This window comes from Salarias fasciatus, chromosome 13 (genome assembly GCF_902148845.1).
Source record: "Salarias fasciatus chromosome 13, fSalaFa1.1, whole genome shotgun sequence".
NCBI lineage: Eukaryota > Metazoa > Chordata > Actinopteri > Blenniiformes > Blenniidae > Salarias > Salarias fasciatus.
The window spans coordinates 12,182,840-12,322,643 of NC_043757.1; the positions used below are offsets into that span (position 1 = coordinate 12,182,840).

At 43.2% G+C, this 139,804-nt stretch overlaps 9 protein-coding genes across 15 annotated transcripts in view; 3 read left to right on the plus strand and 6 right to left on the minus strand.

The window, feature by feature from the left end:
* Positions 1-23,753: 23,753 nt before the first annotated feature.
* On the minus strand, positions 23,754-31,248 carry LOC115399715 (interferon-induced, double-stranded RNA-activated protein kinase-like). Of its 2 annotated transcripts, XM_030107249.1 has the most exons (19): positions 31,043-31,248; positions 29,906-30,044; positions 29,667-29,809; positions 29,112-29,235; positions 28,954-29,027; positions 28,722-28,877; positions 28,498-28,630; positions 28,271-28,338; positions 28,057-28,147; positions 27,411-27,472; positions 27,272-27,314; positions 27,079-27,137; positions 26,878-26,997; positions 26,651-26,779; positions 26,356-26,548; positions 26,011-26,148; positions 25,779-25,880; positions 25,523-25,585; positions 23,754-24,586 (listed from the first exon to the last, which is right to left on the minus strand). In XM_030107249.1, the coding sequence occupies exons 1-19, from the start codon at positions 31,147-31,149 to the stop codon at positions 24,449-24,451; spliced, it is 2,082 nt and encodes a 693-aa protein (XP_029963109.1). In that variant the 5' UTR covers positions 31,150-31,248; the 3' UTR covers positions 23,754-24,448. The 2 variants fall into 2 exon arrangements, with proteins under 2 accessions (XP_029963109.1, XP_029963111.1); XM_030107251.1 differs by lacking the exons at positions 28,954-29,027; positions 29,112-29,235.
* Positions 31,249-33,500: 2,252 nt separating this feature from the next.
* Positions 33,501-39,153, minus strand: LOC115399761 (interferon-induced, double-stranded RNA-activated protein kinase-like). Its single transcript, XM_030107314.1, has 19 exons — positions 38,809-39,153; positions 38,225-38,351; positions 37,954-38,102; positions 37,746-37,869; positions 37,586-37,659; positions 37,357-37,479; positions 37,120-37,237; positions 36,768-36,835; positions 36,601-36,688; positions 36,405-36,436; positions 36,270-36,312; positions 36,107-36,186; positions 35,868-35,987; positions 35,621-35,749; positions 35,319-35,535; positions 34,822-34,959; positions 34,612-34,710; positions 34,306-34,368; positions 33,501-34,128 (listed from the first exon to the last, which is right to left on the minus strand). Exons 1-19 carry the CDS (start codon positions 38,901-38,903, stop codon positions 34,006-34,008), a joined length of 2,010 nt encoding a protein of 669 aa, XP_029963174.1. The 5' UTR covers positions 38,904-39,153; the 3' UTR covers positions 33,501-34,005.
* Positions 39,154-40,483: 1,330 nt separating this feature from the next.
* gpatch11 (G patch domain containing 11) lies at positions 40,484-42,899 on the minus strand. The gene is made up of 8 exons (XM_030106871.1): positions 42,736-42,899; positions 42,305-42,531; positions 41,880-41,921; positions 41,665-41,785; positions 41,485-41,575; positions 41,156-41,275; positions 40,881-40,962; positions 40,484-40,800 (listed from the first exon to the last, which is right to left on the minus strand). Exons 1-8 carry the CDS (start codon positions 42,783-42,785, stop codon positions 40,745-40,747), a joined length of 789 nt encoding a protein of 262 aa, XP_029962731.1. The 5' UTR covers positions 42,786-42,899; the 3' UTR covers positions 40,484-40,744.
* Positions 42,900-42,992: 93 nt separating this feature from the next.
* Positions 42,993-61,971, plus strand: heatr5b (HEAT repeat containing 5B). Of its 2 annotated transcripts, none has more exons than XM_030106161.1 (36): positions 42,993-43,141; positions 44,175-44,339; positions 44,539-44,750; positions 45,544-45,652; positions 46,115-46,264; positions 46,830-47,001; positions 47,092-47,249; positions 47,340-47,634; positions 49,300-49,455; positions 49,561-49,811; positions 49,920-50,031; positions 50,126-50,278; positions 50,377-50,476; positions 50,556-50,665; positions 50,749-50,912; positions 51,078-51,253; positions 51,353-51,458; positions 51,558-51,748; positions 51,950-52,109; positions 52,221-52,410; positions 53,053-53,222; positions 53,316-53,463; positions 53,563-53,742; positions 53,823-54,077; positions 54,795-54,976; positions 55,050-55,118; positions 55,745-55,924; positions 56,006-56,240; positions 56,459-56,695; positions 56,914-57,041; positions 58,052-58,196; positions 58,341-58,613; positions 58,915-59,139; positions 59,232-59,383; positions 59,729-59,942; positions 60,800-61,971. In XM_030106161.1, exons 2-36 carry the CDS (start codon positions 44,214-44,216, stop codon positions 61,105-61,107), a joined length of 6,192 nt encoding a protein of 2,063 aa, XP_029962021.1. In that variant the 5' UTR covers positions 42,993-43,141; positions 44,175-44,213; the 3' UTR covers positions 61,108-61,971. The 2 variants fall into 2 exon arrangements, with proteins under 2 accessions (XP_029962021.1, XP_029962022.1); XM_030106162.1 differs by having other exon boundaries at positions 47,340-47,589; positions 60,800-61,107.
* Positions 61,972-62,149: 178 nt separating this feature from the next.
* Positions 62,150-89,826, plus strand: strn (striatin, calmodulin binding protein). Of its 2 annotated transcripts, XM_030105983.1 has the most exons (17): positions 62,150-62,492; positions 76,354-76,457; positions 78,705-78,778; positions 80,656-80,734; positions 81,487-81,654; positions 81,837-81,972; positions 82,055-82,226; positions 83,165-83,275; positions 85,548-85,691; positions 85,781-85,920; positions 86,103-86,278; positions 86,794-86,841; positions 86,945-87,066; positions 87,177-87,344; positions 87,440-87,580; positions 87,846-88,034; positions 88,140-89,826. In XM_030105983.1, the coding sequence occupies exons 1-17, from the start codon at positions 62,280-62,282 to the stop codon at positions 88,307-88,309; spliced, it is 2,355 nt and encodes a 784-aa protein (XP_029961843.1). In that variant the 5' UTR covers positions 62,150-62,279; the 3' UTR covers positions 88,310-89,826. The 2 variants fall into 2 exon arrangements, with proteins under 2 accessions (XP_029961843.1, XP_029961844.1); XM_030105984.1 differs by lacking the exon at positions 83,165-83,275.
* Positions 89,827-90,138: 312 nt separating this feature from the next.
* vit (vitrin) lies at positions 90,139-112,358 on the minus strand. Of its 3 annotated transcripts, XM_030105980.1 has the most exons (21): positions 112,225-112,358; positions 108,155-108,248; positions 107,921-107,986; positions 106,919-107,075; positions 106,629-106,840; positions 106,000-106,191; positions 105,408-105,452; positions 104,538-104,576; positions 104,402-104,452; positions 102,804-102,866; positions 100,162-100,236; positions 99,226-99,291; positions 98,711-98,773; positions 97,612-97,674; positions 97,329-97,376; positions 96,807-96,887; positions 93,533-93,680; positions 93,350-93,453; positions 92,387-92,613; positions 91,784-92,297; positions 90,139-91,421 (listed from the first exon to the last, which is right to left on the minus strand). In XM_030105980.1, exons 2-21 carry the CDS (start codon positions 108,186-108,188, stop codon positions 91,243-91,245), a joined length of 2,427 nt encoding a protein of 808 aa, XP_029961840.1. In that variant the 5' UTR covers positions 108,189-108,248; positions 112,225-112,358; the 3' UTR covers positions 90,139-91,242. The 3 variants fall into 3 exon arrangements, with proteins under 3 accessions (XP_029961840.1, XP_029961841.1, XP_029961842.1); XM_030105981.1 differs by lacking the exon at positions 98,711-98,773 and having other exon boundaries at positions 91,243-91,421; XM_030105982.1 differs by lacking the exons at positions 104,402-104,452; positions 104,538-104,576; positions 105,408-105,452 and having other exon boundaries at positions 91,243-91,421.
* Positions 102,900-118,840, minus strand: opn6a (opsin 6, group member a). Its single transcript, XM_030105985.1, has 7 exons — positions 118,611-118,840; positions 117,665-117,870; positions 115,659-115,758; positions 114,609-114,713; positions 114,294-114,517; positions 113,624-114,148; positions 102,900-102,931 (listed from the first exon to the last, which is right to left on the minus strand). Exons 1-6 carry the CDS (start codon positions 118,747-118,749, stop codon positions 113,678-113,680), a joined length of 1,245 nt encoding a protein of 414 aa, XP_029961845.1. The 5' UTR covers positions 118,750-118,840; the 3' UTR covers positions 102,900-102,931; positions 113,624-113,677.
* Positions 118,841-132,384: 13,544 nt separating this feature from the next.
* spast (spastin) lies at positions 132,385-137,943 on the minus strand. Of its 2 annotated transcripts, none has more exons than XM_030107200.1 (16): positions 137,589-137,943; positions 137,429-137,512; positions 137,272-137,355; positions 137,014-137,177; positions 136,155-136,288; positions 135,145-135,238; positions 134,982-135,056; positions 134,795-134,866; positions 134,635-134,710; positions 134,258-134,349; positions 134,074-134,153; positions 133,948-133,990; positions 133,649-133,728; positions 133,493-133,563; positions 133,370-133,410; positions 132,385-133,047 (listed from the first exon to the last, which is right to left on the minus strand). In XM_030107200.1, exons 1-16 carry the CDS (start codon positions 137,704-137,706, stop codon positions 132,922-132,924), a joined length of 1,434 nt encoding a protein of 477 aa, XP_029963060.1. In that variant the 5' UTR covers positions 137,707-137,943; the 3' UTR covers positions 132,385-132,921. The 2 variants fall into 2 exon arrangements, with proteins under 2 accessions (XP_029963060.1, XP_029963059.1); XM_030107199.1 differs by having other exon boundaries at positions 137,272-137,358.
* Positions 137,944-138,894: 951 nt separating this feature from the next.
* Positions 138,895-139,804, plus strand: part of memo1 (mediator of cell motility 1) — a 6,775-nt gene continuing 5,865 nt past the window's right edge. Inside the window, exon 1 of the mRNA XM_030106954.1 lies at positions 138,895-139,331. Coding sequence (XP_029962814.1) covers positions 139,271-139,331 — 61 coding nt within the window. The 5' untranslated portion in view covers positions 138,895-139,270. The remainder of the gene's footprint in view (positions 139,332-139,804) is intronic.

Consider the following 139,804-nt stretch of genomic DNA (forward strand, 5'->3'; position numbering starts at 1 on the left):
CACTGAGTGTGATTTATAGAGGGGTACCAAAGATGGGTTCAGTGAGTTGTGATTTTCATCAATGATTGAGGAGCGATATTCAAAAATTGACAACTTAAGGGCAGCAGACAGAGGCCAATCTTTACAGATCTGTAGAAATATTTTTAAAAAAGCAGATTACCATAGTTTTTATTATATTATTGTACTTAAGGTCCAAACGTTTTGATCTGTTGCAAGAAAAAAAAGTAACTTAAATATTTTTACAATAAATGTGCTTCTTTTCTGCTAATGTAAAACTGGGTCGAATGTCTGATGAGTCATCCTGAACTTAAACGCCTTCATTAACTCTGCATCCAATAGAAGTGTGTGTTGAGCCGTGCCTCCTCTGCAGATATGGCCTCAAACATAAGGTACACTGAGTGCAATTAGATACTGAAAATGTCAGTCACATAGTGGGACACGCCCCCTCTGTTTTAACATGTCCCATTTTTAATAAAATATATAAATGAATCAACATTCTTTCGTGAAGTCTTTGAAGCTGCTGCTTTGTTCAGCTTTTTCTTGTCACCACACTGGGAAGTCTTGCTCCAGCTCTTCTCTGTGTTTTCTGAGTCGTTTCCTTTCAGGACTTCAGAGAGGTGAGGTCCGCTCTCGAACTTTACATTCACTCGACACTGAGCAGCTGCACGAATGTGTCTCAGGTCTCCCTCAGAAGCAGACCGCCGCATTCCAGAGACGCATCAATGGGATTTGTTGTTACGACGGAGCGAGGCGGGCAGCGGCCAGATTTGGAAGGGCTGTTGCCATGGAGACCACTCCAAGGGCCAAAAGCAGCTGTAGACAGTCAGCTGATACCCTTTGGGTAAATCCTTTCAAACATGATTTGCTTACTCCTTTATTTATTTATTTCACTTGCAGCACAGAGAGAGAGCGAGAGCCTCCCGGGATGCACCCATTCCCGCCGCCATTTTGTATCCAATGACTTCGTGTCGGTAGAAAAACTGTTCTATCACATCTCATCTGAATCTACAAATTTCTGTAGGCTGGAACATCCTATATTCAAGCATTTGCAGTCCTCAGAGGTTTTTGCAAATGAAAATTACATATTTTTTAGTTGAAATTGATAATGATCGCTGCAGTGCAAATTACTGTAATGTGTGATCATGGTTACAAGTTATGAGTAACTGGCATGCGTATACCGTGACTTACTGAAAATATAAAGGAGCTACTCATTATTGCATGAGTTGTCTCTCCCTCTAATGTTAGGCCTGTCTTAATAATGTGCACAGAGCCGTATTGTTGTAGCTTTTCTGTGACACTTTATTTATATACATTATTGTGCGATCGGCCTCATGACCAGTTCGGTCTTGAAAAGCTGCTGAAGTTATTTCATTGGATGTTGGTATTTTCTGGAAGGGAATAAATTTATGAACTAATGACAGCTAGAAGAGACAGTAACACACAGACGATATCACCAAAATGCGTAAACCATTTATCGCTACATTATGGTGTTTTCCTCTTGTGGAAAATGTCCCCCTCTAGCTTGAAAGGCTTTAGCTATACTTTGCTACTTTTCCTGTCTCTGGAAAAAGAGCCATCAGTGTGTGATCCGACTTCCTAATGTTACGCTGCATGTTAATGCATTCAGTGTGTCGCAATGCGAGTCACATGTTTCATGCATTATGTCTCTGCAGAGCCGGCTGCTGTCTGTGCGAGCGGCGTTGAATTGGACCTGTTTGAACAGATAATGCGGCCCAGCTCGCCAAAGAGGACAATGTGATCTTTTCTGTGTCCGGAAGAGAGTGTGTAACACTATCTGCAGCTTAAATGGAGCGAGATAAAGCGTCATGTATCACTACTGCCGCTATCCTGCAGGAGACAACAGTGGGTGTGGGTCGTCTCTCAGTTTCCAGTTGCTGTTATGTGCAAGTCATGAATGGTATTCTTGGTCCATGTGATCCAGCCTCTTCTTAATATCGGGAAATACAGTATCATACTACAGCCGAGACGTGGGGGAGCAATATTATGCTGTCTGACAACTCAGTGGCTTTTCATTTCAGGGTGAGTCAGTCACAGCTTCATGACTCCACTGCAGGTCATTTTACTAAGCAAAGGAACAAAAGGTTTCTGAGCTTGTTCAAATGTTGAGGGATTTGCCTGTAAACCGGGACAACAAGGTTAGTGGGGCTTGTCTGCTGTCACCACCGCGTGCTCTTTAAACAGCCCGGAGAGCAAGTGTGTCCGTACCGGCTGGTAATTGCTTGAAATAGAAATTCAAAATGAGTTGCATTCAAGCGTCATAAGCTTCTAATCATTCAATCCAAACATGACCTCCATACTATGATGCCTTCATAGTCTGAGAGTGACGTTTCAAAGGTCTGACATTTTACCCTGACAGGAGTGAAAGGTTGGGGTGGGTGTGGGTTTTGGTTTGTGCACGATGCCGTTTGTTTGTACTGCAACTAATCTGGCTCAGCTTACCTTGCTCTACCAGTAATCGTGGGAAAGAATGCTGCTCCTCCACTGTACTTGTTATCCTTTGTGCCGGAGGTGTGGCCGGGTCATTATGTGTAGCACGGCCACCGCTTCTCATGACAGTCATGCCTCCCAGGTGTCACCTTTCCAGATTGTCGTGTTGATACAGTAATAGGGAAAGACTCCAAACAAACTGGAGCTGGCGTGACCTCATTTGCCTCAGGAGGTTCACAGCGTGCAGCCGTGGTTTCACTTTACAATCATCATTGTGCTCGGAAACTATAATTAGAGTGAAAGACAGATTTGAATGAATGGAGAAGATTCCAGAGGAGCTCGACGAAATTCCCTCAGTTAATTGAATGAAATATTGAAATCTAACTATAGAAACAAGCACACAGATAACAACTGATACTTTCTGGAAGCACAGTCAGCACCTTGTCTGATATTATCTGCACTTATCCTCTTATGAATGCAGCACAAAGTGTTAATAGCTCTCTAGTTTTAGTCTGCCAAAGCGCTTTCTCCTCAGCTCTGCACTGTACACATCAGCAAAAGGCCCCAGAAGGGTAAATCTTGGCCACTTGGCTGTGGTACGGTAGGACTCTGCCACATTTGGGCCCATTTAAAGCAATGTTTCCCAGCCGTCAGCAGCTGCTTTCCATCTAGTGGCATTTTCCCCGTCTAGCCTCCACCTCCAGCCCGCCACACGGCGCTCAGCCTCTCCCCCACCTCCATAACCTCTTTCTTCACGTCAAACTTGGCAGGCAAGTTTACACTCCGATTTTCAAAGCCGCCCTGTTCTCTGTCAAATGTTGCGTGGCAACATCAAACGCTCTGCCGGACAGAGCCTTCCTGGGATTCCAGCGTGGTGGGCGGATAATTGGAGGCAGGCCTCAGCGGATCTGGCAGATGTGTGATGAGTTTTTACTGGAGCGTTGTTTTTTTTTCTCTCTCTCTCTCTCTCTCTCTCTCTCTCTCTCTCTCTCTCTCTCTCTCTTGGAGTGGTGAGTGTGTCTGCATGCGGAGCGGCGGGGATGAGAGATGGTGTTTAGAGGGAAAACATAAGGGCTTTCTTTGTTGTCATCCCCTGCTCCCTTCCTAAAGCTGGCCGCAGGGGAACCTCATTGGCCAAGTAAGGGCTGATTGTGGCAGTAAACATTGCATACAGACACGATATCTGAACCCAGCATGTGGAATTTGATGTCTTAGGTCTGACTCACAAAGCCTTTAAGCCTCCAGAAAAATTCCACATGTCCTCTTCTCCAGTTTTTGGTTTCTATTTTCTGGAAGCTGGATTTTTTTCTTTCTTTCTTTTTCCACAAGCAGCACCCAGATAATTAGTGTGCTCTCCTGTTTAAGGATTGACCGCAGTTTTGGATGAAGGTCACTGTCAGACATATAGTGACTACAAAGACATGCAGGAATCTCACCTCTCTTTTCCCCCTTCACCCGCACACCCCACTCCAAAAGCAAGAATGCAAGACTTGGATTCTTAGTCTTCCTGGCCATCCATCATTGAGCAAGCATAACAGGGACCGAGACCAGCTCCTCCCAAGCAAAGGGTGGGCTTCCATTGAAAGTGCAAGAGGCCAGGGCTCTGTGGAGGGCTGTGGAGAAGGGAAGCGAGGATGGGGGGGCTCGGGAAATTGTTAGACAGAGAGGGAAATGGACAAAAGAGGGAAAAAAACACATGCAGACAGAGTTCCAAGAAAGAAAAAAAAAAAGAATAAAACTCAGCCCTCCCATGTTTTTGTTAAGTCCCTTGGGCTCATGCAGACAGTATTAGGTTTAATTTTTTTCTTTTTACACAGGAAGGCGGTGCAGATGTTCCTGAGAGCAGGCCTGTGGTTTCCCTGTTTTCCTTTCGCTAGTCTGTTCCTGGCTCTCCAGTGTTGCCAAGGCGCTCCCTTACTCGGTGCTGGCGCTTTTGTTTTTCCTGAGAGTGGGGCTCCAACAGGAGGGTCATCTCTAGGCCAGCTCCAAATGAGAAATAGTTGGCCGGCTGCCCTGGCGGCCGCTCAAATCCGCCCTTTTGAAAAGATTACTGTGCTGCTGTTGCCGCCGCCTCCTGTGGGCCATGCCAGATCTGCTGAGGGGAGAGGAATGTGCAGGAGGGCTGGAGGAGGGAGGGCAAGAGCAGCGAGGGGAGAGGGGAGCACTGGGGGGGCACATTTCATTCGACCTCTTTCAGAAAGTTTTTCTCATTACTTTTCTTCTCTCTCTCTCTCTCTCTCTCTCTCTCTCTCTCTCTCTCTCTCTCTCTCTCTCTTGCTCTCTCCCTCTCCCTCTGCCTCAAATGTTTCAATTTCTGCTGCGCCAAAACAGGCCGTGGACTGTTCACAAATAAAGCCAGACAGGGTTTTTCCACCAAGACGAGAAGCATGTGACACAGTCCAGTTCAGCCGCCCCTCTCCCCTGGTTGTCTTTTAGCCGCTTGTTTTTGTTTCTTAGGGACCAGTGATGAATGATCGATTGATAACGTTAAGGCCCACTGTGGGGCTGCCGCAGGCTATCTCTGCTAAGCTGCTTTGCCCGATAGGCTGCTGAGTGTGGAGACTCCAAAGCCGGAGCAATAAAAGTTGATTTGTGGGGGCATTGTGAGAAGCTCCAGACACTTAAGAGAGGTGTGCATGTCTCCTCTGGCCTGTCACAATCAATACTACCCCACCACCACTGGGCCTCCCTGTCTCCACTGTGTTTACTCTTAAATAATGCATCACACTCTCGCACAAATACCTTCCATTCACACTCAGGATGGAGGCCATTAGCCGTGGCCATGTGGAACAACGAAGTACAGCTTCTGCCTCTACTTTCTTTTTATACAAACAGCAGATAGAGTGTTTTCCTTCTCTTGAGTGTGTCTGCAAGGCATCATTTTAGTGCTGGCTGACCTAATTGAACAACCTACCATCCAATCTTTTCAGTCTGAGATTGCACACCCACCTAGTTTCAGCTCGGATTAACCTCTGGAAACAACTCTATAACAATTAGTGCAACAATGAAGATAAAGGACCTTGCTTTAGCTAGGTTGCCTGAGCCTGACATATTTTACCTCCTCTTAACAGCATGTCTACAGGGGTCACATGGCTCCATGTTGTATTTATGCAAAAGATTGCCACAGTAGATAAAACAGCTTGTTAACAATCCATCAAGAAAAAGGAAGCACTGTTTCACTGTCATCTATTTCTGTTTATGATTTTTCTCATGGCCCATGTTACTGCAGACTTTGATAAATGCCGAGTAATTACATCACTCCTCTGCCGTATGAATGTTTGAGCTTCCCCAGAGATCATTAACTGCTGACGGATCTGGAGTGATGAGGCCTTGGTGGGTGGTCCTTATCTGAGACTCAGGAAACAGGGCAAGACCCATAAACACCCCACTCACAGCGGATGAGGCACTCCTGCTTGCAGACCACACCCTCAGTTGATGTAAACCTGCAAATGAAAACATCTCACAAAGCGTTCCAGGTCTTTTAGTCTGAAGCCTGTCCTCTTCTGGTCGGAAAGACGGCGACCCAGCCTGGTTTAATTTGTGAGACTGGTCTGTTCTAGTAAACATCACTGAGCATGAGGCGGAGTCAGATCGTCACTATCAGTGCGGCTGCTCTACGCTGACACTATAAGAATCACAGTGTGTGTGTGTGTGTGTGTGTGTGTGTGTGCTCCTGAGTCACATCATCTGCTTAGCAACATGCACGCTGGGGAGAAGCAGGACAGAGCGATGTGATTGGGGGAGACCAGGACCCTCAGGACACGGAGCGCTAATTGCAAAGCTGTTTTTCCTCCTCCATTTTTAACAGATGCAATACGCCAGCCACAGAGAAGGGGTTGCATAACAGGATTTTACAGCAGATACCTCCTCCTCTGTGGTTCTCTCCCTCCATTTCCATCCTTTTATGCACTGCCCCCACCCTCTTCCTAGCAACTCCATGCCTTCCTCTCCACCCTCTTATAACAGCTGGGACCGAGCCAGATACCTCTGATGCTATTTTAATGATTACGTCCAGACAAAAGGGGGGAAAGATTCTGGAGTTTCCGTATGTTTTTACAGAAAACGGAAAGGAGAATGGACTCCGCTATGTGTGTATTTGGAACACAAATGAGAAAAATCCTATGTTAATTGGTTTGGAGGCTGTGTTGTTGACCTGACTGGGGTCTTTGGCAGTCCTGACAAAGAGCTCAGTGTGGCCAGCCTTTGTGCTGCTTAGCTGGAAGAGCAGTTTCCATATTGGGACAATATGCACTGCGACCTCTGACCCTGCTCAGAGGCGGCAGCTCGAGAGCACTCAAACACTCGCTGTCCAGAAACACAAAGCATTCCAAGCTCACACACACCAACGAATAAGAGAAACAGAAAACATGTTGGCACAAGCCGCCGATGCACACATGCACACCAACTGTTACTTTTCGTTCATCAACCCTCCAGGCCAGAAATTACACATGCAAGCGTTTTGCTGTCTGACGGGGGCAGGGCAGACTTGGCTGGGGGAGCCGAGAATATTTGCAAGGCGTATACACACACACACACACACACACACACACACACACACACACAGACTAGTGATCTCACTCTGTAAGACAAGGCGAACATGAAGCATTTGTTGCCAAAGGGCCAAGAAAGCAAATTGGGGGTGGAGGTGTGTGTGTGTGTGTGTGTGTGTGTGTGTGTGTGTGGGGGGGGGGCTGTGCTTTGTAGGAGATGGGAGGAATTAGACGTAGCTGTTATATGACTATTTGCTCAGCACAGTTTCCACATTGGTCCCAGATAAAACAAAGACGGATTACGCAACACTAAAGTTACTCAATCTTTATTACAGTCTTTCATGTGACCACCAGGAAAAGGGCGGTGCGTCGTGTGTTCACAGTGTCAGTGCAAGAGAACACTGGGGACGAATCCACTCCTCCATATCAATGCGTGCGTGTTTGTATGTAAAATGAAAGCATGTTCTGTATCAGGGAGAGACACACAAATGCACTCTTTCCATGTTTGGATGACTGCATCTGCCATCCGCAATAACTCTCCGAGTGATGTCCAGTGTGCCGAGTTTGTTTTGATGCTTGTGTGCTTGGTTAGGGAGGGTGAGAGGAGGATAGTCCAGAAATAGAAATGTTTCATGAAAACATCAGAATGGAGAATCATTTCACTGTAAAGACTAGTTTCATAATCGCCCTGGAGGAACCAAAGCTTGTCTGTTCCATTCGAGCTCCCTTTTTGCCCTAATTCACTTCTGCAAACTCAAATGTATTTAACCCAGTGTCAGCTCTGACTACCCTCCCTCCCTTATCTTGGATTTTTTTTCCCCCTGTCAGGTCATGTTTGTCACAAAAGAGTGCTTTATTTTATTTATTTTTCACTGCAAAGTGCTTTTAACATCAGAGCTATGGTGATGACTGAGTTACAGTATGAGTGGACACAATCATCTTCCTTTTGAATGCCAGTCAGCAGAGAACAGCAACAGCCAGGAGTAAACAAGGTGCGGCTCCACTGTGATGGTTTTTCAGGGAAATTCATTTCTCTGACCAATCAGTGTCTGAGTCATTCTGTTTCTGAGGATTCTCCTGGGATTTGTGTGCACTGCTGACAGCAGCCCAATCTCACAGCCTTTTCCCAGCTGGATGCAATAAAATAGACTTGTCAGGGCTCAGGGCATAACAGGGAATGTTTATGTAAGAGGTTGAAAATAGGCAGTGCATTTTGTCATGTTTAACGTTGACGTCTAAAGCAGCAATTAAACGTGGCCTTTGCTTATTATGAGGGGAGGAATACTAGCAAACACACAGCTAAAAATAAAGTCAATGCCAGTTATTTTTTGGGCCTTTTTCCATCAACCGAAAAAAAAAAAGAAAAAAAAAAGGATGAATTATGTTTCCTCCCTCCTCACATCTATTAAATAGATTTTGAGAAATTTATAGGTCTGGATCAAAGGGGTGCATGAACCAACCAATCACCACAGCTCCTCCATACATAATGTTCCTCATGACTTAGTCAACATTATAGCACACGGCGATTCAAGCGGAAAAATTGAGGCAAATATTCGATAACATGAATGAACAGCAGCGTCTCACAAAAGCAGCATTCACACGTCGCGTTATGTTTGCAAAGCCAGCTTGTAAATTCCACGGAGATGCCTCTGCTGACCTAACATAACGACTCGTTCATCATATGGTTTACACTGAATATGTGAACTGTCACATGCCCTCCATTCCCAGCAACTTCAGTGACGTGGAAGTCAGACACTGTAAATGGTTTTAATCGGAGAAATGTCCCTGCTTGTATGCTTAGAGATGGGCACAGTGACATGAACTAACACATGACGGTGCTTAGTGTGACGTTAAGTATTTATGCAGACCAGTGAGCACACGTTAGCAGTAAGATCTAATCTTCAAAGAACACTGTTTGGCTTGTTTCAAAGAAATGCACCAAATGCCTGACTTCCAATAATAAAGGCCCGACTGTCACATGACAAATCCACGACCATCTCCCCCAGCCTTTACCAACAAAACCTTCCAACCTCACCCAGCTCCCGCCTGAGCAGCGGATCAATGTGGATCCAGATCAATGGGCTTATTAGAGCAGCGGTTGAGTGGTGAACAAAGCCGATTAGCGGAGTCTCCACAGAACGTCCCCTCAGGTTGAAGAGAAACACATGAAAGGTCACCAGTCACAAGGTCATTACACCCCGTGGAGCGGCTGGTTGTACCCACTGAGGCGGCCCACACCCTCTCAGCATATATGATTAATAGAATTAGACTCTGGGAAACATTGATCAGAACTCTACGTGCCTGCTCTGTTCCATGCAGAAGTCCCATTGATTTTTAATCATGGTTAGATCCCTCGCAGAATAATGCCTGGACTGCTGCTTCTAATGCAAATTTTTGAGGACATCTCTTGAATCCTCATATCTGTAAGCCACAAAGACGTAGAAGTCTTTCCTCACTGATAGTGTTTCAGAGGTCAACAAGTGCAGAAAGCTTCCATTTGACACTAATTCTGCAGACGCCCAAAGCTGATCAGTGAGGCGTGAGTCGATGGTGAGACCGTGATGTAGATAGAAAGCAATGTTGTGCAGACAGAGTGTGACATGGACCTCATGAAATTCACAGGCTCGTTTTTGCTACTGAAGGTCATGTCTGGAAAACTCGCCCAAAGACACCTTGAGTTCTTTCTCTATAGGTGTTGGAAAACTGTGTACAAGGAGAGAATGAAAGACATGCATTTATGCTTTCAGGATAATTTCATCATGATGGGAACCAGAAGCCTAATATTTTTTTTTTCCAATCAGTATCTTAATGGGCTTTCAGTTCTAATATGACCATTCAGTGGTATGCACACTGGATTTCGTTTCAACCAAATGGAATAACTCATGTGACCAGGTCATGTAAAAAACAAACTGAAAAGTGGCAAAATCTTGGTTAACATTTGAAAAAAAAGACAAGACAAACACAGTGGTTTCAGGTAAAAACAAGGATGGCTGTGTGTAATTGGGAAAGCAGCCTTACAGAGGACTTCACATGCGTGACAGCCATGTGCAGGCTGAAGATGAATGGGCTGTTCTTTCTCCTTCCCCAGTGAGACTCGGGCCTTGTGGCTTGATCCTCCACTTTGTGAATAGACTGCATGCACTATGGTCTGTATCCTGAAACTAATAGGGGCAGTAGGACTGTCTAAGTCGCCCCCCCACTCCCCGCAGCATAAAGGCCACCTTTGACTGGGAGGCCTGTAATGAGTTGGAGGCAGGAGTGGAGCAGAGGCCAGGGGAATATCTGATGACTAAGAGACTGTGAACGCCACTGTACAAACTGTGTGCTTAATGAATGCAGCATCATCAGTGATTGGCCTTCACCCAGAGCTCTGAGATCATCGCGTCCCCTCTCGCCTCCAAACTCATTCTAGATCAATCTAAAATATACATCTATACTTCAGTACATGAGTAATCTCCTTTCGGTGAAAGAAAAAACTGCTTGTCATTTGGGTGGCTTTTAAAAAGTCAGTGAGGTGTGCTGTGGCGTGTGGATATTGATCTGGAGCCTCATGTCTTGCGCGCTGGCTCAGGCTTTATTCGCAGCTGTTGTTACTGGAAATGGATCCCCGGAGCGATCTGGATTCAGCTGATCCAATTAAACGCTGTGAATAATTGATCTGACAGTGAAACTGAGCCCTGTCACATGGGAGCGGTGACATCATCATTTAAGGTTTGAGACGGTACTCCTGTGCAGCTGGTCTGCCCCGGGTCGTTTGCTCCACAATCAGTTCACTGTATCTGATTACCGCCTGTGAAGGACACAAAGCAGACCATGAGGACAGACGGGGAGGTTACGTGCTCAGCAAGGCTGCGTAAAGACGACAGACCCGCTGATAGCCGGGACCGGGAAACTCATGACACTGTCACATGTTGAACTCTGCAAACTGAGTCCGTTAAGCTGATAGAAATGAAGACCTGGTTTCACTACTAAAGTCGAAGTCACTCTCTGGTGAAGAAAACAAATCTCTCTTTGTTTTCGCTCTCACAGTCGCTTTTTTTTTTTTTTTTCTTGTCTCATGTTCAGGATCTGTTGCGCATTGCGTGCCACAAAGGCCATTCCTAAAGAAGACCTCCATATGAACCAGATGGACTCTGCGTGGGTCGATTATCTTCCTGGCCATGAAATAAGGTGCAAATAGGAGCCATCTTTGGCCTTGGCCTTGGAGGAAGCCGAGATTGTAATATCTAATGAAACCCCTCCAGAGAGGTCTGCTCCTACTATTCTCTGCTTTTTCATCTAGATCTGCTCCACAAATGAGAAAAGGAGGATGTTGAACATTCAACATCTTGTCTGAATTAGACTCTAACCCCTGGGCAGGAACAGAGGTTGTTGGTGGTGGGGTCCGCTCTGCTCTGTTTGCCTTCAGTTTTTCACAGAGGCAGGAAAGGGTGTGGGGTCCCACGTACAGCTGACTCTCATGCAACAAACATTTTTGCTGGCTCGGCACTTCTGATCCGGGCACAGTGCAGTCTCAGGCTGGATGAAATCATCCAGTGTTTCTCTCCACGTGGTCACCCAGTCATTGTACATCACTGTAATGTCCAGGTTTTGAAAAGGGGCATTATTGCCGTCTGCCTCTGGAAAGTCAAGATAATCACCATCTGAGCCTGATTCAGACAAAGGCATGACGCGTTTCTCCACATGCAAACGTGTGCTTCCAATCTTTGTCGTTTGCTTCCTTCTGCTAGCCGGAGAGAACAATTTGTTTCCAATTCTATCATTTAAATGTAATTTAAACAAAATCAGTTTGTCTGCATATTCTTCCAAAAGGCAGTTGAAGGAATATTAACTTTCTTCCTGTAAGGAATTGGATGGGAATGTGTGCGTTAAGCACATTGTCAGACTTGAAAATCAGATTAAATTACTTGTTTCACTTAACTTATTTAGCCTGGCATTATTTTCAGTCTTTTTTTGTTGTTGATGGTGAGGCCTGTTCTCCCTTTCCACATGCTGTAAGTCCACTGTTGAGTTTGGTCTGTTCCTGTATAAATGTATGCCTTTTATTTCAGATGTTTCCCACTTTGTCTGTCCTGTCTTTTCTCTCCTTCTATAACTTGACGCCAACCAAAATAGTAGGAAGACACGACCCGACCACAGTCACCTATGCTTGCTCATGTGGAATTGTTGGATTTTCTCTGTAAAAATGCCTCGAAATGAGTGAGTTGTACCTGGTGCTATATAAATAAAACTGAATTGAACTGAATAAAGCATTTTGCTGCTTGAGTAGTCTTATGTGCTTTACATGATCCATCAAATTCATCCATTCATCACATACATATATCATTCACGGTGCTCAAACACTACGGGGTGAAATTTGGGGCTGGATTTGAACATAGTGTGTTTGAGATGGAGGACTAAACGAGAAGCAGCTCCATCAGCACTCCAATGTTCGCTAAGGATATGAGCAACAGACCTTAATTCAACAATGAAATGATTAGATTTTGCTTTTGAAATTCTGGCTAAAAGTAATTTATGAGCAACACAGGAATTCATTGGTAATGTTAACAATTTCACATTTTGTCAGTTGGCATAAATCTCCTTAATAAGTCACTGAGATTGTAACAAAACACTAATATGAACATTAATTAAAATTCATTACATTCAAACTCTGGGCAGTTTTGCAGGTTGGCAAGATTGGAAGAGAGTCCAGTAGCCCAGGTGAGAAACCGCTATGATAAATCATTTTTGGTGAAGAATATCAAAAGTTGAAACAAGAAGTGTCCCAAAGCGGTTTAACAATTACGTTGAAGGTCAGCCAAAATATGCACCTGAACAATCTTTTTATGTACATAGATATTTGTAAAAGTGTCTGATTGTAATGCTACATATTCCCAACAGAAGCCACAACAACGCTGACTTGTCACTGGTTGTCACGTTCGCAACCAACCGCCAATCAATCTCAAGTGTAGATCAACTTGATTCAAGAATGTGTCTGGTTCCACCGTTTAAAGTAAGCATGAACAAGCCACTGTGGCCTCACATTTCTCCATGAATCGAGTCATTGGAGCATCATGAGGACAATGAGGGGACGCTGTCAGTTAATTAGACGAGGGTGGTGACGGCTCCATCCATCACCTCTTTATCCTCCTGCAGCAAGTCCAGTTGGAAAATTTCCCCCATCCGTCAAATCAGAGAACATTTCCAACTGCAAAGACCCCAAATGAGCAAAGAGCTGGAATTAAATCTTCCGAGCAGCACGCTGACACGAGCTCGACCTCCACGGAAAGGTCATGTGGTGTTACCATGGTGATGGGGAACACCACCGGTATGTTGAAAAGGTAGCCAGGAGGGGAGTGTGTGCATGTGTGTGTGTGTGTGTGTGAGGGGGTGGGTGTCTGTTCTGGATCTATGGCTGAGGAATTTCAGCGGGTGCGTGCGGATGCTGGCTGAATATTAAAATATTCTCTCTAAATGAAGTTGGAGTAGATGCACCTCTATTCATTACATAGCTCCGATGTTCCATAACCATTAACATCTGTTAAAGCCCAGTATGCGCCATGACACATCCAGCTCTCTGGACAAGGAGGGTATTTTTAGACATGTACTCATTAGTGCTGAGAGATCATTTGTAACGAAGGACGGGAGGGGAGAAGGGGGCCAATAATGCTGTGAAAGATGGTATCCATACTCAGATACCTGAGGAGCGAGTGGATTTAGTGGGTAGTAGGAATGAGAAGAGGTGAGATGTGAGGGGCAGGCCAATCAAAGATTCTGAGGAGGGCAGTGCAATAGAATGGTCAGGGCAAGGTCAAGAAAATTATACAGCACATTATGCAGTACTCGAATGCTTCCAGTTCAGCTTCAAAACTGTAGACAACATGTGTAACCTCTAGCTAATTACATATGCTTATTAGACTGCTGTACTCTCCAGACTGGGTCTATTGTTCTCAATGCGATCAACATTCCTGCAGTAATATAAATTAACTGCTGGGTTCTTTCAGCAGCGCAACTATCATTCAGAATCAGGCTTGGTATCGATCAACGGACTCTCTTCATTGATAACCCTTCCATTATTGCTCTCTGAAATGATACATATCCTGAAGTCAGCATGTACCATATTTCCTGTTTTGGTCATGCAATGGTGGTATTGAATTGTGGAAGCGTTATCTGTTTTTCTATAATGGCATTCTGATTAAATTTGGTGTAGAGCGTGCCCGGCAATCTGTCTCTTTCTTCAGGTAGAGGTTAGATGGGATAAGAGCATAGTGCCATTGTCTTACAATGGGAGGACACAAACATAGTGTGGCAGACACTTCCTGAGCGCTTTAAGCGGAACACAGCTTGGAACAACAGTGCCCCCTGGTGGACACTGTGCAGTTAGTCAACACAGAGATGAACAAAGTAACCAGAGGCAAATCCAGGTGTTCGCACAGACTGAAAATTATTCATAATATAATGTTTATGTAATGTTATCACAATCCTAAAAGACATTTTTTTTGTGATTACCAGATGGTGCCTTGAATACTCAATGTCTCAAAGTGTTTTCTAGCTAAGCCAAAGAGGGGAAAAAAAGAAAACATAAAAATGTCACAAAAACCAAGAAGTCCAAGTGTGCTCTCAGGCGTTTTGTCCCGACAGGCTTTTGGCGTCACTGGTAAAAACATGAAAACAACATGAAGCAGTAATGGGACTCATTTGCCAGAGCATCTTTTATTGCCACACCACTGGCAGCAGAACAGAGCCTGGCCAAATATCGAAGAACCACTCAACAAGGAGGCTGCTGTGTGTCTGCGGCTCCACGTTAAGCTGGCTGAATAACCATTGTTGGGCAAGTTACTCTTTTAAGGTAATGAGATAGAATCACTAGTTCTTCAAAAGCATAAATGAGTTAGTTATTGGGTTATATTTTAAAAGTCAGTAATGACCAGGCAAAGTAATAATTGTGCTACTTTTAAAAAAAAAGTGTTTAAATATGCCAAACAATTTGGATCCCCTCTTAATGGAACTTTAAAAATTCATGTTTAGTTATTTCTTATAAAACTGAATATACGATTAATGAGATAAATGAACTTGTGACAGAATAAATTACGAACCAGGAAGCGCTACATTAATCTGAATTATTCAAATGTTGCTGTATGATAGGTGAGACAAGACACCAATCAAATTTGATTTGTAGATGTGGACAGCATTTCTTCATTTGTAAAAGAATAATAAAACACAGTACATGTATCTCAATCGATGTCTGTACTTACATTTAAAAGCTGCCTTTGGGGCTCTCTCTATGGCTGTGGCTCTGTCATGTCACGTGATGCACTTTGCACCAATAAGGTTCCTTCTTTCTGTACACAAGCTTGATGCTCAGCTGGACTCTGGAGGAGGAACAACCAAGCTGAAAGCAGTGAATTATAGAATCGGAACTGGATCTCATGTTACTGTCAGTAACGGTAACGGCGTTGTATCGCCGTTGGTTATGTGTTACTCGTTACTAAAAATAGTAACGCCATTTACTTTAATGTCATTACTCCCATCACTGGGCTTGACGATAAAGTTCAATTTGACCTGTATACGAGCAGCTATGCAAATTAGATGATGACGTCATTTGGAACCTTCTTGACTGGGAAATTGGCAACAATGTATCGTTTTTAAATGACGTCATCAAATAGTTTGACCCAGATATGCAAATGAGCAGCTATGCAAATTAGATGATGACAGCAGACCTTTCATGACTGCGGAGGCAACAATGTATCAGAATTTGTTAAACATTCTGTGTAAATATTATCATTATTTCACATTATGCACTTTCATTTAAAATGACAATTTAATATGTACAATAAACACAACTCACCATTCATTTCAGTTCATCTTTCTAGTGCCAAGTACAACACTGAGAAGTCACTCACTGGGTAACAATAAAATGACCTTAGTGTTTTTTTATTCATTATGAAATAAAGCTTCAGCAGCAGATCTACATTGTGGAATCACATAAATTTAGCTGGGTCTAAAATGATCACCATCCCCAAGATTAGTGACTCGTTCTTCTTGTCCATGTATCAAATTGCTGAAACAAGACACTGAACCCAAGTTTCTCCCAATGGTGTTCAAGCAGGTGAAAGTGACAGATCATTCTGAAAATGCTTTGAATAACTCATATAATTGTTTCTGTAGAGAGCCCTTTTTACCTGTCAAACAGGGCCACATGGTTGCTGATGGAGACATGTGTACAAATGACATGTTCACTGGCTGCTTTGTTCCTCTGTAGTCTTGTTTCAGTTTATTGTCCACAGTTTTCACCCCACCGAGTCCAATATAAGCCAATCTCTAACACTTTCCACCATTGATCTCTGCTTTCAGTGCAGATATTCGTTTTTCAGTTCAAATGAACGCCATTAAACAACACGCCACGACATGGCACTGCATGGTCTTAAACTGTTGCTTACCCAAAAATGGCTCTTACAGTTCCTCTAAAGCCAACAACATTTGGGCAGGAATAAAACTAAAAGAGGGAGTGGAGTATTGTTCTTCCAGAAGCAGCCTCTAATTACAGTTGTTGTGTCTCGAGTTTACAGCGCAAATTTTCAAGACATTCGCTGTCATAAAGCTGCCATAAATAGTAAGCTGAGGCGTTCAGGCTCAAGGAAAGCACAGGCGCACTTCTCCATGAAAAGCTTTAAAGAAATAATTGTAACGTTAGTAATCAATACAGCAGCATTGATCGCAGCCTTCACCACTCAAGGAGCAAGTTGGCACCGGCATCGCTTTGTGTCATTTAATATTGACAACATGCCGCTCATGAAAGCTCCAAGGATTGGCTTCACTTCAAGAGTTTTTTCTTCAAGCTTCACTTCAGACATAGAAATGACCTGTAGCTAATCTGTTCACAAAAAAAATGAAAGTGTATAGAAAGGCTTTATAACAGGAGGAACTATACTGTGTCAGGGGCATCCGTAGCATGAATAACGTGTATATAAGCTTCAACTTACGGTACACTAAAATACCCATCATTCAACCAATCGTGAAATAATTAACTTTGAATATGCATAGCCTAATTATCTATTGAAAGATTTTAAGTACATGTATGCAAGTGATCACTATTTGCCAGTTCTTGCTATCTGAAAAAAAAAAAAAAAACTACCCTTGAAATGTTCAAACAACATGAAGAGAAATTATTTATATGTATGGAAACTAAGACGAGACCCATCTGTAGCATGAGGTAATGTAATATAATGTACAATGTCATGTATTAGTAATAAAAATTTACTTAAATCATTTTGAAGTCACATGTACTGCATTTTTACGTTTTTATGGAAATCATCTGTATCATCTATTACGAGTATCAAGCATCCATTTAATGATGGAATCAATTTTCCATTGAAATCAGTATGTTCATACTGCGATCTCTTTGTCCTACAAGGGGATTAGCTCGTAATGATTTTTGAATGTACCAGACAGAAGGGGGTCTTTTCCAATAAGGATCAGTGATGTCTAGAATAGCATGGTCTGTGTGTGAATCTGTGTTGAACCAAACCTCCGTTCATCCATTCATTCATCTTCTACACTGCTTTATTTGATTCAGGGTCTTGGAGTGTTCAACCCAATCCCAGCTGGCAATGGTCAAAGGCAGAGTGCTAGACCTTCCTAGCACATGAAAAAAATGTACAATAATCCATTTTTTGGTTTTACAAGTTGGCTTGGTTTTGTTTGGCCCAGTTTTAAATCAGAATAAAACTTCTGTTATTATCAGGTAATATGCAATATGCAATAAAGTGTGAGGATTGTATGAGGTAGAGGAGGTTTTATTAAAAAGAAAATTTGCTACTGAATGGCAGAAACTGCTGATATTTCATTTCCTGCACCCAGTCCCAACCACTGTCGCAGCCTCTTCTCTTTATAGACTGAGACTCAACAAATGTGTGTTAAACAGATTATGTCCTACTGAATGCTTTCATATGAAACCTCATTCCAAGACAGAGAAATCTTGATTAAAAAATGTGAAAATGGAAGAAGAAGGGAAAAAAAGCAAAGTGTATTTTAAATTCATCTTTGAAACATGCAACCTGAAGGGACCTTTCGCTGAAACGTGAGGAAAGCCACTGAGGCAGAAAAGCGGTTTAACAGCCCTCAAACACAAGACAGGCGGGCTGATTGCAGAGAAGGAGGCAGAGTGTGTCTGCTTTTAGAGGCTGTGTTGGCTCGAGTGAAGCCAAACTGGACACAAATCATCTGGAGCACCATCCAGAGGGGGTGGGCGTGTGGGTGGGTGGGAAGGCATAGCAGATAAAACGAATCCTAAAAAGCTCCTGGCAGCTGAATAAAACAGCCCCAAAGGCTGTCTGTCATGGCATGGTGTTCAAGCGCTGGCCCCCTCTCTGTGGTTCTGGCTTTGTTCACGTCCCGGTTTCACAGAGCTTTCATCTCCCTCGCTGCCTCCCCCCTAAGGTGCCTGCGTAATTACTACCGACACAAAGAGAAAGAGGCAAACATGAATCTGCAAACATTACAAAAGTCATTAATTCCTGTCAATTCAGACTATTTGTCATTTCATCTGCCAGCTTGATGACAATGTCTTTTTGTTTTTTTATCATGTGTTTTTTTTCTCTGCAACCTTGTTAGAGGGAGAAAAAAAAAGTGCTTTGGGCTCAATTCATCACCATTGCCATCACACCTGAATTTACTGTCACTTACCATTTAAATTATGCAATGAAGTCACCTCGCCTGATCCCGCCAGCTCTGAATATTCTAATTTGCAGAATATAAACACTTCATGATTGAGCCTTTAATGGCACGCAGAGCATAAATCCTATCTCATAGCGTCTGTCTGCAGGTGCAGGAGTGGAAGTGGAGACTTCCTTGTAATTCATTTAAAAGCAAATAAAAATGTAACTTCACAGTCTTTCATAGAGGAGCCTGTTGCTTCGTGCTTACCACAGCTTTGATATATTTATGACAGCGATAAGGGGGATGTTTAGATGTCTCAGTTATAGATATAGAGGAATCTGTCTCACAGCAGCAATAGTGTTGGTGGTTGTAGGTTCTCATTGTCATCATCAGCTCCAACACTGGTACACTTAACTTTTGACTCGATGCAGTGTACACGCTTCTTTTCACAGAGAGCCACTGTGAAGACGTCCAGGTGAGGCCTCTTTTTTTTTTCTTTTCAGCGAGAACAGAGAAATCCACACGAACATCTCAGTTGCATCATCTCACACGTCGCTGTCATGCGGGTACAAAACCGGCACAACAGCTGGGCTGTCAGAAGGTGTCATTTCTCCAAAAAGAGAAGAGGGGGCTAACTGAAGCTTTCAGAGGATCCTCCTGACACACGGCTGCAACCCCCCCGCTGAACTCCACATGGCGCCGACTCTCTGACTCTTCAAAGATGTGCCAGGTGAGTCTGCCATCGCGCCCTTGACCTTCAAAAGACGCGAGGTGGGGCTGCCACTGCACCAAGACGGTAAGCTTTTTGGGGGGTTTGGACGGGGGCAGGAAGTTGACAAACGACTCCGCCGGCTCTGCCAGTTGACGGCGTTGGCAGGCTGTCAACGGGGAGAATGCAATATCATTTGTAGTAAATTACCATCCCACACGAAATGACACGAGGCAGCGTTAAGTCTCGCTGTTCTGACAGCTCCTTCAGCTGCCACGCAGAGCTCACACCTGCCAAGAAGAGAGCACACACACCCACGCGTTTACCTTGCTTTTGCTCACATCTGCCAGTAAAAATAATAGAGATATGCATACACGCACACACACGCACACACATTATTCCCATAAAACTGTCTGATGAAAAGAAATGTACAAAAATACAATAGGCGATGCAGTGAATCAATAAAATTGCTTAAGGTTTGAATGTGTGCAAATAAAATATAAATATGCTACAACAATAATAATAATAATAAAAATCTGGCTTTGTGAAAATAACTCATTGTGCTTACATTAGATTTCTAAGAAAAACCACAAAACAGAGAAAAAAATAAAATCCACTGTCGCAGTCTCTGCAGCAGCGATAAACAGCAACAGCCAAACTCCCAAAATCCTGTGATGTGTAATATTACTTCTGACAGGCCTGCTCTCAGGAGACAGACCTCTGGTATCTTTTGAGCTGGAGATATAAGAAGTGGGATTGGATGAATATCTCCGCTGGATATTTGGACGACAAGGAGCAAAGTGTATGAAGTCAGTTGTGTCTGATTTTGAGCGCGTTCAGTGTCGACCAGTTGGGAGTTCTCATGTGAAATGAGTTTTATGTAACCCAAGTGCAACAGCGTGGGGGAGGATGTTATGTAGGTGCTGTGAAACGGATGAGATCTCTGCTGGCTGGCTGGCTGCGGCTGAATCGGTTGGATCTCAGTGAAAAAGGGTGTTTTTCTAATAAATGGGAGCTCAGACATGCTGTAATAGCTCATAAAAGAAAAGTAACGGCTGACCAACACTGTAAAAAGCGGCTGTGAAATCTACTGTGCATTGTTAAATACTGTGAACAGGTTTTTTTTTATTCCACATTATATTACTGGAAGTGATCCACATTACTGTTACTGTAGTAAAGCAGAGTAAACACGACTGTGAAGCTTCACTGGAAAGATGACGCTACTGTGGAACCCAGGACACTGTTGGTCTGTAAAATCAGTGTTTCAATACAGCAAATAAAAAACCTCAACAGCGTTTAGGATATTTAGGTTTTTCTAGACTACGGAGGGATGAAATGCAAATGGCCCTTTAGCCTGCAGTGGCAGCGCTTCTGAAGCAGAGAGGACAGTGACACGATGTGGTTCTGGAGAGGTGGGAAGTCCAGAGAAAAAGCCAAACGGGGCCGCCGGCGAGGCGAGGCGCAGCATCCGGTCACGCTCCAGTTACCTGGAGTTCACCAGAGGTTAAGTGGGCTTTAACTTCTCCAGCAGAAACTTCTGAAATGTATTCAGAGGCAGGTAAGACGACAACGCGACAGCTCACAGGAATCTGAGGTTTCATTCTGATCTTCAAGTCTACTGATTGGCAACAGCTTTGTCTTTGAAGCAAGGCCGACTCCGAAAACACACGGCGTCGCCGCTTCTGAAATGCGACTACTCACAGAGTAATGGTTTGCTCCGACCCCTGGGACAGCGGGGAGACACTCTGACTTGTGAGTCCATTTTACCCCTGGCTACATGGTTCAGGCCACTGACTAAGAGCGCTGCTTCGCTGCCCACGCCGACTCTCGGAGGAAGTGACCTCAATACATCCAATAACCCTGCTCGTAGAAGCGAGACAGCTGCAGAAGATTGGAAACACACCAGGTTTCTTATCTTCGATCCTACTAAAATGAGGGAGTACATTGTTTTGCTGGTATAAATGTCAAGGGAAGAATAGCGCAGAGTTTTCTTATGCAGCTGATATCTAAATGACATCTTGAAATACAAAAGACAAAGTTGGCTGAGAGAAGCCGATAGTAGTTATTGGGGAAGTGGAATAATTACCTCAATGGATTGAATTTTGGCAGCTCCAAAAAATTTTAAGAACCCTGTAAGCTCGTAAGCTACTTTAAAAATGCACAACAAATTCTCATTATTTTGTTCCCATTCCCACAGGTGTAGAGTCATTTTTTAAAAAATGTAAATGTAAAATATAAATGGTAAAACTAATGAGGTTTCATTCATTAGATTGATACAAACATGCCGCAGTGCATCTGTTTACTTAATCCAAATGAAGTTCATGATGCCATTTCCAGCTGGTGTTGTGCAAAGTGCAAAGTACATCTGAAATACACACACCGACCGACGGCCACCGATGGCCTTTGGATTGTTGGACGAAGCCATTCAGGAACAGGAGGAATGTGCTTTTAGCTGTGAGGCGTAATTGGATTTAAAATGTTATTAACAACGCAAGGCAACTTTATTTAGATAGCACCATTCACACACAAAGCAGTTCACAGCTCTTTACATGTACATAAAAGAAATACATGAAAGCTAGGCAATTACGAATCTTAATCTTAAGCAATTAAGATTATGAAATACATTAAAACAAAGCAAATAAAAAAAGGCATAAAGCGGAAGAAATAAAGTAAGAGCTTTGTTAAGACAAAGGTAATAAAACAAGTAAAATCTATTGTTTAATTAAAAGACTGAGCAGATATTAGTCTTTTAAGGTCTGGTTTAAAAGAAGAGAGCATGCCAGGTGTCCAGGAAGTTTGTTCCACAGTTGAGGAGTGTAGGAATTAAATCTGCTCCACCTTATTTGCTTCTGGCTCTGGGAACATTGAGTGAACCTCTACCTGAGGACCTCAAGGGTCTAGATGTTTCATTTTCTACAAGTAAATCTGAGATGTATTCAGATCCCAGACTATTCCAAGCTTCATAGACAAGAACTCAATCGTTTGACACACAGATTGAAGCTCAGGTGCGATGGGCTCCTCCCTCTTTGTGTTGGTGATGACTCTGGCTGCAGCGTTGTGGATGAGCTGCAGCTGTCTGACAGATGTTTTTTACTGAGCCCAGTTCACACACTGTTACTGTGATCCAGACCAAGACATCATTGATTGTTGTTATTGTCTTGATTTGACTGTTGAATTTCAGGTCTGAGTTTATAACGTTGCCCCACTGTCTGGCTTGATTTGATGTTCTGAGTTACAAGGAGTCAAGATGAGCTCTGATCTTTAACCTTGTTTAACTAACCTCAGTAATCAAGAGAGGCTTAAAGTCTTTCAGCCAGAAGTGCTGTTGGGAGTTTCTGATAAAACCCCGCTGAAAGCTCAGGGGAGTATCACAGTGCGAGGTTCAAAATATCCGCTGTCCTCCACAGGGGGGATAAGGATCTGGATCAGTAAGGCGTTTATTGCCACAGCTTTTCCGTCCTCGCCGCCGTTGCCACCATGAGGTGGGACCGTGGCTGGCAGGACAGTAATAAGCTGCGTTATTCAGGCTTCATGAGGCAGGTCCGTCCACCTATTGGCCTCTTTCCGTGAGCACTCGGCACAATTTAGGGCTCTTACTTTGCGGTGATTGTTGAGTTTATGTGGTGAGCTACAGGGGCTGATTCGTGCTGATTATCCGGGCTCGCTGTGAGTGCGTGCTCCTCGTCCAGGTGATTGTGTGGGATCCTGCTTTTGGCACTTGTTACTGTTGTTTTCCATAGAGATGCTAATCATCCAGCATGTGCCGGAGGCATGATTAAATGTCACACAGCTCGCTCAGCTTTGGCCCTCTCACTGTGAATAAACCTTTCTCACCCACAGGCTGAGGAGGCCCAGAGAGTGCAGCACAGAGGCACAGCTCCCCTACAGGTCACACTGCGAAACACAGGTTTCTGTGAAAATGTGACATGCGTCAATTCAAACTCAGCAGAGACACAAATGATCATTCAAATTAGAATTCACATCTGTGGTCATGTGGTTTGGGGTAGTGGTCTGCCACCACGTGACTCTAAGTTTTGTGGTTTTTCCATTTCCTTCCATTGTGAACAGAACTATTCTTTCATTCTGGACAAAAACAATTATTATTTTGGGTATACTCTGAGGAGAAGGGCACTTATAAGTTTAGTGGTTTGCACTCTCACCTCACATCGATTGTGTCCTGGTTTGATTCAAGGCTTGGAGGACTTTGAATGTGTAGTCTGCATGTTCTTCCTGTGTTGTACTCCAGTTAACTCCCAAAATCCGAAGACATACACGTCAGGTTATAGGGTGATGTGGTGTCTCTGAATGTGTGTGTCTGCATGTGTTTGCCTGGTGGATCAGCAACCTGTATGAGGTTTTCATTCGTCATTTCTTAAAATCAAAATAGAGCAGTACGAAAGTGAACTTGTCTCTAGATCACCACGCTCCATTCTTGGCAGCATTAACCAGTCAGACCATCACTACTGAGCATCGTTCAAAACAAGAAGTCAATTTTATCATGAATATTTTTCAATGTGTTTTGATTCAACAGAAAGATTTTTTTCCCCCTTTTCAGGTTAAATGATACAATAGTTTGCCCAAACATCACAAACTGACAGTACTAAATGACCCCTCTTTCAATGTCTCACATTCATTAGTTTTGATATTGCAGCTGTAATGACACATACAGTACCTCCAGCATTGAAAGTAAACGAAACCCTGAAAAAACTGACATTACCAAAGACTTTATGCGCAAAAGGTGACATGACATGATACTGTTGATAACTTGTCTGATGATACCTCATGATTCTCGTTTTTTGTAGATACTCATGGTATGTCTTAATCGTCATTCTTATCATTCTTGCTCAGGTCTGGAATCGGTACTAAATACATTTCATTGCATGTTATACTGTGCATGACTGTACTTGTGACAAACAAAACTCTTGACACACGGAAGTAAAATGCAGAATTGACAGCTGATGAGCTGACCGACGGATGACAGATATGAATCAACAACGTAAAAGAACTGAAAATGTGAATTATTATCTCTTTTAAAATCCTCATAGTTTGATTTCATGTTTCATGACTCTCATCCCACAAGAAAGTAATCCTTACATGAAGTAACAGACATCAAAATGCTAAAGCATGACCCGGCTCCTTATCACCAGCTCTTTTTTTGCAACAATCACACAGTTGCATTGTCTTGACACATGATTCTTTCTGGGCCAAATAACTCATTCAGTTTTTCCAGCGACGATTTCAGATCGCTCGCTTTGGGCCGGTCCTCTGGCTTCTCACAGAGCAGCGAATAAATCATCGCACTCTGCAAAAAAAAATAGAACAACAAACACCAGCAGCAGCGTTTTAGAGGCTCCAGGTCAGTTCATCAGACATGGTCGACTAGGTAATGAATATATTTATCAAGTCACGTCTGCCGTGGCCTGCTGATGGCCGCGCACTGCAGCAAGTTGTACAAGAAGTGATTTCTTGTTGAAAAAGTAAAACAACTGGAATTTGTCCACTGATCTTGCATCACTGGCAGAATATGGTGCGCCCTGCGCGTATGGTCACGTAAAACCGCGGATCAATGCTGACAGTTGCGCAGAGTCAGTGGAGGGATGTCTTACATTATAGCGTTCTGTTCTACAGTTCGGCTGAATGTCGTTTAGATCTTGTATCATCGCGGACAGTGGGCGGATTGATCTCATCAAAAGGTGTTGTCGGTGTTTTTTACATGTGCCTCATATGCACAAGTAAAACAGTGTAACAGTCCAAGTGAATGTCACACATAATACTACGCAATCATCCAATTTCCTACGACGGCGTACCATCTCATATGATTTCAGAATGACTACGCCGCGATCTCGCACATTTACAACTCTCGCCACATATTGCAGATTGATCCTGGACTTTTCACCTATAACCCAACGCCAGAAAGTCCACCACAGTCTGCAGCTAAAAATGAAACATGTCTAAGTCTAGGAAAGGTCATTTTGGACAGTCTCAGAAAGCTTCGGAGTGTGACCCACTGATTTCACATGATTTCGTAAAGCCATGTACCAAATCCCGTGAAAAATTTTCAATTTTCCATTTAAATCCAGTTGAGTAATAACAGTATGTTATTAGAATTGTGTCCGTCTCTCTGTGAGAGGACTGTTGCTCGCTCAGACTTCATCCATAATCACTTACAGCATCTTGCTACACTTATGTTGGATAAAGTGGGATAGACCATGGATGAAATGAGTGGATAAATGTATACCTCCTCTCGGAATTTCGCAGAAAACTCCTTAGGTAACTTCTGATTTCTTACATCGTTCCAAATCTGTGATACAAACAGCAAAGAAAACACAGAAGAACAGGTGACCCTTTCTGGTGGAAACTATTTCAAAACATTAATGCACAAAGGAGTCAGTGAAACAAGTCAAAATACACAGAGGTTTCATCAAATCTGCTGCTTCCATTGATAAAAGGCAGTCGTCTTTGTAGCTGCTTTGGTGTTTGTATATAATCCTCACCTGTTTTCTTCCATTGCCAGCAGACAATTTCCAAAGGAGTTCCAAAAATATCAGACCCAAGGCAAACATGTCCACTTTCTGGTCGTAAGTGTTTTTTGTAAGCTACATGAAAATAATACAGCATGTTAGGTCTTTATGTTTAAATGTGCAATAATTTAAAAAAGCAGAAATTGTCAAATGATAATTGGAATAAAGTCATTAAATGTGGACATTTGGATGTCGACCACCTCACCTGTTCCGGGGCCATGTACAGCCGGGTTCCTGTTATGGTCCTCTTCATGATTTTGTCGTCGTCGGCGGCCTCAGCAGTGACCAAACCAAAGTCTCCAATCTTCACCTCTCCTCCTTGTCCAAACATGATATTAAGAGGCTAAGAAGAAGAGATATAATGCAAATAATGTAAAATAACAGATCAAGCCATGCTTAACACTTCAACCCAAAACTATGCAAGCTCTTTTTTCTGACATTTCCTTCTTACACACAGTTTAACATACAGTGGAGTTGACATAAAGAACATTTACAGCGAGAGGATGAATTGCCATGAAGAAAAAGTTATTTTAGATGAAGATATTTTCACCTTAAGGTCTCTGTGGATGAGGTTTTGGGAATGGATGTAGTCAACTCCATAGACAATTTGTCGAGCGACTGGCAGACTTTCCTCTCTTCTCTTGAAGTGTGACGTATTACTCTCGTTCATATTGTCGATCCAATCGCTGAGCGTCTTGTCATATAGTTCCATCTTGATATAGAGGTACTGTGGAGGTGAATCACTGCCAGGTCCAACATGGAAAAGGTGCATGTGAGACATCACAGGCTCTAATTTCAATAAATAAGGAGTGGACAATAACTATTTCTGAGAGAATAAAACGTACTCAGAATGGCTGGAGTTGTCCGCTGCCGTCCCATCGTTGTATTTTGAATCTTCCATCCAACAATCGCGATACAAAACAATGTTTCTGTGATAGAGATCTGATAACGCTTGCACCTCACGCAGAGCTTTTCTGATCAAACACATACAAAAAAGACAAAAAGAAAATCTCACAACAGTACAAAACTATTAGAAATACAGACCTGCTTGCACACTAAGTAGCACACTTACTTTTTAGCACGCACGATCTTTATGGCGCAGTATTTTCCCAGAAGCTTCTCTCTTGCTTTGTAAACCCGGCCAAAGCCTCCTTTACCAAGAGCCGTAATGTCATCAAAATCGGTTGTAAATCTACAGAAATCCAGAAAGTTGTTCAAGCGTTAGGGTGAAATTCAGCGTCTAGGGGGAATTCAGCTGAATGCTTCTGTGTACCTGGAGGAGGACGCCGTGTTACTTGCAGCGTTTTCGAAGCTTGGGTCTTTGGCAGAACTCTGAAAAGAATGAAATTTAGACATTAAAGAGTAATCCACAGCTTTTCAACATTTATACATTTTAAATTTTAATACAAAATATACATATAAGGGTAGGATTTTTTCCTTTTCTTTTCTTTTTTTAATTGCCACACCTGCTTTTCTTGTGAACTCTGTGAGGATGGCTCAGAAGACACTCTTAAAGGAAAACAGAGAATAAACAATACTGTGAGCTTCACTAACTATGTTATTACTATACTGATCAACACCCCCACCCAGCCAACAAAAACTTACTGTGCATTTAGTCCTGTGAACCTGGATAAAGCGTTATTTTCCGATTCTATTGATCTGGAGACCTAAAACACACACACAAGTATTAACTGTAAAAATATGACATGAAACTCAAATGATGTGTCCTGCTTGATTTCAGACTGCCTGGATTATGTCACAAAACTAACTTTTTTGTTACAGGTCTGAAAACGTGGGGCTGTCATATATTCAGAGACTCAGCGTTATGTTGAGTTCTGCACAGAGACTTTGGAAACACGAGGAAAATGTTCGGCCAAACATCGCTGCGCAAAGAATGATGACTGAATGATTAAACGGGGGGAAACGAAGCCAACTGCAGGTGCAGGATGAAATACAGTTAACAAGCTATTCAGAGGTTTTAAAACCAGAGCATGAGAGCAACAGCAGGTGGAGCCAAACTAGCAAGACAAGGGAAACGTGTGAAACCTACACTGTTTCACGAAAACAAACATGGGGTTGGGGGTGTCTTACATGCAGACCTATCAAAATCATGCTGCCATTACAAACAACAGTTTTTTTTTTGTTTTTTGTTTTTAAATGGCACAGCTACCCAGGCTTGCTCTTATATTATGAGGAACGCCATTATTTGAAAGTGATTTAAGTGTTAGTATTAAATAATAAGGGAACAAACCTGCGCATTGGAATGATTTGAAGGCTCTGCAAATATTATGGAGTCACTTGTGTTGCTTGACATGTTGTGCGACAAAGCCTCACTGGAATCCCTTAAGAAAAAAAAAAAACAACAACATAAAAGTTCAGCCTTAAGAGTACATAAAACTGATCATTTTTTGTTTTTCTTCAACTACAAGAATTAATGAACTTAATGATGCTGTTAAATGACGTACAGTGTGGTTGATGGTCCTGAAGATTCAGACGGTCCATCGTCTTCTGATTCGACTGACCTTAAAGACACCTAAAATGCACAGGGGTCATGCTCCACATCAGCAATGTCATTTAATTCAGCAACATTTTATGGAAAGAACTGTTGACACCACTGTTAATAAAAAGCTGAATCACAAATTATCAGTCACTTCTCATCTCATGACCTGACTCAGCAGAACCTGGGTCATACCTTACTGTCCCAGTCGGATTGTTCTTGAAGCGCTGACCAGGCCAGCCGAGCTGCTTTTTGTTGGGCCTCCTTTTTACTAGTACCTTCAGCCGCATCATATTCTTTATTGTTAATCTTTAATTTGAAGAAAAACCTGCATTATGGGGAGGCGGAAATGGTTTACATTTACTTCCACAGTAAACAGTGAGCCAGGAGATCCTGCAGGTCTATTCTGTCAAACTTACCGGAGGTTATGGGGCGGACCACTTCTCCCAACTTCAATATACGCACATTCAATTCCAGTTTTCTGACAGTAATGGTTGACAATTCCAATATAATTTATCTCTTTCTCTTTTAAGCCACTGTCTGAGGAGTTCAAGCTCAGGCTTCTTGTGCTGTTACTGTAACAAAGAAGCAAAATGTAACACCAGTGGAGTCGACTGAAGATTCTGTTGTCTGCTTTTGTGATTTACTCACCAGACATCAGAAAGCTTAGGTTGAAATTCTGCGTTATGCTGTCCTGACACGTGGTTGGAATTCTCTTCTGTAGTCTGGAAAATAGAAAAGGCACAATTCAGAGATCAACATCCTAGGGAGAAAAATTTAGCTGCATCATCAGGTCAGAGAAAACGTACCTCTGAAGACTGACTGCCATGTATCTCTTCATAAACCAGCCTAGCTGCAGCTTCCTTAGCTTGCCTACTTGTTTTCCCAGACGCCATTGGGTACTCCTTGTCACCAACCACAAACCTGCAGTAACTAAATTAAAAAAGGGCTTCAATTCATATTCTGGAAAAAGCACATTTCCATGTCCTTTGCAGCCATCTAACTACATAAAAGAACACCACAACATCAACAGCAGTAGGAGAAAACTACGGTGCAAAATAGCAAAAGGAAATGTTGATTGCAGTTCTAGATGCTTAAGATACTTGTTTCCAATAATGATAATGCAAAATGTAATTGCATGTTTCATGGTTTCTGATGGCACGTTGTCCTGTATTTTAATTAGGGATGATGTCTAATTGCTCTCACAGACATGTTCCTATATGGGAGATGATACTGCACAAAGTGTGCATACAGGCTGACAACTATGTGGTGTAGGATTTCACAAACTACAAAATAAATGTAAAAGCATCGAACACACACACAGAGATCACATGATGTAAAATCTGGTTGGTCACTGGTCTTACTAAGTTGTCCCATGGCGCTCTGGTCTGGTGGTTTCTTCAGGCCTTATATTCACCCCGTTAATCTGGCCGTACTGGTTGAGACAGCAGATGTAGTTCAAACTATCCCGATGACCCGGTGCAGAAGCTGCTGTTGCATTTTGGTCCTGTTGAGAAAATGATAATAAGTACAGGTCAGAGGAGACATACAGTAAGTCAAGGATTCCTATTTTATTTCAGGCAGAGGGGAGCAATATTCTTACAGAGTCAACAGAGTCCTGATCGTCACCCTTTGACAGGCGCTTCCAGGCCTTTTCAGCTGCGTCTTGTTTGGCTTCCATCTTTGTTTTCCCCTCACCTACAGGATAAGTTTTACCATCGAGGGTTACCCTCCATCTAAACCTGAAAAATATTTATCAGAGAAAAAATGGGTTTACTTAAGTAGTCATACTAGAAATGTGCCAGGGTGGAAAACAAAACAGCTCGTCCTCACAACAAGGTCCAAGTTTTAATCCCAGCAGATTTAATCTGTGTGGAGATTGCATGTTATCCCTGTGTCTGATGAAGTTTTGATGGTATTCCAGTTCTGCTTCATTCCACAATTCAAAACCCCTGTTAGGTTATGTAGCAGGAATGTAATGGGTTCAAGTCCTGGGCTTCAAGGGTTTGCATGAATTTGCATGTTCTTCCTCTGCAATATGCTCGGGTTTTCTTGATGCCTTCTCTCAGAAAACATGCATGAAGGAAATTACTTAATTTTGAACAGACTCTGTTACAGGTTTAGCATCTTATACAAAATGCACAAACAAATGGTAACACATTTATTTAGTGTAAAAAATGGTTTATTCTTTTTGGTGACCCGAGACAGAAGAACCTGCTCTGAGATTTTGACCACCGGAAAATATTTGCTTCCTGGTTGGTTCCACCCACTTAAATAAAAAAACGTCACAGGTAGAAAACATGGAGGGTTTGGCTTTATTGATTAAAATGCGCCATACCTCTGCCATCCTCTGGGAGGCAATAATGAAAGTTATGATCAATGATATTCTGACATAAAGCTGTTTCAGCTGAGCTCTGATGGCAGACTCACACTTCAACACACACACATGTGAAAATTCCCTCTACAAACAGGTCTGATCTGGTCAGTATTCCCTTTTTCTGGAATATGGTGTAATGACACCAGAGATCAATAGTGCCAATCTGTTTTTTATACATTAAAAAAATCTGCTGTGTTATTCACATGAGCATAAATCCTTCATAAAACAAATAAACACTACAGATTATAAATCCAGGCGCCTCCTTCATGTCACTGTGTTATCACGGAGACTCTCAGATTCAAACACGTCGCAGGAGGAGGACAGTATGGAAACAGAACCGCAACAACAAAGCATTGAACTCACGTTTTATTGTGATCGGGTCCATCGGAGCCAAGATACTCGATCTGCAGCGGGACACGGTGCTTTTGTGCATATTGGTTCAGTTCACCCACGTAGTTTTCGCTCGCCATATTAATTCTAAATGACTCAGCAGCTTGCGATCACCCACCAGAAGTTTCTATGGGGGTGCGTCTTCTTCTCCCATCCCGCCCCTCTCTCCTCTCTGAGTCAGACTCCACTCACAGCTCGGATAAAACCGAATTAAGTTTCGATTCATGGATCTCTGGTACGTGTCGAATGAAAGTAATCGAAACTGAAACTGTCAGCTGAGCTGAACTACAAACAGACATTCTAAGGCATCAATAGTAGAATTGTGATAGAGTGATATTCTCTGCCGCAGACCACAAACACACCCAAGTACACTTAACCTGATCTATATGTGGATCAAATGTGAAAGCAATACTCACAATAATAAGAGAAGTCACAGAAGTTTGAAAGCACAAAACTGTGGATTCATCAAATTCATCATGATATAATGAAATTTATTTTCTTTCCCTGAATAAAATCATGGACTATCCACCCGCTGGATGGCACTGAGGTGTCATCAGCTGATCTGCCCTGCTGAGGGTGATTATTACCAACTTCTATTTTCAAAGTCTTACCAGTTTGACTTGCTGAAGCTCATTCATCTATGATGGAAGTGGCAGAAGCGTGGCCTCTTCTGGAATATTTAGATTCCTCAACATCTCCCTGGCACTTCATATTTGTCCATCCATCTTCAACATTATATTATCAGTCAATCGCTTTGTGTTTATTGTTGTATATTTCTATTCCATTTATATGATTAAACTGCTTTTGTGCCTTGCGACTGCATATTTGAAAGGTCTCTTCAGTTTAACCTCTTGAGTAAGCTATAAACAATGTCAAACCACAGCCTTGGAGAAGATCTGGTCAGAGGATTAACAGACAGTTCACCTATTGTTCGAACTGCCTTATATGGTGTGAAGCTGTGCCAGTATTTCAACTTGTGGAGTGGCCTGTCATGATAAGCCGTTATCAATGCCACAGTGATATAGGAAGAAGGTTTAGGTTTGATAACTGTCTGCTCCGGTCGTAAAATCTAAGCAGTCCTCCCTAATTATGCAAAAAAAGGCTTCAGATCTCGCAGGGCTGTGGTCCAGAAAGTTTTGTATGTTGATTTTATTGCATTAGACTTTTTCCTGTCTGATCATCTTCTTCAAATGAATAAAGCACTTGTGCTGAGACTAGTGTTTTCAAGCATGCTTTTTTCATTTCAAATTCAGTCTCAACATTATATTGCCCATTTCATAATGTGCTTTATCTGCTTTATCGCACATAATCACACACTCACATCGAGAGAGTTGGCTGTAAGAGGAAACAGGTAAACTCATGCTCACACAGGGAGAACATGCCACTCAGAAGCACCAAGTCTGAACCTGAACCTGGGATAATCCCACATCAGTGTGGAGCAGCTCCTGACGTGCAAAACTGAATATGAATATAATAAAACTAAATGAATGTAAAAATTTTCACATATATTTTTAAGTTGAAGCCAAGTCACCGTTGTCCATAGCATGAGATCGGCATTACATTCTTTCATAGGTTGTTTGAAAATGAGACATTTCCTCTCATGGCCTGATGATGAAAAGCCTATAATGGTAGAAATCAGATTTATGAAACTGGGAGATGAAATTGTTATACATCTGGAACGTGATTACAAACTCCGTGTATAATTATAACTTCAAATCATGTTTATTACACTCATGTTTCAGAACATATCCTGCAGGCTGCCAGGTGGCGGTGGTGGCTGCTGCTGGAAAATGTTTAGTCACATAGTGAGCGAATTCAAAACAACTTGTAATGACTTGCAGGGAGAAACAAAACCTATTAAATTAAATAAATTAAAAAAGAGACCCCAGGACAGGCCAACTTTGTCCCAGACAGGAAGACTGGATTAAATACTGACATGTGTTCTGCTTTTCTTTGTGGCAATTTTTTCAAAATCCTCGCATAGAGTGGTGATTTAACCAACAGACACACCTCTGGGATTTAAAAAGAATTTATTTAAAAATCAAACCGTTTAGACTGTTTTCATGCTTACGCACAAATGTAAATTTTAAGCGTGACAGTACAAACAAAGACTGTAAAAAAAGAAAAAAAAATATATAGAGAGAGATAGAAGACACTATATGTTTTATTTGACTGGGTGGTTTTTGCAAGTGTGAAAAGAAAAGTTTCATTGTGACAACAATTTTCCAGACATATTTAGCCCACCATATAATAGAACAGGGGTGTCAAACAGATTTTAGTTCAGATGCCACATACAACCTAATTCCACCTTGATAGGGTCGGATCAGTGGCATATATAATAAAATACAGTAGTACCATTATACATTTATTTTTTTCAAGCTTTTCTTTGTTGTGGTGCACAGTATACATGATGACAATGTCTATATTTTTATTTTGCAAAAACCAAACAAATGCTGCCGAAATGACTACAATCATGTTAGTTCAGACTCATCCTCACAGTGTAGCTTTGAGTCTAACGCTTACAATGATCTCAGAGTTTCAATGTTGCATTTTGTCAAGAAATAAAAAAAAAAAAAAAAAAAAAGAAGTCAATGTGTTCTCTTGAACTTTTTACTATTTACTTGGTGGTAAAACTTGGTGGACTGTAACGGGCTGCTTTTGGCCCACAGGCCTTATGTTTGACACCCCTGCTATAGAAGAACCCATTCAGACAACCAGAGCATGAGCATTTGTTAAATGTGAATAATGTAATTCATGATGCATTCACTGCTTGTTAATGATGTGAAGTTTGTTCTTCCTGTAAAGTCCTGCATAACAAACAACTGTTCACCAACACAGTTGGTTAAAAAGTACTCTCTTCTCAGCATTCAACAACTTCTCGATGTAGAAGTCATGAAGTCATAAATGATCAAATTGTAAAGACTTTTTTGTCATGATCAACAAGTTCTCTGTTCACGAGCTTCACTTGCTTGTATGAACTTCTCCAAGTCCGCCTTGAGCTGACTGGCTTCTGGCCGTTCTTCTGGATTCACACGCAGCAGTGACTTTATAACGAGGGTCTGCGAAAGAAAACACGAAAAAGTGGAACCGACAATATAATCTAGTCTTAACTGTTACACCACTTCAGTTCACTCAGCCTCATCCATCATTCCATGAACGTTTGTCATCTAGTGGAAAACAGTGTTTCAAGGGTGAATAAAAAACAAAAAAACACAACAAAAACAATGTTAATGTACCTCTTGTCCAAAGTGTTGACAGAATTCTTTGGGTAGGTTTTGGTTTCTGACATCACCCCATATCTGGAAATATTGACGTTTCAGACAGAAAGAAAAAAATCAGTCTTAATGGTGCCATTCAATTTAAATGTTGCTTGGCGTTATAATAAAAATGAGAGTACTTTCAGACTGAAAAAACACTTGGAAAGCAATGGTAACCAAATTTAAAACAGGCATTATGATTTCCAGTTTTTAGTTGCAGCTTCAAAAGTATTGGAATGCACCTAATGTGGATACAGCATTTTACAATATCTCCAAACAACTCACCAGCACTCTTTCATGGCCAGATATGTTCCAAAGCATTTCGAAATATATCAACCCCAGAGCAAATATGTCCACTTTTCGGTCATATGTTTTCTTCTCTTTCTGTTATGATAAAATACCATTATATCAACAGACGACTTCACAAGTTAAGATTACTGTAATATTTATTGATGCAGGAGAATCTGAAGTTCTTGGTGATTTGGCTTATCTCACCTGCTCGGGGGCCATGTAAGACGGCGTTCCCCTGGACATCGATCTTTCCACCAAGTTGTCACTGTCGTAACTCTCAGCAACCAGTCCAAAGTCTCCGATCTTCATTTTTCCATCTTGTCCCAACATGATGTTGGCAGGCTAATCAGACAAAAAAAGAAAGTAAAGATGTTGTATCTTGACTTGACTGGTGAGCCATAGAAGAAATTCTGTTGCACTGTGGGAATCTTTAGCTGAAAGGTAGACAAAAGGAAGAACCTACAGCGAGTAGGGAGGACGGCAGATCGCTTTATAGACAGACAACAAGCAAACATTGACAAGGATCAACTGCAAAAAAGCACACAAGCTTTCTTCTCTAACCTCTAAGGACACTGCTGCCACAGACACTTCTTGTTTTTTTAAAGGTATTTGAAGATATTTCACCAACCCTGGACATCTCTTTGTCTTATTCCTGACCTCTGCAAAGTGATACAGAAGCTTCCAGTTGCTCTCCGTCTCACCTTCAGGTCTCTGTGGAAGAGCATTTTCGAGTGAATGTACTCGACTCCGCTGACAATCTGCAGAGCAAATGTCAGACTGTCATTCCTCCTCCTGGAGTCTCGCAGAGATTTCTTCACGTTCTGAGTGTTCTTCTCATCTATCCACACTCTGAGCGTTCTGGCATCACACAACTCCATCTTAATATAGAGGTATTTCCCAGAGTATTCGCTGGAAGACCTAAAAAGGAAGAAAAAAAAAAGGTAAACAGTGATGTACTTTATGTTTTTTATAAACAAATCTAAAAGAAGTAGCCGAGACTTACTGTGAAGAACTAAAACTTCCTGATGAACTCTCCCACTGGTAATCACAATCCTCCAACCAGCAGGTGTAGTATCGGACGATATTGGGGTGTTGGAGGTCTGACAAAGCCCCCACCTCCCGCAGAGCTTCTCTGATCCCCAGGAGAACACAAGAGAGATGGAGTAAAGCCAAATGTTTAACTTATCTTGTATCACTTTTCTTTACCCTATACAGAGGTCACATGAAATGAGACACTACTTCTGACTTACTCTTTGCAACGAACAATCTTTATAGCGTAATACTTGTCCAGAAGTTTCTGCTTCGCCTTGAAAACATTACCAAAAGCTCCGTGACCGAGATGCTCGATTGAGTCAAATTCAGATATGAACCTGCGACATTGTGATCAAAAAAATGGAAATGATTTCGTTTTACTATATATCTGTGTAAAAAAACAAAAACAAAAAAAAAACATGCATAATGTTGTCATTCCTGTCTTGATTCTCCAGACCTTGAGGCTCCTGAATTTGTTGATGATTTCTCTCGATCAATGTTTTCATCATTGTCACGTTTGAAATTGGGCATTATATCCTGGGGGAAAACAATAATACATGTAAAAGAATAAACAAGCATCAACAGCACAAACTAACATGATCAATCCCATCATACTTTACCTCCTTACTGGCCTTGGCAACATTTTGAAAATTTGCTGCAAGCCTAGAAAAAAAAAAGGAAACATGATAATTCAGCAATAACTGATAATTGTCTGATTTAATTCTATTCAAAATGGCCCTTTGGAGATGGCTTACTTGATTTTGGGCTTCACAATAGGGCTTTGATCCTGTGCAAAGGAGAGTTAAAAAAAAAAAAAACAAGGGCAGTTGAAAAAACTAAGATAATCATGAAGTGTGTGTGTCTGTGTGTGTGTGTGTGTGTGTGTGTGTGTGTGTGTGTGTGTGTGTGTGTGTGTGTGTGTGTGTGTGTGTGTGTTATTAATTAATAAACCTGTTCCTTGGGAGGTTTTGATGAATTGGTGAAAGCAGCTGAGCCAGACGGAGTCGCTGGCAGGCTTGATTTTGCACAGCCAGAGTCCCTGGGAGAAAGACAATGAAACACATGAGCAGAGGCTTCTCAGCATTAAAGTTCATGATGTGTTAGAGTAACTGCCTCACTGCGTCCTCGCTGGTGTGGCCAGCTTGAGAGCTGCAACATCATCGCACAATGCTGACATGGAGGTACCCTGAATGAACAGAGGAAGACGCTTGATTGCAAACTGTGGGTGAAAACCGTGATTTATAACGACTGATGCTCTTTAAAACAACAACATGAACGCTTGTTAACATTTTACTAACAGCTTATTTAAGTTAACCAGGTAAACAACTATTACTGTGTCGCTGATCACCAGAGAAATTTGTGGTAATTTGCCATGATGTCCTCCTTTCATGTAAGCTACAGCCTAATCAATACATTGAAATAAAGCTGGGTATGTTAATCTTACAGGATAAAGTAGGATTTCTTTGATACCTTGCTGTCCTCCAGAGCTGCCCAGGCCAGCTGAGCTGCATGCTGTTTGGCCTCCTTGATACTTTTACCTTCACCCACAGGATACTCCTTGTCTTTTATCTTTAACTTGTAGTAAAATCTGCATTAGGCAGAGGGAAAACACTTGGGTCACTTAACGTTAACTTATCCTCAGAGGAGTTTGTCATCAGACAGTCCTGATTTGAGTTGCTCGGGTTACTGAGGTTCAGTCTTACTCACTTTGGAGCATGGGCCTGACCACATCGCCTGTCTTCAGTAAAAACATGGAAGCAACCTGCTTTCTTGCAGTAATCGTCTATAAGTCCAATAAAATTAGTTGCAGTTAAGCTTTTTCTTCGACCACTGCAAAAAAAAAATAAATAAATAAATAAAATAAACAGTGAAATAAGTAATAATCTAAACACTGGTTTTCTCAGGATTTGCAAAAGTAAAAGTGATTACGACTCACCCAGTGTCTGGCACAGGCTGATTTAAGTCTTGTTTCGGCTGATCTACCGTCCCACTGATATTTCCATCTCCACTCTCAAAAACAAACAAAACAATTTTAATACCATCAATGTCCTATATTACTATATCTCATGCTGTGAGTGTAAACTTGTGTGTCTCACCTCTGTCGTTTTACTACCACATATCTCATTGTAGACCTGTTTCGCTGCTTCCTCCTTTGCCTCTTTCTTTGTTTTCCCATACGCGCCCAGATATTCCTTACCGTCGACCACAAAGTAGCACCATCTAAAGTCATGAATACATGGGTTCTTTTATTGAAATTTCAACCCTACAACTACAAAGAAACAAAAATTCAGCATGGACACTCACTGTGTAGTCAGGTTTGGCCCACTTTTGGGGATCTCCACAGGTTTATAAGTCAGACTTTCCTTCATACAGTATTCATTAAGCCAGCACATATAGTTGTTGTGAACGACTGGAAGAACGGCTGAAGTAGAGGCTTCTGACACAATTTCAGTCTGTCCACAAAAACAATGCAAACATCACAAAAACACATCAATAACACAAATGTGAAGATGCAGCTCAATGCACAAAAAAAGAAAGAAAGAAAGAAAGAAAGAAATCAGCCTTCTGATCTTACAGTATTCATGTGTTCCCCCTTCAAGCTGATCAGGGCATTTTCAGCTGCTTTTTGTTTGGCCTCCTTCTTGTTCCTGCCCACTCCTTCAGGATACTCCTTGTCCTTCAAGACAGCTTTTAAAGTGAATCTGGAAAGTGGAAACAAAAACAATTGTTGGATAGTTATGGAAATAAATCCACAGTGTTTTTTTGACTGTGCATAATATTTGACTCTTCACCTAAAAAAACTGAAATGCTAATAAGTAGATATTGAGTGACATACAGTACTCTATGAGAATCTTTGTGTGTAAAATTTCACATCGTTGCAACCACATATAGTATACAGTATATATATATAATTTGAACATTTGTGAACATAATGCATATAATACAGCTGCTTTTATGGCAAAAAACAAAGGATTTGTTTAAGATGCAGGCGCAGAAACATCACATGCACTGAATGGCCTAAATCTGATGACTGTTTTCTGAATTTCAAATGTTAGATCTCTGGGAGCTAATGTTAAAAAAGAGAAGAAATTAATTATTAAAAATGCATAAGTCCTCAGGTGTTTATTTCGGAGGCAGATCATCATTGGTTCAACTCACGTCGTTCCAGGGCATCCCACCTCCTCGAAGCGCAGCACCCAGCCCTGCTTGTCCGCGAATTCTTTCAGTTCACCTACATAGTTTCTCGAAGTCATTGTGGTTTCCTCAAAAGGTGTTATGCCTACTCAGATAAACTCCTCACAATATGCGACTCATGAATAAATCCATCTTTTCCGTCTTCTGTCGGAACTCCTCTTCTACGTCTGCGTAAGTTTCGTTTTCTCCAGAAACGTCAGCGGTCAGTGTAGGAGCTTTTTTTTTTTTTTTTTTTTTAAATAAACACAATCTCTCTCATAACCTCTACCTGTATCTACTGTCATTAATATAGACACCTTTTAGAGTTTTTGATTAGGCTCAATGACACATTAATAACACTTTAGTGACACATTAAAGAGGACACGATGAACTACACATTAACTCGCAATGCATCATGGGAGTTGTCGTTGAACTTCTCTGCTCTCAATGCATAATGGGAGTTGTAGTTGAACTTCTCTGCTCTCATCACTTCAAATATTATCAGTTTGTAGGGGTGGGGATGGGGGTGGGGGTGGGGGTGTGGGGGGGGGGGGAGGAGAACAAGGACTTGTTTAAGGTGCCTCCAGGGACACGGACTAATAATTTGTGGCCACAGTTTACAGTTTTATTTCAGATGTCGTGACTGGGGCTCTGCAGTGTAAACGTTTATGGAAGCTTGATCCATTCAAACATCATAAAGTGAACTAGTTGTGTTAGGAAATGTATTTCTATCATTCCTTTCAGAAACAATTCAATTCACATCGCTTTACAAGGAAATAAAACAAAACAAAAAAAACTTGAAAACAACCAAGGAAAGACACACAAGTGAGAATAGAAACTTTAGTAGGATAAAGTTAGAAAATGAAGCAAAATGTATCGCTGAATAGAAAGCCTGATTAAAAAAATTTAATAATTGTGTCAACAGTCTCCAAGTGATCAGGAAGTTTGAGCCTTTTCTATGCAGAGTTTGCATGTTCTTGCAGTACTTCTGTTTTTTTCTCTCCCCTGGATTCTCAAGCTTCCTTCCACATTGCATTTTAGGGTTGAGTGACTACTGATTGTAAAATTGCATGTGAGAGTGATAATCTGTATTTCTGCCTTTGACCATTCTCAGCTGGAATCAGCTCCAGCATCTCGTGATCCCTGGATGGGCAAAGCTGCATGGAGGAAGGATGGTTTAATGATTTACATCTTAGATAGCCTCCCGAAAATGATAAAAGTGAGGGCAGCCTCTGCCAACTTATAAATAGAAAAAACTTTCCATATTGTTCAGTTGATGTACTTATTTCTTGAAGGCTAAATTCATTCTTTCTTGCAGCACACAATTTTCTTTAATCGATAACATTGATTTTTCCATGTCTTTTAGGTGGATTGTTTTCCTCATCATTTAAGTGCAGTTACTAAGTTATTCTACAGAATCCTTAGATTAAGTAGTGTAAAACAGCAACACTAATTTAATATTTTCAGTTGTGACCGTGAAATCATTCACATAAGTCTAGATCGACACTTCCTGTTTAAATTACTTTTTTGGGGGGATAAGGTGACTTTAGATAAAGCTGATGATTTTGAGGGGACTGAAGTGGCACGAGAATGCAAACTCTGAAACAAAGACAAAATAAATGTATGAATGATGACAGCTTTTAGCAGCTTACTGGAGACAAACAAAATACTTTATTTCTTTAGATTAAAAAAAAAACTAAATTCACAAAATACAATACACAAAATTTATTTATTTTTTTTTCATTTAAACACCAAACTTTAAAATGGCATCCAACAAACATGAATAGGGTTGCAGTTTTTTCCCCTCTATATACAAAAATTCAAACAGAATGAAAAAAAAAAGACCTTTACTCCATCGCCCATTTGTCTTGTCTGGTTGCTATTCCATGCAGCCAAAAATGGACTAATTTATCTGAAGAGTTTATTCATGGTCGGCTGCAGTATCCCCAGGACAGTTAGAACACAAGTCATCTTCATCTGTATCAAGAAAGACAGAAACATTAGAAGATGAAAGTAAAACCCACCATATAACTACACTAGGGTGTCATCACTCTTACCATTGTAGGTGGTCCCACACCATATACAGTAAAAATGGACTCCTCTCAAGTAGGATGTCAATATTTGCAGTTTGTCCAAAGACTGGAAGAGATAAGCACATGTTAAAGCAAAACATTACCTTCAATCTCAGTGCAATGTGGTTTGAGCTCTCATGGTGGATTATCCTTCCAACCTTGCATTAATTAAATTATGAAGTAAATACATACAGTATCATTTTTAAGTTTACACAATAGGGCTGCATATTAGTATTAGAGCAAATAAGCGAAACACTAACACTCAGTTCAATAATCTCTTCCTCTTCCTCTTCTTTGGGATCATCTTCATTATCATCATCGTCATCATCATCAGTGTTTGCTTTAGGCCAGTACCAGTCTTCTCTCGGGACCGTTATGCCCTGGAATAAAACACAAGGTGTGACATACCTCAATTGAAGGGTTAACAAAAATTTTAAATGCATTTTTTTTTAACTAATGTTGGAGCTTCTTCATATTCAAGTATGGCAATTGCGTGTAGCACTACTATAGTTGAGGAGATTGTAAATCTGGGAGAAAAAAACAACAGTATCACTGATAAGTACATATTCTTATGGATAATTCCTCAGACCTTCTGACTGTCAAGCTGCTCACAAGTTCGCTGGCTCCTTCTGAGATCACCTTCAATTTTTCTTTCCTCTCTCTCTGTCCTCACTCTTGATCTGAAACGAGAGTGCAAGTTCAAACACACTTGTATTACAGGGCAGTGCTCAGTGGCATCATATATTTCTCAACCAGCGATAAATTTCACCTGAAATCCTCCAGAGATTTGGTCTCATTTTGTTGTTTGGCTCGCACTTTTTGCCGATATTGTTCTAGTTCTTCTTCAGCCTTTCTTTTCTTCACTCCTTCCATCCCAATTCCACCTCTATCTGTTTGAATATAGAAAAAAGAAAAGCAGTGAATTCATCTGTTTATTCACACAAAATGTACAAAGAAATTTGAAATAATAACAAAAATGCCAACCTGTTTTGATATTTAGTGGAATGGGGTCAACCCTCCCTGCTCCTGAAGTGGGAACAGATGTTTATATTTAGAATTTTAATCTGAATACTCTGTCATTGTCTAAAAATAACAAAGTTGCTAGTGCAGTCCATGCACGTGCAACAATATAAACATATAAAAGGGCAGAAACTCTGAAAGAGGTAAAATGCATAAAAGACTCTCAGACATAAGAAAACAACACGCGCACACACACATACAACAGTGAGATCTGTTTGTCCTGTACTGTCTGCTTGAGGGTAGTAGTTGGAACAGAGGGTTGCCAGGTTGGGATACGTCCGAGATCCCATCCTCTGGCAGTGCAATCAGGAAAGTTCCCATAGTGATCTATTTGCATTTGTAAAAACATTTCACGAGAAACGTGAAACAGAAGAAGAGAAGAAACTTGCCCTCCTTCCCGAGGCCTTGCCCAGCTTTGTAACCCATCTTTTGCAGAAGTGCAAAGCCCTTGTTATCATTGCTGATGGAGCTCTGTAAAGCTGTCTCCCGGCTCTCCTTCTCCTGCTCCTTGTAAGTCTTCTGACGGTTCGTAATGTTCTTCTCCTTGTGCAGTGCCTCCTTTTTCATCGCTTCTTTCACCCTCCTCACCATGTTGACACCTGGCTTAACATCTTGACTAGTAGGAAACACAAAATAACATAAACAGTTACTGATACAAAATATAACACGCCAATCACTCATAATCTTTGACAAATTCCACCTCTTGGGGGGGCTGAAAGGTTAAAAGTAGTCAAATTAAATACAATGATGTTCTCAGTAGTACGACGAACTCGAAATCCCATCTCTAAAAATACACACAATTAAACCAGAAAAAGCGTACATTTTACTCAAAAATGCATCAGACATGTAGTCCTCTTCTTCGTCGGACATTATGGACGTATAATAAATAAAAGAAGGGAAGAGAGAAGTATTTTACTGGCTTCAGAAACCTCCGCGAATCGACTCAAATATTTTTGCTCTTCAACATTTACATCCCGACTAGCTACAAATCTTAGAATGTGTCAAAGGTTCCGATGCCTTTAAGAAGAAATCATTTCCCCCAAACAGGCAGGCGCATTAAAAGATAAACAGATAGTATCCTAACAAATAGTTTGCTTTATTCACCGGTTTTTGTTTTAATTCATGACATTGGCGAATCTTCGCATATCTTCGGTTTCAAGTCGGAAACGATTAAAAGTGACACCGTTGCTACTCGTCGTCATTCATCCTGGGTCATCAAAACACGGGTAAGATTAACAATTTGGCTACGAAAAGCAACATTTTCAAGCTTAGGGTTACACTTGAAAGTTTGTGGACTCGGTAAAAGTTGCAAATACAAGTAAATGTTCCTGAAACTCGTTTCCCGTGGCAGTCTACCCGGAATTTAGCTTGTTCCTCTAATGAAGTAGCTAGCTTGTGGGTGGTTGCTAACCAGCTCGCCTGACAACAGCTGGAGGCTGCCAGCTGTCACCTCAGGACCACCACAGTGTCAATACCATCAATGCCGCATACGGCACAGTTTGTGTCACTGGACAAGTCATATTATAAAAATTGTGGCTGTATTTAATGACCCTCTGATGTAGCCTCCTGTCGCAGGGTGATGACTGATGATCTCCGTTGTCGGCACCTAAGTTGACCTGCTCCGATTTGGTTGTCTTGCAGGCAGAAACAAAACACCAAAAATTCAGAGAACTATTAATTTACAGCAGTAGGGTTTGTCTTATTCATTTTCTTCAACGTTGACTTGGTGAGTTTGGCATTTTCGATCAGTCATTGATCCTTTCGGAAGCCATACCGGATTATTTTTGTCATGTAAACCAAAGGTGAATTGAATCCAAATGTATTTTGTCATTGGTGAATTTCATTCCTTCGGTTTTAGACCTAGATTCACCAGGTCTCTTGCTTTAATATTTTTTTTCTGTGAAGAAACCTAATTTATGGCAGATCAGGGTGAGTTTTTTGTGTTGTTGGGTTCACTGTAAAAATGTATTTCAGATCAGAAAGTATTGGCATATATGATCTTGATGTTATGTTCGTCATCAAAATATCATTTTCTAACTACACATTCCTTGAAAATTACTTTTACCTTGGCATCAATGCTTTACCTGCCTAATGAAATGTTTGGTAATTAAAATTATCAAATGAATCTATTTCTGTTGAATGTATCTCCCATCTATAATCTCTTAACTGATAAATAAGAAGCAAATGAATCCTCAGAACCAGGTGTGATCATGTAAGCATCACCATTTTTGACAAACTATGTTCAATATCGCGTTACAGGACCAAGGTTGTACAGCGCTGTGTTTGAAGGTCCTCACCATGGAGCTGGCTCACAGTTTGCTGCTCAACGAAGATGCTTTGGCCCAGATCACCGAAGCAAAGCGGCCGGTCTTCATCTTTGAGTGGCTCCGTTTTTTGGATAAAGTGCTTGTGGCTGCAAATAAGGTGACTATTGAGAGTCTCACATTGCTTTACAGGGTTAACACTTTATTTTTTTACATCCATTTTCTATTTTCAAATGGTCTTTAGTTGGATTGCAAGTTAATTGTGACAAACTGACTCTGGGCAAGAGGCAGTATCTCGTTGCCATTTCATTTTAGAATTATGAAACTCAGACGTTTTCTTTTTTGTCCTTGAATCGTAGGTGGATGTGAAGGAGAAACAGAAGAAGCTGGTTGAGCAGCTTACAGGACTCATCAGCAGTGCCCCCGGACCTCCAACAAGAAAACTTCTGGCCAAAAACCTTGCTACCCTTTACAGCATAGGCGACACTTTCACTGTCTTTCAGACTCTGGATAAATGCAATGAAATCATCAAAAGCAAGGATGACACACCTGCATACTTGCCAACAAAGCTGTGAGTTCAGATTTATTCGTATTTTCATTGGACTACAGAGTATATGAATAAAAGTAAAAGCTCTTCAGCATTGCTTTTAGAGTGGCACTCATATACAGCCGGTCCATCTTGATGGGTATTAGTAGTTAAGCCAAATGTTAATCTGCAGATTGACATTTCATGTTTAAATGGGTGGGATTAAGAATACATGAGCAGATATAGTGCCATATTTCTTATGGGCATTGATGGACACTAAAAGTAGATGAAGCAACATTTTATTTGCAGACATATTGCTCTATATTCATAGTATAGGATTTATTTGTGTTCATAATGAGGTTTAAAACTCAAAAACCTGCTATGATCCTGCTGCAGTGTTTTTAGAATAGCCGGTTAATTGTTTGACTTGCAATCATGGCAAAGTTTTGTATTTAATTTTTGATATCTTATCCACGTGATCAACACTGTGGTTGTTAATAGCTACAAATAAAAAAAAAAATGACACAAAATATCAGAGTTCCATTTAGTTTCTTTGAAATATTTGAAAGCAAATTAAAAATGTATATGTGTAAAAACTTGTTAAGCTTTGTAAATGTTTTATTCTTAAATAGTGCTGATATATATTTTTTCTGCTGAAGTATCAAAAATGGCCAAATAGCATTCAGGATTGTATTATTTGAAGTTCGTGTCCTCTAACTTGAGGGATTTAGAGGAGACTGGTGAATACTATGACAATTAATTAATAGTAAGCTTGGAGATTATTTTGCATCTCATCATGATGTATATGTTAAATGATTTTAAAATGCTCACCCTGCAGCGCTGCTGTGGCCTGTGTGGGGGCTTTTTATGAGAAGATGGGCCGGATGCTGGGAAGCTCCTTTCCAGACACAATTAACAACCTTCTGAAGGCATTAAAGAGTGCAGAGGTATGGCGTTCAAACACACGAGGCTTGCACAAAATGTTTTAGTATGCAAAAGTATTTTTATTTCTTAAATATATCAAGTAACTGATTAGGATGAAGATATTTAGTATAGTTATTCACATTATGTAATGATGTGATCAGTTTGTACTAGTTCTGTAAAGCAGAATGATGACCATTCAGCTCTTTCGGTTTGATTTGGTTTTACAACTTTTTCTTGTGGAGAAACGTTTGATGTATTGTGTATGTTATATTCATATTAATGTTCTGTTAAGTTTTTGGGTACAGAGTTACAGAACAATGATGTAATTACCACAACACGCTGAATCAACATCCAGCTTTCACTTCTCACAATGCTTTTCATGAGGTTATACTGTGTAGTGTTGAACAGTGGCAAATGTTTAACGTAAAGTAGAAGAAACTTGTTTTTCAGCAGTTTTGTTTCTGTCGTTGTCTTTATCAATGCAGTCTCAAGGCAGAGGGGAGATCCTCCTCAGCTTGCAGAAGGTGTTGAGCGGCCTGGGAGGAGCTGCAGCGTCATGCCACAGAGATATCTACAAGAACGCCCGCTCTCTGCTGACAGACAGGTCAATGGCTGTACGCTGTGCAGTCGCCAAGGTTCGTCTCAGAAAGCCGCTCCGTGGTGCCTGGAAGGTTTTGGCTGAAGCGTTGTTCAGTCAAGCGCACAGATGCACTTACTGCGTGTTACATTGACTTCGCTGTAGAGATTCTTACCATGTTAAGAGTTTGCGCTGCGCAGTGAAGTTATCAAACAACCAACGCATGACAATTCAGCAGATTTAACGTTCATTGGTTGACGTCAGCGTAAAGATATTTCAGGAAAGTACAGCTTGGCAGTTTTATGTGATGAGCAGCACAAATGGAATTGTTTTGTGATGCTGCTTTTAGACAGGCTGATCATTTACATTTAAAACTGAAGTCTTCGGTCTTTTTTCATGAAGCACTCAGAGATTAAACATTAGAGTTTGCCCAGTTCGTCATTTCATTTTCTCTTTTCTAAATAATAATATCCTCTTTGGAAAAAAGGTAGAATGCAGTGTTCTGAGAACATTGTTGATGTGTCATAGGGAAAAATCACCTGCATGTGTGTGACACATCTGAAATCATTTCCATGCTGACTGTGGATACTGAGAGGGAGCGCGCTGTCTGTGTTCTCCCTCAGTGTCTGTTGGAGCTGCAGAATGAAGCAGTCTTCATGTGGACCACAGAACTGGAAAACTTGGCCACTTTGTGTTTCAAAGCACTAGAAGGGTCAAACTATGGCGTGCGGGTGGCGGTGGCTAAACTGCTGGGGACGGTCATGGCCACGGCCCTGATGCCCAAACAAGCAGCTGGTGGGTGAAGTGACAGTTTGTGTTATTTATTTACATTTGTTACATTTTTTTTTTCTGTCGCTGATGGTCTCACTTCTTTTTTCTTTCCAGTGATGCGCCAGAATATAAAGCGGGCGACTCTGGAGGAGGTGCTGGAGCTCATGGCCACAGGCTTCCTCCGCGGCGGCTCTGGCTTCCTGAAAAGCGGCGGAGAGATGTTGAAAGGGGGAGCCTCTGTCAGCAGGGAGGTGCGAGTGGGTGTCACGCAGGTGAGGTGAACTCTCGGACACAATTAACACCGAAGAGACTGTGCTGTTTTGATTCTCCCACCTCACGCGCTGACCCTCCGTTCTCCCCAGGCTTACGTTGTGTTTGTTACGACACTCGGTGGTCAGTGGCTGGAGCGCAACTTCGCCACGTTCCTCTCCCACGTCTTGGACCTGGTGTCTCACCCCCGAGCCACACAGACGCACGTTGAGGCCGTGTACTCACGGCGCTGTGTGTCTTTCATGCTACGTGCCACCCTTGGCGGCTTACTCGGAGAGAAAGCGCAAATAGCAGCCGGCAAAGAAATCTGCCAAGCCATCAGCAAGCAAATGAGGGCTGTGGGTAAGGAGGATGGGGGGGAAATATCACGGTTCAGAGCATTACAGAGTAAGTACTCATCCATTATTATCACCTTTAATTCACCTTTCATGTAGTTTCTAATATTCCTGCATGGCTTGTGCTTGAACTGTGTAGAGGTGGCTCTTCTTTTGTCTGTTGCATGCAAAGATGGCTTTATCGGTTTTATTTTTGCTTTCTTTCATGTTTTCTGCCTCCTGGATCACTCCCCCCTTTTTTTTTTTTTTTATTTACATCTTTTAACCACAAGCACTATCATCATAACGTCAGTAGCATTACCCATTGCGAGATCAGCATGTGAATTACTCATGCTTGCATTACCGCACAGGTTTCATGGTGTTTTGACTGTGAATGACATTCTGTTATTGCGTCGTAGTCCCTGAAGAGCAGATAACACAACTTTTCTGACTACTTGCATCTGGCTTACACTTGGCAGAAAAGCTGCATGTGCTAATAAATTCTCTGATACTTAATACAGAGAAGTTAATTTCACCCTACATAAACATGACATAATTGCACGTGTGCTGCTCCAGTTTCTTTTAATTTTCTACATTACATCCTCATATTAATTGTTTTCACAATCATTTCTCACTCAAAAAGGATGATCCTTACTCTGATTTGCCCTGCAACCTACATATATAAAGTACATCCATATGACAATATCTCTCTTTCTCTTTTTTTTTTCTTCGTCTTTCATTTTTTTTAAAAAAAGATGTTACGATGGCGTCTCTCACAACGTGATCCCAGGGCTCTTTATTGTTCGCTCTGTGCTTTGTGTAGCTTTTTTCCGAGCAACTGGATCTGCGAGGCTTCTTGAAATGAGACTTTGATAAATGCCACCGCTTAAATGTTACTAGGGAAATGTCACCTGGAGCCACGATGGGAGTGGGACCTCCTCGTGTATGTCTCTTTCTGTACCCTTCAGTTGAATCCCTGTGTGAAGATCAAATTGAAGCACAGTTCAAGAAGCAGCTGTACTATTCCTTAAGTCACTTGATTGACTCTTTCCTTTCAATCAATCAGCTTTGAATGTTGCTTATTTAGAGCTCAGAGGGTAGAGGTACCTAATGCTATTGTTTATATTTGTCACTTTTATCCGTCTAATTACTGTTCTGTAGAAAAAAAAAACCCCTCAGAGCTCTAAAATTCTGGCAATGTAACAGTGTGATCTTTTATATTCACAAATGGTAGCACTGAGTGGCCTAGTGTGGCGTTCAGGACCAGATTGTTTTAACATTTACATTCATCCATATTCTACATCTTCTTCATTGAACTTAATGTTGTGGGTAGGCTGGAGGTGATCTCAATTTACATGGGTAAAATGCAGCGTGCCCCCTGCAGAGTTTCCTCGATGGTGAAATAGACGACCACACACACATTCTGAGTTACAGTCAGTTTACCTACATCAATTCAACAAATTGAAATCTGGATTGTAGGAGAACATCAAATTTGACACAGAAAGGCCCCCAAGCCCTGAGGCTAACCGGGGAATATTCTGTCATTGGAATAATGGGGGGAAATAACTTAATCCATCAGTGCTACAAACGGTTTTGAAGTAGTAACTGTTTAAATGCTGCTTGATTTTAAATGTGTGGAATTTAGTAATGACTCAGAAATGATTTACTGTCTTATACTTGTACACTAACAAATCCTTAGTAAAGTCTTTTTCCCCCGTTTTGCTTTTGTTTTTTCCAGAGGCTGTAGTGAATGACATCAGTGGAGAAAACAAGGTGGGGGCAGCTGATGTCTCGGCCAGCCAGCACGTCATGGTGTGTGCCCTCAAAGAGTTGGGCAGCTTAGTTCAGAGTTTGAGCGCCACGGCTTCACCGCTCATCCAGGAACCGTCTATAGGTGAGAAACACACAATTCAGAAGTAGGATTGTGTCTAATAGAGTAGTAACCATCAGAGGGAATGAATTACTGGGCCTAAACTGTGTCCCATATCGCCCTCTCCAGGCCTTCTTGACACTGTGACCTCAGTGCTGCTGCACCCGAGCATGGCAGCACGTTTGGCGGCAGCCTGGTGCCTGCGCTGCGTCGCCGTGGCGCTGCCCTATCAGTTGACCCCCTTGCTGGACCGCTGCGCTGAGAGAATCAACAACCTGAAGAGCTCGCCGGAGGCCGTGAGCGGCTACAGCTTTGCCATGGCTGCTCTGCTGGGAGGCGTACACCAGTGCCCCCTCGGCATTCCTCACTCCAAGGGCAAGGTCTGTGTCTTCTCACCATAACCTTTCTCCCTTCTTTCTCTCGGTTGACCTTTTTGTGGGAGCAACGATTTCCTCGTGCAGACTGAATCGTCCGTTTCCTCCCTGCAGTTGGTGGTGAGCATCGCCGAAGATCTCCTGCGGACGGCAGCTCAGAACAGTCGCCTCTCTCTCCAGCGGACGCAGGCTGGATGGCTCCTACTGGGAGCCCTCATGACTTTGGGTAAATATCGGACATTGTATATTTCTTGTCAACCTCCCCCTCCTCACTCTTCGTCGAGGCTGCTTCCCTCACCGTGTTGTTCTGTGTGCGGCAGGTGCCTCGCTCGTGCGTTATCATCTCCCCAAAATGCTCCTGCTGTGGAGGAATGTGTTTCCTCGCTCCCAGAAGGAGCTGGAGGCTGAAAAGGCCCGGGGAGACGCCTTCACCTGGCAGGTGACCCTGGAGGGCCGAGCTGGAGCTCTCTGCGGTAAAGAATGGCAGCTTCAACGTGTTACAGCAGACGCTATCTAATGTCCGGATACACAGTTCTAAGATTGGTCTTTCATTGGTCCCTTTCTTCTTTAGCTATGCGCAGTTTTGTGGCACACTGTCCCGAGCTTCTCACTGAAGATGTGATCCGCAGACTGATGACTCCTATTGAGTGTGCAATGACCATGATGTCACAGTGAGTGCAATGCTTTAATAAACTTTTTTCTTTTTTGTAAGATGTGTAAAATTATTGAAACATTTCAAATGTCTTTCAGTGTTCCTGCAATCATTAAGGTCCACGGCGCTCACCTGAAAGCCAGTGCAGCCATGGTGAGGCTGAGGTTGTACGACATTTTGGCCCTCTTGCCTCCCAAGACTTATGAAGGTAAACGTCACTGATACATTACGATTCACAGGGGTTGGGCTATTTACTAAAGGAGTTTAAACATTTGTAATCGTCTTGTACAGGCAGCTTCAATGCTCTGCTGAGGGAGCTGGTGGCAGAGTTTACTTTGACTGACAACTCGGCCAACACCACCACCTCCTTGCTGCGCTCTCTGTGCCACTATGACGACAGCGTGCTCATGGGCTCCTGGCTGCAAGAGACTGACCATAAGTCCATAGAGGATCAGGTTAGTGAATCATCTGTGATGTGGAAAATCTAAACTAATTTAAGCTAATAGTTTAAATAATCTTTAAATAGATCATTTGATCTTTCACCTTTCTGAAAAAGAAAAAGATATCTGGATGTAAATGTTGATGGTCATTAGTCTGACTGAATCAATTTTGCTGAACAGCTGCAGCCCAACAGTGCATCAGGCAGTGGAGCTCTGGAACATGATCCCTCCTCAATCTACCTGCGTGTCCCTGTCGGGGAGGCCATTCCCGGGCCTCTCCCTTTGGGTGTGTCTGTCATTGATGCTTCAGTGGCTCTGTTCGGTGTGGTTTTCCCTCACGTGTCCTTCAAGCACAGGCAAGCTGTTTGTTTGGTTTTTCACAAAAAAGTCATTGTCAATACTTTCCAAAATATTGAGAAATATTGAGAATTTGACTCAGTTTGTGTGTGTTTCAGACTGCAGATGCTTGACCACTTCGCTGAGTGCATAAAGCAGGCTAAAGGAGTTCGACAACAGGCAGTCCAGCTGAACATCTTCACTGCAGTACTTAGCGCCCTCAAGGTAATAGAAAGTGCAGGTTATCCCCCGAAGGCAGTGTCATATTTAATTGTTAGGATTACCCAGAACTATGAGAAACCATGTGCCTTTTCTTAACTGAAGGGTTTGGCTGAGAACAAGAGCACTCTGGGTCCCGAGGAGGTGCGTAAGTCAGCTCTGGCTTTAGTGATGGGAGCTTTGGACAATCCTAATCCCATCCTGCGCTGTGCTGCCGGCGAGGCTTTGGGCAGGATGGCACAGGTGGTGGGAGAGGCTACGTTCATCGCCAGGATGGCACAGACCAGCTTTGACAAGTAAGTTTGTCTCTTTATTTTCCTGGTTTTCTGGATTTATTTTTTTCCTGTCCAAAACAACGGTAGTCTATAAAAACCGGCTATAAATCCAGAGCTGGATCAACTGTTTTACTGCAATACTTCAGTTTTTTGCTATTTGTCCTGAGATGATTCTGTCCTCCACTTCAAGTTTGATCAGGTGGTTCATATATGCTTTTACAGACTGAAGTCTGCTCGGGATGTGGTTTCAAGGACGGGTCATTCACTGGCTCTTGGCTGTCTGCATCGATATGTTGGAGGAATTGGCTCTGGTCAGCACTTAAAGACCAGTGTCAGCATCCTGTTGGCTCTCGCCCAGGATGGCTCTTCTCATGAGGTCCAGGTACAGTAAATTACTCAGGAGGAAAGGATTGCCAAAATGTGCTCACTGGAGTTTTTTTTTTTTTTTTTTCGTTATGATTATGATTTCTTTCTTTGTTTCATTTTTAACCAGACCTGGGCTCTACACTCCCTGGCTCTGATTGTGGACTCAAGTGGTCCGATGTACAGAGGCTATGTGGAGCCGACTTTGTCCCTGGTTCTTACCCTGCTGCTTACGGTGCCCCCGTCTCACACTGAAGTGCACCAGTGTTTGGGCCGCTGTCTCGGGGCTCTCATCACCACTGTGGGGCCAGAGCTGCAAGGTAATGGGAGCAGTAGTTACAACCCTGCACGTGAAAGTGTGGCCATTACATTGCTCGCTGTCATTAAAGGAGCTCAATGTCAAATTCACAATGTGCTCTTTGTGCTGCTCGCTCTTGAATTTAACAGCGCTTCTCCAATAGAGTGTACATTTACTGCGCCGTCATCTGGATCACGTGGCGTGACTTAAAAGCTGCAGCATGTTTAGCGTTTCTGGGCTCATGTTCTGGTGGGCTTAGGAAGCACTTCAGCGAGTGTTTTGTTACTTATTCCTCTTGCTCCTTCTTTGAGTGGATCAATACACTGTCCTGAAGCACAATCTTATAGTGCAGTACAAAATGGGGGCTGGGCCAAGCTGTAAAGAATGCTGATTTTAGTAGATATGCCAGGAGCTCATTACAAAAATGTTGTTGAGACGTTGCATAACTTGCAGAGTATATTGATTTCAGATTAATAACAAATACATGACATATTGCACCATACGTTGTACCATTTCTTCACCAGCAGGTGGCAGTGGAATCAATTCGGCTTTATTGCGTGCCATCAGTGCACTCTGCAAAGCCTGCAGTGTGTCCTCTAGAAGCTTAATATGTTGTTTTTTGAATGTGTATTTTTGATTTCTATATCTTTTTGTTTTTTCTAAGGCAACGGAGCCACAATTTCCACCATCCGCTCTTCCTGCCTGGTCGGCTGTGCCATAATGCAGGACCATTCCGACTCCCTGGTGCAGGCAGCTGCCATCTCGTGTTTGCAGCAACTGCACATGTTCGCTCCCCGCCACGTCAACCTGTCCAGCCTGGTGCCCTGCCTCTGTGTAAGCCCCGGCCGTGACGCACCACACGCAGTGAAGTTGCAAGTGGTTATAATCTGAGTCGTGATTTCCCGCCGTACCGTGGGTCTCCCGCAGGTGCACCTGTGTAGCTCTCACCTGTTGCTGCGCCGTGCTGCCGTGGCCTGCCTGAGGCAGCTTGCTCAGAGAGAAGCTGCGGAGGTGTGTGAATACGCCATGAGCCTGGCGAAGAGAGCGGGAGACAGCAAAGACAACACCGCGATCAGTGAGAACGGATTTGGGGTCTAATCGGAGCGTTGTGTCTGATGACTAAACCTCTGTGAGATACTGCGGCCTCACTTTGTTGACTGTGTTCTTGGTTTAGATCTGAACATCACGGAAACTGGCCTGGAGGGCGTTCTGTTTGGCATGCTGGACCGAGAGACGGACAGGAAGCTCTGTTCTGACATTCATGACACACTTGGCCACATGCTGTCCTCTCTCGCTGTCGAAAAGCTTTCTCATTGGCTGAAACTCTGCAAAGATGTCCTCGCAGCGACTACAGGTAAACTTAAAAACAACAACAACCTAAAGCTTCTCTTTTTAAGATTCAGTGTCACAAGATGTGTCTCTCTCCTCTTTCAGACGTAGGAGGAGCCGTTACATTCGAGGTGGAAAAAGATGAGGAGGACTCAGAGAAGAAAGATGAGATGGACGACGACACCATGTTCACCGGCCTGGGCGACGACGACAAGTCCAAACCCTCCGTGGCGCCTCGCTGGGTGACGCGGGTGTTTGCCGCAGACTGCTTGTGCCGTATTATCCTGCTGTGTGAGAATGCAGATAAAGCACACTTCGACTTGGCGTCTGCTCGCTCTGCGCAGGCCAAGAACCCCAAAGGTACAATTTATCATGCGGAGAGACGACTGGAGACGAGCTCAAAACTCACTTCGAAAAATTGTGATTGACTTATGCAACCGCTCCATACATTGTGTTCTGTTCTTGCTTTTGTTGTGGCAGGACTATTGTCACTTCTTGGACAAAGTGACACACACACACACACACACACGCACACAGAATTTGTTTGGTAAGATGGAATAAAGAATATTTTCTATGAATCATCAAAGAGCAAGGACATGTTTTGTGAATCGAAGAGCCAGCATTCTTGCAGGTTTCTCTAAAATGTGGAGTGAGGAGGAAGAGCATAGTGACTTTGCAGCTCCTAAATCTCCAAAGCTAAATTGTGGACGGTTTGTCTGTGTGACGGTGTGTTCAACTAATCCCTTGGAAGGTACACTTCAAGCTCAAACTCAAATATTTCTCAGCCACTGAGTTGATGTGGGTGTTTCTAATTCTCTGCAAGCTCAGAGAAATTGGTAAGCCTGATTTAACCACGAAGGGTGTAAAAAAAACAAAACGCAGACATTCATTAGACACTTCTTGTAGCATCTAACATCCCATTAGCAGAGGATTATGAAATTGAATAATAACTGACTGATTAAATTACTGCAAAATGTACCACGTGTATGTTTTGGTTCAGTATTGCTATTCAGTGTTTGGAAAGAGGTTTTACTTCCTTGTTCAGTCTTTGTTTTCCTGTCGTCTTTGTCCATCCAGGCGATCTGCTGGTGCTCCATTTATCTGACCTCATCCGCATGGCGTTCATGGCTGCCACAGACCACAGTAACCAGCTGAGGATGGCTGGCCTGCAGGCCCTAGAGGACATCATTAAAAAGTTTGCATCTGTACCAGAGCCGGAGTTTCCGGGGCACGTTATTCTGGAACAGTACCAGGCCAATGTGAGTTAGTGCACAAGTCCAAAAGTATGAACTCGAGTGCAAAGTTAAATTCATGTAACTTGTGTATGTTTAGGTTGGAGCCGCGCTCAGACCTGCATTTTCACCCGATACACCATCTGACATAACAGCCAAAGCTTGCCAGGTGAGACGCAGTGGATGGGTTGGGTCTGTTATCATTTTCCTGTGCATTCCTGTCTGAGGTGCGTTCCACACAAGTGCAGCAGTGTTCACAGCATCCAGCAGCCAGCTGTGTTATTGTTGGAACTTTTGTTTTTCACATGTATTTCATTGCAATGATAGCCGTAATCCCCTCAGATCCAAGCACTTGTTATTTGTTTGGTTTGATGCTCTTTCCCTTATTTGACTAACAAAGAGTGTGTGAGAGGCGAGGTAGTTTAATGTCCCATTTGTGGAAAGAAATCTTTTTGAAAACACAGATAGTGTTTCAGTCACTTCAGAAAGATTATTTTCTGCATGATAACTACAAAGTATTTATTTTATATAAGAAATATTTAAAATATAACGTGTGTGTGAATATTGCAGGACACAACCAATCGGTTTAAGTGAGCACAGCTAAGCTCTATTTGCATATTGTAAAGCTTTTATAGCTTTATTCAAGGAGACTCCCGCCCTTGACTGCCTGACACCGTATCAACCGTTCTCTTCTGAGGAGGCGTAATCTTATAAATGTGTGTTAAATTTCTCCATCTCTAACATGGCGGTTCTTTATATTCAGATGTCTAACACGGGTTTTAAAATCGTCCGCAGGTGTGCAGTACGTGGATTGGCAGCGGCGTGGTCAGTGACCTCAATGACCTGCGACGAGTCCACAATCTTCTGGTGTCGTCGCTGGACAAGGTGCAGGCTGGGAAGGGCTCATCCAGCCAGCTCTACAGCGAGAGCGCCACCACCATGGAGAAGCTGGCCGTGCTGAAAGCGTGGGCGGAGGTCAGAATGAAGTCCAAACATCGGCGTCTCATCTGGCGTTCGCCAAATGAAGATACAACAGATCCTGACTCTCTTTCTCAGGTGTACGTGGTGGCAATGAAAATCAAAAAAGAGGCCGAATCCAAGCCGGCCAAACCAGTCAGAAATGTAGACGAGGACGAGGAGGACCTGAACGCCGACGTTCTTCCGCCCGACAGTCTCATCACGCTGGTGCAACCGGAGCTGCCCTCGCTGAGCCGCCTGTGGCTGGCCATGCTGCGAGACTACGCTCTGCTCACTCTGCCGGCCGAGTTCTCCAGTCAGCTCCCGGCCGACGGTGCGAGAAATCACTTTCCCCTACTTCCAATGTGATTCTGAACATTTTTGATGAGATGTCATTAAAAACGCCTCTAAAAGTATTGCTCAGTAGGTTAAATAAATATTCAAGCATGCTGACAAAAATAGATTGTTAAAAATTAATGGTTTGCAAATCAATAGCATAATGTTTCCTTTTCAGATGATGTTGGTAGTAATACAGTTTTTTTTTTTTTTTAGGTGGAGCATTCTACACCCCAGAGACTATAGACACAGCGAGGCTTCATTATCGCGGCTCCTGGGCCCCCGTCCTGCATGCAGTGGCCTTGTGGCTGAACAGCACTGGGTTTGGAGCAGGCGAAGAGCAGGAGGACGTCACTCCAGCGCTCTCCAAGGCCGCTGTCCTCCCTCACGGAGGCTCAGCCACGGCAAAGAGCTTTGAGGAGTCTGTCAAAGACCGGATGCATCTAATGTTAGGTAAAGAAACTCCCTCATTGGAATGGAGCATTTAATATATGTCTTGATGTGTTTTAGCCAGTACACAGAAATATGACTTAAAAAAATGCCAAAAATGCAAAAAATATCCACTTGTTTACCCTCTTGACGTCACCCCACATCTGCCGTTTGTGATAGAGTGGATTTCTTTTTAAAGGAGGTTGAACATTCTAAGTGCATTTTTGTGTTTTGTCTCTCAGGTGTCAGCATCGAGTTTCTTTGCTTCCCCCGGCCGGAGGAGCCCATTGAACATGTGATGTCCTGCCTGCAGGCCCTGTGCACTCTGCTGGAATCCCCCTGTGCGAAAACCCATATAGCAGAAGACCAGGTAAGAACAGAGGACAGACTTTAGTCAAGAGAAATATTGTGAAAGATTTATATTGTGAGTGTGGACAAAATGTGTCCTAATCTTTTTATTCGCATTTTATATTTTGAAGCAAATCAAAAAACTAGATTATCATGCAAAAGTAACATTGTCTTTTCATATGAATGTGACAAAATCTGTACTTTAGATTTATCTAAATCTAAAATTTTAGTTGTGGTTGTACTGGTGCATGAACATTTAAAAAAAAAAAAAAAAAAAATATATATATATATATATATATATATATATACTGTATATATCTCAGCATTTGACAAGAGGAGTTAAAAATGAGACTTCTGAAAACTTCTGAAAAGCTTCTTCGTGTATATTTCCAGTGCTTGGTTTGGCCTGCTTCAGTATGAACCTCGCCAACAATGTGTTTGTGACATGAAGGCGGTCGATCTGTGGAGCTGCCGAGGCGCCGTGGACGCCCTGGTTGTTTTGGTGGCCGCCTTCAGCTTGTCTCAGTTATGAAGTGGAGAGTCTCTTATTTCCTTTGGACAGCGTCCCAGAGATTTTCTTGAGGTCAGCTCAGTTGGCTCGGCCAGCCAAGCCCGATATTACCAGTTCTGATTGGTTCTGGCACCGCGGAGAGGTGGAAAGTGATTCAGGTACAGGAAGTCTATCAGCAGACAGAAGCATTTAATGCACTAAAATCTTTCCTGCCAAAGCTCCAGTCATTAAATAATTTGTCTTTTCAATTCACTTTCCACAAATCTGCTGTGATGCAGCATTCTAACACCCTTCACATGGTATTGAGGAACAAAAGGTAAAAGTGACGGTCCTGTGGAAAACTGTCAAGTCAGCACTTTGGTTGTGATTGTTGACTGAACTTGACCCAAGGAAGGACAGTTTAGGTTTTGTACCATTATTAATATTGTCAAGTCATATATTCACAACAGGTATTGTGAGATATTTTGTGTGAGTCAGTTTGATATTTTTAAACATGGAACATTTCATGTTTTCTGTTGTAGCTGCTTGCAGTGGAGCTCCTGAATGTGCTCCACCGGCTGCTTCTGACCCGGGATCCCCCTGCCGTCCAGCTCCAAGTCACTGCTGTGGTGCAGGAAACCATCAGAGCTGCACAGGACCATATGCAGCAACAGAGGACCAACAAGGGTCAGGAACACCACTGATGCATTTAGATTGTTTTGAACAAGTCGGTTAAAATTGATCAGAAAGCCTCTAAATGCATATTCATGGATAGGTCCTTTTGGAACGAAGCTTACTTTCATTAAATTAGGTCACTGTTATGTTGTTTAGGCAAAGAGGAAGAGGAGGAGAAAGAGTCTCAGGCCATCCTGGGGGAAGGAGGAGACACCGGGGAGCTGGTTCCCGGCAAGTCTCTGGTGTTTGCAGCCATGGAGCTGCTCGTCTTCATCCTGGTCCGTCACTTACCGCAGCTTAATACCCGCGTGAAGGAGTCGCCCAGCCATGTGCCGCTCAGGCCTCAGCGACTTCCCGAAGAAAGCGCTCGCCTGGTGGCAAACACGGTTTCCATCCTGGCAGAGCTGCCCTCGCTCTGCTCCCCCGCTGGTGAGGCCCGAGGCAAACTGCAGCAACACACACAGCCTGTGCAAAATATTAAAGGGAAACACACAAAGGCAAACCTTGACAGTGACTCTACACACTGGTAATAAGGCTCTGTTTTCATTTTTAAGACCTTTGGGACTGTAAGCCTACTTTGTTCAGGTGTGTGTATTAGTACGACTTCCTGGCAAAGCTGTGCACAGATAGAACCAGGAATTATTCATTACACTATTCATATACATGTTCACGGTGTGGTTTTACTGTCACGTTGTTCTCGATTTCTCACGGTTTCTTATTCCCTTTGTAGGAAGCATGACCATCCTACCCACAGTGCTCTTTCTGATCACCGGGGTTCTGAGGGAAACTGCAGTAAAGACTCCTGACAGCTCTGTACCCGTGCCTGTATCGGCGGCCCTGCAGGGCATCAAGACCATCATCACCTCTCCACTGGCCCGGGAGGAGAGCATGCAGGCAGAGTGGACTGGCCTCGTGAGAAGCAGCCTCGCATCTGTACTCGAGTACTCACAGCCAGGTAAGCAAAGGATGCTCCAGTGCTGGACCTCAGCTTATGGAGGACAGGCACAAAGGGAAAAAGTGTGACTGTGTTTATTATGCCTGCTTCAGATGAGTCCAGGCCCGACATGGATGAAGTCAGTATGTTGACGGCGATCACACTCTTCCTGCTGTCGGCCAGCGGCGAGCTCGTCGGAGTGACCGTGCTGCAGAAGGGCTGCATAGAGCGCTTCCAGAACGCCCTCAACTCCAGTGATCCCGGGGTGAGACCTCAGCTCGCTCACACAAATAAAGCAGTCGTCTTTGACAATATCATTCCTGTGTTACATGTGTTTCTCATTATCATAAATCCTTGCCTGTCTGTGGTCGCTATAGAATTTAAAAACTACAAAAAGACTTCTGCAGTGCGACATCTCGCGGCACAGGATCCTCCAGCTCGTCACACATTCGTGATATACAGTCAGAAACACACTCGTATTGAACAACTGCCAGATATTTAAAGTCATAAGAGGGTGGCTAATTACTCATAAAAAGTGGAATGGGACTGTGTGTGTGTGTGTGTGTGCAGCTCCGTTTAGTTAGAACTTCTTTGGCTTCTTGTTCCACAGCTTCAGGCTCGGTGTTACCAGCTGCTGCTGTCAGTGTTTCAACACTCCAGCCGAGCGCTCTCTACCCCTTACATTCACGCTCTGGCTCCACCCATGGTGGAGAAGCTGAAGGCGGTGGAGCGCAGTCGGCCTGGGACCGCCGCCGAGCTGCAGGCTGTGAAGGAGGGCATCAGGGTCCTGGAGAATCTGGTCAGCATGGGTGAAGAGCAGAATAGTAAGTGTGTCTCTGCTTAATGGACCAATAAAGGATCATATTTGTTCCATTAAAGTGTTTAGCTCAGTTAAAGTAGCTCTCTAAAAGTATTTAGCTCTGTGCTTTTGGATGTGTGCTGCCAAAGATCAGAGCAGTGAAGCATTAAATGCTAAATTTAGAAGCCCTGCACTGTTTTACTGTCAATTCCTGTATTGATTTCAACATTAGACTGTATTTCACAGGATGTGCCAAATTATTTTCTAAGAATGATGGACTCGTGTGTGTAGACGTACTCTAGTAAAGTTGTGGGGTATCATAAAGAATTATATGCAGTACAGCTTGGTTTGCACAGCATGCATCTTTAAAATTAATTGTATTGATCATATTTAATTCAGTAACTAATGATTACATTGAACAGAATTTGTCTTCCTAGTTGTTTTGCTTTATTAAACAACAGGAATGTTGTGATTATTAGAATAGTCTCTAGTTAAATGATGTTTAATTATTATTTGCTGTTTTCACAGTATTACTAAGCTTGTTGGTGCTACATGTTATTATCCTGTACTTCTTCACATAAAATCATCAGCTTGACGTTTCATTAGTCTACATGTTATGTTATTCATCTTAACTGATCAGGTACATCTTGTGCAGCATAAATATCTGTCTCATCAAAAACTATTTTGCGAACCTTGGAGAAGACAGAGAGTTTTTTTTTTTTTATTCCTAACACTATATATATATTTTTATGTCATCTGTTGATTTGTTTTTTTCTGATACACATTTAACAAAATGAACTGATCTTCCAGCGAGTTATCTGGTGTATTAGTTTCTCATTATTTTTTTGTTTAAGTTGTCTTTCTCTTCTCTCTGTTCAACAGGGGTGCAGTTGTTGGCTCTTCTTGTGCCGACTCTTGTCTCTTACCTTTTGGATGAAAATGCCATCTCCTCTGCTCCCCAAGTCTCCAAAGGCCTGCATGACTTTGCCCTTCAGAACTTGATGCGAATCGGCCCCCTCTACCCAGCTGCCTTCAAGACCGTAATCGGTGCAGCGCCTGAGCTCAAAACGCGTTTGGAATCAGCCATTAGAGCCAACCAGGCCAGCAGCAAAGCCAAAGCTGCAGCCAGACAGGCTCAGCCCGCTGTACAAGCCACACCAACCATTAAACTCAAGACGAGCTTCTTCTAAACTCTCCTGAAGTGCACTGTAAACTGTCACAACCTAAAGTCTTTTGATTTGTGCTGTTTTCTGTGACCAGTGTCCCACATGAAGTGTCTGTATCAATGACAGTTTCTTAAATGTATTTATTTATTCCGTCTCATCTTTATTTTAATGGATGTGTCTCTTCTTCAAGTCAAGAAGGAAAGTTATGTAAATATCATCATAAAGCATCTGAATGTTCACTCACTTTTAAAAAGCTTGCTTTAATGTCGTATTGATCATTTGAATGTATCATATTCAGACTTAATGCACAAGGACATACTTAGCATTTTAATTTCAGGTCATCGACCCCCCACTATCAGAGAAGTTTTATGTTTACTGTGCCATTTTCTATGTGATTTAACATCAACTTGAGCATGGTTAATATTAAATTCTTTACGTTGTAATTATGCGTGTCTCTTTAACGATGCTCATTTAGTGTTTGGCCTTCGGGTCTTATGATTAGCACCAATGGATGTTTATTTCATTACTTTTTTTTTCTTGTGTTTTGTTTGGAAATCATGTTGGATACATTCCTGCCTAATATTCTGGAACAAAAACTGGAAAAAAAAATACTTTTCATCACTTTTTCTTTTTAACAGAAATGTTGTTTTAGTCGTTACAGATGATTAATTTTATTCCTTTTCTGATGGTGTGGGTTTACCTGCTCATGATGCTGGATTGTTTTTGTGTTTGCTTCATATCGCACATGCTGTGTTGCATTTAAATTGATTATTTTGAGAGGTATAGATGGCTTCACGCGCATCACGAGTAAGCTTTTAATCGGCAGATTTCAAACGAAATGATCCACCTTTATTATTTCCAAATGTGAATAAAGTTGCCTTGACCTCACAGGTATATGATTGTATTTTTTTTAATCAATTGTTCAATTGGATTTTGTTCGTTTAATGATCCCTATGCGGGGATGAGATTATCGCCGGGCGGTCCAGGTAAGTAAAACAAACGTCCCACAGTGAACATGCTGTGGGCGTGGCCGTGGCGCTGACGTCATGTGGTGACAGCGAGCTGTCAGAAAGTGAGTTCATTCCCTCGAGCCGAGCGGAGACGGAGCGCCGTCGATACGCTTTTTTGCCCTTCCGTTGATATCCAGCACATCGAGCCAGCGAGACAACGGACCGACCTCGCCACCGAGCCCGGCCATGGACGAGCAGGCGGGGCCCGGTGTGTTCTTCAACAACAATAACAACTCTGTTTTACCCGGCGGTGGGAAAGGACCGCTGCCTGATGGCGACGCTGGGGAAGCGGCCAGGGCGCAGTACAGTATCCCGGGGATCTTGCACTTCCTGCAGCACGAATGGGCCCGTTTCGAAGTGGAGAGAGCACAATGGGAGGTGGAGCGAGCTGAACTACAGGTGAAAAATAGCATAAATGTACAGACGGTCCGTGCTGCTGACAGCCCCGGGACGTGGCTCTGCTGCTGTCCAGCGAGCCGCGCCGAGTCTCTGTTCGATTGTTCTGGTTTTCGGGTTAGCCTGTTAGCTTTAGCTCCGGAGCTAAAGCAGCTGCAGCGCCCCTCTCATCTAACTGCACGACGACTGTTTCCGACCTATTTCTTCGCTCCTGAGATCACTAAAACTTACCTCGTGTTTTTGGACAAGAAAATAGTTGCTGTTAATGGCTTTTGTTTGAAAAATTATCTTACTACAAGAAGCATTGTTGGTGGTATTTGCGAGCAAAGTAGAGAAAGTGTGACGCAAAGCGTTTTGGAGCGGCTACTTATAGCTAAATGTAAAGCACCCCGCCTAGATTTAAACGGCTTGTTCCCTCTAAAATCCGAATAAAGAGCTGTAGAGAAGAGGTGACGGACATGTTATGTGGTATGATCTTGGGGCTGTCAGTGCTGACGGAGAGAACGGCTCACTGGAGATGATGGAGTCAGTGCGTCTTGTTTATGAATCTAATCGTTAGCTAGCTGCCATGTCACAGCCACTCCTGAAAACAGATTTAAAATACTGCATAGTCTGACTTTTTGCAAAGGTCACGATGCTTTTAGTAGGTCTAAGTGGCTGCTGCCATGTTATATATATATTTATGTATCCGATCCAACCCAACTAATTCAATCATCCTACTGGTTAAAATTAATAACATTAGCGTAAACAAAACTGGCCCATTAACATAATGTGGACCTGTTTCCACATATCCACTGTTTACACAATTCTTAGTTTGTACATTTCCCTATGATTCAAACATTTTTTTGGGGCAATCCTACCTAATTTAAGTGTTGAATGAGCTTCACTCAGTTGTTCTCCTTAAAGATGATCTAAAAACCATCTTATTTTTGTTTGGTTTAGTGTAATCGAAAAATAGTTATATTTCTGTGGACCAATATTTCATCAGGATCATACCTGATTCACGCTGGACTGTTTATTTATTTTGAGTGAGATATGATTATCTTACAAATTCCATTTTGAAATATTTTGGGTGATTGCCAATCAAACTAGAACTTTAACTTTATTTACAAATGAATTATTCCAACTCAGGTTCTTTTTTTGTGGTGTTGCACTGGATCAGTCCTCATTAGCTGCACATCTGTATTTACTATATTTGTGGCTTTTTGAGTAACATCTGTAGCCTACAGGGGCTTGACCTGTTTTCTTAACCCCAGAAAGGAATGTGTGGCCTTTTCATCTCATCTTAAATTACTATATCTGATATTCAGGTGAAACTGTTCAGTTTTGCTCTCCATTTATTTGACCCACTTGTGGTGTTGCGGCGGCTAAAACACAAATAAGAGCCAAAGTCTGACTTCTGTCCCTTGACAGCAGGCAGCTTTTTGGCGAGACAGACCTCGGCGAACAAAGAGAGGGGACGGAGACCCTGCATTATTTCTAGATAGGTGACGTACGCCCCGATCAGTGTAGTAAGGGTTTTGACTCATCAGCGTCGTGCAGCACTCTGTCTGGCTGCTGTATTAAGCTTCCTGTCTGCCGTCATGAAGAAAGCTTATCAGCACACAAGCTGCATTTACTGCAGCAGGCACACTGAGGTTGCTAAATGACTGACTGCACGGTTTGTTTGTGGCGGCAAAACATTGCGCGCCCACTTTGAGTTGATACTCTTGTACCTAAACCTGTGTGTGGGACTTACAGTAGCTTCTCCAAAAACTTCTAGCATACTCTGATCGCTTGAACAAAACACATTTGAAGAGAGGTTATTTTTATGTGTATATATATATATATATATATATTTATTTTTTTTTTCCTCTACTTTGCAGTATTGTTAATTGCAATTTAAAATCTTTCATAGGAGATATAACCTTGCTGTGTCCTTGAGGAATGTCTGAATAAAGCAAACATACAGGTGACTTTCACCCATAAAACGTGTTGTTGAGAGAACTTTTACTGAAGGAAACAGTGAGCATAAATAGGCTTCTATGAATAATGAAAAGCTGGAGTGGGCATATAGCCTTAATGGAAGATACCACATACCATCACTCGCTGTTCACCTCATACCTCTGCAGCATAGTTTTCATCATTATCCCTGCACTCTGTGTTTCAGTGACAAAATACACAAACTGTGATCGTATCTCAGGAAGCATTCGATAGAATCCCCTCAAGATTATTGTACAACTCGGTTTGTGTTCTTCGATCAGTATTCTTTTTTTTTTTCTTCTTCTTTTCCTTTTGTTGCTGGTTGTACAGTCAATGAACAGCAGAGAATAGAGGCTGTGTCTTCTGTCGCTGTTTGGAAGGAAGGCAAACCCCAGAGCTTGCAGGAATGTTGTCCGGCCAGCCTGTTAGGTCATGCTCGCAGCCACTCCTCTTCACTGGAGCAGCACATAAACTGTACAGGCCTGACTCGTCCTGCTGCCGTGCCTCATCTCTGTGCACTGCGTAGGCTGCGGCCGCTCGTGGTTTAGCAACAGCCGTGTGATTATTGACAATCCGTAAATCGATCAATTTCTCATGCTGGTTAAACAGAAATAGGAAAAGGGGCCTTTGTATATTTTCATGTGTTTCACTGTGTAAAACTGTGAGAAGATCCTGAATTCACAGTTCTACATATGTCAACAAAATTGGAGCAAAATGAATATTTTCTTTAATATCAAAGTCGTACATGAATATCTGCAAGAATACTTTTAACTCTATCTACTTCCTACGGTCTCTCTTTGTTTGTAAACAAACAGTGTACCACCTCTGAACCAGGAAGCAAAGCTCTCAAGTTTGTGATGCCAAAGTTAGAGTAATTTCTAGATTCGTCTTCAGTGGCAAAACCTCCGTGTCTGTATGCAACTATTTCACATGCTCATGTTCAGTGTCGCCCCCGTAGCAGGGTTTTAATCAATCAAATGTATTGAACAGGAACTGTTCTGATTACTGTGACGTTCTGTTGTCTCTTGAAAATGTCACCCTAATGAATAAATCTTAAAAATAAAGAAAAATATGTGGATTACAACAGGGATTCAGGGGTTGGTTGATCCGCCTTTTGTCATTCTCTCTCTGGATTATTCAGCTGACTGTTTCAGCTGCCAGGTATTGATTATCAAAACGGCTGTGGATTACTTTCCTGCTGATCGCCTGAACAATTATTTGACTGCTCATGTGAGCACTTTATATTGGCATTGAAACGGGATGACCGGTTTTCCTGTTTGTGGAGTTGGATTAGTAGGCCACGCCGGTCAAGTGCTCCAGTTATTTGTTTTTAATTAGAGCGACGGTGAGAGAGAACAGGGGCAGTTTGTTAATTCAGTTTAAATTGAATTTCTTCAAAGGTATTTTTGCTCCCATGCGCTCTATCATTTCGTAGAAAATGGTCATTATTCATATTGTGATATTGATCTAATTGATATCACCCCGCTGTACTCGCTCACACTGATATTTTCCAGGGTTGATGATTGAGGCTGCATCAAGTTACACGCTGCGTATCGCAGGCAGTGCTCCAGTGTGCCGCCTCTGCTGTCCAGCTATGGGGAAATCCCTGCTCCTCTGTGTATCTCCTTGCCAGAAGTATCTGTCAGCAGTCATAATTTGACACCGGGAGAAGGTTGAAGGTGACTCAGGGTGTAAGGTGGCCTAACATGGGCGCAGACTGAAACGTGTACCCGCTTATCTCCACTGGACAGAAGCTTCTCTTGTGCTTCCAAATGAAAGATTTTTATCCCGAGCAGGATTATTTTGCATCCAACCGCTATTTGATGGCTGGAGGTTACTGGGGAGCCACCTAGAATTACCATGCCTGCGTGACTTATTGTTGCGTTAACTGTTTCGAAAGGCAAAGCTGGAGGTGCGCTCCACTCGACGGGGCGACGTCGAGAGCGACCGAACCATGCACGGGCAGATACCGCAGCACGGAGAAGTTCTAAGATGGGAGTCACCGTCATTCCTCGGTTGATACTACGTCCACCCCCGAGCTGCAGTTATTTTTGCCCTCGCAGTATGCGCCTGCCAGTGGGAAAGAGCTAAAAAAGCAGCACGCTCTCTAACCAGGAGTATGGCGGTATAAGTACTGGTTTCTCCATATCTTTGAACCCGAGACGTTGACAAAGGAATCTAACCCTTTCGAGATGCTTTATAAAACTGTTGACATGGAAACTAATGCTACACAAGGCCTCACATACTTCCTCAAGGTGTGCTCAGATTCAGGTCAGACTGATGTAATATCCAACAAAGGCGGCTCGTATCGAATACACCGACACCGGGAAGTTTTAAAAGGGTTCTTGTTTTTCCCGTGAGAGCGCCCGAAGAGACCCGTGTTTATTAGCCAAGGCCCCGTCCTCCGAGCTGTGCTCCACTGTCCCCGTTGGACTCGCACCAGAGCCTCTCTGTGCCCCGTCGGAGCTCTAATTCCCCTTCTCCTTCCTGCAGTCACACACTTCCAGCCTTCATCTGTCTGCGTGGGAGTGCAGGACAGCTGCCGGCCTGAGTCGCGCAGTCGCCCGCCTCCTCCGGTTTTACAGTAAATCGGAGGTCGCCGGTCTGTCACAGTTGTAAATGGGTGTACTTGCCGGATCAGATCGCCGTTGTGTCGGTCTGATGATGTGATGTAATCGCTTTTCAGTTTTCCCCACTTATTCATGGTATAACCCAGCTTTACTGCAGTTCTTCATAGTCCACATACTAATACAGTTTGACTGTATTGCTAAGTTAAACTCTGTTGACAGTCAGCTACGTTCTGTTATTTAGCTTTGTGAAGTGTAAATGTTTAATACAGCACAATACATTTATCATTTTTATTTTGGAGAAGTTTGTTTTTCAAGATCAGAGTAAAGCCACAAGTGAGAGCGATCGTGCATTTTTTATTTTATTTATTTGCGTTATTCTTAAAGCTGCATTAATGCTTTCAGTCATTGTGATGTTGAGTTTTTACCTCAGTTCAACTTGCACATTTCTTCAGTTGGGGAGGATTGCTCTAATCCCAACAGCAGCACCATGTCTGATCCCGTGCACGGCTGCTTGTGAAAGTGCTCAGACACATCGCATCCGATACCTGAAGCGGAGTCGCTAAGCACAGCTGAGCTGCTCGCCGCTCACTTCAAGGAGAAGCATTGTCAGCTGTGTGCCCGTTTTTCAAAATAAACAAGATGGAACAAATGTCAAGATTACTTTGAAATATGCGTCTGCTAGGTTTGTGCGAATTACCAATTTGTAGCTATTCTAAGGAAGAATTTTTCATGTTTTGTGGTGCATTGCCACATTAAAAGCGTTTTTTTAATTGGTCATCAAAGCTGAGACTTTTAGCTCATTGACAGGTGCCTGTTATTGCTAATAAATAATTAACTTTTATTGTGTGAGTCCAGCTGATAATATAGCACCTCTATAGTAATTCAGTTGTTTTTTTTTTTATGACAGGTAGCACCTACTCAAGAGGAATAGTAAATCCTGAAATAAAATATCTCTTATTGGCAGATTTTTTTCACTTCATTCAGCTAACATCAGCTTCAACTTCTTAGCAAAAAAGCCAGGAGTCCGACGCACAACCGTGCTTAAAATAAGTCCCAGTAATAACCTGTCATCGTCAGTAAAATGAACCTCATCTTTATTCAAGTATTTCTAGGAATTCCAACTGCATCATTAAGTACAATAAGTATCTAAATGTTAACGGTTTGTAAGAAGTGATACTGGTGATTTGTGGTTGTAAAGTAAATACGTATTGCAGTAATGGTAGAAATTTCTGCTCCTCTGTGCAAATGTGCACATATATTATAATTTTTTTTTTTTTTTTTTTTCAATGAAAGAGATGTGTGTGCAGCAGGCGTGACGGACCGCAAAGTACTTGAAAATGAAGACGGTGCAGACCGAGCTTTCTGTCTTTTGATGCTGCGCAGGCCAGGTTGGAGCAGGCCAGAGGGCTCGAGCTGCATCAATCTTCTCTCTCTCTCTGTCTCTCTCTCTCTCTCTCTCTCGCTGTCTCTCAGAGAAAGAGCACTGTGGTCTCTCTGCCTTAAATAGACCTTTTCTTGCATCACGGGACTCATCATCCTTTGAACTGTTCTCTGTCATTTCAGATCATCTTCTCTCTGCGCTGCATGCTCGCCGTGTCGCACTGTTGCTTCTGCTCGGCCTGCCCCTCGTAGCCACACAGCCTGTTAGCCCGTGAAAATGCTGATGTTGAAAAATGGCGCTCCTTGCCAGCATGTGCCCCTGTGTGCATCTTGCACCACAAGGTTTATGTAATATTAACGCGGCACCCTTGTCCCGGAGGAGCCCACCATAGTGCCTTTGTTTGCACCTCCTGCGAGGTAGCGCTGCAGTGTCAACTTCACACGGGCTTTGTGACGGCGGAGTGTAAAATGAAGCTCCGCTGGAAACGTGAGGAGACAAAAACAGCAAATCTGTGTCGGTGTGAAAGTTGGGAGAAGGGGGGAGGATGTGATTTGACTGTGAGTGATCTCCAGCAGGGGATTCTTTAGTTTTTCGGGGTGTTTGGACTAAAAGGTGAAAAGCATGAGTGATTCCAGATCACTGAGCTGAAATCTAAACGATACTTTCAGCAGCTCAGTGTCACGGGCGGCTCATAACGGCAGGAACGCAGCCCAGCCACATTTGCAAGTCTGCTGTTTTTCAATTTGTAATCCGCTCGTTTTATTGCACAGGAGAAGCAAAAATGGAGCGGAGAGAGTGAATTGATTTCTTTAACACTGGCACATTCAGTCATTGTGTTTGTTTGCTGCAGATGCCCTCTGAGGCGGATTGTAATTGTAGAAAGACTAAACTGAGTTTAATGTCGTCGTCTTGAGTGATAAAGGAGAGAAATGACAGCTGGGATTAAAACTGCACAACCTTAAGTCCTTTCAGAAGAGTGGAAAATATACCCTCTTAAGATGAACCTTAACCCATTTATTACTAGATTGCCTTGATTGATTGAGATTTTATGGCTGTGGAATAGTTAAAAAAAATGGGGTGAGTCAACGCTGCTGACATTTTCCCACGATGACTTCAACTTGGGATATCTGACAATTCTTTGATACCACTGTGTGCTCGTGACAGTACCGAGAAGCTCCAGCTACAGACGTGTGACACACTGGCGAATCTTGTCCGTGATTGGATGTTCTTATCAGTAATGACAGGATAAAGGTTAACTCAGCCATGATCGTAAAATTGAGTTCATCACAAGATGGATTACTTACGACGTGGAGCTTCTGGCAATCCAGCTTCATTGTCGGTCCGTACGAATGCCAGAGTGCTTTATAGCATATTGTTCCCTGCGCGCACGTGTCCGTCAGCCTCCACTAGTTACCTTGCTTGCTAGCTACGTTGTTTTCAACATTTGTCGTTCTGTATAAAAGGAAAATGTCATGTGAATGCAAAACTTCACTGAATCAAAACTGCAAAAACCACTTGAGATGTAAATGGTACTTTGCATATTAACATACCTGATTCAAATGACAGCTTGTTTACTTGCTGTACAAAAGCCTGATTCAAGCCACTCGCTTAATCCTTTATGATGTAGGTTGATGTCGCGTTGGGACCATTTGTCAGAAACACTATTTTTCACCGTCTTCTCGTTTTTTGTCTTTGTGTTTTTCAGTCTGTGTTTTGTGTTAATATTAGATTTTATGGCTGCTGCGCCTACCTGCCACTTTAACGGCACATTCTTTCAGAAATATAACAGGATCGCTTTCAGCTTGAAACGCATCAGAATTACTCCTAAAAATAGATATCTCTGTTTTCCGATTGAATGAATTATTTCACCAGCAGGAAGAAACAGGTTCCCTAACCTGCCGCCGAGGATAGGATCGCCATGTGAAGTGGTTACCCAAACCTCTGCAGATTCAAGCACATTTAACAGAAGTAACAATATCTCCAGTCTGTTATATTTAGCATGGAAGCGTGTGTGTGTGAGTGTGTGTGAGTGTGTGTGTGACCTTTGTGGGCTTTGTCCTGAAGCGCTGGATTTGATATGATTTCATCTTCTCCCACATCCACTTCAGCGAATCACATTGCACTTCATTTGTCACAGGCCTAAAAAAAAAAAAAAAGGATTGCAGCCTCAAAAACAAAAAACCTCATGACACATCTGGCTTTAAAGGGAGATGCGTGTGTGTGTGTTATATGCAATACCTATCAAGCTGTTGTAGGCAAAGAAAATAAAAATAGACATGCGCCATTTTTCCCTTTAAAAAATGGAACTTCTACATCTTTTTTTGTTTTAATGATTTCACTAATAAGTCGTCCTATTAAGAAGAAAACTCAGCGACCAGTGGATGAAAAGGCTTTTTTTTTTTTTAATCGTTTAAGATATTTCAATTTGAGGGCCATTAAAAAGCAACGAAAATGTTTGCTTTTGGAGTATTTTAATGACGATGTTGCTTGATATAAAGACCTACAAGTAATTCCGGTCATTAACTCTTGTTTGTTTATTTTTCTAATCTGTCGTACGTGCACGGAAAACTGACGACTGAGCTCATTGGAATCGACCTCTCATTTTCCATTTAGAAGTTTGTGTTGATCTATTCTTGTAATAAATCGTAAATCCCGCTTGGAAGCCATAACGCTGTCTTCACCAGCTGTTCTGCCGCGGCTGTCTTGTTTTCATACTTTTTTTCCCCCTCTGTTGTTACTAGTGTAATGGTATGTGTGGAATGTACTTGGCTGGTTATCGGGTTGGCCATCGTGCTGCTGATTGGTTTGTGGTAACTGCGGGTGAGCAAAAGGTTGTTTGCATTGGAAATGTGGGGCTTTCGCTACCCTCTTCTCCTTGAGCTCGGACTGGAGGCCTCCAGATGTGATGATTTTGTTTATGTGCCAGCCCTGAGGACGTATGAATGTCCTGTACTTGTTTTTATTTTTTCCAATAAACAGAGTGACCTCCAGTCGTAGAGACGCGCTGGATTTTTCGCTGTTCGCTCAGTTTAAATGGACTCTTTGTGTTGTGGACGTGTTGGGCGACGACACAGGGCGAGCCTGGAGGAAAACACGCGTGGTATTTATAAATCGCACACTTTCAGGACTTCTCTAATTGCAGCAGTGGGAATGTGGTCATACGGATCGTTCACGAGGTCACCGATTGATGAGTTGCAGGACGGCGTTGCCTCTGTCGTCTGTGACTCGTTTCGACCAAACCCACATCAGTCATGCGAGCGCAGCGACTCCTGAAAACAAAGAGAAGTACATGCAAACACACTGAAGCAACTAATTGGTGTGTCTAATTATAGACGGCTCAGTTTTGTGTTTGCAGGAACGAAGTTAACACGTGAATGCTGCTTTGGAGGCTCAGTCCTTTTCCCCTTTTTACTCATTTACAGACTTAATATTTCCCCAAACCAGAATACGATGTGTTTACAGGAATCCAGAGTTTGGTTGCTGGGGTTTGTTTTCGTCCTCAGCCATTAGACTTTCTCTTCTGCCTCCTTTTCCTGTCTCTGAAAAGCCCAGTGCACGAGATGGATGCCCCATTCTACACTTCTCCCTGCTCAGACAGACTGAGGAGCCCTTATCCAGCAGCGCAATAATGCAGTCAGTGTGAAGCCGGGAATTAAATGCTTCCTGTGTCTCTTTATGGCCAGAGTTGACTCATTGCATTCCTCCCAAGGTTAATGTTTGATGGAGGAGAGATGGCGAGCCAGAGACTCACAGAGCCGCAGTCTTCTCTGTCGTGGGCGCGGCAGGACGCCAGGGGTCCCCGGCCCGCATTTCATGTGGATGAGGAGAGCGCTGGTCACTCGCCGTCTCGATCGAAACTGACGTACAGTGAGAGAGGATTCCGATGTGGTTGTGAGATATCTGATAGTAGCAGGTAATGATCAGTCTGGATCAGAAAGTTCACAGTGTACGAATACAACAACCCATAAAACAGCAGGAAATGACACGAACGAATGAGTTGGCAGAAACCAAAGGAGGTGAAACAAAGGACCACGTCCACGTTCTCCCCAAACTGAGCTTCTCGTCTGTACAGAAATGCTGCTATAACAGCGACTCAATCCTCAGTTTGCTGTGTTCGTGTCCTTAATGCAGCAGCAGAATGTTGTTATTCACGCGTACCAAACTACCAGTTAGCAGTCATTGCCTCTAAATTAGCAGAGCCACATTGTACATTCCAACTTTGGAATTGTACTGAAATTGCCACAGGTAAAAGACTGCTGGAATCACTGTTTGTAGGAGCCTTTATTGTCTTATAGCAGGAAGATCAACTTTGTTCAGTTAATAGAAGACGGCTCAACAGTTCTGGTTAATGAGGTTGTGTGTGGCCTCAGTCGGTTGTGATCCAGTCTGTGTCCTGAAGCAGCCGTGGTCCCCACTGATTTTTTGGACGGGGGCCACTCCAGCCAGAGCAAGTTATTTTGAGAGCTGCACAGTCTGGTCTAATCCAAACAGTGATATTTTTCCATATGCAATATTTTCCTAATGCCTTATTTGTGCCCCCCGTTTTGAGCAAGTTCTCCTCACGTTTAAGGCAGCATGGTGATGCCAGCTTTTCTGTATTTCCCCACCGGTGTTAGATTTGCAAATCTAATGTTCAGTCCAACCAGCAGCGCAAATCAGTGTTTATCACCAGCTGAAAAATGAATGACTTACACATGGCTGTGGCTCGTTTTCTTTGTACATCACCTGCTCTCCTCCATGGCACCAGAAATGACCTCGTCACAGCACCAAAAGCCTTTTCTGAAGAAGTATTTGCGGTTTGTTTGTTTTTTTTAACATTAAATTATCTAAATTTGGGATGCAATACAGTTTTATAAAGTACTAAAAGAGAAATTGTTAGAACTCAATGAATTGTAAGTTGTATGAGTTTTGTAAAGATTTTTTTTTTTAGTTATTACAAAATAATATGTGGTGAACATCCAGGCGTATGACAGCTGCAGGCCTGAATTATAAGGAACTCTAAAGGCTCTAAATCAGGGGTGGTAAACAAAAGGCCTGTTGGCCAAAACTGGTCCACAAGAAGCTCCAATCCAGCCCGCCAAACCACCAAGCAAAATGTGAAAAATTCAAAGAAAACATATATTTTAAGAGTAGTGGACACAACACAGCTCTGAGATATCAGTGACGCTGAAAGAAAACAAACTAGTATTAGCTGCAGCGCCTGCTGTCAGGGTGAGTTTGTGAAAACATGCGTAATGCAACAGCAATAAAAAAGATTTTTTTTTTGGACATTTCACTGTGTTAGACACCAGAAAGTTTCATTAAAATTGGCTTCATGTTGAGATTGTAGTCAGTTTCTGTCGTGTTTGTTTTTTTTTTTTTGTTTTTTTTTTTTTTGAAAAAGTAGACATTTTCATCATGTATACTCTGCGACTCAACAAAGAAAAACTTTTAATTTAAAATCTAAAGGTTACCAGTCCGACTCTCTCCAGATGAAATAGGACTGTATACATCCGCTGAAGCAAAATGTGTTTGGCACCCCAGCTGTGAACGCTACACGGCCCGTAATGCTTGTTGATCCCAACTTCCCTCAACAACAAAATCTGTCATTGTGAAACTCCTGAGGAAGCCTGCCTGTCAATCAGTGCTGTTTGGCCTCGGATGATGATGTTCCGGTGTTTTAAGCTGAAAATCACACATGTGGTCATGCTTTAATTGGATTTTGATTTAAAATTACTTCATGCGTTGTCTGCTTTGCTGCTGAAGTAGAAAGGGATGTTGTGCCAGATTGTGATTATGATTGCTCTCTTAGAATTAAGATTTCAGTACATTTAAGGTGATGATTATTAAATGCCTGCATGTTTATTCAGCATACTCAATCATAGTAGCTAGCTGTCATTGTGATGTGTAGTGGAACACTTCGCTCTCACACTGATCATTATTTCATATCCAAACTGTAGACGGCAGATGTACACAGAGCAGGTTCTGCCAGACCATGCATATGGACCGTAGGTAGAGCGCTGTAAATGCTGGACTCGCACACCTCCGAGAGAGACGAGTTGTTGGCACCTGCGCATCCCGTTTGTAAAGAGGAAAAAAAAAAAAGGACAGAGTTTAGCTGGCTACAATCAAACAACACAGTGTGGACTTCATTAGCAGCGCTCTAAATCCTGACGGCACTGGCAGGTTGTGGAGGGTTTTCTCCGCAGAGAGCGGCGACGACGCTGAGAAAACGTTGATAATAACACGAGGCAGATTGAAGCGCTGTCATGACTCATTGTTGCAGGCAGCAGCAGCGGCAGAGCCGCTCGCTATCCGTGTGAAACCGTGATCCAGCCCACTCAAACTCACACCATCCTCTGCATGTAGAGTGAAATGCAGGGAATCGAGTCAATATTCGTTCCCTCTCTGATGTTAACCTGCAAAAAAAAAAAAAAAAAAAAAAAACAACCCTCAGAAGTTTGACGGGAACGTTTTGGCTCACGGAGCTGTTCTCAATCCGTATTTGGAACAAGTGGAGTATCTGCGCGCTGTTTCTGCGTTTGCCTTTTGTGTTCGTCCAGAGCGTGACTCAAACGTTGCAGCTCTTCCATCATCTCGTCCGAACTACAGAGTGACACTCGAATCCACCTCGCGCTCTCGCCGTCTCGCTGGCGATTTTCAGCCGCTCAGATGGATTCAGAAGGAGAATGTCATTTTGATGAAGTGCTGAAAGGAAAACAACAGTGTGTTTATCCCGCTTTCTGCAAACAACGCAGCCTTTACAGACTTGAGCGCGGTCTAGATTTGCTCGGCAGCCTGGCTGTAACCCCTGTAATACCGGATAGACTGTGTCTGGCTTTTGTTTTGTTTTTGTTTTGTTTTTTTTGCAGCAGGTCAGGTTATATGTAGCGGAAAAACAGCTTGAAGTGAGAGTACACTCCAATGAAAACATTTCTACAGGAACAGAGCTATGGCATTTTATTGTGAGTTCAAAATTTATTATTTCAGATTATTATGATTATGAGGCATTGTTTTCCTCATTGAGACATTCATCACAGCACCGTTACATAAGTGTAGGTATTTAGTATGACCAGAAAAAAAGAGCGATAGCCTTTAAATCATGTAATAAAAACATTATGCTATAGGAGAGAAGTCTGCACACCTTACCAATGCAGAGAATGTTGTCATTGTGAGGCAGGAGCGCTAACCACTTCAGCACCACGAGGCCCAATAATAACAACCTCTTCTCTCATAATGAAGAAATTATTTACACCAAATAAAGTATAAGGTAGTATTGCAGAAGTGAGATTGTTGAATGCCTCTTTTTTTTTTTTTTTTTCTCCTACATTATCCACTTTGCGTTCGCTCTGCGGATTAATCATCACTGTATTGTACTGAAACACACTCAGGCTGCAAAGGGAGAAATGGCTTTGGTCAGTGTGCGATCTACTTTCTGATTGTTCTGCTGCAGTTTGTGTGCTGGGGGGGCTGCTCTGCGAGCCGGCCTCGGCTGATCTCATTACCGGCGAGCGTTTTGTGTGCGCACACATGCGTGCGTGTGCGTGTGCGTGTGTGTGTGTGGGACCCAGCAACGTAGTGTAATGTAATGCTGACTCAGACCGAGTGCGTCAACAGCTGCCGCCCGCTACTGAAGAGAGACGGTGCTGTGCAGAGGGATGGGATTTTGGCTGTTGGGGAGGGGGGGTGGGCTGTCAGTGAGGGAGTGAAGAGGTTAGATTAAAATAGAATGGTACAGATTAGCTTTTTATTTCCCATCATGCCACACATATTGATTTGACATCATCCTATTTCAGTCCTGACAGAGGGAGTTGTTCTCAGAAGTTGCCTCTGTGAGTCTTTCTTTGAAGTCGAGCCTTTGATGAAAGCTCGCTAATATTCAAAATGCCAAAACACCGGAAACGTTGAATCTATTTTTGCAATCCAGTGCTGTAAAATCGCAATAAAAGTGTAACTATTTTTGCTTTTTCAGGCCCAGATCGCTTTCCTCCAGGGGGAGAGGAAAGGCCAGGAGAACCTGAAGAAGGACCTGGTCAGGAGGATCAAAATGCTGGAGTATGCGCTGAAGCAAGAGAGGTGAGCGCCTTCCTGCCCACTCACAGCACACATCCCTCCGCTAAGCATGCAACAACTGCAGAGTTTCCATGTTTTGTGTGTTCCTAAAAATAAATTCCTGCCTCTAAGAAATATGGAAAAGGATCCGGTCCCTCTGCGACACTCTCACTAGTCAACAAATCAGCGTCTGCTGCACCTGCGCGGTGCCATTAGAGCGGCTCTCTGCACATCGTTACCGCACGGGTTTATTGATAGCATGTAACATTTTAACAGAGGCTCTAGTTCCCTCCTGCTCCCTCAGTATCGGCCTGATGTCTCAGCTGGTGACAGCAGTAGCAGATTGCCAGAAATTCCCCAGAGTCCAGCTGGTGTTATGTCTCCGCCGGTGAGCATGTGTTGGCATGAAGGCTTTGTTTGCTGTCTGATGCTGATCACTCCTCACTGTCCTCCGTAGATGGACAGGATGACAGTCAAATGAAGGGGGGGTAGCGGAGGGGGTTGTCCCGGTCGTTGTTGTAGCTTCCTTTCAGCTAAATTGCATTGCGCTCAGTCACACAAAAAGGTCCCTGCGGCAGCGCCGGAGATAACACTCGTTTCCTTTCTTTTACACACCCGGCTGCACGCTGGGAGAAAGGTGTTTGGGATTTTAACATGTCTGTGTAGGTGTGATGCAAAGCAATCAAGTATATCATCCTAAAGGTCTGAACAAGGAGTCCTGGGTGCGTGTTGTCGGTGTTATATGCTGCACCTCGGGCATTGTTTCAACACCACGCAGAGCTAACATAGCTGAGCTGCTTCTCCATTCGACAGCTATGAGCCGAGATCAGGTGTGGAATTTCATGAATGCAAAGCTTACAGAAGGCAGTGCTGACAATCAGCGAAGTCCTCTGCAGGCAAATAAGGATTAAATGTAAGAAAATGAAAACTTCAGTGACTAGCCAATGAGATGGCTGACTGCTGGTACCTTAATTACATCTGGGAACAGTGACTTTGTCTTTAACACGACTGAGTAGGACAGGTGCCAGAATGTGTCAGTGCTCTGTTGTTATCCAAGGTTAGTTAAATGTTGCCCATTGTGCGTCTTCCCTGGTTTCTAAGTCATTGTCTGGCTGTTTGGAGTGTATATTTATCTACTTTATTCCTGTGAGATCACCTCAGACTCTGCTTTGGAGCAACACTTAACCCAGAATTACTACCACTTTCCCCAGTTGCTAAGCAACAGGTCATGTCTCTGAGGGTATCTCTAAGCAATATCAGAAATGGCTCTCTCAGTGTGGGATGTACCCAATTTGAAGGGAATTTGATTTTGATGGGGGTTGCTTCCTCTGCGTCAGAGCGGAGTAGTGGGGGCAGCGTGATCTGAAAAGGTGGGAAAGCTCTCTGCGTATTGACTCCTCTCCACTATCGTAAATACGTGTGAAAGAGAGCTGGCAAGTCACAAAATGCGTGTACTTCCTCACTCTGCTGATATAGATTGTTCAGGGATTTTCATGAATGCTTTGAACTTTTATTCCTTGCATTTGATCACCCTTATCTGTACGTTGTACTCACTACAGCTGTCACACTGACTCCTTATTGATTTTAGCCTCTGAGGACGATGCAGAGTTACAGTAAGAGGATCATCACGAATTTAAGAGCAAACAGTTTCAGTCAGGTTGTTCCTCAATGTCTGTGCTTACGATTATTCTTCAGTCAATTTTAGAACTTGTACTTTTTTAAGAAACTTAATCTGTAATTTTCTAGTCTTTTTTTCACAATTTGAAAATTTGAAGATTTGCAGTGCGGAATTAACTTTCTTCTGGAAGCTGCTTTTGTTTATTTCCCTGCAGATCACCTTCCTTTGTAACTATGTTGTGATGATATTTCTTAATTCTTATAAATGATGTGCATCTTCCAGGAAACCGTCCATATTTTGTTTAAACTAGTTCATTCAGATGTTTTTGTTTACAATGCATCCAGAAATGCTCCTCAAATTAGTGCTGCATTCTCGAACGTGAATCATATTCGATAATGCTCCACTATTAATTTTTTTTTGCTGTGATGACTAAGAACATAATCTGTAAATACTTGAAGTGATTGCCAACGAGACTCGACTGTGTTTGTTAGAAATGGAGTCGGCATCAGTTTGGATGACTTTCAAAGCTTATGCAGATACTGTGCATAATGAGTTTTTTAATAGCTTCTTGCTGGGCCTGTGTGATAAAAACCATCTCCCTCTTTGTCTCCCTCACCTGATTTGTGTTTTTTTTTTTTTTTCTTCACTTTCAGAGCAAAGTACCACAAGTTAAAATACGGGACAGAGTTAAATCAAGGTGACATGAAGCCTCCGAGCTACGACTCGGGTAAGTCTGGAAGCTATAATTCTTCCTCCTTTCAATAAATCTCTGATTGTTGAGCCCGCATTCTTGCAGTGACGGGAGTTACGTATGCGAGCGCCGCATTCATGTCATATCTTGTTTGTCTGGATAAATTTCCTCACACTGTCATTTCCTGAATTGCGAAAGAGAATCTGTTATTCTGAAGATTAAAAAGGCACATTAAAGGCCAGAAGCTCATAAATGGAAGTTTTTACTTCAGTGGTCATTATGTTACGGCCAATCTTTGGCGCTTGTTTCAATGCAGCGGACAGGACGGCGTTATTTTGAGCATTCATCACTGTGAAAGCTCTCAGTGCGAACACACACTCTTAAACGACAGTCCTCTTGCGCCAACGTAGACAAGAGGTCCTTAAGGGCTTGGAAATGTGGAAATGTGAGCACCTGCAATTCAAACACAATCTGCTGATGAAGGGCAATCAAAAAACTGCACTGTACCGACAGAGGAGATGCCGTGTTCACAAGTGAGCGATGCTTCACGTAAAACGATCGTCACCTGTTATTTATAAAGCTGATTAAATCCCAGCACAGTCTTATAATCATTTTTTTTTAACCCTCAATCCTTCATAAATAAAACTCGGTTTGTTTTATTCACGACTCTCACACACATACATTTGCTCCCGTCGTTAATTAAAGTTTTGGAGTAAAATAAAATCACATGTCTAAGGGAACATTATGCAAACTTTGCACAGAATGGGACTCAACCTGGGATTATGCTCCCTGTGAGGCAGGAGCTCTAACCACTATACCACCATGTGGCCACACACAAGCCGTAAACACCGAAAGTGCTGCTTCAGCTCTTGAACATTGTGCCTTTGTGCTACAGTACCTCGACTCACCCCGGTGTTGTCGGTTTCAGTGCTGCTGCTGCCTGTTTCTGTGATGTTATTGTCGTTTAATTGGCCTCTCGTGTTTAAGTCCTCTGTCATTATTAAGTCAAGATTGCGATATTTCCTCTCCTCTCTCCTCATCTCTATTCATGAGGGCTGTTCAAAGCACCCCGGCCCTTGAAGTGTTGATGAATTGGGGGTTGGTGGGGAGGGGGGGTGAAGGAGCGAGGGGTGGGGTGGCGTCGGGTGAGGAGGCGGGCGAGACGTGGGAGGTGTTGCTGGTATGGTGGAGCACCTGCCTGAACCTCATCACCTTCCTGAATTAGGCATGACCCACTTTTTGAGGCGCTCTCGTCACTCTGCCCCGCCAGAACACACACACACACACGCACGCACACACGCACACACACCATCTAAATCTTATTAACGTCTCTCTGCTTCATGCAAAATTCCCAGCTCACTTCCAGCGAAGCGCTGACGTTGTCGGATATCAAAGTGAGCTTTGAAATCCCATCATTGTTTGTTTTTGTCAGAGCGGCAGACGGCCATAGAGAGCGAGTGTGTTGCTCGGGACGCCTCTGCGCTCTGATAGACGCCGCTGCTCTTTCCAGTATGTCACAGGACCCGGGAGGAGCAGGGATCAGCCGTGTGGAAGGTGTCAAGATGCGTCATCTAATATCAGATGTTTTGTTCAGCGTGTGTTCGCCAGTTTTAAATATTTAACGGTTTCTGCTGTAACGCCGCAGCTTTAACAAAGTAAACGGTATCGGTTCGGGTGTAAATATTTGGACAGCAAGTAAAGTTACAGACAGAAAGAAATAAAGACTGAATTTGAGTGTTTAAAGAGGAGCAATGCCCTCCTCTCTTTTTAACTGTTTTCCTCCTGAAAGCAGCGCAGTCTGTGTGTAGTTGCCAGGATGCTGCGATACAGGAATGTTCTGGCCGTGTTTACAGAGTGGAAATAATGTCAGAGGCTGTGCTGTTCGCCCTGATTTGTCTCCCCTTCTCTTCCAGATGAGGCCAATGAGAACGACACTTCTGGATCGCTCAACAATCAGCTGTCCTGGAAACAAGGCCGTCAGCTTCTCAGACAGTGAGTTCGCATGCTGCTATTCTCTGGCCCGGAAAGCTCCCTTCAACCCAGAAACCCACTAAACCCACAGAAAAGAACCGTATTAAAGCACCCGGGTGTCAACGGGGCTCTAGTTACATTTTCCCGCAATTGTTTTGCCACTTGTGTCAGACAAACAGGGTTTTGCCAGGAGTATTGTTCACCAGAAAACTGTGGGGGAGAGCACCCTCATGTGGACAGCTGATGCAACGACCGTGTTTTCTCTCTACCCCCGTCTCTCTGGTGTGCCCAACAGAGTGCTGTTATCATATCATTCGAGTCTCCAGTCAGTCTGTATAAATAAACCGGGCTCCGAATTTTCTCCCAGACACCATCAGACAGCCTCACACATCATCTGCCCCGGCATGCTGGCTGACGAAGCAGCCAATTTATTCATGAGTCTGTGTCAAGAGACGGATCAATAATGTGCCAGAACACCCCCCTCCAATTGCAGTCAGTCACACACTCAAATTCGAGCTTCTCCTGCGACCCTACGGGGAAGGTGTAATGTTGGACGAGGAGCTCATCTCGCCTCGGTAAAGCTGGGACTGTTAACTAGACCACAACCAGAGGACATGGCACTTATAAGAGAAAAAAAAAAAGTGTTTTTCCCCTCATTTTTAATCCTTTTGAAGTCCAAAAAACTAAATGTAATCCAGTTAGATTTCAGCTTGTGTAACTATCTCACTCCGGCATCGTTTCAGGGGTTCTTAACTTCTTTTTGCTCCTGGCAGGTACCTGCAGGAAGTCGGCTACACAGACACCATCTTAGATGTGAAGTCGCAGCGAGTCCGAGCCCTGCTGGGATTGGCCGGGGATGGGGGCCAGAGGACGGGTGAACGGACGGGTACCGAGCCTCTCGTCAACGGCACGGACACAACGAAAGGCGTAGGCTCCAGGGGGTGAGTGCGCTTCTTGAAGGAGGTTGTGTATTAGCGTCAGTATCACACCCAAGGCCTTTAGGTGACACGGAATGTCTCAAATGTCTCATATATTATCTTATACAATAATGTAAGGTGTGCTTTTTTTGTGCTTCACACTGTAGTTTAGCGCTATTATATTGTTATATATCGTGCTCCTACAGGAAAGCTGAGCTCTCCGACACTAGTGCTGTACTGGAGGCCTTCAAATTCATTGAAAATGCTGCCGCCGAGTTCAGCGATGAAGATGAGGAGGAAGACAGCGAGGGGAAGGACAGGACTAACGTGGAGTCTCGGACGGTGAGAAAACGAGCCGAATTAAACTTCTGGAAGGAGGAATCACTGCTTGCATGCTCAACACCATCGGCATCGTTCCATCCAGATCATGAGGAAGAAGCCCCCGTCGTCGTCGTCGTCGTCGTTGCCGGCGAGTATGGACACCAGCGAGGACCCTGACACAGAGGAGGCGCTGAAGGGCTTCGACTTCCTGTCGAGCCCCGATGAGATGGACACCTCGCCGGAGTCCAGAGGCCCGGGGGACGGCACAGACTGGGGTGAGTCGCACACCAGGCGCAGTCAGGACTGAATCGAAGTGCTGCTCAAACACATGGCTTACCATATAAATACATGTATTTATTCTCTCATGCATGATCGGACACAATATAAACGTTTCAGGGTCACTCTGTGCTGTAGAACTATAATTTCCTGTTGCTCTAATGACTTTCATTTGCTCATAGTGTGGTGCCTGTTCATGGAGAACCCGTCATCCGTGTGTCACGCTGTGATCATGAGTCATGTCGTTGGGAGTCTGTTTATGTTTAACCCATAGTTTGTGATCTCTTCCACTGTGTGTCCCCATAGTCGGCCTGTGACTGCACTGTCCCCACCACTCCTGTGTGTCGTCAAATCAATCCGACTCCCTCAATCTCATTGGCCGTTGAGACTCGGGGGACCAAATCCAGAAAAGAAAAAGAAAACAAAAACCTGTCCTGATGCCATGCTGAGATTTCTTTGTAGTCAAACTTAAATTTCAGTCATTTTATTTCTCCAGTAATTTCATGTGAAATCTTTTTAGAATTTTTTTAGATTTGTCTCGATTCAAAAATCCAAATCTCCAACGTCCAGTTCAAAGAATCCCTCGCATGGCATCATCGTCCCTCCCACCTCTTTCATTTGTTACAGTAGCCCAGAAACACCTTACAGAGACAATCGAGAAGCCTGTAAATGCTGCTCCTGAGTACGACTGAGGGTGCAGTGGCATGCGTAACGTGAACATGCTCGTCACAGACCCGAAAGAAACTATCCTGGAGGTTTCCCCAGATCTCCAGGAGAGTGCAAGCCTGAGGGAGGGGTCTGTGCACCTTACGGGCCTGGTGGGGGGGAGGGGAGGGGAGCCGGGCGGGCGCCTCACCCCACCCCGCCAGGCTGCCCGGGCCTCGACCAGGGCGGTTCCTCAACAGCCTCTCGGTCTGGTTTTGTTCTCCCTGTGTAGAGAAGGACGAGCAAGGTCCCATTTCTGAGGCCTGGGACGTGGACCCGGGCCTGATTACCAAACTCAAGGAGCAGTACAGAAAGGAGCGCAAGGGGAAAAAGGGGGTGAAGAGTAAGTTCTGTCAGGCGTCGCTGCCTCCCTCCCTCTCCTCTCTTTGTAGAGCCTGACTTTCCTGAGTTTCAGCCAAAAAGCCTCGATTCAAAAACCAAAACATCTTCATTATTTCTTCTTCATCTCCTTCTCCAGCTGCTCCTTTTTATGCCTCTGTCCTCTTGTCATTTCATACTTGAAGCTTCTTCTGTCTTCTGGTGACTGGCTGCTCATTATGAAACAGACATCATTATTCTCACACACACGCACACACACACACACACCCCTCTAAAAAAAACTGTAGTGTTTGATGCATGTCTGTCTGTCCCATTTCAATGTTATTTTTTAACTGTATTCATACTGGCATCGTCATCCCGTCCACACTGTCAGATACTGGGAATTAAGGCGGCAGTTAGCCGTGATAATAAGTCCATCTGTGTCCCATCTGGGCCAGCCAAAGTCCCACAGTCATCTGTTTCTGTACAACGTAATAATCACCATCTTTATCCTCATCTGTCAGTCGTGTTGACGCTACGCTAACAAGTCCTTTTGCTGATGCTGTAAATTGATACCAATTAGGAGCTTTTCAAATGACTCCATGAAGTGATTCAGCTGAATATTAGCCTTCTCTGAACAGAATAACAGCCCACTTAAGCCTCATTCAGAGGTAGAGAGCTCTCAGATTTTTACATTTACAAGACCCGGGCTCGGATTTCTCGCTCTTGTGATCGAATCATGAGCGACTCAGTTCGTCCTCACCTCTTTTTTTTTTCCCCCTCTTTTTTTTACACTTTCCTTTCTCATCCTATGATTTCTCAGAAATCTCTTTTTGTTCCTCACTTCCTGTTGGCGCATTATCACTTTGTTGAGTGTGTGGAGATGGAACTGAAGGTCTTAGATTCTAAAGGAGTAGGATCAGCATTTCCTTCCAAATCCACCTTCATGAGTGACTCAACAAATTTCTTCTTTGAGTTCATTGATTCAAAAATTGATGTCTTAAAGCATAAGTGAATTTTCTTTCAGGAAGATTTTTGCATGTGTCGCATTAATGTCACGTGAACCTCCAGTTAAAGCACTCTCACATAACTGATTTACACAACATTCGCCAGGCAGTTGCATATTTTTGGGGCTTGTGACTGCTGTCGCATCGCAAGCACAGATGAAATAGTTAATGTGAGACAATTGAGAATTCTTGACCGTATAAATCTGAGTTGTCGCTCCATTCCAGCAATCACTTAGTCATCAGACCTCAAGCAAAATGGAGCTGAAGCAAAGAAGCTGCCTGATAAAGACCAGACTGACGTGGCTTCATAATCTTTATAAACTAAGTTCAGATGAGTCTGACACAGTGGTGATAACTTTTAGATTATAAAAAAAAATAAAAAAGAAGTAGAAGCAGTGTTATAATTTTGACCAATTTCTCGCCGCTCCTGGCCTTCAAACACATAAATTGAATTGAATCTTACTTTCTGGCACACTGTGCCACCTGAGGTCAATCAAAGTCTATTCTACTTTGAAAAAACACTTGCAGTTTAAACAAATGGTACCATGTGAAGGTGTGGACCTGTCACATGACCTCCTGATGCAGCTCGAGGTCTCAGTACAGAAGTGAGTTTGCTCAGTGATTATTTTCATTGGACTTTCACCAGTGTTGTTCAGCACACGTGTCGGCTCGCCCTTTTATACTCGTTTTGTCTTTTTACTACTCAATCGTTAAACCATTTGAATTTCATGAACCTGTATGAAAGTTGCTGCAGAATTTGATTTAAAAAACACAATAATGACAAACTCACAAAGGTCAGATAAACTGAGGAATGAGTCTGTATCAGAGCTTCTCAACCAGAGTGAGACTCTTTCAAATGTCCGTCTGTCTTTAAACATGTATATTTGCATTTTTCACTAAATGTTTACATTTAGTATTGGTGGTGTTGTTGTTATTTGCCTTGCCGAGACTTCAGAGTCCACCTGTGTCTTAAACAGCTCTCTCCACACAGCTCTCACTCAGACTGATGTGCCTCAGCACCTTCTCTTTCTCTTCGTTTGACAAGGACTCTGCTGGTGGCTCCTCTCATTTTCTGTTCTGTTCCTTCCTTTGATTTATTTTCTACCTTTTCAGCGCTTCTTTCTTTCCATGTTCATTTATCTGTTTTCGTTTATTTCCAAGCCTGTGCTCACAGTTTTGTGATGAGATTTTTTTTTTTTTTCGTTTTCAGTTTCTTTTTTAAGATTTCACTCATCCTCTCTCTGTCGCCGCGTTCCTGCCTGCTAACTGTCGCTCTGACGTGTTGAACAGGGCCCAACCGGTCCAAGCTGCAGGACATGCTGGCCAACCTGAGAGACGCAGAGGACTTGTCCCACATGCAGCCTCCGTCCTCCCCTCAGCCGCGGTCCAACGTTGCCCGGTTCAACGAGCACGACGGGAATCGGACAGATGAAGGTGCTCCACAAGGACAGATTGAGTTTTTTTTTTTTGTTTCGTTTTTCAAGCTCATAATAACGTAATACATGTATAACTTGGTCTCGCAGTCGTTGAGGCGCTGACCTTCCCTCCCACCTCGGGGAAGTCGTTCATCATGGGCTCAGACGAGGCGATGGAGAGCGAGCTGGGTCTGGGGGAGCTGGCCGGTCTCACTGTGGCAAACGAAGCCGACAGCCTGGCGTACGACGTGAGTCACAAGCAGCCGGATATGTTCAGATATTGAAACCACCTCCATCGAACAAACTACTTGTTTTGTGATGCCAGTGAAGATTGTGTAGAATTCTTTGTGGCAACTGTTTTACTATTCAGATACAGCTGCTGATAAAGGAGTTTTCCACCAGGCGTTAACGTCATATCTCCTCGTTCCAGATCGGCAACAATAAAGATGCCATGAGGAAAACGTGGAACCCCAAATTCACTCTGCGGAGTCACTTCGACGGGATCCGCGCTCTGGCCTTCCACCCCGTGGAGCCCGTCCTGGTCACTGCCTCCGAAGACCACACACTGAAGATGTGGAACCTGCAGAAGACTGCGCCCGCCAAAAAGTAAGGCTGAGTGCACCCGCCGCCGTCCCCCGCCGGCTCCTTCACTTTAATTCCCTCTAATGAAAGTGAACAAATTAAAATTTACTGCTCGATTGATTTTCTGTTGGCGACACGGCCGTTCAGTCCTCGGTGTGTGTGATCCAGTCCACTTGTGCCCGAAGCGGCAGAGAGAAAATCTCAGTTGTTTGATTGCGGCCCCACAAGGAGTGTAGCTCGCGATTCGTCGACGGGAAACTGACAACACTCGGCCCCACAGGACTCATTATGTCATGTCACAACTGTGCGGCCCACACACAGCGTGTAGTGAAGCCGCGCGCTTATTTTTAGACGCTGAAGTCACTGTAAAGTCGCGGGGATTGTGAGTGAGACAATAAAGCAGCAGGGTTCGGACTGAGCGGCTGCTGGAGTTCGTGCTGCGTCCTCTCGGGGCTTTGTGACGCCCAGCAGCAATAGTTCACAGTCAGATTGTGGTCACTGTGTTCGGTTTTGTCAGACTCATGAATGTTTCTCTGCAGGAGTACATCGTTAGATGTGGAACCTATCTACACTTTCAGAGCCCACAGGTAAAAAAATAAAATAAAATGAGTTACAGAGCACACTGCGTTCAATGTCTCCAGTTCTCTTGATTGCATTAGATGATACATTTATCTCTTCTTCTTACTACAGGGGGGCTGTGTTGAGCATAGTGATGAGCAGTACAGGCGAGCAGTGTTTCAGTGGAGGAGTGGACGGTACCATCCAGTGCTGGAACACTCCCAACCCCAACATCGACCCCTACGACTCCTACGGTAACTTCCTTAGTTGTTGGTGTTGTTTTTTAAGATGCTCTCTTTGAATCTGAGGCACTTTCCACTGCTTCCACATAGCTGACCTGCTTTCTCTCTGTCCCCCGTGTTAGACCCGTCGGTGCTCCGTGGCGCTCTGGATGGACACACGGACTCAGTTTGGGGTTTGGTGTACAGCAGCGCCCACCAGCGCCTCCTGTCCTGCTCCGCCGACGGCACCGTGAGGCTCTGGGACGCCAACACCATCTCTCCCGCCCTCGCCGTGTTCAATGAAAACAAAAGTACTGATTTCATCGCTGCGTGACAACTTTGAATTGCCCCCTTTTTTCTCTTCTGTCAGTTGTGTGATGAAATGGTGTTCCTCTGTCTGCTCCAGAGCTGGGAGTTCCCTCCTCGGTCGACCTGGTCTGCAGCGAACCGGCTCACCTGGTCACTTCCTTCACAAACGGACAGATTGGACTCTTCAACATGGAGACTCGCCAGCTGGTCCTCAGTCTAGAGTCCAATTTGGATCCAGGTAGGTTTGGAGGTGTTAGTGGCAAACACTTTGGGAACAGTGAAGAAGGAAAACTCAGACATGGAAGCTTTCAGATTGTGTATCTGATGCTGTGATAAAATCTGTCACAACTGAAGCGATGATGTAGTTTTGGCTCTTCACTGACATCTAGTGGTGGCTACAGGGATAGGAAGCACATTGGGAGAGTTTGAACTGTTTGATGTTCACGTGACGATAATTTATCAAATGGGTGATAAATCTAACGGACCTTCATGTTTTCGAGCAGGCACCCCCAGTCACATCAACAAGGTCCTCAGCCACCCCACCCTGCCCATCACCATCACCGCACAGGAGGACCGCCACATCAAGTTCTACGACAACAACAGCGGGAAGCTGATCCATTCCATGGTGGCCCACCTGGACGCTGTCACCAGCCTCGCTGTCGACCCCAACGGTCTCTATCTCATGTCAGGCAGTAAGTCCCTCGAAACCGGTGTTTGTTTTCTGTTTTTTTTAAGGTCAGTGCGAGGATACTCCATAAAACGTCAGTCATGCAATACCTGCTCCTTCGTCTCCGTAGGTCACGACTGCTCCATCCGTCTGTGGAACATGGAGAGTAAAACCTGCATCCAGGAGTTCACGGCTCACAGGAAGAAGTTCGAGGAATCGATCCACGACGTGGCGTTTCACCCGTCTAAATGCTACATAGCCAGCGCCGGGGCAGACGCCCTCGCCAAGGTGTTCGTATGACGCGGAGCCGGAGCCGCGTCTCCCCCGACAGCCCCGCTCTCTGACTCAGCCTCCCATCATCAGGGACCAATAGAGACACAGCAGGGGAAGGACCTTCAGGCAGGGGTCCAGTCCCACCTCACACAGCCCACTGGTCTCCTGTCGGACCGGCAGACTATGTAGCCGCTCGCCTCAAGCAGGCTGTGACTCTCCGTGGAAAGGTTCAGCGGGGAGGCCAGTCAGGAGGAGATCTGCTCTCCGGTCCCCCGCTCACCCCTCCCTCACCCCTCATCCAGGCAGGCCTGGGTGTGACCGGGCTCAGCGCCCCCTGCAGACGGACTACAACTCAACCTCCGCAGCTCGGAGGCTCAGGACAAAGTGTTAAGAGTGTTCGGGTGGAGAAACGAGGTCTAAGCCCCTTGTTCTTCTTCTCCTCTGGCCCCCTTCGGCTTCACACTCACCCCCAGACCGCCTCAGGCCGTCGACCTTCCCTCTCTGACAAACCAGGTCCTGGCCCCTTTACTCCAAGTCAGGTTTTGTGTTGTGTTGTTCCAGAAATGTGGGGTACTGAAGGCTCGCCGGAGCTGTCACGGAAGCCACTCACTCACTGTCTCACTCACTCACTCACTTCTTCTTCTTCTTCTTCTTCTTCTTCTTTGCTTCCCAGACTGACTCTGCTTGCTGGCCTGCCTTTATTTTTTCCTTTTTAAAACACGTATTGACAAATGTGCCTTTGCTTTAAAAAGGTCTTGAAAATGGTATTTTAACAAGCTTGGTTTTGGGGAACAGGGAGGGGAGAGGATGGCGGAGAATTGGAGCTGGTTGTCACAATGTTGTTGATTTTAACATTGGATGTAAAATTACAAATGCTTATAATAAACAAAATATATATTCAGTCTTAAAATTTACTGTGCAGCGTGAGTTTGAGTGCTCTCCTTTTTGATAAGTGTGGCTGGGGAATCAGTTTTGTGCATTTTGAGGCAAAGCTGGTAGAATGATAACAGACCATTAAATATATTGCCTGTTTGTTAGATTCAAGTACTTGTACACTTCAGAAGTAAGATTACAAGCTTATGTGTCCAAAGTAAACCATCCTGGTTATATAAATACAATTCAAACTTGGTTCTAGATGTCAAGTTTAGGAATAACTGATTTTGGCCAGTTTGCTCTTGTTTGAACTGAATGGCTTGTACTGTATGTAGTTTTCCCCAGTCGTGTGGACATGCTTGACTACGATGTGATGTATCATGTCCAGATATTTACAGTAGTCCAGTGTTTAGCCAGAATTAGTGCAGTACTTTAGGACTATTTGAAATATTGAGTTAACTTTCCAACACGGAGGAAGGAGAGAGATGTCCTGCGAGTCCAGTTTACTGTAAACTGAGGAGGTTAAAGGAAAGGAAGAAAGAGGAGGGGGAAAAAAAAAATACTTCAATCAAGATGTTGTACATGTAGAGTACAGCTTCTAATGAGCCATTTTCTCAGTCACTGGTTTGTATATGAAATTATGTTCAAAATAAAACCTGCTGTAAAATGTTGGTCGTCGATGTTGCTCTTTTCGGAGGCGTGGAAGTTGAACTGGAGGAGAAAGAATAGAGTTGATAGATTAATAGTTGTATTTGTTAGTGTGCGGTGGTGCCACCAGCTGCTGCCGAAATGACTTGATTTTGAAGAAAACTTTAGAGAAAAAAAATTACATTGAAAAGTCATTAAAACTCATCTCTTGGATTCTTTTGTAAATATGAAACCTTTTTTTAATCCTTCATTTATGTCAGAATTGTTTTTAACACAATTCCGAAGATCAAGAAACCAGATCAAGAACAAAAAACATGGCAAAAAAAAGTTTTTCTTCATTTATTTTATTAAAAATGACAAAAAAAATATTTGATGTATTATCTGAACATTATTAGCGAAAAAGCTTTTAATATGCATATGTACAAACACGGCATGAGAGGGATAAAATCATAAATAGTCTTTAACAAAACGGAGAAATGCCTGCCAGGTGAGAGGCGACCATCATTTTAAAAAAAAATAGTAAACAGAGTCACTGTTTAAATGCCGCCACTCTGCGCAAACATCACGTCGCCTTTCGCAGCCGCATTCTGCACATAGGAATCACATCAGCACCGTAAGTCTCTGAGAGGAACTTCAACAATGTCCCTACAATCAAATCTCTCCTGTTAGGAAGATCAAAATGCACCAGGTTTAAAAAAGAATGTCCTCTTCACAGAGAATCACATGGAAGCACCTTAATATTCGGTTTATGAAGTATGTTAAGCCGTAAGAGGAAGTGCGAGGCATGCTTTAAATCTACACTGCTCTGCAAGCACCACGTCCCAGGAAGGTAGCTTGTTAAGGTTTTGGCATCGCTCGCTGGCGAGACACGCTTTAATGAGGTACTGCAACTTGTGTTTAGAAGATTTAACGGTGTTGACGAGTCATTAGAACAGGCTCTTTGACTCAAGCAATACCAGCTTGAAATTTTACATTCAATTAAATCTTGACCCAAAAATAGAATATAAATTTATTTCGGTTTTTGTATGACAGTTTTTTGTCCCAACTACAAAGCTAAAATTAGTCTTTTTTCATAACAATCATGAGTAATTCAATGTTATCCGTAGTTTTGGAGTGTAGCCCTGCACTTTACTCTTCATGCTTTAAAAAGTGAAGCAGCTCAGTGAAGGACAGCGTCACTGTGTATTCAGACTCTTCACCGTTCTCGCTGCCGGTAATTTAGGAACTGTTTCTTGAATATTTGCTCCGTCCGCACACAAATTCCTCGCCTGAATCCTACCCCCCCCTTCTCCCTTCAAACCTGGGGTGCTGCGGCCAATCCAGCGCCGCCATCTGGGCGACACAGTGAGTAAATTTACAATCGGCGTCCCGTCAGGACATCCCAGCGTCCATTTGCCCCTCCCCCTCCCTCCGTCCGTCCCTCCGTTTGTCGTCCATCCTTAGTTTCTGGGCTGGGAGTTGAACTCCTGGCAGATGTTGTGGATGATCTTTGGCACGAATTTGTACAGGTTGTCAAACTCGTCCACGAAGAAGGAGTGCTCCTTGTCGGGGTCGGTGGCGATGTACTCCAGCTCGTCCTGTGCCGCCCAGGCGATGCCGATGGAGTAGGCGATCACTCCTGGAGCAGGGGGGGGGGAGGTGGAGCGGATTAGAAACACAGGCCGGACACGCGTTTGTCACATCAAACACTCCCTGCAGGACACCACAGTGTGGACCAACACACCACAGAGAGAACCACAGGCTGGCGAAACATCACACTGGGACGTAATCCTCCAAATGTCTTCATCTCAATCAAGATTTCAGGTTATCGTCCAATCAAAGCTATTTGTTGGTGAACAGCTTGGCAGACGCACTCACACCTTTCATCAACAAATCCAATGAAATAACAAGCATCTTTTTCATGGTGGGAGGAAGCTGGACCAGGAAGAACATGCACTGATTCCATGTGTTTGACATTGTGCCCACAGTGTGACCTCTCACCTTGGCGGTGGACGGCCAGTGCGGGCGCCCTGACGTCGTCGTACGAGCGCCCGTCCGTGATCACAATCATGATCTTGCGCTTGTTGGGTTTGGACTTGCTGAAGAGCTGCTCGGCGGCGTACGTGATGGCGGCCCCGGTGCTGGTCCCGCCGCTCCAGTAGTTGATGCGCTTGATGGCGTTGAGCAGCTCGGCCTTGTTGTCGTACTGGCCGAAGGCGAACTCCAGCCTCTGCTCGTAGGTGTACTGCACGGCGCCGACCCGCGTGTCCGTGTCGGAGATCTCGAACTCCCGGGTGACGTTGGCCACGAACTGCAGCACCGTGCGGAAGTTGCCGGTCCCCACGCTGCTGGAGCCGTCGATGACGAAGGCGATGTCGTTGGCGTTCAGGCAGGTTTTGCTGCAGACCAGGCGGTCCGTGTCGCACAGCCGCTTCACCAGAGGCTGCACGGCCTTCCTCAGGGCGAACCAGCTGTTCACCGGGAGGGAGAAGAAGCCGTTGGTCCGGCACACGGCCTGAGGGGTGAAACCACACACCGAGTTTTCAAGCTGTTTCAATAACTTCCTCACAGGATGCTGTGACTACAACCCCCCAAATCCTCCACCTTGTCCACGAAGTTGGCCTCGACTAGGTTCTGCTTCTCGCTGTCGTCTGGGCCCTCGATGGTGACGAAGAAGATGTTGATGCCGGACTCCCGTGCCAGTCGGGACGCCTCCTCCACCTTGTCCGTGGGCCACCCGTCCACCAGCACCACGGCCACGTTGGGGGCCCCCCCTCTGTTCCCATTGGCGTCGCTGAAGTACTGCTTGTTGATGTAGGACAGGGCTTTTCCTGTTTGGGACACCAGAGGGCAGCAGAGAGGCAGACTGAAGACACCGTGTGCAAACATGTGGCTCACATGCAGGAATGTGTTTTGGAAAAGTCTGCTATTCATAAAAGACTCTGACTTTAAAAAAAAAAACAAGCAAATATGACTTTAAACAAGAGACATTTAGTGGACTGAGGTTTCCTTGCTGCTTTCACACCAGTATTTACAGAAGTAAACTTAAAAACATCCCCATGTAGGAAATGGATAGCTATAACCATTAGCAGTGATAACCTATCATTTAGGGTGTCATAGTCTTGCTGGTGGTCTAAACATTGGCAGGGGAGACGAGAGGAGCGGAGAGGAGAGGGGAGGCTCTAGATTAGACTGCACTTCTGGGTAAAAAAATATTCGTGCCAGCGTGCAAAATTGAGCAAATCTTTGAGATAAGTGTGGCAGTGGATGCACACAGACACACAAACAGAGGCAGAAAAACAGCACTGGCGCCTGGAAAGCTGACCCCCAGGGACTGGTGAAACTATACACTTGCTGGTCATGCTGGAAAAAAAAAGCCCAGTTTACAGAAGCAGGACTGTAATTTAGCAAACAGCCTCTTGCAGCGGATTTAGACTTAATTCTAACCTTTGCATGTGAAAATGTGCCCGGATAGTAAACCGTGCGATAATTGCAGCCCTTTCACTTTCACACTTCTGCGTCTGCAGGCATCTGCATGCGGCTGGCGGCTCACGGCGGGTCACTCACCCACATGGGAGAGGCCGCCCTTCTGCACGATCTTATCGATGGCCGCCTTCACCTCCCGGGAGTTGGAGTGCGTCTTCAGGCTGATCTCCGTCACGGGCTCGTCGCTTCACACAAAACAGCACCCAGCCGCATGACACGTTTCCTGATCTCAAACTGGTGCTTCAACAGTCACAGAGAATTTACCCGTATTGAATGATGCCCATCATGGGGCCGGCCACGCCCACGTTGATGGCCTGCGCCACCTCGGCGAGGAAGTCCTTCTGGATCTTAAAACGCCGCTTCCCGATGCTCCAGCTCCCATCCATCAAGAAGGCCAGATCCACCTTACAGTCTGCAGCGAACATGGCACAGCGCAGGGTTACAGCTCATTACCTACACTTCTCTTCCTGAGAACGAGCAAATAAAGTTTATTTAGGGAACATCTTACAAACATAAAAGATCTTAACTGTTTCACCAAAGTAAAAACAAAGTAATAAAGGGGACAGATGAGGTGCAAACAAGAGCTTAGACAAGTAATTGGACAACCAAGTATCCAAACAGCACGTCTTAAGGGCGTGTTTACAGGAAGTCTTGCAAGTCTCATTTCACTAATCTTGGTCTCAACATAAAAGAGGTGTCGACTTAATTTCGAGCAATGAGATTAATTGTTCAAGCTTTCAATTTTTTTGGTTAATCATTGTTAATCCCTTTGTCAAAATCTTTACAAATCATTATATGAGTTTCAATCAACAAATCCTTGAACTAAAGCTAAAAGGAAATCATTCACCCACTTTTTGTGTTCTTCTGTTTGCTTCCTGTGTGGTCAGAGTTAATTTTTAAATTCTTGTTTAAGTACTACATCTTAAATAAAGTTCTTAGAAGGTCAACATTAGTAGCCAATAAGAAAAAAAAGGGACAAGTCAGCAGTTGCACTGTTCAAATCCTGACGTTTATAGGCTTTGTGGGATGAGTTTTTGGTTTTGATGACTGAAATTAGGTCTGTGTTTCACACAGGCACAAGAGATTTCCACGTTTTACTCAACAACATGAAATACGTCAGTAAATAAACCACTTCAGTGTGGTTTTTAACACGCGGCCAAATGAGCCAACAGAGGTGGTCGGTGATACATCACCATGTTAAACACAGCTTTGTTGGCTTTATATTCTTTACAACTCACAGATGTGCCAGTTTGTTCTGTTTTTCAGGCCACACTCAGGCCAGAGTTAGGCCAGAGTAGCACCCATAAAAACTGATCTTATTCTAAACTCAACAATCGGTCAATTACAACTCAACCAAACAGTCCAAAAATGCTCCAAAATGCACCATCCACCCTCCAGATCGCATAATCTTGATGAATTAACAGAGTAGGAATTCCAAAGAAGACTCTGGATTCAATTTTTACTATAAAATTGACCTCCAATTTGTTTTGAGGGGGTGAAACTGTTTCCGTAAGACGAGCTGCTGTAACAGAGACCAGGTCCAGTTTTCTTGGGAAATCAAGCTACTTTTGAAGTGTCCCTTCCTAAAATTTGTGACTTTAATAAAACATTGTTTAACAGATATGTATATGACAGAATTGTTGAATAAACCTGATTCAGCTAACATTATTCTCAGTTGATGATCATAGTAACAATAGAAGTTATACACACGTGGACAAAATTGTTGGTACCCTTTGTTTAATGAAGGAAAAATTCACAGTGCTCAGAGAAATAACTTGAATCTAACGAAAGTAATAATAAAACAAAAATTATATGAAATTTAACTAATGAAAGGCAGAAATTGCTTTTCAACCATGCTTCAACAGAATTATTTAAAAAAAAACTAGAAACTGACTGAAAATGATGTGACCAAAGGGACATGTCAATCCAAGGTGTGTCCACTAATTAGCATCACAGGTGTTTGCAATCTGGTAATCAGTCAGTGGCTCGTATATAGGGCGACAGGTAGTCACATGAAGTGAACCACACTCAACATGGACCACAGGAAGCAAAGGAAAGAGTTGTCTCAGGAAATTAGAATGAAAATTATAGACAAGCATGTTAAAGGGATACTTTAACATTTTGGCAAATTGGCCCATTTAGCGCAATTCCTTAGTCATTTCGAACTTACTTACTTTTTTTGTGAGGGCGAGCTGTTGTTTATTCAGAGGTGAGTTGGGGAAGGTTTTCGGGATGGACACAATGGAAGTGAATGGTATTTATGTTCCCCCTCGTCAAGCTCATCAAATACAAAATCCAACAACCCCCAAACACTTTGGTGGACATGTTATAATCCGCACATTCACTACATTCACTACTAAATGGGCCAATTTGCCAAAATGTTGAAGTATCCCTTTAAAGTTAATGGCTATAAGACCATCTCCAAGCAGTTTGATGTTCCTGTGACTACAGCAGCACATATTATTCAGAAATTTAAGATTCATGGGACTGTAGCCAACCTACCTGGATGTGGCCGCAGGAGGAAAATTGATAACAAATAAACGAGACGGATAAAATGAATGGTAACAAAAGAGCCAAGTAAACCTTCTAAAGAGATTAAAGGTGAACTTGAAGCTCAAGGAACATCGGTGTCAGATTGCACCATCGGTCGTTGTTTGAACCAAAGTGGACTTCATGGGAGACGACCAAGGAGGACACCATTGTTAAAAACAAATCATAAAAAGAACAGACTGGAAATTGCCAAACTACATGTTGACAAGCCACAAAGCTTCTGGGAGAATGTCCTATGGACAGATGAGACAAAAATGGAAGTTTTTGCCAAGGCACATCAGCTCTATGTTCACAGAAGGAAAAATGAAGCGTATCAAGAAGAGAACACTGTCCCTGCTGTGAAACATGGAGGAGGCTCTGTTAGGTTCTGGGACTGCTTTGCTGCATCTGGCACAGGGTGTCTGGAATCTGTGCAGGGTACAATGAAATCTCAAGACTATCGAGAGATTCTAGAGAGAAATGTGCTGCCAGTGTCAGAAAGCTCGGTCTCAGTCGCAGGTTATGGTCTTGCAACAGGACAATGACCCAAAACACACAGTTAAAAACACCCAAGAATGACTTTCATTGGTTAAATTTCACAGTATTTTTATTTATTACTACTTTCGTCAGATTCAAGTTGTTTCTCTGACCACTGTGAATTTTTATTTCATTAAACGAAGGGTACCAACAATTTTGTATGATTGAAAAATTGACGTTGGGTGGAAAAAAACAGTTTTGGAGAAAATGTTTTTAATACTCGCACTTTGAATATTCTGGTATAAGGATATTTTGGAAATTTGGTATTACACTGGTAAAAATAAATCTTGCAGAGAAATAATTAAACCTATTTTATCAACTTCAGCAGAGAAACGTAAGCGGAAGCATTTTTTAGTAGACTAATTGTTTCAAGTTTTGTAAAAACTGTTCTGCTGAGCTCTACAGTACAAGATCAGTCTTAAACATACTCTGAATCTCAGAAATGGGGTCTTTAAATAAAACGGGCACATACTTGGGTCTCCCTGCGTCACGGGTTCAGGCGGTGGTCTGGGAACGGGTCTGGGTACTGGTTCCTGCTCTCTCACATTGAAGCCTGAAAAACAATACAGTCGAAAATTTGAAATGGACCACTTCACAGTCATTTCATCCTTCACAGGAATGTAACAGTCATGTTTTTTCTTGTAAAGAAAAGTGTGCAACTAAAAAAAAAAAAAAAAGACTGTTTTTATAGAATGAACCCAAACATTTATTTTGCCAAAATTCCAGCTCTCGGTTCACATTTTCTGGCGATCCCAAATGTTAGACTGTCTTTATTGTGGCTAACATTTTGCCAAACAGGAACTGATCTTATCCCTAGGCAACCGTGCCGTTTAACTTTGACTCCAAACCCCTTCAATTACAGGCTGAGCAGAAACGCAGATGCTTTCCCTCCGACGGCCTCGGTTTGGGCCGCACTTACAGTCACAGCCCAGGATTTACTGGCAGCCAGAGTCTTTCTGGGGGGGCAGAGGAGCAGCAGTGAAAGCCACCTCACCTGATTCATAGAGGTTTGCTTCTGGCTTCCAGGTGTCCACCGGCTCCACTGCACAGATAATATCGCACAAGCTCAGCATCAGCATGTTTCTGCCACAGCCAAGTCACTTCTTCCACATTCCCTTTAGACAAGGTTGATTTGTCTTAAGCTTTGAGAGATATATCATGTAACATAATGAGCACATCAAAGAAAAGTGCTCAATGATCACTGTATGATGAGACCAATCTGGTTTACAAAAACAAACAAAGCCATCTGTGTGATGCTTTGGCAAATCTCTGCTTACCTTTAGTGTGGCCTGTATCGAGCGGCATTTTATGGCTGCCATCTGACTCGGGGGATCGAGGGGCTAAAAGTAAAAGCATTGTCAGCGGTGACAAACTGACACGTGAACCATAAACACAGCTGGGCATCGGAGCTCTCTGCTGCCTCCTTCTGTCATTTTATTGGATGTGTGGTGGTACTTCTGCGGTCATGCTGGAATCAGGTTCAGAGCAAAATGTTTGCTTCAGATTGGAAACATGACCTGTAATCTAAAGTAAAAGCTTTCCGCGTGACCTTTCGTGCCTCGCCAGTGGGACATTGTGTTTAGCACTGTGAAAGAAAAACGTGTCTTCATTTAAGGTCCCGAAGACAACAAAGTATCATGTTTGTATCAATGATGTTTCTTCATCATTCAAGAAGAAAACACCTTGTCAAGAATTTGCCAGTGAGGAAATGTTAATTTAACTTAAGGTCTTTATTATATAAGAAACAGATATGATTTAGTGTGAGGAAAAAAAGAAGAAGAAGAAATTGTTTTGAGTATTTCCCTGCATGCCTTCTGTCATGCAACATTTGACAATAAACCAATAGAAAAAGTAATACGATCAATAACAAGACGACACTAGTGGTCAGTCATAACATAAACATATCTCAATCTGTAAAATGATCACGTTGAACTCCAGCATGTGGTTTGTTTATATTATATTTGTACCAAGTGGTAAAAAAAATGGACAGAAATACCACACTGATAAAAACACAAATTTATCTAAAAGTAGCAACTACTATGTAAACACTGAAATTTCCGAATTAATATTGACCCAAAAATGGATCTTTGTGATATCAAGAGCAAATATTATAACTATCAATCCATAAATCACCATCTCACTTAGTGCATTAGAGTTGGCAGCTCTGACGCCATCCTTATGTCAGTTACTTACCATAGTATAGATTAAATGTAGCTCTGAAGGTAACAAATTCGACTAAACATCATAAAAGTGAATCCGTGTTTGGAAATCTCTGCTCTAACGGTGAACATGCCAACTTTACTGAATCCCGACCCACACAACAAGGCATTGTCTCACTTGTTAGTTCCCAGTAAAACACAACAGAAGAACACTTACGGTATGCTCCAAAGTTATAAAGCCAGCGCTCATACTCTGAGATATCAGGCCTGTGATCCCGAGCTAGAGGAGGATGTTTTGAGACCCGTTAGTAAAGACAGACCTTCAGAGGAAAAACCTCACATTTCCATGGTTGCGATTGGTCACATGTCTCTCCCGACCAATCTCAGACCAATGGAAACAATGACTTTGTGTAGAATTATCACCTCACGGTATCTCACATGCACAGTAAACCTGCCCTGTGCTCCTCTTGGTCGCACTTCAAAGAGTCTCTCATATGGCAGGCAGATGGCATGTAAACAGTGTCCTGAGAGGTGCATGGCACGCTCCGCCACATGGACTCAATTCAACACATACATGGTTAGCAGATACCAAACTCTACCGGTCACACGAGCATGCTGTGCTTGCACATGCAACACAAATGGACATGAGGTGCAGCAACCCGCCACGGTGAGGTGGGGGCGAGACTCGGCACACCTTCATGCTGCGCTCTCTTAGAAGAAGGTTTCACTTACCTGTGACATCAGATGTGTCCACCTCACTCCATGTGTATCCGGAGTCTGGAACCGAATAACTAATATCTGAGTATACAGCAGAGAAGGCGCACGTGTCAGCAGGGTTGGATTTAGGGTGAGAGGATAACATCAAAAGTGGACTGTGCTACAGAGATAAAGAGTGAAAAGAACCAACTACCCAAGAAGCCCTGAGTCAATACGTCTTGTAATACCAGGTTTCACCACAAGATGGCGTATCGAGTTATTCAACTTCCTTCTCTTCCTTTCATAGTCATAGCTAGGTGAAGTCGGAAATCTCAAATTACTGACACCATCGCTACCTGCTCTGAACAAATAACTATGTTTGTCAGAAGTAGAAACAAAGTTTGATGCTGAACTTTTCAGAACATTTTAAGAACTAATTATGTGGTTGATTCATGATTCAAACCAGTTACCCTAATGCAGTACCTCAGTGTGCCTGTCATACTAATGTCAAGTGTGGAGCAATTGATTTAAAAACTAAAATAAGGTTTAAGAGCAGAATGTAACAACAAAACGTTTTCAGAACATAATCCTACATCTGTTAAAGATGGGTTTTTTTTCTGATATTTTTTTACTTCCTCCCGGAGGAGGGTATAATGAAACTGACAGGCTAATGGTACAGACCAATGTGACGACTGCAAAGCAGAAATAATTATAACACAACTAATTGCTAGTCCTCAGTTAATCTAAAATGCTGAAAGCAGGATGAAAACTGTATCAGTGACTCATCTCTGCCACCCAGTGTGCAGAGATCGAGTTGTGTTATTTTATGTTGTAATAAAACACAAAACTGTGCTGACTCATAATTACAGCCTTATTCATCTCACCTTAGTTAATCTAAACTTTCATCAAAACAATAATTAGGTTTGTGTTTAGTTGTGCTTGGTATTATAAAGATGATCTCCTCTCTGTTACCTGCTGGTCGGCGAGCTCCAGGGAACCAATCGGGACGGGCAAAAGAGTGGGGTGGCCAATCCCTTCTGGGAAAAGCTGTGCAGGGGAAGATTAGAAAGCTGCATTCAGGACAAAGCACCAAGGAGGAGCATACGTGTGACTTCCACTGAAACGACCACATCGCCAGTGGAGAATTCACAAGATGTTCAGCCTTGAGTCAGACTCTTAACATACAGCAGTCGCTCAGACAGACAGAGAGGGTTTCCCTTTCTACCTGCAGGGTAGAGAGACCCAGGATGGCTGCGTTGATGGGAAAATGTGTTTCCGATTTTCAAAAACTATCGGGTTAACCACTCATGGCTCTTAAGAGGCTCGAGGTTCACTGAAATATGACTGAACGCAAGGCGCTCAAACAGCTGGGCAAATCCACCGCAGTGCATCCCATCTGTCTAAACTGAGTGAGCCATGACAACACACTTCGCCTAACCCCTCTCTGCGGTGGATGGGTAGCTTATGCAAACACACAGCCGTCACTTTGAGGTTCCCATCCTGTGGCGGCCAGCGAGCAAGGCCTTTGTTGACTGGGACAGGCTGGGAGAGCCCAGCCAGCCTCCCGCTGAAGCGTGGGAGTATTATTCTAAAGTTGGTGTCAAAGGAGGGACAGTGTAGATAGTGGGACGCAGAGATTAGGCTAATCTGCTGCTGGTCAAAGGTTCACTGTTAAACAGCAGACAGTGGTGTTATGTTTTCAAACGAAGCAGGTGGTTTAGAAGGATTGAGTTTGAAACTCAAGATCATGACCACTTCAGTGGTCAGTCCGGCCAGAGGGTCAGAGCTGCATCGAGGATCCTGATCCTCACCTTGCGTTGACACACATCTTCATAGATTTAGTAATCCACAGTGTTATGAAAGCCATGAATGAAGCCACGAAGGGGAAGGGGTTGATCCCATCACTGATGCAAGGAGGAAATCCAGTGATCCGAACTATAAATTAACACATCTGTTTGAGCGAGCCGGAGACAGAGGACGAAAATCCTTCAACTCATAAATTAAAGTTTAGGATGTCAACGTCAGCAAGCATCCACAATGCCAGAGTGTCCTTGAGAGGCAGTGAATCCACGCTGGCTCCAGGAGCACCGCTGAGCAGCTGACCCTAGATCTGACCTCTCACTCCCAGCGCAAAGAATTTCCCCAAGGGCATCAATAAATTAAAAAAGAGAAAACAACTGAAAAACAATCCCACTGTTTTTCACAAACTCTCAAATCTCAACATTTTCTTCTCGTCTGCGCTGAATAGACGCACTGGTGTTTTCAGAGTTCTGACTTCATTTTAGAAATCAAACCATATTATCAGCCACCATTTAAATAGATACAGACTTCTGTATTTTTAGAGATCCATGGTTTTGCATTCCTCAGAGGCACATTTCTCAGTGAGCCAAACCTCGCCTGGCTTGAACGGTGAAAGCTTTCTATTCTCGAGGAGTCGGAGGGAGAGGATCCAGATTGGGCCGCGCCGCGGACCGGGTCAGACGCCTCTGTGGGAGCAGCACCGAGCCATTCGACGCTGCTGCTGCTGCCGCTGCTTTCATGTGTCCCACCAAGCATTTACAAGGGAGGGGAAGAGGCCAGACCAGATGGGATCTGTCATAAGATGTTATTACAACACTGACAGAGCTCATTCCTCACCGCGCTCTTATCTAAAAGACAAACTTGTCGCACACCACAGTGGAAATATGAAACAAGACTCACTCACGATGGTATCACATCGTGCCTTACCTTTTGGGAGGCACTGAGACACCCATTGATCATTTTTACCTGTTGGAGCCTGTGAAAGTTGAGCGTCTGCTTGTATTTCCGTCTGTCATTTAAAGAGGACGGGTCATGCATTGAACCAAAGCGTCCCACAGAGGGTAAACATTAGTGCTGCTTAATAAAACATTTCAACTGGGGTTTTACTGCCCCAGTTTTTCCCTCTGTTTGATCAGACATGTCTGCGTTTCCACATCAGTGGGGTGTGTCTGCCGGTGAGGTTTGAGGACTCTCCGTCACAGTCTGCAGATACTTACGAGGGTTCGACCGGCTCAAGGTTGGAGTCCGCTTAGATGCGGCAGGCTGATTCCCGTTAAAAAGTTGCGTGTAGCAATGAGAAACAGGCAGACAGAATAAGAGACTTACAGTAGGGAGGAAGAGGGCAGACGAGGGCTTCTGGGTCTCCAGAATCAAATGCAGAGCAGCTGTTTCACTCTGAGTGAAGTTCGAGGCATTTTCTCCCACAGCATGAGCCCAAAAACAAAACGATCTATGCGGGCTGTGTCTACAGGCCTCAGCTCGGCTTCATTTGGCTCTTTTCATCTTGGAAAAAATGAAAATATGAATGGGAGGATGTGCCCGATGACAGAAAACAGCAGTTATCGAGAAAGGAATGTTAGCTGGGTAGCTTGATGGGGCGGATTAGCGCCGACCCCGGGGCAAAGATCACAGGGGCTTATGGGTGTGAACACCGGGGTCAGGCTTACAGCGGTCTCCTGGATTCTTGTTCCAACAAAGACGTGCGTCTCCCCCCTGCTGCGCTGGACCTGGATACCCAGTCAGCCCCAACAAGCCTACCTGTGTGAGACCCTGTTTGTGCGGGAATGTGTGTGTGTGGTAACGATGAGGCTGACCTGGTCCGACAGGAGAGGACGGCTGTCTCCTTATAGCTGAACCCGCCTCCGGTCGCCGCAGACCTGGGACCAAGATCAGGAAATACGTACATTATCGCACAGTAAAATGAAAAAAAAAAAAAAAAACCCTCTCATCAAATAGTCTGAAGAATTTTTATTTAATTTAAATAATCTGTTTGTCTGCACCCGTATATTTTATATAGTGTAAAAATAATATTTCTCTGTTGAAAAATAGAACAAATGGTTTGACACAAACATAGAGCAAACTATAAATTAGGTCCATGCAACACAGAGACGGTAACAGGCTGCAAATGATCCCTTAAAAACATTACAGAGTCATTTGGTGACTCTGTAATCCAGTAGTTTCAGTCAAAAAAAAAAAAAAACAAAAAACAAACAATAAAACCTCAGCCTTACGGCTATTGTTGGCCAAGAAAAAAGCTCTTATTTCGGGAACGAACTTTAAATCTAGCAACACTAAAGTCAGAAATATCTCCACGTGTGGGGCTTGACTCGTATGTATAAAAACAAATTCGGTATCAGTAACGTGAAAACAACTGCTTATTGGGTGAAAGAAAATAACAGAGTAAAGCATTCGGCTAATTTCAGAAAATTACACCACTTTTCTGTCGTCCAGCCTTTGAACCAGGAAAAGACACCACTACAAAATGTTCTTTTTTTTAAAGATTACCAAAACTAAAGTGTTTTTGATTTGAAATGTTGTGGATTTAAGACTAACGTAACATTTCTGAGGGCAGCTGTGTTTCTGTTTGAAAGTGTGTATTTTCAGATTTCCTGCTAGCGGCATCAACACCAAAATCTACTCGTATTTTGATGCCTGAATGATAAACTTAATGACCTGAGCGAGCTCCTCACTTTATTTCCAGCGTAACTTCTTGCAAGAACAAAATCATCATGCAGTTCAGTGCAACGTCTCTATCTGGACTGTTTCCCTCTAAACTGGCCTCAGAAATTCATTAAATGATCCTCATCAGCTTTTGTTGCACTTTGCTTGCTGTAATTTATACATTTTAACATGAAACAGTGACTGGGGAGCGTACGAGCCAACGCTGGCTTAGAGGTACGTAGATCTGGCACATAACTCTGGACTAATTTTACCCAGAACAGCACCCCTGTGATGTCTGAGCCCAGTGTGTGGATCAATGTTGTTGAAAGACCTCCACATTTTTCTGCTGAAGGCGTCAAGAACGGGAAACTCTATAATCCAAACCTCCTGGAGCGTGTTAACAAGGCAGCTGGTGGACTGTCGTTCTAAACTGTACTGTAACCAGGAAAAAAAGAGACAATAACAATGCTTTGAAATATAAATTAAGAAGAAAAGAGTTTGAGTTTGTCCTTAAAAGAGGACGGAGCAGACTCTGATCCAGCCCCTTTGTTTAAAGACTAGTAAACGTCAGTGGAAGCAGGTGTGCACATACAGGACAGAGATGCCGTGCAGACTTTATGGATTTCAGTACAAGAGAAAAGAAGAAAGACCGGACGGACAGAGTCAATATGAAGAGGATTTCTGAGAGTCAAAGGGAGAATGAAATAAAATGCACACACACACAGGCATAAAGATAAAAAGCGTGGTTTACCTGCACTGGCACGCTGAGGGAATCTATTTGGATAGGAACCTCCTCTGAATACTTTGAAGAAACGCCATGTTTTAGTTCAACATGCCCAGTTGGACGCGCCATCAAAGACTTTCCAAGAGTTGCAGCCTTGACCTACCTTGACCGGGGCTCTTTCCTTGACCACTCTGTGACTGTCCTATACCAATAACACATCATGTTCAAATTCAAACAAACGCAGTGAGATCACATGCTGAATCCTTTTCATAAGTGCACATTTCAGAAGCAACGGTCCCAATCTCAGCTTTACTGCTCCAAAACCTCCATGCAATGATATTTTATCTTTTATTGGCTGAGAGTTCATTTATCTCTCGATCTGTGCAAAAAAGAATAGTTTCATATTAATCAAATCAAGAAATGTGTCATTCTGCACCGATAGAAGTGCATAAAGAGCTTCACTCCAGATTCTGTCATGAACTGGAGCAGAAGTGTGACCTGCTGAAATAATCCCATTTTGATTTAAAGTTTTTTTTAACTGAAAATGTGTTCAAGCATACAGAACTCAGACATATCACTTCATAGGGTCTTGATTTTTTTCTCCTCTGAACACAAGCTGGTTTAGTGATGTATTTACTCATCAAATCAACAGGTTTCGCCTCTGATAATGAAAAACTTTCTCTCTGCAAACCACCACCATTAATTAACTATTCATCCACTGAGGTGACACACCGCAGACTGTTACCCCCCTTACATGCCATTAAGACATCACAACATGCATTCAAAAGCATTATACTTAGCAAAATAAAAGATTTTTTTATTGTTTGTAGCTTGAAAATTTACCAAAAAAAGCCCTCTATGACTTCTATTTTTTATATTTATGAAAAAGTGTTTAGGGTTACATGATTGTTAGTGGTCAATACTGAATAAATGATGAGGCCAACCCCGCACACCGCAGCATTAACCAACAACACCACAGCCCCTCCACCAGGTCAATGAAGAGTCGTCCCCCCTTTCGATGTGCTTCACTTACTTGAACTTGCGGCTGCCACATGGGCAAGGTAGGGGTGACCGCTGCCTGGATAGGAGAAAGACAAATGGGCTTCGAGCACGGAGAGAAGAGCGATACTGTTACAGAGAGTGAAGGAAGAGGTGGTCGCTAAGGGGGGGGGGGGCTGTCTGGCACGCAGCCCATCTCCTCTGCACACATACCTGAAGATATTGTAGCATTGCCCACTGACTGTCGCTGCACTTCTGTCCCAAACGGGGCAGATGCCTCCCAGTGATTACCGCCTGATAATGCTTTCATTTAATGAGAATGATGAAAACTCTGCCAATCGTATGAGTCGGTCAAGCAACAGAACAGCGACGGTATTAACTTCAGACCAGCTGCAATTTGTCATAATTGCAAGTTGTGACTTGCAATTACCAGCCTGCAATCGTTCGTCTTCATCGCTCGGTTTCATACAAATGAAAGCTTGTTCTGGCGAACAGGAATCCGGGTTACAAGCTGCTAAATGTCGTTAGTTACATGTGTACTACAGGCGGCACCCTGGCTGCAGTTTCCACACACGTGTGTCTGCACAAGTGACGTACGGCTCCGAGTGAGAGTCTCTTTCATTCACCTGCATCCCTGACTTTGTGCGCAGCGGCCCGGGCCTTGGTGGTGGGGGGCGGGGGTGGGGGTGTGGTGGTGGGAGCCAGCGTGGTGGTGGTGGCGGCGGCGGTGGTGGTGGTCGGCTCGGGAGTGGTCGTGGTGGCTTCGGTCGTCGTCGGCAGCGCCGTCGTGGCCGCAGGTGCTCTGCCCTCCTTTTGACCTGCGAGGAGACGACAGGCGAGCGCCGCAAGACGGACGGACGGGGAGGAAGAGCATCGACAGTGAGCGCTGTGTTGTAATGCATTCTTGACATTCTTCACGAGACTGCAGCGCTTTGGCTCCCGGCTCAACCTGAGCGGGGTTCAGCATGCCTGAGTCACGCGGCGGGACATCCAGCGAGTAACCTTTTGTCCTCACAGTGTTCTAATCGGATGATTTGTGCTGTCTCAGGTGAGCCGACTCTGTAAGATCATTCAATGAAAGCTGGAAATGCCTCATTTAGGACATAATGATAGAAATAGAAGCATGAAAGCCAGCTCACAAAGTTTTCACTCAAAAACAAGTATTGACAGACACGACTGCCCCCTAAACACCTGCTTGTGAAACATGTTCTCTGTAATAAAACAACAAAATGACAGAAAATGAACTGCCTCTCACTTGTTTTCACGTAGGTGGGTCTTGAAGGAACGTAGTCCAGAGTCGACGGGTAGATGACTCCTTTCTTGGGCTTCCCCACTGAGACAACGAAGGACTCCCTCCACTTGGGCAGGGACAACGAGCGCACCCCATGGGAATTGCTCCCTTTGTAGATATTCTGTCCGGCCATCTTCCTCACGATGACTTTCCCCCCGGCATTTGTGATGACGCCGCTGTGGACACGTTGTTTTCATCAGTTCCAAACAGCTAACAGACAGTTTTCAGTCCCGTCAGGTTCCGCTCCCACCAACCTGTGGATGGCTGCGTTGCAGATGCTGGAGATGGAGGCGAACACGCCAGTCCCATAGACCTGCTGCTTGGTCTCTTTACAGTGAGCGGGACATTTGGCTATGAACTCTGGGAGATTGATCTTTCCCGCTCTGACGTCACACTCAATTTCTGGAACAACTGTGGAGGGAAGGAAAAGATGAGGGAGATTACGGAGAGGTCAAGAACATAAACTTTGGATTCTGACGATACACAGGCGTATTGTGTTAGGTAATATGATTTCTTTACTTTCAATAGAAATGCAGGATTGCCCCTCACTGAGGCCTGGACTGCACAAAGCACTGGGGCCTCATTTTACAATGAGGAACAATTCCTCCTGTGCACGCTACAGAGCGCCATGCGCCATTGCACTGAGTCAAACAGGGACTCATGAAGCATGCATCTGCCAAGACGAGTTAATGAGTGTCGTTTACCGCTCCAGTAATGATTAACTGCCGGACCATCAGGGTTTAGAGCAGACCCCAGTCCAGGTGAGGAGATGGTGACAAGGGAGGCCTTAATGTTCTTTAACTTAAGTCCTCCATATGGCAAAGGTCAGCCCTGGGGAGATGTATGCAATGTGTATCTGCTTTGTTTTTATATTGACAAATAAATGAAGTCTAACTCAATTACAGCTAGAAATATAATTGAAATCAATTGATTATGATGGGAATCGGAATATTTTATGTTTTTTTCAGTGCTTATTGCATCAGTGACTGGATACTGGATGCTATGGATCTGAATATATGCCAAAAATATCGCCTGAATAGCAAACAGGGAAGCTTTGACGTGCAAGTCAACCAATCTTTGGCAGCTTGTGATTTACCTGTGAAACAGATTTTTTTTTTTTTTTTTTTTTAAGTCAGACATTTTTTTACAACTTTAAACAGGGAAGTGATTAAAGGCAGCCGTCTTGAGTGGAAAGTCGGTGCAGACAATGACTTTGAGTGAATGGAGTTACAGGCTCGCTCGCTGACGACGTCTACCTTGCTTTGGTTTCTTGTTCTTTGATCCATTAGGCTTGGCCCAGCATGCACAGGACAGGAGGAGCGCTGCAGATGAGAAACAGGGAGTTTCACATAATAGCAGAGTAACGTAATGATCAGTGTACGTCCTGAACACACACAGGGCATTTGTGAGAGGAGATAGCGAAGGAAACGGATTCTATGAAGCACTGCAGTCAAAAATGATGCATGTTTGTCCACACGTGGGTTCCTCACCAAGACAGATGACCGCGAGCGATGTTCTCCTCATGATGTATGGTGTGATGGTTCAACAGGTCGGCCAGATGTCCTTGTATAACCCCCCGAAAACCTTACGGAGACAGGATGAGCAGCAGAATTCTGTTGTTAAACTCTGGAGTGCATTTTCTGCTTTCGGCTTGCTCAGTGAAAACAAAAAGAAAGACGTGTCTGTGAAAAAAACAACAAAATCAACTGGGGCTACTGAGACGCACCACTTCTAACAGGGAATTGGGATGAAAAGCAGGACTGTGGACGGTAATGACATTAAAAGCAGGATGGCACATCTGCTTTTTGTAAAGACGTGGCAGCAAGTCGCACTGTCACACTTGAAGGGTCAGTCAGGTCAAGGGAATACGGTGTTTAATTTAAGTTTCTTGAGTTGCACGAAGCTTAAAATCTTTACTAATCAGAAACTTTACAACACACATCTGGAGTCAAAACTATGTGTGAAACTCATCTCAATAATATGTACGGAGTGTAGCTCGATCAGAGAGCACACACGGACATGATTTAATGTATAAGAATGGGGTGCTGTGTTGAGTCTTGTGTTTGACAGCAATGACCACATCAAGCTGAACGCCAGATTGGAACTGTTTACAGTCGGGAGAACTTTTCTCTCCGCCTCTGTCATTCAGATTCAGATGTTATTCCTACACGAATCAAACCCAAAGACTGTATCAACAACGCCAGGAGGGAGACCCCGCGGCAGCGTGTTGCTGGGTAATGACAGCGGCGGCGATATAACGCCAGGCCGGCTGCATGAGGAAGCCGCTCAGGTCGACGGTGTGCCAGAGCTGTGGGACGGCGCGCCGCTCACAGGGGAGCCGATGACTGAGGCCTCCCTGTTAACAGAGGAATGCTGAACCTCCCACGAGGGCGGCGTCCTGTCTGTCACCAGCGCCACGCACGAGCAGGTTCAATCTGATCAAGTGGGAACATGTGATCATACAGCGACCTTTGAAGCGGGGTCAGGCGTGTGAAATTCAGGATGGCCCACAGTGAGTAATGGCGTTACTCGACAGGTAAACATGACAAACCGTGCCTATGTAATGTTGATTGTATCTGGCTGAGGCTCTACTTCGCTGGAAACAGCTGGCAGACAGTTGATGTTGGCATGTTTGTCAGTTGTCAGCATCACTTCTTTGATCTGAAGATTGAAAACAACTCCAGCTTTACTGTCATTCTGACAGACAACAGCTGGGATGGAACAGTTATTGGTGTTACACCCACATTTCAATCACTATTGTGGGAATAGTTCAGTAATTTGGGAATTACTCTGGATGAGTGCTGGTTACGCTTTCAACTGTCTGTCATCTAAACCAAACCACAGAAAATATCTTCACCACATGGAACTAAACCACAAGTTCCCATTCTTTTTTGCACGGAGCCCCAGATGTTGATCTCCGATTTGTCAAAACATTACAGTGAAGCCAAACACAGGTTGGTAAACCCACTCCCAATAACATACAGAAGCATACAGAAGTGCGCCTCTTTCTGAACAGGTGCACTGAAGTTCATTTCTTAGGTTACTTGAACAGTTTGTGGAATTTATCGTAGTTTTTCAGTGAATGCAGCGCACAAGCCCAGCGTATCAGGCTGAAGTGAACGAGGCCAGGCTTGGCGGCGGCAGGACTTTCCCCCGTATACATTTGTGAGTGCTGACATGGATTTTCCACAGCGCTGTGCTTTGACAGGTAGGTAGATCACTGCCGCACCGTCAGGACTACAATTTGTCCTCACGGGGGAAGAGAGCCAAGACTGGAACAAGCTGGAACAGATATGCACACCTATGCTACCAGAGACAGTCCTGCAGCGGAGAAAAGGTGAGTCAGTGCACTTTTGCTGGATAGCAACGGCGGATCAGGTGAATGACAAGAAACTCCTCAACTCGGTGCTTCCCAGGTACTGAAGGATGAAAAGAAGGCATGACATCATGGCAGGAAAATATGAAATCATGTGCAAAACATCACAATAATTTGAGACCTCTTAATTCATGTTCTCGGTGGAAGAATCTAAATTCCTACTTTCCAAAGGAATGAAACACAGAGCAAATGATATCCTTTTGCAAACACTGTAGGGAGTTTCCTGTACAGCAGATAATAGATCCTGAGGGGACTTGCTGAGACACAATCTTACATACGCCAACCTAAGCGCGCAATCACAAGGATCAAAAGTAAGCAGAGATCTAAGATAACTTATCGCGTGTTCAGATAGCTTTGGAGAATGGCGTTTGAGGGCTGTTCGACTTCCTGCCACAATGAATCACAAACACACTGGCCTACATTCAGTGTGAATGGAGTGTGTCCTGCATACACCTGTGTTTAACAATGAATGAGGCCTGGAGTCTTACAATAATGACACAGCTTCACCTTCCCTCTGAGGTCACGCCGGCATTTTCATTTTCAGCCACACTGAAAATCAGCAGCTTCTAATTTTAGTAGGGTGGAGACAACAAGCAAACCATCATCATACTCACAAGTATGACCAGTGTATCAAAAAAAAGTGTTTTTCTCCCTTTCACCACAGAGGATAAAAGGTTTTCTGCACAGGGCTCGGTCGCTGGCAGACCCACGGGTCAGACAGGTTGCATACTTTGAGGAATTACCATATGATTGAACTCGGCATAACTGTGTCACTACACTGAGGATTAAATGCTCAAAACAACCTCAGCTAAGTTCTGTAAGCTGTTTCATCCAAATCCAAGGAATCTATTGTTGCTGTTAAATCAAGCATTTCAAATCAAGCTTCTGCAATATTTTCTTGCAAATCTGGTGCAAGCAATCTGATAACACTGGACAAATATCACACCTGGCAGGTGGGTTACAGGTATACATTAAACAGGAAGTACAGCAGCTGCACATAATAGGGTGTCAAAATACGGGCAGGCCACACACACCACTGTCTCACATGCGTTTGAAAGCAGTTGTCCGTAAATGTGACTTTTAAAAAGCAAGCAGCTCCATGCTACAACACAAGGTCTGTATTTCTATCTTTCTGCATTTCGGCACAGCCACATTCCTCGTCTATGGTGACCAGGGCAAATGCAACAAGCATGAGCACTGACGGGGGACTGAGGGTTATTTGAGTATCCTGACCAGCTGAGAGTTTGGTTTCACAGTGTTCCTGGGTGATGGCATGGCTGAAATGAGACAGTATCTACACACACTCATTGCCAAGCAGTGTTAAATCCCACTATTCACAGGTGTCAGGGCTGTGCTGTAAGCGGGCTGGATGTGCCAAGTGCTGTAACAACAAGGCAACTCAGAAAGCATAGGAGAGAGAGATCAGACGCACAGGAAGGCAAACATGTCTCTACAAGGTCATTTCTTCAGCCTTTTGGGCTCTTTCAGCTCTATTTGTTTATAGTGTGTGCAGCACAGCACTGAACAGGCTGAATTACTTTAATTCTTGGCACTGGCTTCAGTGCAAGCCGGAGCTTGTAGTCCGCTGCTGGACATATTGTATGGAGGCCACCTGCTCCTAATCAGGATCCTCCAAACCATGCAGAAACACCACAGAGAATACACAAGGACAAGTCAAACATATTGGAGAAAAAAATCAAACAAAACCTCATATAATGACTGTTTTTAGTACCCTCGCAGCAATTTCAGAAATGAATTGGGGGTAATTTATGCAAAAAATGCTCTGGATCATTTTCTATAGTTTTTGTTTAGGCTGCAGAGATGACGGCATGGCTGAAATCTTTCTGAAACAAACTACTTTAAGGACCGAGGGGGCGTGCTTGCTTAAAATAGAAAAAATAAACACAGAATTGGAACAGCGGAGGGTTTATTCAAGGAACCTGTCAAATGTAAAATGCACAGGTAACATGACCCAGAGCCATAACATGGAATAAAAAAAGATACAAAAATCTCCACGTTGAATTTGTTGGGCTGCAACACGTGGACGTCAATTTTGCGCAATTACGCATCACTGGAAAAGTGGATAAGTTATCCACGCCACGCAAACCTTTCCACTTTATATCCTTTACTGTTTCTTACATCCATTTGTGAAAACCCTCGTGTCTTTGTAAAAGCAGAACTTACCTGAGGAGGTAAAATAATCCAGCAGGAGTTGGAAAGGTGAGCCCCTGCTGCGCGGTCCCTCTCTACACTTTCATTGGAAAGCAGTGTGCGAGCGGAGCGGAGCGCGGTTCCACCTGGAGTCTCACTCCTCCTGCATGATGGCAGCTCTCATTAAAGCGGAGGACGGGACGGGGCCACAGCTTTCCCCTGTTTGCCCGTCCCACTCCAGGCTCCCAGCTCTTCACCCAGGCAGAAGAGGATCAGTATCCCTCCCCGGGCGATCGGTGGGAGACGCACGGAGCTGCATGCTGCAGCAAAGCAGGGCAAGCATCTCTTTCTTCGGATGGCTTGTTTTTAATGTAACACAGACGCAACCGACATATTTTCTATGGTTTTAACATGCACAACATTTTTTGTACTTTTTTAATTTATTTTTTTTTTTACCCTAAATGTAGGTCGAACAAAACACAGGAGCCCTTTTTTCCACCCTGCTCCAAACCCAGTTGGTTTTTGCAGATTGGCACGAAAGCTGCTGTTACTAAGCTCTATATGGATGTTTCTGCTGAGGCTGCCTGCCATTTTGATTTAAACTTCTTATGCGCTGCTGTAAAAGAGCTCATTGTGCAGTGTGATTATGGTCTTTGCAGAAATCACCTCAGGAAATTTTTTTTCAGATTAAACCTTCATGGCTCAAGTAGATAATTGCCCATTGATGTCGTTGAGAGAAAATAGGGGGATCAGCTATTTCAGGGACGCTCATTTTGCTGTCAACACTGCCACAACTCCGATAACTTATTTCAGAACACCCTGGGCTTGAGTTGTGAACAACAAATAATCCCTCTGCTAATTTAAAAGAAAAAAAAATACTCCAATCTGTTCTTACCTAACTGATGTTGATGTGAACTTCTTGTGGCCTCTTGTTCTACTTACCAAGCATGATCAGTCAAAACACAGGAAGCTCTTCAGATTTAATATGAATGGTGTGTGTAGAGTCTTCGGAGCCCTTCATGGTGATCTATTGGCCGACCCCCTAAAATTGCTTTTGAGGATTTTTACTGTTTACTTTCCTTCCTCCATCAGGGATGTTGATTCCCCACCCTGCTGATAGTGTTTCATCTGACGGTTTAATTGCTTAATGGCAATCAGATCTTTCAAACAACTGAATGACAGAATACTGCTCCATCAAATGAACTACGTTCAAGACCGCTTAGTGTTTCCAGATGTTATCCTGCATCTCGTCTCGCTCGTTTAAGGACGGTGGGATTCCCTTTACGCTTTGGAGAAGACTCTGGAAATAACTTCTGGAAATAAAAACCTCTTTCAGCGAGTGTTAAATGCTACTCCAGATTCAGAAAATAATTTATTAACATTAGCTATACACGCTTAATAACACAGGAAAGACCAAAACATACAAAAATACTCTCAATCTCGCCTTGTAGTTCAAGTATGGGTTTGAGTGACATGGAAACAGTCTTCAGAGTCTGTCACACCAGTACTCTGACGTTTCGATGTGCGAGGGCACGTCGATGTGGAAGACCTGCTGCGTTCCGGCTGGAGGAGTCTCAGGGAGACTGTTGACCCCCGAGTCGCTGTCGGGATGGGACTGGTGCGGCCCTCCTGCCGCGTATTTCCCCTCTGGCTTCTGGATGGGCAGCGAGGCGGGCGGCTCCAGGTCCTCAGCCTTGGGTTTGATGGTTTTGAAGTGCTGCAGACGCACCACCTCCTTGCGCTCCCTCGTGCACGGCAGCAGCACAGAGACGTCCTTGCGGAACTTGGAGCTCATGCCGAAGTAGATGAGCGGGTTGTAGAAGCTGGCGGACTTGGCGAAGAGGCGCGTGATGATGCTGGTGGTGCTCGGCACGTGGAAGCCCCAGGCCGACCACATTGACACCACTGCATATGGCGACCAGGCCAGGATGAAAGCGGTGCAGATTACAATGGAAATCTAGGAAGACACATGGGGAAACAATTGCCAGGAGTTGAGTAACAAGAAAGGAAGTTTATTGCTGGAAATGCACTTCGGCGCTGAGCTTTAACAAGTCTCATCCGATCAAAACCGTCCAAACGTTGGGGATTTCACTTTGACTCACTCGGGTGACGTCTCGCTCCACTTTCCTCTGACGAGAGGTGAGGAAACCGTCAGCTGACATGGCGTTGGTGTTTTTCACCGTGTTGATTATGGAGATGTAGGAGAAGAGCATGATCATCACCGGGATGAAGAAGCAGAAGATGAGGATGGAGATGATGTAGGACTTGTAAATGGTGGAGTAATTCGCTTTGGACCAGTCCACCTCGCAGGTGCCGTAGCCTCGATCTGGGAAACATGAGGAGCAGAGGTCAAAGCGCGTCGGGTGTTAAAACTGTGAAGTAACACTTCTTTCCATTAGACAGACGCTCAGACGGACCTGTGTAGCTGCCCCAGCCCAGCAGCGGAGCAACGGACCAAAACATGGCTCCTGTCCAGATGCAGATCAGCGATACGGCGATTGTGTTGTTGCTGATGCACTGAGCTGCAGGAACAGACGGCAGATGAAGAGACGTGAGATTGAAAATCATTAAAGTGATTGTGGGACTGTGTCTCCTTGAAAAAAAAAAAAGGATAAATGTCATGACTCTGGCAAACACCGGACAGAAAATGTGCAAGGCTCTAAAATGCTGAATTCTTGACTTGTTATGAATGTCAGAATTGTGACATTTGTTGAACAATGAGGTCTTTTCTTACATTAACAGCCTTTGCAATCTGTGACAGAAAGGGACCTCTGTTGACAAAGTACACATAGTGTTTGCTCTCTGAGAAAAAAAAAGGGAAAATCTTCAATCCAACATCTCTATTTCTGAGCTGCACTGAAATGTGCTATGTAAATATTATATAAGCGTTTTGTGACCTGCACAGGGCAACACTCATTATTTACATGCTTCATTTATACTCATTTTGCACCTAGATTACACACATATGCTTTTATTTTTTTTTATTTCTGTAGCCAGTTCAGCATCAGTTCACTGGCAAAGTGCTCTGGCATCCAAAAAACAAACTGCTACGCCACATTTACGTTCACCTCCAGCCATCAACGTCAAATTCACACACACAGATTGAAAGAGCTTGTCTGTTACGCATAACTACAAGCAGAGAGGAATGCCTCATCCCTGTCTGACAGCAGACCCACTCGCTAATTGCCACATCATTAAGACGCTCTTTGGTTTGAATTACTCCCTAAAATAGAAAATGTCACCTCAAATTAACTTAATAACATGTTGGGGAAATGTACACGCAATTGCTGCAGACAAGCGGTAGTTATTTTCACAGCTGAAGTTGGTCATAAGGTTTCATTAGCGCAGAAAAACACACATTTTTCTGTCTGATAAGACTACTGGAATGCAATAAAGGCACCGAGGCCACTCTGCAGACTTCTCTGATGTTTCTTTTCTTGAATTTAAGGTGAGAAGTTCGCGCAGACCTTTGCCGGGGTGGCATCCCTTGATGTATCTGGTGACGCTGATAACCGTTAAGGTGTTGATGCTCGCAAGGCCAAAGAGCAATGTGAAGAAGCCGTCTACCTGGAAGGAGACAGAGAGCAGGGATTGACGATTCATGGCATCACATCTTTAAAATACCTCGGAGCGTCCTTCGGGGCAGAGAGTGCCTCTTTAATTGTTCCAGATTTTTGACTGTTGGTTTTTTTTTTTTTCCTCTGGACTTGATCAGATAAAGATGCTACAGCTAAAATAACTCCTGCCATTTGGCCAACATGTTCCAGACCCACATTGTTCCCTCTGATGTTTGCTGCAAACCTTTGAATTGAAGGCTCAGTGAAGGGAAATTAGAAATGGAAAGTTATATCGCAGCTGCCACTAGACTTTACATTGTTTCATCGGAGACAAAAGCTGAATGAGTGCCCAGTACAGGGAGCCACTACTCCATTGTTTGAGAAGATCATCTTTTAATCACAGTCCTTCTTAGAGAGATTTGTGCGACTGCGTTTCAGTCTGGTTCCAACTGTGCAACACCCGCTTCCCTGCTGTGCCACTTCCAGGTGACACAGATCACTTAAGGTCTCTCACTGATTACTTTCCTGATCTTCCTTCCCTCTAATCCTATTACTGTCAGTCATCAAGGTGGTTCACCTTCACACTGACAGATGAATCACCGCTTTGACAGGCGAAATTTTAATTCAGTGTACAATCAAGTTACCTTATTTTTTGCATTGGAAATAGGGAATCTTAAAGAGATTGAATCTTTACATCGCAGGCTAGTGGACGTCTTTGTGCGTTTTAAGAAAAAGATGTAAATTATGGGGGATAGAACGAGAACCGGACATCACATGAAAGCCGTTTATCCACCGTTTTCCCTGCATTGACCTGTGCAGTGTCAAAGCGTCGCATGGGGTCCATCATATTTCGAGATGTCCTGATCTATTGGGTGCAAAAACAGGAGGATCTGGCCAGACTTGCAACTGTTCATGTCCTGTCATGCTCCATTCAGTAATCTCCTAATGCTTCTCACATGCTTGTCTCTTTCACCTCTCTGTTTCTTCCCTCTCCTTCTGCGACTCACTTCCCTTGTTTTCTTCCGATGTGTGTGTGTCTCTCAGCCCACCTCTCCCCGGGGAGGATGAAATAAGAAGGCCATGCTTCTATCCCAATGTTTCCCCTTCACCTGAGATCGGATGCCTGAGGGATGAGATCATTCTAGAGGCTATACTGACGATTAAGGGCAGCAGACCCTGAATTAAAGCGTTCTCTCCACATGTAGTTAGGGGCTTTACAGGTAGACGGAAAGTGTAGTGAGTACACGTCTTTGTTTTTGTAGGATTCCTCAACGAACTCACTGATCGCAACACAAATATCAGATTTTTTTTTTCCACAGCCTTGAGCAAGAAAAATATCCTGGATGATTCCCGTGTGAGACTATTACATCTGTTTCATTAAAAGTCGAAACAAGACAGGACAACTCACCTGAAATTTAATGCAAATGAGGTTTTCTAATTCTTAAACAAATGCAAACTTATTTGAAAAAATCAGAAAAATATACAGCATGCTACTATTCTTTTATTCTGTGTTTGGTTGTTGACATGTGTCATACTGGTACTAAAGTATTTCCTCCACAATAGTAATCTTATTAGAGATTTAACCTCCAGCCCACATGGCTACGAGCTTAATCCCTTCCACATAAACACAGACTCACGAACATGCCCAACGGCTTCCACTGATTCTTTTAATGTACATCTTTAATTGGGATTGGTCAAGGAGAGCACATGTATAAACACGTGGATTCTGCACAGTCATCAATTTCAGTTCGTCTTAACCCGACAATCCTTGACTTGTAAAGATTGTAAAAAATTGACAGATTGCTTCTAAATTTCACATTTGATGTTCGACTCAATAAACTTTTCCAAAATCAAATTATCTTTCATTCTAACCTCAATTTTCTGCAACAAAACAAACAGAAGAGTGCGACTTTTACCTGGCAGGTCCAGATCCAGGTGATCAGATACCCGTCATCCTTGAAGATATTGAATATTTCCAGGATTCCTCTGGAGTAGCCGAACACAGAGATGCTGGCATCGGAAATGGCGAGATTCAAAGTGAGGAAGTCTGTCGGCTGAAGTGACGCCCGCTGCCTGTACAGGACAAACATCACTAGACTGTTTCCAAACCAGGACAGCCATCCTGCAGGGAGAGACAGACAGCACAACACCTCTATATTTAGCAGGCTGTCAGTTTACAGTATAGTATAGTATAGTATAGTATAGTATAGTAGATTTGTTTTGCCTGTATAAAATATATGACATCAAAATGACTTAGTTTTAAAGAAGTATGTATATATAAATCAGACATGTTGCTGTTAATAGATTGCAATGAGTGGCTACAAAGCTGTAGATCAAAACTACTGTAAAAAACTTTGTACACATGACAAGAGAGCGAAGTGTTGCCATGTAGACGACAGTCGCGTTGGCATACTGTCACATTTGCACTGTGGAGCAGCGTAAAATAGAACACTGGGAGACCAGAGCAGATTAGAATACAGTTAAAAATAGCAAAGTGTAGTAGACGTGTTACATGTAGCGCCCACGTCCTGACCCGGTCCTGGTCAGTGGGGCTGAGGCCTGGGAGAGGTCAGAGAGCTCAATCCCTGAGCTGTGTGCTGACATAAAAGTGATAAAAGTCTTGGTGAATCTCTCTCCATCTTTTTTTTTTTTTTTTACACACACGTGCACACAAATGTGCGCACGCAGTATAACCAATTCTAACCGGACTGTTATTCTGTCACTGAACATAGAAGAGGAACACATTTCAAGCGGTTTTTAATTTTTTTCCTAAAATACACTTCAATGAGCATTAATCTCGCACTAATACACAAACTCCGCACAAGATGAAACACTGCAACTGTTTTTCTCTGCACGACTTACCCAAAACTAAAAGGTAGACTCCAATGATGGTTTCCCCTTGTTCAGACAGAGGAGGGTCTGTATGCAGAGTACTGAGGTTATTATTCCTCCATGGGATATTCACCACCTTCAGAGGAAAACCTTTGAGTGTAATTTCCATGGCCTGACCTTCGATGCGCAGGCATGAATTCCTTCTGTCCTGCACAATAGCGCTGCTCTCTTCGGCTTGCGGGAGTCGATGGAGTGGCGCGCCAGTGGGGATGGCCGGTCAGTTGACTTTAAATCCAGCTTAGACGCAGTCTCTAATTCCTCTCCACTCACAGGCCAAATCATTGCAGCTGTAATCCTATCTATTTCTTAACAGCTAAGTGGATGGAGTTTTGGGTGGAAATCCTGCCTAACTGGGAAGTGTCTGCTTGTGGATGGCAGGTATTGTCAGCAGGGGGTTGTTTGGTTTAAACTGAATAAACTGCTGAGACAAACACACGTTAATGCTTCTTGTAGAGTCCAAACTTATAAGCCTGCACAACAACAAATCCAATTCTGAAAGGATGTTTTTGGGGGAGATGTTTCTTTATTTTGTTTCAATCATTGCATTCTTGCTTGTCATTTCGGTTTGTTTGGATTAAGACTTCTTAATGGCGATAAGCTGATCATAAAAAATACATTTTGATTTTTAAATTATTTTTAATCGCGTTAAGATTTGGAGGTTGCCATGAGATAGGCAACGGTTCTTATTCTTTCTATTTAACCTCTCTAGTCCCGTGTCTTTCCATGGCAGAATTAGTGTTTATAGATTATCAATTCAGACACACTTTAATTTAGGGTAATTGTGAGCTTAATTTTTTGCACTTCCTTACCTCTGTATTGCATAATGCATTCTAGTATATAGCTTGTATCAGGTTTATTCATTGTTAAAGTAACATATTCTTCATGGGACTCCCACAAAGGGGATGATTTTGTTAGTTAAGCAGGTATATCCTGAAAGAAACTGTTTCATGAGCAAATGACAGCAATAAGAAAACAGCTGATACAAACTTCCAACATGCAGACAGCAGCAGCAGCCTCTTAAAAAGAGAAAATAATATTTATTTTGGGTCAGGAAAACATCACATTTAATATGGAAAAAAAATGCTGCTGCATATGCTTAAATGAACAGCTGGCAGGAGTACCAGGTAAGCAGCTCATGGAAACTCCCCTTATTAAAAGTGTGTTAATATTTTCATGTGCCAAAGGCAGTGATGTAATAATTTTCATTCATTCATTTTATTCCAAACATTGACCATAAATACAGTAATGTGAATCTACTCACTGCAGCTTGTGAGCCGACGGTTTTGTTGAAAGACTCATACAATGTATGGTCTGGAAACAATTTTTACATCGTCCTCACCCAGAGAACGTCTTTGTAATTTCAGCCTAACTCCTGCACCACTTACTGTGACCCCCCTGCTCCTCCTCTCCAGAGACATGTTCTACTTTCACAAATCACTTCCATTTAGAAAGGATCGTTGCGGTGATGGCTTTAGTCCTCCCACCGCGACTGCACTTAGCTAAAAATGTATCGCATGTGCGTCTAAATGTATGTTGAGGCCAGAGTCACCATGTCAGATGAGCTAATGTGTGTTTAGACAAACTGATGTCGGTTAGACAGCACTGAATGGCGGCCGAGGCGCATAGCGAGAAACATTTACCAGATCGAGTCTGGAGATTTTGCAGATGATGCTCCACTGTTACCGATTAAAAACCCTTTGTTGTGTGTGAAGCTTCTAATTGCGCCGTGGCTCCCCTCCTCCACGCCTCTCGTCTCCACAGTGAGGTTCTCTGTGGCCGCGCTCTCACCGAAGGGGTAACCTGAACCGCCCTCCCTTCGGTCTGCGCTTAGATTACAGTGTGCACCTTGTTCCCCTGTCCCGGCCGCCACAGAGCGGCTCTGCTGGCCCTCAGGATGTGGAGGGAAGGTCTGCTGCTGCTGCCAGATGCCTCGGTGCTACCGCGTCTTCCTCGTCAAACCCTTTCTTTCAGCCCCCGAGAGAAAGCGAGGGGCAGACCGAGCCGAGGGGAAAGTGAACCTCTGACCCCGACTGTCACCCGTCCAGCAGCAAACACTGAACCCAGTCTGTGCTCGCCCCCCCGCCGCCGCCCCTCCAGTGACGCCTCATGACACAGCTTCAGCTCTGCACGCTGATGTCGGCCTGCATGGGCCGTTTTTTCTGACGCCTCTGTGATATTAGTCCTCTGAGTAGAGTGGATAATGTGATAATTGTGGTGGCTGAAGGTGGCATCCTACAACAACAACCCGAGGTGCAAGGTAGCAGCTACTTGGATGAATATATTTTGATTTCCAAGATGATGAGCTCTTTATGATTTAAGTCTTAAGGACATTATTTTTATTTCACATTGTGTGGATAATCTTCTGGCCTTGGTAGGATGGGTTAGCATTCGTGTTTTTCTGCAGCAGGTGTACGGCGCTTGTCATCCACACAGTGTTGGAGACAGCTGAGATTACGCTGCTAAAGCGACGAGGTGAAAGGCCGGGGAAGACCCCACAATCAGCAGGTGCAAAAGGACCGAATATCTGCGACTGTCAAAAGCTGACGTGAGGCACGTATGTGGGAGCAGGATCTTGCAGTCAGCGTGGCCATTTTCTGCTCGCAGAACACTTTCTGGCTCACTTTTAGCTTTGCAAAGCTAAGCACAAAGCGGAGGCATGTACTGTACAATGCTGAAGTGTTAGCGCGCCACAGGAAGACATCGAGATTAGCTCAACTCTCGCCTGTATGCTTTGGCACGCGTGTACGTGTGAGCGTGAGCGCGGCGATCACAGTGCAGCCACAGTGGGCCACTGTATCATTAGGCTTATGATGATTACTCACTCGCTCGCTCTGTCTCGAGCAAAGCCGGGGATGTGAGGGTAAAAAGCTCACAATTTTCCAAACGGAAAATCACAGACACAGATGCTATTATAGAGGTGTGTTTTAAAGGCTGCGAGCTGTCTGAGCGCAACAAAGCCTCTCTTCACAGGGGACATACGCCAGGTCAAGAGCCCAATACAGGAAGGTCGACACACTCTCTCTCCCTGTCACTGAACCAGACGCACAGGGAACGCTTGTATGAGAGCTCCACACAGCTAAATGGCTCGCCTGTCATTTTTTTGGGTCAGACTGCGAATGGTGCTTTCGCGTTTTTGTAGTTTTTTTTGTTGTTTTGCCTTAAGATTCCTGCAAAATGGTGCATGGGATTCACAAGATGATGTGTTAAAGTGTTCAAATTCAAATTTAAGAAAAGGTGAACTCTTTCTCTGGGGTTATTGAAGAAGCATCCAGCTGGCCTCCAGGTGAAGACGGGATACATTTGGTTACAAAACCATATAAACCAAGACTGCCTGTCCACAGCATGCTCACGCCTTCTTTTCAAAGGGTTTGAAACTATTTGTAGTCCAGGTGAAGAAGTCATTGTTAGTCATGGCCGGATAAAATCCTTTTATTGGAAAGCTGAAACGGTACGGACTTTCTAAATATCCAACTGGGGCCATAGATTTCACTGTAAATTCTAATATAAATGGAGTGATGGTGTGGATGAGCTCGAGGCGCTGCAGTTTATGAGTTAAGGCGCAGTTTCATGGCAGCAGAGGAACTCATCCAGTGATGCTGCAGCAGACACAAAGATAGGGCTTTTATTTTTATCTTTCCTGCTCACACAGAAGCATTCTGCTCCACAGAGCAACCTCACTGCAGCACTAGAATAAGTACAGGGTGTCACAGAGTTTTGTATTGTTTAAAGCACACCAGAAAAAGAAAACCTTTTTGTCTTTGGACTTTGTTTTGTTTTTCTTCTTCTTCTTCTTTTTTTTTTTTTTTGCAGTGCAACCATCGCTCTTACTCTTTGGATAATTTGCCGAGATAAAACGCCACTGGAGGATAATATGTGGGTGATTCAGTATGACTTTAAACATAAGTGAACACAGGCTGTATTTGGAAAGTAACAAGCAATGTGGATTGGTTTGTGTGGCTCAAGATCTTTGGCTCCGAACCACATGCAAACATTTATTTGGGCGCTGTGTTCAGTTTGCAGTTTCTCCTCCAGAGTCTGTTTGTTTAAGCAGGTAAAGTTATGTAAGCAGGCTTCATTGAGGGTTGCACAGTCGCCCTTCCCCAAGTGGGCTGCACCTCAGTTTTGTTTGACACGAGGGGATATTTTTCCAAAATATGGATACGGAAATGTAAATCCATAAATAAAGTTTTCCTTCCTCCTGGGAAACAAACTCAAATGTGACCCAGAACACACAGATCTTTTCAGAAGCAGAACTGAAGTGTGCAGACATGTCTTCAGAAATTCTTAAGAATGTTTTCTGACTTCTCCGACTGTTTCCAGCGGCCTGTGGTTTCAGCTTCAGCTGGAGGATTGCTGGCAGCCACGTAACACTCGGGAGATAGCAGAAATGGATTGTTGCCTCGTTGACCTGATGGAAGGGTTATGCGCTCTGACACCGCAGCTCCTCGGGCCTTCTGGGCGTTTAGAGGATTAGTGACCAGGAGCTACAGCTGCAGATCTCCAAGAACTTCTTCAAGTAAATCAACTTGTCTTCCTGAAACAGACGGATGAGTCCGTCGGTGGAGGAAAGACACAAACAAGCCTGAAGCTGTCATTCTGAATCACAGTCACATCAAAACATGCTTTTTAAATCTCCCTTAAAAAAAAAAAAAAAGTCCCAATCCTGCAAACTGGAGATGTTCCCAAACGTCTTGATGCACTGTCGGGGTCGATGAGTTGACCCGTGTGTGACAGGAGGTTAGCGGGCTACATCATTATCTTCCCCCCTCAGCAAAAACTTACTATCTTTATAGATGGCGGTCGCACTATACCTGATGACCCATGACACATGCCTGTTTGAGCTCAATTAAGAAGGAACAAGACAATTTTCACACTGACCTGTTGACCGCCGGGTGAATGTGACCCCTACAAGCCCCCAGTAGTTTAGTGGTAGTTTAGACATTTGTTACAATACAAATCAGCACTCATCCCAAATCTTAATTTCATTATTATAGATACAGAAGTGAATTGCAATGAACAATGAAATCTTTTGTTGTGTGGAGCATTAATGCTGGAATAGTGGAAAGTGGGTTGACACAATTACTTGGATTTTGGTATTTGTTCATACATCTTCATTCAGTGTATGATTTTATGATACTTTTATATGATTTCATGTGGTTCATGGCAGAGTTTTCATCTTCCTGCAGTTTTCAAATAGTTGAAAGCATTCAGTTGTACTGAATCGTCCAAGATGCACACACAATTACCAGTGTTATTCAGTTTCACTAGGTTGACTGATGCTTCGTGTGACCATATTGAAACCTCATTAGCTACAGAGTTCTTCTCAGCTGTGTTGACGGCTCATCAGAGTTGGGGAGTTGTCTTCTCCGTGACAGGAGATTAGTGGAGTACATCATAATCCTCCCCAAACAATTTTAAAACCATTACAACCAAAGGAACAACAGAGGCCACCTTAATAATATGTTTCAGGAAATAAGAAGCAAAATCAGATAATTTGCTCTAATATGCAGCACGATGGAAAACCCAAAACATTTTTTTCTCTCTTTATACTGATAAATTAGCAATGAAGCTTAGAGTGTAAAGCGAAGCAAAGACTACGGAAACAAAAGGAGTATAAAATGCTGAAAACCTTTTCTACTTCTTTTTATCCACAACACTGATACCATTAAAAATGCAACGCTGCCTGTTCATACTGTAACTCTAATTGTTATGACCTTTAAACGCTCTTTGACAGCAGACTGGAATGTGTTTTTGTATTGAAAATGTGCTGAAACTTGTATTCTGCAGACTTGATCTGTAACTGTGTGATGCCACCTGTCGTTCTTCTGAGATCGCTTTCAGATCGAGCCCATAAATAAATATATATGTTGGTCAGGTGTATAAAGACACACATGTCAATGATGTAGAGAGATTGATGTACAGAATACATATTCGACATAAAGAAAAAAGTTATTAAAAGTTCTTCACTGTTACTCTCTCCAGCTTATTTCCACATGTGAAGCTTGAACTTCTGGTCTCACTTAAAAAGCAGCTTGGGCCTGACCACCTGGACAAAATACCAGACAGTCCGGAGTGACTCATTTAATCGTTCAGCGCCCAGCTGGAAAACACCTGGCAAGATCTGGGCTCCAACCAACAGCCACGTGGGGGTGTGTGTGTGTGTGTTCGCAGCATGTGTGTTTGATGCAACAGCTGAGCAAACAGCTCATGTAAATGTGATTCTTATCTCCCGATTTGCATTCATTTTAGATCTGCTTTTCCTTTCCTCACCTGCTTTGAATCTTTTATTTGATCAAAGAAAATAAATAAAATCTTGATCTGCAATAAAATGATGAAAAGAGAGTTAGGGAGGATACAATAAATGTGCTCGTCCCGTGAGGATCACTGTGGCATATGCCTCACGGGACACTGACATCCACCTGTTGTAGAGAAACGCGTTAATAACCGGCAGACACATTTCAAGATGCTTGGTGAACGAGGGCCCACAGTATTTATCGCTGTTTCTGAACTGAAGATTTAGTCTCTACCAACTCCTCCCTCAGCACTCTTTACCTATTAAAAGTGTCATTAGGTTCAGCAAGTATGGTGATTATGTCTATTTGGCATTTGCCGCTGAAAGAAGTGGCGCAGAGTGATGAAAGTGAGAGAAAATATATAATAACGTTGTGGGCTTGCAAGTTAAATATCTGCCTTAAAGTGCTCTAACATCAAATTATTATTCAGGTGGCAACTTTCCTCAGGTTTGTTATTATAAACAGCCCCTCACCCCTTAATGCTTTGTCAGTTTTTTTGTTTGTTTTTGTGTTTATTGTGGTGACTGACGCTGAGGTTTGGATGGCTGCGCTCCGTGATGCCAGTTATCAGTCGTACCACTGCAGAGGTTTAATTCACACCTTGGCTTTACTTTAATTATATGGCGATTTGCACAGGATGCTGCAATGGTGCACATTAAAACTTTATAACCCGTGGCGCTGTGCTACCCTATCATACATCAAAATCACCATCTGAAACATCTAATAATTACCGCAGTCATTTACGAGCTCCGATTTTCTTCCTGTTTGAATGTGGGAGTTTCTCCGATGGCCTCGCTTTGAGAGGAGTTTACAGAAGCGGATTTCTCTGCAGCTCATACACTCCTCCTGACGGCCGCAGCGTGGGCAGTTTCCTTCAGGATGACTGAAAGATTCTCAGCATCAGAGGCTTCCTGAAGACGACCATTGCATCTCGCCTCTGAGAAACTGCACCTCACGACGCTGTGCTTTGCTTAAAGGTTTGTTTTACAGGTCATGTGACAGAGGTCGAAGGCTGCTCCTGTATCAAGAACTCAAAGATAGCAAGTTCTGAAACAAAAAGAAAGAAAGAAAAAAATAACATAATTGAAATATTTTGATTTCTAAGATTCTTAAAGTGACTAAATGTACCAGTGAGTATCGTTCTGGGAAATACCAGGAAATGTGTGACGTGTGGAGTGTTGTGAGACGCAGCGAGATGCTGCGGGACACGGAGAGATGAAAGCGCTGCAGTCCTCTTTCTGGGCATTCGGCCAACACATTCTGCTTTGAAACATCCCGAAGTAACACAAGCTCCCCCTGGGCTGATTTCTCCGGGACGCCGCTGAGAGATTGGGATGTCCGTTACAAATGGACACCGATCCAGAGCTTCAGGATGCAATAAGCTGCATGGTTCATTATAAACAGGTGCACAGAAAACCAATAACGCCAGTGTCAAATCTAAGCTAAATGATTCGATTGAAGTGAGATTTTCTCTTTGGGTTTCATTGAGATTAATCCCATCTGTGCCATTTTAAAAGATATTCTCTTCAGATATTTTTCTCAAAAAAGTAAGTTCCATTAAGTTCTTATTGTTTTCATGCTAACATGTTCAGATCTGCACACTCTGCAAACGGCTTTGGTCCTTGTGGGTTGATTATTAATGCAAAGGCAGGAATGTGTGTTTTAACCGTGTGCTTAACTCCCTCAATGCCTGCCAAAGCAAATCATATTCAAGAGACCTACATTTGATTGCTTTAATCTTTGCACATACCACCTATAGCTTGAACAAAAGAATGTTTGGATAGGAACAGCTGTGTGTGTTCTGCGGTGCTGCCTAATAGAGCCATTAGACGGTTGCTTGAGATATTGTTTTATCAAGCAGAAGGACTGATTAGGTTTTTTTTTTTCCTGTGGTAAATCAGTGGTTTTGTTTGAAATAAGCCTATGAATGTATTGTGCAGATACAGTAATCTACAGTACAATTTACTGTGGCCTACAGTGGAAGAACTTTACATTTCTTTCTTTTTGTTCTGTACTGAAATTTTTGATGTAACTTTTTTTTGAGTAGTGTATAAGTAGACAAAACAATACATTTTCCATAGTGTTTTGCAGGAGTGTTTATAAGGAGTAGTGTAATTTGTGGTTTCTACAGAAGGAGCTGTGACTCAGTTGATATAATAACTTTTATTCCAGTCCAGAAGTTGGGATTCAATAACACTGTCAAGTGTGTTTGGGCAAGAAAATGAATCCCAAAATACTCCCAGAGGGGTGAAAGCACTTTGAATGGCATCTGTTGCCAACAGTTTGTGAATTGTTATATATATAAAGCTGATTACAATGTTTTCAAAGTAATTGAAATTAGAAATGATTCACAGTAATTCACTTTGCACAAGATTTGAATTTTGCAACATTTTTTTCTCCAAAATTGTGTGTTTATCATCACATGTATAAATGTTGAAATAAGATTCTGAGAACATTCCAAAGTGTGATTTGTTTCTGTATCAATCAGGATTCCAGGTTTAATGTGGTACGGTTGACCTTCTTCTGTCAATCAAATTCTTAGTACCTTCAAGTACATGGAATCACCATCAGATGATTTAATTGGATATTTTTACTTCCCAAACATTTTTACACAAATAGGTGTGAGATGGAAATAGGAGAGTTGTCTCACTGCAGCAGAGTGAAGCTGTCCTGGAGGTCAGAGGGGAGCTGAACCCCGGCTCCTGTCCTCACACGAAGGCCCTGAGGGCAGGGCAACCAAGAGCCGAGGAAGGGCGGATAAGAGCGATGGGGAAAGGTGGAATGACAGACGGAGCATTATTCTTGCGAAAATGCTCAGTTCTCACTGCACTTTCACTTTTCATCAAGTGTTTTGGCTGCGCATGATCTGAAGGAATGCGCCGCGGGGCAGCCTGCAGCTCACCCTGACAGCACATCTTTCCACTTCCCCTCCCCGTGTCAATCCCTCGTCTTAACATGTCCACTCCGGTCCGGTTTGTGTCCTCACCATCGTCCGGGGAAGGTGTTTACCCACGGACATCACCATTTCCCTCCTTTATACTTGTTGATGTCATATGGCTTGAACACATATCAGGTGTGAAGTTTTAACTAGAAGGCGTTCAGACTGAAAGGCCACTTCCAGGGAGTGCTGACAAGCCGATGTCAAGTCCCATACATCTGCAGCAAAGTCACAGGTAAGAGTTTGACTCCTGAGGTTACTGAGATTAATGGTTTAGCGGGTCATGTGCGGGCATGAAGGAGAGCGTGCGCCTGTCCGTCCACCTCGGTGCTTCGCAGCTGCACAATCGAAGAGAGAGAGAGAAGCGTGAGTGTGAAAGTACACACACTTGGAACTCGGTCACTTCAGGGTATGCAGATTAAAAAAAAAGATCCACTTGCTGTAAGATGACGCTGCTCAACCCCCCCTACACCTTGGCCTCCCAAATCAAACGGTGTTACAGACTCAGGTGGTTAGTCTGGACAGATAAAGACTGTGGCTGGGGGGATGAGCTGCAGCCTCCTCCATGCAGCACGGCCAAGCTGCAGCAATAGATGGACTGCTCGTCAGAGTATCCATTACTGGCCTCACCACCGCTCCCTCAGAATAGAGTCAGAGTTTTACACCGTGCAGTTAGGTGGTTACTATAAACTCTTTCCACAAATAAAAAAAAAAAAAAAACATGCAGCAGAAGCAAACATCTTCCCAGGGCTCCTGAAGAAGCATCTCGATTCGATTCTGCCCACAAAGAGATTTTTGAACTAAAACTCGATGATATCATGTTTTCCAAAATGTTGAAATGTTCCTTTAACTGCTTTAAATCATGGACATAACCCCATTTTTCTGGTCAGTTCTGGCTTACCGAGCATAAATAGGCCGATGTTCACACATCCAGAGACGTTCATATCTACATGCGAGCACCCTTCTCTCTTTTTAAAGCACACACACCCCTTGAAATACACTTTATGAATAAACAGAGAGCAAGAAAAATAAATTTGCTCATAAAAGACAGACGTTGCCATTGGATAGAAGATTAGTCTCGGCTTCGAGCCTCCCTCGAGGCAGAAAGATAACACTCACATGTTAAATGAAGTTATGTATTGGGTGTGAGGGGAAGTGGAACAGTGGCAGTCAGTGCTGGAGAGTGGACACAACTCGGCCCTGAAGGCTTAGCACTGTGTGAGCCCTGAACCACATCTTTAAACCAGCGGTGATAAAAGGACTACATCCTAAATTCTGATGGAAATACTTTCCAACAAATCGACAATTTACAATCAGGCTTTTCTTAAGACTACTCAGGCTGTCAGTGTGGCACTGCCCACAGGTAATGTACCCTGCGGAGCGTGAGGAGTTACGATAATATTCATAATGCGCTTCTTTAAAACAGCATGTTTCACAAACAGAAAACATGAAGTAACTCAATCACCAAAAGCATTAATTGAAATTCAAAAGAAAACATTTATAATAAACTGAGTTAACTTTGTAGAAAAATGTTGAAAGGTTTAATCCAAACTAAAGTTGATTTCACAATTCTGAAGCTCATTTCAATAATTTTCTTTCTGATCAGGAGTGATTAGAGTTGATCTGAGAGAGCACTCAGGGCTAAAAATGTTGGCTCACTGATATGTGACGATAAGGCTGCTTAAATGTGGTAAAAACAGTCTGGAAACTTTAAAAAAATGATGCAGAACCACATGCGTACCCACAGGATTGGTTCAAAAGTAGAGAAATGAGCTTTAAAACATATCTGACGATATGACGTGATTAACTGTACCAAAACAGCAGAGATTTATTAATAAAAAGCCAGTCTTAAACTACGCAAATATATGACATTTCTCAGTATTACAGCGATGGGATATTATATTTCAGTATCCTGGTTATGATTCATGATTTAACTTAAGTTTTATTTAAATTCTGCCCAAGAGAAACCGCTGTTCAAACCTCAGTGCTGAAAGAGGTGAGAAAGGTTTAATGTCGCCAGACGGGGAAACCAGACAGGATGGATTTAAATCCTCTGTGTGGCTGAATAAACAGATATCTCGGATTTGGGTGCGAATGCTTTATGGACATAAAAGGAACGAAATGTCTCCCACCTCTCAGGAGCAGGAATCTGAAGGGCGGCGGATACCAGAGTTAATGGTCCCAAAGCACAACTTGGGCATGTGAGGATCTGCAGGAATAAATTATATGAAAAGGATTTTGCTGATCTTCCTTTTTTGACGGTGCTGTTAAAGCTTTTTTCGTGGCATTTAAATTGCCCCTTCATTTGGAAGCGTTCCATTTCCATTCACCACACCTACTTGCTCTTTTGATGCCCCACATGGTTATCAGCACTGATTGTGTAATGATTAAAACAGCACTTTATTCACACATCTCTGAAAGATTGAATTAAATACAATAAAAACCAGCAGTTGTCTGACATATAAAAACACTGTTGGATCAATAAGTAAGAAACTAGTGTTTTAATATGAGAGAGTGATTTGCTCAAACAGTAGGCGGACTAACTTCATATAGGTTCAGTCGCATGGAGCCCTCCTGTGCTCCAAATATTGCAGCAGATCAAGTTTATAGTTCAATCCTTACAACTCTGCTTTAAAGTGGGACACGTGCACGGGCTATAACAAAACGCTCCCGTCCACATGCTGCTTTCATAATGGGCCACTTGAAGAAACAATCACCAACTGTTTGCTCAGCCAGCCAGAGGTCCTCGCTGTGTTGACTATTATTCTACTCTCTACAGGGTGGGCGCTCTCCGTGGAGGTATCAAATGATCACCTATTCTGTTTTCCCTTGAGTGGATGTAGTGGTCATTCCATCAATGAGCCACTGTGGAGGTGCGGGCCTCCGACACGCAACCGAGAAGGGAAGCTGTCAATCATTAAAAAAGCTTCAGACCGCCTCAATAATGCTTTGTCTCCTTGTCAAGTAAAAACTCTAAAGATTATTGAGTACAAATGATAATTCCAGGTAATTACAGGCCATTTCAAAGAGATTACATGTGAGAGCGCTGCTGACGGGGCGATTTTACGGTGTGGATTCTTCTTTTTTCCACTCTGACACCAAAGCAGCTGAAGTTTAGGAAATAATATGTCAAAATAGTCCGGCAGGTTTCCCATTATAAACGCTGCCTGTTTACTGTGAGGGATGCTGTCAGGCAAGAGCAAACAGACGAAAAAGGTGATGACTAAAGCCCCCACCTTCAACACTCTTCATTCCTGTCTGGCGTCATGAAAGAAGCTCTTCAGTCATGACACGTTAAAAAAAACACGCTCCATCCAGCATCTCGCCCCGGAGGGAAATGGAGCAGTCCTAGGTGTGGTTGTTTTGCATGTTCTCCTCTTCAAATTTCCTCTCGTGATAACCTCAGCGTGAAAATAAAACTCAGATGACACTTCATTAACCGTAGAGAGTGTTTGCTTTTGCAGAGTCTGTAAACAAAACTGCAGCGCCGCCGACTGACCAGAGGACGGGCCTTTGGGAGAGATCTGGAATTTTAAGAGAGAATTTATCTGCAAACTGGTTTAGAGAGCGCTGTCATAAAGTCTGATGATCGACCACATGCATTTACTGAAATGAGCGGTGGCCCCGACAGCTGGTGACCCCGGTCCGAGTTAAGGCCCGCCATGTTAATTAGACGGCGGCTGCTTATGGGCTCTTGCATAATGTCCCTTCAGAAAAGAAGAGAAAGAAAGAAAGAAAGAAAAAAAAAAGCTGCCAGCTTCTCTCCAAAGCACCTACATGTATGTGCATGAACACACTAAACTAAGTGTCAGACCTTCCCAAAAACCACAAACTCAACCAATTCATCACTCAGCCTGACAGTCGACAAAAGAGAACATGGCCTTATTTTTTCATTAATAGCAATTTACTGCATTCCTCTCTTCTGTGGTTGCAGGCTAAATATCTGCTGGTTGAAAGAGAGCAAGCTGAGAGACAGTGGCAGTTGTTTTTTTGTTTTTTGTTTTTTTGGGGGGGGAAGAAGCAAAAACAGAGCTGCAGCACCATCTACCTGCTGGAAAAAGGCTTTACTCAGCTCACTGGAAATTTGACTTTCACAGAAAAAGCCATGCACTGTACATGGTTCTGGCCCCAAGTTCTTTTTTCAACCACCCGCAGCAAGCTTTAGAAATATCATACAGTATTTGAAAACATGCTCCTGACTAAATTATTGAGTTTGAACACCTGGAAGAATCCTCAGATCGTCACATGCAGCAATCATCAAAAACAAAGACATGAAACGAGAGAATTCTTTAACAAATGTATTTATTGGTGAATGAGGTGAGTGGAGAGCCACTACAGGTTGGCTCAGTGAAGTATCCAACCAAACCATCAGAACAGCTGGAGACTCAACACCACAGATGATTAGGTCTCCTACTTTCCAAACAAGATCAATACTTATATCTACAATCTACCTAAACAATCTAATTCTGTGCAAATGGAAAAAACTTTTCAAACTATGTTTACAAGGAGGGGGAAAAAAAAACCAAACAAAAACTTTCCATTTTGGCTTTTTTTTTTGCCCAATTGTCATCACTCTTGTACATTAGTCAAAGTACAGCGAGCACTTGGTGATCGATACCATCAACACGTCAGTACAGCAGGTGCCTGATGGAGATGTACAATACCTTTAATGAGAGAAGTTATTGCCTGCATTTTACAGAAATTCATTTTTTTTCCCCCAGGCAAAAGAAAGATCACTTGTATTTTTGCAAAACATTCATGAGAATAAATAATAAAATTTCAAGTAGCATGACTGTTTTAAGAAAAGTAATAATAAGACAATAAAGAAATTTATAGGAATTGCATTAGCAAAGCCTTCCCATAAAACAGGAAATAATCCCACAGTGGTTCCAAATGTCAATTATTAATTCTAATTTACAAAGAGTTTGATCCAGATTTTACCAATGTGCATAACATCATGTTCCCTTGGAGAAAATCACAGGAAACCCATTTTAAGCCTATTTTTTTCCTTCATTTTTTTTCCTCCACAAGTGCATAGGAACTCTGAAGCTCAAAACGCCGTTGTATCACCATAATCTTGGTTCCATTTGGTATACATATTGAGAGTTGATGGACTAACACTGGGCTTAATGCGCTTCAGGGAATCCTCAAAGTCTTTCATCTTGATGTTGCGCATCTGTGAACGTACACAAAAGAGATAACTCAGAGTTCTTATGTAACGGTAAATGAATAAAAAGGAGATAAGCAGTGTTTCCAGTACTGAGAGAGAAAAAAAAAAACCACATGACCCATTTTCTATAATGTAGATGAAAACAATATGAAATTGTATTTATTTATGCTGATGAACCCAATCCCAGAAAATTGAGGGCATTTCATGATTTTGTTTTACTGAAAATTGAGTGAAATGATGTGCAAATCCTTTAATACTAGACATTAAGTATTGTTATGTGGTGGTAAAAGAGTAGAAAAGAGACAGTAAGCAGAAAGTGTTATCTCACCTCTGCAGCAGCCATGCAGCGGACCTGGTCAGGTCCCAACTCTGGAGAACAGATTTTAATATTTAATAAACAGACTGAGGTTTTCTACAGAGAATAAAGTACGGTTACATAAAGGGCGAATACCTCTTATGGGTCCCAGTGCAGCATCTTTAGCTAACGATGTCAGATCACTTCCTGAATATCCTGCAGTCGCTCTGTTGTGTGAAATATTTAGTCGTGAATGCAACAGCACACCAAAACAGCTCGGGAGTCAGTACAGACGTTCGCTGCTGAACTTACTTTGCGAGATGAGAGAGCTCGCTCTTGCTCAGTGGATTTCCGTGTTTTCCCAAAAGGTTTTTCAGGAGTGTGAAACGAGTCTGGGGGAAACCAGTTCAATAACACACATTAATAAAAATGAAAAAAAAAATATATATATAAGAAAGAGGAAGAAGAAGAAAAAAAAAGTCAAGTATTTAATTTATGAATGGGGTGCTGCGTGCTGTGATGGAGGGGATGGAGGTGGCCACCTTTTCAAACATATTTCCATGAAAAAAAAAAAAAAGTCTGCCTTATATTCAGAAAAATGCAATCCATACCTCGTCATCTGGCAGTGTCACGTAAACCCTTTTAGCAAAGCGCCTGTGAAATTAAGGAAAAACTACTGTTAAGCTAAAGTCAAATCTCAATCAAACACAATCCGGCAGGTGAATTTGGAGAACGACCTTAACACTGCTTCATCCAGTTCCTGAGGCCTGTTAGTTGCTCCCATCACCAGAACTCTGTCATCTCCAACAGACTGAACCTGAAAGCCACAGGAGTGGACGTGAGAATCACACCGGCAGACCTGCCAGCTGTGGCTTCTTGCCTCTGGAGGGGAGGGGAGGGGGGGGACGACACGACTCTTACCCCATCAAACTCAACCAGGAACTCTGTCTTTAAACGTCGAGTTGCATCATGTTCTCCCTCTCGCCTTTCGCACAGCAAACTGTCCACTTCATCTGAGAGTCCAGCAGAAAGGGATCAGTACTCAGGGTTACAATTGCTATCATTAAAAACAAATGAAATGAAACCTTATGTGTAAATGATACAGACAACATGGAAACATGGAACAGAAATTCAGCAGAAAATGACTATTTGATGTGAGGGTTTGGGGGTTGGGGGGAGTGCGGTGTGGGTTAAGCTCTGTGTGGGAGGGATCGGCGTCATTTGAATATATATATATATATATATATATATATATATATATATATATATATATATATATATGCTAAAGGAATACAAACCAATGAAGATAACAGAGGGTTGCAATTCTCTAGCAACCGCAAACAGAGCTCGTACAAGCTTCTCGCCTTCCCCCATCTGCAACGGTGGTACAGAACAGGTTACTAAAAAAAAGACAGATGTGAAGACGTGCTGCAGATGGAAATTGAAGGAGTGTCGTACATATTTAGAGGTCAAACTGGCAGCACTGATGTTGAAGAATGTGGCGTTGGACTCTGCTGCGACTGCTTTTGCCTGGCAAGAGGGAATTAAATGGCTGTGATTTCAGGCAAGATGATCAGCAGCCTAAAGCAATAGCAGTTTGATCAGAGTGAATTGGATCATTGTGTTGAACAAACGCTCGACTCACCAGCATGGTTTTCCCATTCCCAGGGGGGCCGAATAAAAGCAAACCCCGTGCAGGAGCTCTCAGCCCGGTAAACAGCTGACAAGTAAAATATGAACAAGCCTTACATGTAAATTTGGAAAAATCATACTTACAATAGACTTGGCTAAATCGTTTGAGTGATCACCTCTGGTCTTAAGGCAGGAAGGATGACAATTTCTTGGAGTGCTTGTTTGGCCAGATTCTGTCCTGCAATGTCTCCAAAGGACACGGACGCTCCTCTGCAGACAACAAAACCAGTCAGTACACATGCAGTTTGCTTTATTCTGTGTTTTTCACACAACTGAGATTGATTTTTAGCAATGCTGTTAATTACATCAGTTTTATATCTTATGACAAATGTAAATGTATATTACTTGACATAATATATCAAACCCGATTTTATTAGAAGTAGGAAAATAAAGGAAAAGGATTTTTTTTTTTTTTTTTTAAATAATGACCCATTTAACAATTTAGTGACATAGATAATAGGTGAGAAGTCCTCATCTCAAACTTAATATTCAAGAAAGTCATCAATACTTCGGTTTACAGAACACTAAAGTCAAAGACAAATGTCAAATACCGTTTGGAAAAAAGTGCCATTTTCTGAAAAACACATGAGCTCTAAATGCTAGTTAAATATTGTTTGACATGAACAACTGAAATGACGAGGGCATAAAAATATTAAAAACACACATCTGTGTTTTATTTGTAAAACTTCGCAAACGAAACTTATTCTGTCAATGCACCATCAAGATATTTTCTGACACGGGGTGCATCAAGCAGTTCCCACCGGACAGGTGAAGAAGCAGGTGGAGTGGTGTAAAGACTTCCTGGATGAATTCAAAGTTCGATGACACAAAGTTTTTCAAAGCAGAAACTCTGTGACATCCCAAATGAAGAAGGATCAAAAGAACTGAACAAAACATGACAGTCTATGTACGAATCAACTCAGGAGAGTTTTGGGAAGAAAAATGGAAAATAACAATTCTAACATGGATTTGAGTGTTAGTTTTGATGGTGGGGTAATTGAAAAACAAAAAGTTTAAATTGTAATTTAGTGACCCAATTGCATTATCCAGAGCAATGGTTGCAAAGCAATGTTCATCATTTGGGTTGTGGTAACTGAAATGTCAACACTTTTGATCTCCTCCATACCTGTCAACAATTTCATTCAGAATCAAGTTGGCCAGTTTGCTGTCCACATTTTTGAAGTTTTTCAGGTCTCTCTTCGGAGGCTGTTTCACAGCTGAAGGTTTTCCATTTTGGGCTTTTCCCATCCGGGGGGTCACCTGAGCACAGAGAAAATCATATAGAGAGTGTGACACTTCAGCAGTGTAGCGTGAAACATGGAACAAAGTGGTGCATTACTGTGATCATTAAAATTTACCTCAAAGACAGTTATGCTAGAAGTGAAAGGTAAGTAAGCATATTACAGGTAAAAACCGTGGCCAGCTGGATGATCGTTGGGTCAGAGGTGTTATGATTACACACTCATTCTGCACACTAGCACAACAATAATTTCTCTCTTCAAAAAACTGGAAAGATTTCATGTAAGAAATAAGAAAAGAAACATCAAATTGTTCTACAATTTTGAGGGTTTAAATGTAATAATTCAGGCTTGATTTACATGCATAGATTGCACACAGTACGCTGGCAATCTTGAGGGGTTTTTTTTAGCTTCGATGCATTGCTGTTTGGTGGTTCTTGGGCTAGTTCTCAACAGAATGATGAAGCATTTTAGCTGCTTTAATAGGGGAAACAAAGAAAAGTATGGAACGTGTTCTCTTATTGGTAAAGATAGAAATATAAAAACCTTCACAATATCCTATTATCAGATAGGTCTGCTTTGACACAAGAAAGTTTGGTGAAAGACAGTCTTGTGATGCCTCAAGTCACGAACTACCTTCAATGGTGATTAAAGATCTGAGCAATGCTTCTCTATTTCTGGGCAGTAATCCAAACACTGCACATCAAACACACTGAACTTGACAGCAATTGAAGAAGAGTTAATCACCTTTGGATCCGAGGGCCTCGATGGTGGTCTGAGAGCAGAGCTGGGCCTGATGTTGGACACTCCTGCCACCCCAGGGAGACTTTTAACAGCAGGTTTTGGTTGTGGAAGAACATGATTTGAGGACCTCTGGGGATCACTCCTCCTTTTGGATGCCAGTGCCGTCTCTGTGAAACACCGAAATGTTCAATAAACTTGGTACCAATACTTTATTGAGACAATATTTTAGTTAGGATATGAATCAAGCCGGAGTCCACTTACCTAAGAGGACTAGTCTGTCTTTTGCCATGGTGAGGTTGGTGACCATTTTATCCTGTAGTCTCTTAGCTCGCTCATATTGATCCCCTGCTGATTAAACAGTGAATGTGAAGCTGTAGCACATCAACACAGCACATTAAGCTCATGGGACGTCTGGTACCTTGTACTGTGATCTCCACAGCGATCCCCTTTTCAAGTTCCGCTATCCCTTTCTTGTACCACTGCACAGCCTCCCCCTTTTCTCCTGTGATCACACACAGCAGTGTTTACTACGAGCTGTCACCCACAACAACACGTCAATAAAACAGCCACAAACACACCTGAGTCATCTTCGTCGATCCGTAACGCCTTGGATATGTACTCAAAGGCCTGCTTGTGGTAGTTTTTAATAACTTCACAGCTGTCTCTGCCTTTAGAAGCGTTTGTTTTGGCCGACATTGCTGTCGCGTCTCTGTATCCGCGTTAGCGATAACTCGGACTTAGCTCGTTAAAAAAGAAAGCAAGACACACTCCAGCAAATACGTCGCATTTATATCTTATCAATAAATATATCTGATTATATATGTGGCTTATATCACAATATTTTACCCCATATACAACAAAATCCGTGGAGCCTCATCGCTGCACTAACATTCCTGCCGCTAGCTTCCGCTTTTCCGTGTGTCCGTCTGACAGCAGTCCCCGCCCTCCCGTTCCGTTCCGCTGATAAAACCCAACCTCATCTTCCGGGTATTTACTTTATTTTATTTTATTTTATCTTATTTTATTTTATTTTATTTTATTTTATTTTATTTTATTTTATTTTACTCACCAAGCAACCTCGAATTCATGTTGTTGTACATTAAAATGACAGCCATATGGTTGACCTAGAAATTTCAAGGCACAGGATGTACCCACAAACTACACCAAACATCTACAAACCTTACATAACTGTTAAAAAAGATACAAATTGTTCCAAATGGTAAATATAATTTTTATATAAGAAACAGTGTTATACAAGCACACCAGAAACGGTCTATAAATTAGTTGTGAAATATTTAATTTATCTTGATTACTGTGGAAAAGCTGTTGACTTAAATTAGACAAATTGCTAATGATATTCTTGTGTTTTCTTATAATAACCCATTTATATTCCATCAATTAAAAAAAAAAGCTCTATAGAGTTTGTGCGTTTTTAAAACGTGTTCTATCAAATAAACAAATGAGGAGTAGCAAGTGATGGAAATAGATGGTTGAATGATTATTTACACATTATTATTATCCTTTGTTTTAGTGGCCTGGCCCATCTCAGATTAATTTGGGTCTGTATGGGGCCCAGGAAGTGGAATGATGGAGTATACATCTATGGCATAATTCAAAATTGACATATATATTTTCAAATTTACAATTATATTATTGTTGTTGTTGTTTAGGGGTGTGAACATCTCAGTCCGTACCTGGCTGCTCACCTGTCTAATATACAGTTTAATAATCAAACTATCTTTGACCAGTTCCCGCCCCCATATTTTTTTTTCCACCAATCAGGTTGTGCAATCCAATACCGTAGCCAATAAGTGTCCTCTGACGTCACCCTAACAACAGTTCAAGCCCCGCCCCTCACCTGCCTCGGCAGACACTTCAGTAATCCTCAGATCTAGACTGTGACACAGCTTCTTCTTCTTCTTCTCGGTCCTTTGGGTGGACGACACTGGCACAATACATAGATTGGTTTCAAAATTTTTATAATAACATCACCAGGCTATCTGACAAACAAGCTAGCCGTTCCCCTCCGGTCAACTTACTAACCGGTAACAGCAGCCGGGCCAGCTGATCGTACCCAGAGCCTGTTAGCCAGTTAGCCCGCTGTCTCTCTCCAGTCAACTGCCCTTTGTCTTTTCAGGCAAATCAGCTAGCAAGGCGCTGCTTCTTCTGTCGGTCAGCTAACGCCGAATCCCGCTGCTTTCTTTTATTTTTCCACCTGACAAGAATCAAGCAAACCAAGATAGGCGGCTTGGGAACAAAGATGTCGAACCGAGTGGTGTGCAGAGAAGCAAGTCACGCCGGGAGCTGGTACTCTGCTTCAGGTAACTATCAACACAGCACGGTCCCTGTTAGCATGCTGTATGCTAGTCCGTGCATGTTGCTTTTTTTTCTTCATGACATTGTATTAAATCGATCTTGATGGCCGTATTTATATCTAAGATGTGTTGTGTTGAAATTATACATGTTGTCTTTGTGTGTTACATCGGCAGACATTGGTCGGTTTGTACTAATCCAGCTGATAAAAGTCGGCTAGCTTACTCTTATCTAGTCACTGACTGCCCCATCTCTGTAATGCCGTTTTGCGCAGGGTTTTATTTTCGCTTATTCAGCACTACATGCTCTGATGCCGGGTGGAGCTTTTTCAAAACAAATGAGTATCAGCTACTCAGCATTATTTAGACAAGCTATCCACTCAACCAAAGCTAACTTGGCTGATATTGCAGAACTTCCTGGCCTACAAGCTACCCGGCTAGCTGCACCAGACATCCCCCGAAGCAGTCTGCCTACTTTCATT

What these genes read in the sequence shown, in the direction of transcription:
- opn6a (XM_030105985.1), bottom strand. Translation starts at nt 118,749, where the DNA reads ATGGAAATTACACTCAAAGGTTTTCCTCTGAAGGTGGTGAATATCCCA. An exon ending in CCTGGATCTGGACCTGCCAG is followed by an intron (nt 115,759 to 117,664) that starts GTAAAAGTCGCA and finishes GTCTCCTTCCAG; the next exon opens with GTAGACGGCTTCTTCACATT. An exon ending in TGGAGCGAGACGTCACCCGA is followed by an intron (nt 114,149 to 114,293) that starts GTGAGTCAAAGT and finishes GTGTCTTCCTAG; the next exon opens with ATTTCCATTGTAATCTGCAC.
- gpatch11 (XM_030106871.1), bottom strand. Translation starts at nt 42,785, where the DNA reads ATGTCCGACGAAGAAGAGGACTACATGTCTGATGCATTTTTGAGTAAA. An exon ending in TCCACTAAATATCAAAACAG is followed by an intron (nt 41,786 to 41,879) that starts GTTGGCATTTTT and finishes ATATTCAAACAG; the next exon opens with ATAGAGGTGGAATTGGGATG. An exon ending in AGCAGCTTGACAGTCAGAAG is followed by an intron (nt 41,276 to 41,484) that starts GTCTGAGGAATT and finishes GTTTTATTCCAG; the next exon opens with GGCATAACGGTCCCGAGAGA.
- strn (XM_030105983.1), top strand. Translation starts at nt 62,280, where the DNA reads ATGGACGAGCAGGCGGGGCCCGGTGTGTTCTTCAACAACAATAACAAC. An exon ending in GGGGAAAAAGGGGGTGAAGA is followed by an intron (nt 83,276 to 85,547) that starts GTAAGTTCTGTC and finishes CGTGTTGAACAG; the next exon opens with GGCCCAACCGGTCCAAGCTG. An exon ending in CGTGTTCAATGAAAACAAAA is followed by an intron (nt 87,345 to 87,439) that starts GTACTGATTTCA and finishes TGTCTGCTCCAG; the next exon opens with AGCTGGGAGTTCCCTCCTCG.
- vit (XM_030105980.1), bottom strand. Translation starts at nt 108,188, where the DNA reads ATGAGGAGAACATCGCTCGCGGTCATCTGTCTTG. An exon ending in GGACACATCTGATGTCACAG is followed by an intron (nt 98,774 to 99,225) that starts GTAAGTGAAACC and finishes ATCCTCCTCTAG; the next exon opens with CTCGGGATCACAGGCCTGAT. An exon ending in TTATAACTTTGGAGCATACC is followed by an intron (nt 97,675 to 98,710) that starts GTAAGTGTTCTT and finishes TTTTACTTTTAG; the next exon opens with CCCCTCGATCCCCCGAGTCA.
- heatr5b (XM_030106161.1), top strand. Translation starts at nt 44,214, where the DNA reads ATGGAGCTGGCTCACAGTTTGCTGCTCAACGAAGATGCTTTGGCCCAG. An exon ending in AGGCATTAAAGAGTGCAGAG is followed by an intron (nt 45,653 to 46,114) that starts GTATGGCGTTCA and finishes TTATCAATGCAG; the next exon opens with TCTCAAGGCAGAGGGGAGAT. An exon ending in CTCGCTCTGCTCCCCCGCTG is followed by an intron (nt 58,614 to 58,914) that starts GTGAGGCCCGAG and finishes TTCCCTTTGTAG; the next exon opens with GAAGCATGACCATCCTACCC.
- LOC115399715 (XM_030107249.1), bottom strand. Translation starts at nt 31,149, where the DNA reads ATGGCGAGCGAAAACTACGTGGGTGAACTGAACCAATATGCACAAAAG. An exon ending in ATCAGGACTCTGTTGACTCT is followed by an intron (nt 29,810 to 29,905) that starts GTAAGAATATTG and finishes TTTTCTCAACAG; the next exon opens with GACCAAAATGCAACAGCAGC. An exon ending in GAGCGCCATGGGACAACTTA is followed by an intron (nt 29,236 to 29,666) that starts GTAAGACCAGTG and finishes TTTTTAATTTAG; the next exon opens with TTACTGCAGGTTTGTGGTTG.
- LOC115399761 (XM_030107314.1), bottom strand. Translation starts at nt 38,903, where the DNA reads ATGACTTCGAGAAACTATGTAGGTGAACTGAAAGAATTCGCGGACAAG. An exon ending in GCCACACCAGCGAGGACGCA is followed by an intron (nt 36,689 to 36,767) that starts GTGAGGCAGTTA and finishes TCTTTCTCCCAG; the next exon opens with GGACTCTGGCTGTGCAAAAT. An exon ending in CTGGCCATGAAAGAGTGCTG is followed by an intron (nt 34,369 to 34,611) that starts GTGAGTTGTTTG and finishes CAATATTTCCAG; the next exon opens with ATATGGGGTGATGTCAGAAA.
- spast (XM_030107199.1), bottom strand. Translation starts at nt 137,706, where the DNA reads ATGTCGGCCAAAACAAACGCTTCTAAAGGCAGAGACAGCTGTGAAGTT. An exon ending in TGTGGAGATCACAGTACAAG is followed by an intron (nt 137,359 to 137,428) that starts GTACCAGACGTC and finishes CTGTTTAATCAG; the next exon opens with CAGGGGATCAATATGAGCGA. An exon ending in CGAGGCCCTCGGATCCAAAG is followed by an intron (nt 136,289 to 137,013) that starts GTGATTAACTCT and finishes CTCTGTGCTCAG; the next exon opens with GTGACCCCCCGGATGGGAAA.